Source organism: Mchenga conophoros, linkage group LG17 (assembly GCF_057382185.1).
Source record: "Mchenga conophoros isolate Kocher_MC1m ecotype Shallow Benthic linkage group LG17, M_conophoros_male_GT1.1, whole genome shotgun sequence".
Taxonomy (NCBI): Eukaryota; Metazoa; Chordata; class Actinopteri; order Cichliformes; family Cichlidae; genus Mchenga; species Mchenga conophoros.
In genome coordinates, this window is record NC_140542.1 from 20,860,992 (window position 1) to 20,986,291 (window position 125,300).

The window sequence follows — 125,300 nt, forward strand, 5'->3', positions numbered from 1 at the left end:
TTGATTAGTTATCATAGATGTGAATTTGGAGGTTTGACGGGTTTTTATGGAGGTAATTAAGATATTTTGGTCCAACAGAGTAAAACATGAGAAGTACCGTGCTGGTTTTAGGCAACAATAATGGTCATTTTTGAGCTGTCTGATCATTTGTATACTTGAGAATTCAATTAATTATTAATATCAGGTGCATTTTGGATGAAAACTATTACTTTGTGTGAAGGACCTCCAGTAACTACAGGCTCTAAAAATAATTCTGTTCAGTCTCTACAAGGCCACAGCACAGAGGATCTGATGGCTGATATTATGAAGAAGAGGGGTAAATCTTCTCTTAACTTGCTGCTTCTTGGCATCTGTCCTTCACATGGCTCTCATAAGTAAATTTAAATGTAAATAAAGACTATTTTTTACACCTGTGACACCTTTACATCCTGTGTGTTCTGTATTCTAACACTTTGTGTTGTCGGCGCTAATCTAAACAGCGCTAATAACGCCGAGCTGGTTGCCATGACAGCGTGCCTCACAGTTTCCTGGCTCCTTGTCGCATGTGATGTTACGTCCTCCTTGAAAACTCTGCATTCATTAATACTTTGGAGACTGTGTTGTCATGGCAACCCCCTTCTAATCGCTCAGCTTCCTCCACAGACTCCTGCAAGTCATTAAGTGTCTGATGGATTTCTACCTGAGATGGAAGAAGAGGAGAAACACTCAAACTCCAAGCTGAATTGTTCTCTGTTTCCAGACTGGAATAAAAAGTTTGTATAATTCTAATTAGCTTGAAATGGATTTATTAGGACCATTCATTCTTTAACACAATATGGACTCTTAGGCAGATGTCTTGCGTTGTCCAGCCTTCTAGAAAGACATTCAATCCTCTTCTTTGCACATTTCTGCCTTTTGTACTATTTTCTGTCACGATGATCCCACATTGGTCCAGTAATGTTGAGGTCCAGGTTCTGGGGAGGCCAATCCAAGACTTTTCCTGCATTGGCAACTCAAATTTGATTCTTACGTGCTTTGTTTCTAGTTTCCATTTCTTACCTCATTTTCCTTTATTACTTTCAGCTGTTTTTTGTTACTCCGGAGTTTCCACTCTACAGAGGCACCGGGGTTGTCAGACAAAGTCTCAGTGTGCTTGTGCACCTTGTGGGGTTGTACTACCTTTTAGTTTAACTTCTAAATAACTCTTAGTGTTCTCATGTTTTGTGCCTTTTTTCCATTTTTTGTTTGCAATTTAAAAGTGGGCAGAAAGAGGCACATCTATCCCATTCATTACACTCCGACTCACAAAAAGACAGAAACCTAAAGACGAACAATAAAACTGTTTTATTAATAATAATCCTTTTCTTGCACCACAATAAAATTTAACAAAGGCTCACTAGAAAAGTCAACTTCTGTGTTCTGTACAGTAGATACAGTACGTTGTAAAACTGGCTGCGGCGTGGCACATCAGCGCATTTAACCCCCCCCCCCCCCCCACCCCAAAAAAACAACTATTATTCAAACACTTTGCACATTATTTACAGATAAGATCCACAATAAAAACCAGCTGGCAAATATCACAGAAATACAGTGCAGCTTCAAGCTATCAGCCGCTAACCTCTGGCTGCAAAGACTCCCGAAGAGAACCTAAATGGCTAATGGGATTGTACATTAACTGGCTAGTGTAGCATTGAGCTAGCAAGATAGCCAGGCTATAGTTGCTGTCCCCTCCAAAATAAAAACAAACAAACAAAAAACCCAACTGGTTGCTACCGGAGGTTATTTAAATCAAACATCATGAGCGTGACTGCAGCCAGTGACAATATTTAGAAAAACAAAAACAAAACAAAGCAATTCATGCTCTTTTGATCTCAATAACAACAGCTGCTTCTCACTCAATCGCCTTTCTGTCCACTTCCCCTTTGCGTTCTTTCATACTTCCTGCCTACCTACCTGCGTGTCTATCTGAGCAGCTAGCTCTGAGCTAGCTTTGTAAAGGAATGCACTTTGGTAGAATCAACCAAATGCCCTGGGTGTTAGTGACAGCGGTTATAATAATAATAATAATAACTGAGCGATCTGAGGTACGAATATTTAAATTTAAAAAAAAACAACAACAAACCTTTAAAACCACATTAATGCTAATGCTAACAGCTTGCACGAGCACCCTCTGTGCAGAGCTCAACGCTAGCAGGTAAAAATGTGCTACTAGCATTTATTTAGCAATAGGCTAGTGTTAGCATCACTGCAAAGAAAACAAACGTCAGTGCAGCAGCTAGCGGCTGGGCGCTAGCAGTCGAACGGCTAGTGTTAGCTTAGCCCTCTTGTCAGCAGGTGTCACTGGTCTGTACCACAGTGACAGATGGCGACAGTGGGCTGATATGTGTCTATACATTGTGCAGCCATGTTATACATCCCCTGCCCACCCCAAAAATCATCTTATCACACACACACACACACACACACACCTGTGGATGTCGGTACAGGTTAGCTTAAAGCTACTTTGGCTGGTAAGTTGGCATGTTCTGTAATGCAGCAGATAGCAATAACAGGGAAACCATTCACAGGTGGATACAGGTACTGAAATATGGTGGCACTAATTTAGTATTACTACATCATTTTTTGATTCATTCACAACTCCGGGCCCCATATGGTCTTACCTATGGCAGGAAGTTTGCCATTTATAGTGGGTCAGGACTCAGAGTGACTATACAGAAAGCTATAAATCTGACTTGCTTACAGTCAAAAGTATTAAGAATCAAGAGTAAAACCTCTAAAATGTATCCAGGGCTTGGGATTTGAGCAAAACAGCGGTTTCCTAGATCAAAATGAAAGCCGGACTGATTTTTCACAAGAACACCTCCACAGGGTCAAATGTGGGCGTTTTGGTGTTTGTGTCCACTGTTTGAGCTTTCTGCTGCACTATTGTTTGCTCTGTAAACTGTGCTAAACATGTGTTTGAGTCTCCACTGACCACAAAACCATTGTATCAGATCAGTGAAGACAAGCTGGGGTTTAGAGGTCAAAGGTCACACGGGTTCACAAGGTATCTTTGGGCTTTACTGAAACAAACCAGGAACTGATCAGCATCCAGACTCTAAGCCATTAAATCTCACCATGCTGGTGTGATTGGCACCAAAGGATACTGACGGACTTCCTGGGAGGTTTTGTTGTTCATTTTTGTTATTGATGCTATGACATCACCTCTTTAAGAATGTGTGTGTGTGTGTGTGTGTGTGTGAGTGTGAGTGTGAGTGAGAGAGAGAGAGAGAGAGAGAGAGAGACATGGCAATGAGATACTGAAGGCACACAGTTATGACTCTCTGCACTTCATCTCACTGAATTAAAAAAATAAAATAAAACTCAACCAATCAAGTCCTCAGAAAAAAAAAAAACCCAACATCAGAGAGGATCCCCCCCTTTATCCTCCTCTTCCTCCTCCAGAAGGGGGACAAAGCTTCCCCTGAGATGGGTGGAGCAGGTAGTGTCTGTTTTTTTTTTTTGTTTGTTTTTAAACAAGAGTTCCTTCTGAGCATCATCGTCCACTTCCTGCGTGCTACATTACATCACCAGGCTGATGGTGCACACAGCCAACTGTGGGCCAGCTTTTCTCCTAGTCGTCATCTTCCTAAGTTTTAGAGTGCGTTCAGATACAGCTCTGTGTGTGTGTGTGTGTGTGTGTGTGTGTGTGTGTGTGTGTGTAAAAGTATGCAGGGTTGAGGGAACAAGCTTTAGAAAAAACCCAAACAAACAAAAAGACCCTTTATACTGCGCACGCGCATACACGCACAAGTACATACATCCAGCTCACACACATTCAAGTATACAGTATAAACTGCACGTAATACATAGATTAGATTAATAAATATTAACGTGTCGCAAATAAATAAAAATCATCTCCCGTCCCATTATAAATTTTTCAATAATTAACTCTGATCCGTGTATCAGCAAATGTACTTCTTTTTGGATCTATATAATCAATAATCATTAAATTAATCTGTAATTTTACTGCGTCATTCAGGGCCAGATGCAGTGGCTCACTATGCTTAGGTCCCATTGGTATTCACCTTTAATCGCTCACTGACTGCCGCAAGTTTAAAAAAAAAAGAAAAAAGAAAAAAAAAAAAGAAAAGGCTGAACTTTAGATGTTATTGCTCGATCCATTCTGACATAGATGCTCCTTAACTATTCTTTGTTACTTTTTTAAAAGGGTATTCACTACATATCATGCTCCAAATGGCTCTAAAGGCTGTGGTTTAAAACAACCTCGCCATACTTTGAGAAAAACCAAATGGAGGAGCTTAGTAAACCTATGGTACTTTGAAAATCAAAGTTGCTTACACTCATTTTGTTGCACATGAGGATTTGTGTACAAGTTAATTTTAGATAAACTTTTTTTTCTGGGCTCAGGTGATACGTCTACCGCGTAACGGTCAACAATCATCTTTTATTTTCTCTATACAATGACAAATTATTATTAAATACTATTTAAAATGGCTATTTAAGAAAATTCTTCACTGTCCCCTTTGGTTTACAACATTAAATGTATTTTTTTTTAATCCATGCTCTTTGCTGTGAGGTTTATAATGTTACTATTAAACCAGCTCCTCTCCCTCAAACCCCATTTCGTGCCCTCAGTGCTCAGTTTTGATTCATTACAAAAGGAAAAAACTGGTACTTGTTTACTTCAAACATTCTTCTTTTCAGGCATTATTTTATCCCCATCAAAAAACAAAGTGTAGATATTAAAAATCTTTTTCATTCTGTCTGTGCTTCGTAAGGCTGGGCAGTGAAGAGCTAACGAGCTATGGCTAAAAACCGGCTAAGGCTAGCCGCCAGACTGCCAAAAAAGGCAAACGTGGAGCCAGCTATAGCTAGCTGACAGATTTAAAATTTGTTAAGCTAACTGCTAGCCAGTCAAAAGGTAAATAGCTAGCAAAGGGACAGCTAAGAAACACGTAGCTGTCCAACAACAAACAGTGCCAGCTAGCAGTTAGCCAGCTGACAGGCACTATGCTAGCACGGTAAAAAAAAGGCTAGCTACACTGTAAAACAAAAGCTAACTAACAAAGTTAGCTACCTAGCAGGGAGTGGGTTCTGCTGGGCTTTTAACAAACACCACCAATCTACCCCTAACTAAAACCCAACAAACTTTTTTTTCCACTCTGACATAAAACAAAGACTAGAAAGCTAATCACTGCACAACTATACCTTTAGAATTAAAAGGATATATCAAACTTAACTGTCAGTTAACCTCATAAACCTCCTTCATAAGGCCCTACACTGTGTTTGGATATAACCTTGTAAGACTGAAGCTGTTAAATTGATTAATCAAACCAGCTAAAAAGATTCTGTACTAAAAATGCTTTAAAAACAGCCTTGTTCCCCCGTCAGCACCATGTTGTTGATGTGTTTGTGAGTTTGGAGCTACAGAGCGGTATAGTGAGTTCTGATTGTCTGAGTGGCGCTGCAGTCGGGTCCAAACAATGTGCGGTTACTTCGTGTCTCACTGCTCAAAATGTAAAACTGAGGATTTGAGGCATTCCTGAACGCAAGCAAGTTCATCTAACTGGGTTTTGTGCGGCGGAGTAGCCAATCCGCACATTTCCATGCCGTGTTTATTCTGAATGCACCCCAACAACGCTGAAAAACCAAACGTTTGTCAAACTGGACGAAACCATTTTATTCGGCTGGTTTGCCATCCTCCCTGCAGCGAGTGGGGTGCATTCACTCTCAGCTGACCAGTTTGGGCAGCACTGTCCTCGGCTGGATGTTTCCGTTGGCGTCCGTGATAGCTGCTAAGTTAGTCCTGGTTTTTGAGGAGGATGACGTGGTGGTGAGCTTTGAGATGGAGGTGATGGCGCCATCAGTAGTGGTCGTGCCACGTTTGGACGATGAGGTCTTTTCTCCAGCCGTGGTTCCTGACGGAGGCTTTGGAAGCCGCCTCCTCAGCCACGGGTGCCGAAGCGCATGACTGGGCGTGATCCTGAGTGCCGGGTCCCACTCTAGACACTGTTTGAGGAAGTCGATGAAGTGCACGTCATCGCAGCCCTTCAGCGCCGTGCTCCAGTCCTTACTGCCCGGGGGGCCGCGCATTTTTCCCCGCCGCGAGCGCCCGCTGTTCAGCACTGTGGTGCCATCGGGTAGCGTGGTCACGGTGCAGTACCGTGGGTAGCCTTTTGATGACACAAAGTTTTTCGCTCTCTTGGAGCCGTCAAGGAGCTTCTGAGTGGGCATTCCCAGGAGTTCGATGATGCAGGCAAGCTGGTCAGCTTCATCTTCGCCCGGCAGCAGGGGGTAACCAGTGAGCAGTTCGGCAAGGATACAGCCCAGAGACCACATGTCGATGGGCATCCCATACCTGGAGCCTGGAAGAGAAGAAAGAGGGTCACCATCAAATCCAGCCTGTGTCATTATTGGCTAGTCGGTCAAACAAAAAGTAAAGCAGTCACATTCAGGAAGTCCAAAGACCGTTTCCTGCGATGAACTGCTTTCAAGAGTTTCCTGAAACATCAGAATGCAAGTAATAATAACTATATCTATTATTAAATTGCAAAGATAACTTGATGCACATTAATTTTAAAGGGAAACGTTCGTTGTTGGTTTTTTTTGTTTTTTTAAGTCGCTGGTTGGTTCTCATTTAAAGTCAGAATAACAAGCTTTTATTCTGTACATTATCTTAAAAGTGAAAAAAAAAAAAACCTCTGCTGTCAGAGCTCAAAAGCGATGACTAGTTTGGTTAAAAACCTTTTTTAAAAAATTAAATACGTAATTTTATATATATTTTATTACTATTTATTTAAAATGTTTAAATCAGTTTCCCTAAATTCAGTCTTCTTCTATATTTTTAATATTATTTTTTATTTAATGGCTTTTATTCCTTTATTGAGTAACTTATAACGTGCCAGTTTATTTTGTCTTCCATATGCGAAAGGAAACGCTGCTCTCAGTGTTTTTCTTACCCAGAATAACCTCCGGTGCTCTGTAGAACCTGGACTGGATGTAGGTGTAAACCCTCTGATGTTCATAACAGCTGGAACCAAAGTCTATGACCTGAGGAGAGAAAGAGAAGCAGTTTGAAAGGGTCTGTGAAGTGAAGAAAGGGGATTTTCCTCTGATTTGTTTACAGCAGCTGACCTTGATGCCGCTGCGTCCCTGCTGCTTCAGTAAAATGTTCTCGGGCTTGAGATCGCAGTGGATGATGCGATTCTTGTGCAGTGCATCCAGACACTGTAGGATGGAGTGGGCAAACTTCCTGACCAGCGGGAGGCTGAAGCCCTGAAACTTGTTCTTCTTGATGAGCTCGTACAGGTTCATGCTGAGGAGCTCGAAGGTCATGCAGATGTGGTTTCGGAAGGTGAAGTTCTCCAGCATGTGAATGACGTTCATGCTCGAATCCTTGTCCTGCTTCTTCAGGTGCTCCAGGATGCGGATCTCCTCCGCTGCCTGCCGGTGGAAGCGCTTCTCGTTGCGGACCATTTTCAGAGCCACATGTGTCTGAGTCTTGTGGTCAAAGGCCTTCACCACCTGCAGGAGGAAAAGGAAGAGCATGACGCCGTCATTAATCTTAGATTAGATATTCTTGATGTCAAAAAACAAAAAAACAAACAAAAAAAAAACAAAAAAAAACCCCCAAAAAAACCCCACCAACTAAAGTCTCGGAATAGAGGAGTATGCAAAGATATTTTTAATATTCATAGTTTTCCTGGTTCTATTCTACAACTGTTATTTCTCTATTAAAAAATTCATATTAAAATTAAACATGAAGACTCATAACCTTTTGTTGTGGCATTCCTTTATAAAGCAAACAAAGCTCAGCTGCTAAGCTGTGTAATAACCATCTCTACTGTCTTTGCTACAAACTACAACATCTGGAATCTTCTGCAGGCATTAAGGTTAAAAATTATTACCACAAAGACGCTAAAACTTGTCATCACTCTTAAAAAGTCAGGAACTAAACATAACCGCAAACAAAATTTAATAAAAAGTCAACAAAAATAATCTTAAAGAAAAAAAAAAGAAAAAAAAATTCAGAGACTAAAAACAGGAAATTAGGGGGGGGTCAGCAGTCATACCTGTCCAAAGCTGCCCTTGCCGATGACCTTCAAGACCTCATAGCGATATGCGATGTGGTCATGTGGTACATGGATGTAAGACCCCTGATCATCGTCATAGCCCCCGTTGTTGGCTCCACCGAGGACCCCCTGCCTCTTCTTGGCATTCTGGCCAACAAAATACACTGAGGAGGAAGCAGATGATTGATCAGTTATTGGTGGTTCTCTCCTGTCAATACACCCGACCTCTAATCAATCAGAACGACCATCTGCAGGCGGAGTGGTTAGGGACACTCACCCTCGGGATAGCTGAACATCTCGTGTTGCTCGAATGACGAAATTTTGGACATGAACTGCTTCATGGCCTGCTCCGGGGTCATGGGGTTGACCTTCGGCTTGCTGTCCGTCGACTTGTTGGAGGCTGCGCTGCTCTGGCGGTGGTGGTGGGCAGGCTCTGACGTCGAGGTCTGCCGGTCTGGCAGCGGCAAGCCAGGTCGGGACGAGCTGATTGGAGCCAGCCCATTGGGCTGGGAGGTCAGCACCGGGCGTTTGTTGGTGTTCTCCTCATAGAGCTGAGTGACATGGCCCTGCGACTGCGATGACAGCTGGACGGCGTCCGACATCGCAACTTTAGAGCCTCCCTGACCGAAAACAGAGGGAAATATTGGCTAAAAATAAGAGAGAGTCCTCTGCAAGTTGAGCCGAGGAAACCGAGGTTTATTTAAAAACAGTAACTAGCAGGTGGCCACTTTATGACCACTTATGTCGTCTTTGGTTTAAGTTTAGATTCTGGGACTTTATTTTTCTCCTTTTAATTATTCATTTTCTGATGCGTGTCATCCAAATATGGACCTGGACGTGCGCTCTCAGAGAAACGTGGATAATTAACACCCAGAAATGAGTGAATTAGACAAAAACTATTCCCGGAAAGATGAACTGTGTCCGGGAAATTATCCCCCTCTGATTAACAGGCGCCTCCGTCTCCGTCTCATTGTCTCCCTTTGTCTCCTGCTCACTGAGTCACTCCCCGTTGCTGTGGTGACCAGCACACCTGGGTCCTTTCAGATAACAGAGGTGCTTTCTCACACTCACACACACACACACACACACACACGGCAGAGCGGCTTGGTTCAAAGACCTGGTGCTTAACACAAAAACACAGTAAGTGTGTGTTCTCGTGACCCGGCAGCTGAGGACACGGTGGCACAAACATGAGGATGAAAATCAGGAGATGAAACACTCACACAAACAGGTTTGTGTGTGTGTCTCAGCAGCTACAGTGACATATAAGATGACATGTGGCTCTGCTGACTCCTCCCTTACCTGACTACACCTCGACTCAGTCAGCCAAATGTTGCTTCTTTCCTTCAAGGATTTCCATTATTCATTAATCTGCAGATTATTTATTTTTATTATTAAACATACATAAAAAAGCTAGGTGTAATATTTCCATGTTTTTAAATGGTTTTATATAAGAGGGCTGGGAAATGAGTTCTTTCAGGTGAAAGGTTAGCCACTGGACACCCATCTTGAATTGTGTCCAGGTACATATTCAGGCAGTTATTTTGAAGAATAATCAACATTTCTGTTCATTTCAATCGTTACTGAGAAATAAAAACTGCCGGTACAGAATTATCAGTCAACTGTGATTAAAGAATTTGCCCCAATATAAGATTTTATTTCTTCCAGGGTTCACTTGTCGTTAGGTTGCCCTCATTAATATAATGCAATAAAATTCTTAATGTTTTTATATGCTGAGCTCTAATTTTATTTATTTTTTCTTTTGTGTACCATATTTTTCAGACCATAAGGCACACTGTATTTAAGGCACACTAATGCAGGTAAATTACTTGAGGCTGGAAGATCAGTTTCTGACAATTAATATTTGCTCCTTGATTAAACATGTGACTTTTTCCAAGTGATAAGAAGCCTCCGATTTGCCGTCCTGGACATCAATGTTAATGTCTGGTAAGAGATTCCACTGACGTGCCACAGGAAACGTCATTATCGTGTACAAAAGTGGCGATAAAATAAACAGAGCAAATAAATGATGCATTATTTCTTTTATAGCATTAGTCTTGTGTGTGCGTGTGTCTGCTCTTCACACCAGCCTATAAACCATTTAGCTGTTTAAAGCATCCTGGCACAGGAGGCTATTATTAGCCATGTGGCTGCAGCAGGCTGGTGCACAGAAGTGCTGCTTCTTGGCGCTAACAGTATGCTAACACGCCAACACCGACAGATGACTTCACCAGCTTATTTCTCCCAACGATGAGCCAAGATGAACGGGACAAAACCCTGAGCTGCAGAATCTGAATCAAACTCAAAAAAATCACGACCTGCACGAAGCTGCTGACCACAAAGGTCTGAGCAGAACATCTGCCGCTAATCTGTTCATCACTTTTTCTGTTATTCACCTGCTGATGACTATCAGAATAAAACCATGTACCTGAGGCACACTAGCAGACTTAATGTTTATAATTAAACTGGATCAGATTCACATTCTTCTTGGTAACAGCTTCACAGTTACGGTATTTATTTTAAAGTAGGCATTGGTGTAGGGCTGGGCGATATGGCCTAAAATTCATATTGCGATATAATTTGAAGCACGTGCGGTAACGATATATATCACGATATATTATTTTCTTCTGTATAACATATTTTCCACACTATAAGGCACACTTAAAATCCTTTAATTTCCTCAAAAATCGAGAGTGTGCCTTATGTATGAATGCTGGTTGTGCTTACTGATCTCGAACTGATTTTGGCGTGCAGAAATCTGTTAAAAAATGTTTTAGTACAACTTTGGTAAGCCGCACTGCTTGATGGATTGTCAGAGCATTACAGCTGCCGTAGTGAGGAGCTTCGCAGAGCAATCTGGGTCCAAAACTCCGTCCACTTCAGGTCCCAAAGCCAAACGAACACTAAGAGTTAAAAACGGTCTAAATTCTTTCATCTTTAATTAAATCATCAACGTTGCTGCTTTATCGGGTGTAACAATTAAGTTTTACATCCATGAAAACAGAATTTATTAAATTTAACGGAGTTAGAAGTTAACAGGAAGTTAGCTCGCTAGTTTCCACCTAAACATCTCATACCATGTTCTGACTGAGAGATTTTTGAAACTAATTAAAACGTACAGCTCTGCTACCACTTCCGACATAAATGAAGACAGAAAACTAAACAGCAGTGGCGTTTGCAGGGTTACTGAAGTTGGACTACCTGGTATATAATGTTGTGCTACGTGATTGCTAGCGACACAGCTATGTTAGCATAACATTAGCACAGTGAAGCTGGAGGATGAACGCTAACTTTTTTCCCCCACTCAATAAAAGTTAACGTGACAGATTCTGGTGGTCAGGGACAAATGCAATCGCATAGCAGAATGCTATACACGGGCCAAACTTCAGTCAGGAGAACAACTGAGATTATTCATCCACAATACGAGGTTAGTTATTAATATACTGCAACAACGCGGGAATAGAACAGCTGCGAGAGAATTCAACATTAATGAATCAATGTTACGGAAGTGGAGGAAGCGCAGTTTTTGGCTTTCCCCATATTTCAAAAGTGCTTCATCTCTTTACTATGACTGTCGCCCGCCATAATTTGCAGATGATAATGGTTTTAGCCGCGGTGTCACTACCCGATCCGTACCGGAAACCCGATCAGTACCCCGCATGCGCAAATCTTACGTCACTTCCTCTCTTTGCCAACATTGCGACATTCAATATATTTGAATGATACTGTTATCGCCCAGTTAGCTCCTAGCATTTCTCAACAGCTCTGCCTCCTTTTCGACTGCCCGGGACATTTAAACAATGGATAATCCGTATACAAAGAAATTCATGCTTTTCTCCTCAACAGAGAGCGTTCCCCGATTGAGCAACAGCGCCGTAAAATAAGAAGAATGGCGCCTAATTACAGAGTTAATAATGCAGACTTTGTAATATCTCACGTGTAGATTCATCAGCCAGATGAAGTGTTTACTGACAATTGACAGTGATAGCGGACATCATCATCACTATTCCAACAATCCTCTCCTCACAGACAAGCATAAACACACTCGACTATCACTAAATCAGATTTAACACACGTTTGTAATGACGATAATTCAGTTTATAATAGGGTTTATTCGCTCGGTCAGCAGGTGGCGGTATCCTCGTACACTGGGGAGTAAACTGCCATTAAACGAACAGAAGAAGAAGAAAACATCTGCACATGCGCGGTACGGATCGGGTAGACCCGATTTGTACGGTCAGACTTTACACATGCGCAGTAAGGATCGGAGAGTCCTGATCCGTAACTTTCTTTTTATTTTTCGTTTTTGTCTACATTGTACTGAAATGCTTCATTATTGCAAACATTTTAAGATATACTTGTTATTCTTAACATCTTAACAGATACTCTGACTCATAACTATCGTAAAACGCTACGACCGGAAGTAGAAACCTTTCGCGCATGCGGGGTACCGATTGGGTTTCTGGTACGGATCGGGTGGTGACACGCTGCGATGCTTTCGACCAAAACAGGCACAGCTTGATGACATCATCAACATGCGCGATAGAGATTTTGACTATAACGCTCTATCGTTAGCCAAATTTATATCGTTTCTATCGTATATCGTTTATGTCGCCCACCCCTACATTGGTGTAGTTCATCCACTTCCTTTAATCTCCTGATTGGCAGCCTCCCACAAACAGAAGATCTGAACAGCAGGAGGAGAGCGGAGCTTCTATTCAGCTCAGCAGACTGCTCAATTTTAATTTTCATGTGTATTGTAAGGTAAAGAACCCCAATGGTCAGGTGACTGCCTGTGAGCAAGCACTCTGTGATGGTGGAAAGGAAGAACTCCCTATTAACAGGAAGACACTGTTGGAGGGGAAGCCATCAACCCCGATTTGTTGAGAGCGGAAAGAGAATAGGGAAGAAAAAAAAAAAAAGAAAAAAAAAAAAAAAAAAGAACCACACAGTAAAAGAGGATATAAACTAGTCTGAGGTACTCAAATGACCTTATTAGTGACATTCCCTATTCGTGACATCACACAGAGCCAAGAGCAGATAAACAAATATAAAATAATTGCCCTTTAGGGATAAATAATGACTTTCTGATTCTGATAGAGCGATCTGAATGACTTCTGCATGCTACCATCGTTGTTCAAAACCTTGTTAGGCAGCTTTTTTTCAACTTTTTCTATCATCATTATTATCCTGCCCTTGCTCTGTGGTTCATCCTCTGTGCTGATAGACTACCGAGTCTCACCTGCGTTCACATAAAGCCAATTAGGGCGGCGCATGGCTTGCTCTCTCCCCTCGCTCCCTGACAGCCTGCTGCGTGCAGGGTTCATAGTCTTTTTCTTCTTCCGTTTGTTTTACCAGGCGGCTCTTTGAAAGCTTTTGTATAATAAGGGCTTCCTAGAACTGCAGCAACACTGTCACCTCAAACATTAAAAGTAGGTAAAGCATAATTGGCCTAGTTGGAAGAAAAATTTTGTATTTTGGTAAAAGAAAACACAGTTTGAGTACTAATTTCATCAAAGCACATTTACACAGTTTGTGAATTTTGGTTAAACCTAAATGAGCAAACTACTCACAGTTCATCTAAGTTTTAAAGATTCTGAGATCAAGAGGAAGAAGTCCAGATACTTAGGCATGATATCCGCTTTATGCTCTTCACATGTGTTATTTTGAACACAACAATGACAAAGAAGTGAAAATAATAAATGATAAAGCAGTGTGCAGCCATACCGTCAAATGATGGTGGTTACTGTTGCGAAGTGGGGGCAGGGCGGCAGGCGACGTGGCCTGAGAGCCGTTGTGACCGGGAGAGTAGACCGGCTCGCCCGTTTTGCCTGAAAGAGTGAGAAAAGATGATTATATGACAGCTTTGTTATTGTCATGTGTGTTTTAATGCCTTTTACATCATAAAGACCAATGCCTGTGTTTCAACTAGTCCTGCTTGGACAACAAACAAACAAACAAACAAAAAAAAAAAAAAAAAGAAAAGAAAATGCTGAAAAAAAAAAAGTTTCTTAATTTGAGTGTTTTAGCCTCAGGAGGAAGCCAAGATGGATTTTTTTTAAGTCATAGATGGGAAACCTGACGAGTTACACAACCTTTATTGGGCAGTATCACGAAAATGAAGACTAAAACTGTGGTTTTAAGAGGTTTTAGACCAACTCAGCACTGTGCTGTCTACGAAGATAAAATGAGCTGAATTCACACCATGGTGGAGGAATGGGAAGAATGGAAAAACCTCCAGTTATTCCAGCAGCACAGGAGCTACAGTTATTAACTAAATATCTTGAAACAATATCTGTAAACATTCTACAGACGCAGCTTCACATATGTGAAGATCTGCTGATTTTTATGCAGTTTTTGCAAGAAAAGTTAATCTGTAACTTTTCTTGCAAAAAACTGTCATAAAAATATCACCATTTACTTACTTATTTTTAAATCTGAATTAGCTTAGTATATCATTTTCAATTTTTACCTACTTAGACATGCTGATAAAACTCAAACAGCTTAATGCCCCAGTTCTCAATTTTAAAGAAAGTTATCTGCATTTGATAAGAGCTGTACGAATAAACTTAACTCTTAATCTTCTTTTTTATTTCCTGGAACAAGAGAAATCTGACTCCACAGCTTTTTTCTGTGATGCTGTAGTCTTTGACCTTGTGTACATTTCCTGTTTGTATTGTACCATCTAATCACTGCACCAAAAACCCTTTTCACGCTGCCACAAGGTAACAAAGATGATGTTCTTCTGGTTTTTGCAGTTGAATTGCTGCGAGTAAACTGCTTCTAACATTTATTTTTATTTAATTGTTATCCAATTAGCTAATCACACAGCAGCACCCCAAAGCACTCAGACATGGTCAAGATGACCTGCTGAACTTCAATCAGGAAAGCAGTATTTACTCAAATAACCACTCGTTACAACCAAGGTATACAGAAGAGCATCTCTGAATGCAAAACACGTTGAAACTCGCAGCAGATGAGCTGCGGCAGCAGACCAGCAGATCTTTCGCATCCATTTCTTTAGATCCTGGGATGATTTGTTGCTTTTTGAGATCTTTTAGGCTACTTCACTTTATCATACAGGTTCTATTTAAGCAATTTAATAATTCAACAGATCTGGCAGAAATCAGACAATAAAAGTTAATTTATGACTTAGAGGGGGTAATTACTTTTTCACATGAGATGAGTTAGCTTTGGATATGTTTTTTTTTCTTAATGAATGAAATAATCATTTAAAAACTGCATTTTGTATAGCGATCGAAAATGTGGCGTCATTTCCAGGGTAAAACCGCAAAGGATTGTGGGTACAAGTGGCTAGCGCGCACAGGCTTTTACAAGACAGCAGTCACACCGAGATAAACAGACACAAAAAATGGCAAGAAGCTGTTGTATTATTAACTGCTATAGCCAGTCGCATGACAGCCACTGGAAGCCAATGGGTAAAGCAATTGGTTTTTATCGGATTCCTTCGTGGAAGAAAAATTGTTCAAGTCATGTTTCCGAAGTCACGAAGAGGCAACGGAGGGCTTGGATTGCGGGGTAAATCCCGAAATGCACGGTGGTACAAGAAATCCCTTTCACTGGAAAGAAAAGCGACTGTCGCTGCCCCCTCTCTCTTCCAGTACTCCAGAGCGAAGATAGCCTTTTCGTCAAGTCTGTCTTTGTACGGACCTGCCGTGTTCTCCTTTCATTTTGTACATAACTGTTTTCAGAGCAAATAAAATGCAGGTAGGGATTAAAACCGCAGAATTAATGGTTACTGGTGCTGGAAATGCTAGCGCTTGATGCAGTATTTTAATTTTGCTGCCACTCGTACTTACAATGCAACGTGCGAAAGTCACGTGGTCTGTCGATCTCTATTTACCCGGGTTATTTTTGTCCAAGATTAATTTGGTACCTGAAACATGTAAAGGTGACGAATGTGTAAAAACTTTGTGTTGACACATACACAAACATACACATGTGCCAAAAATAAACCTGTGGGAAACACTGCAGTCTGTACAGTACCATGTAAATACAGCATAAGAAAGCTTGAAGTGGCTGAAAGCTTAGCTACCAGTCCGCATGTAAACAGCTCATTGACCGTCCTGCTAAATGCCTTCAAATAGCTCTGGACTGGACTGACCCAAAGCAATCCTGTTCATTCTGGAGTCAGTCCTATAGAGTCTAAGGAGGATGAAGGTTTTAATTTAGCCTCGTAATCTCCAACACAGTGCCTACCTCTCTGCCTCTCCCTCTGCAGCTTCACCTTCTTTAATAGCAACATGACGACAGCAACACGATGCACGGGTCAGAGGTCACAGTGTCTTCTTAACTGAAGAGCCAAAAGTTTAAACAGCCGCTGGGTGATAAAGCATGTTGGACTTTAAACAAGACACTTATCAGCTTTTGCTGCTGTCAATGGTTCACGGCCCGACTCAGAGTGACGACGTGAAAAAGGAGAAGCAGGAAATCAAAACTCAGCAACCAGCAGAGTCTGTTAACTTAAGAACTGCCTCTGAGGGAGCAAAGCAGTCACTTTCACATCACTTTTAAAGGGGAACCAGTGATATAAACAAGAGCAGGCCAAACATTACCACATACTGATTGCACAGGGTTAATACGCAGATTTCAAACAGCTCTGACCTGAACCCCCGAAAACGGTGACAGGACTCCAAGGAGTTTAAAGGGAAAAGGTGTCTGACAACAGTCAAAGTTTTCATGTCTTCTCTGCCACTTTGGGTCGTTCACGGGAAACGTAACTAATAAATGAAAACATAAAGCAACAAAGAGAAGTTCAGTGGCTGACTCTTCGCCTCCACACAGCCAATCAGGACTTTACGCTGTGAGCTTCAGATTGTGTTTCAGGAGGTTATAGACACAAATGCCTGCAGCACAGATGGACGTGGTACAGGATACTTCCATGTGCTACCTGGGAAATATCACATGTAGATGCTCAACTTTCTCAGGATAAAATATTTTTAAAGCCTCATTCTGAAGTAAAATCAGCATTTATCAGATTTCACAAGTAAAGTTGGTTTCAACAAAAACAGCCCAAACTCTGTTTTAGATGGCTGATCAGTAAGCTAACCCACCCATTATGTTGAGTCGTGCCTGTGAGCTTATTTCTGTAATAATTCAATCATCGGTGAATCAGAAAGCTCCAGATCATTAAAATATTTTCCGAACAGCTGGAAATGAAAATCAGAATCTTCCGCTGGCTCGTCATGGAAACAATAAATGGATAAACAAAGAGGACCCTTGCAGGCCACCGTCCGGTGACTTTATGTGTCGGTGCAAGTTGAAGCAGGCAGATGGACCGTACTGCTGCTCTCCGCCTCTAATCCAAACTTAATCCCGCTAATGAGGATGACATGGAGGGTGAGGCAAAACCACATCGGCAAGCCCACAAGGCATGACGCAGGACGCCGAACAACTGCATGATGAAGTCGGAGACTGTGGACTAATTTTTGTTAGTCCAAAACTAAAACTTTTATGTCACACTGGGATTTTAAAAAGCCGCCATTTTTGCCTATTTGATTACATTTTATTGGAAAAAACTTTTAATCAGTTAGCCAGAAACACTGTAGTCAGATCAGGGCTCTAGACTAACTTTTTGCCACAGTTGCACTGTTGCGCCCAACTTTTTTTTTTTTTTTTTCCCCCCTTTCTTAGGTGCACCAGCACAAAAGTTAGGTGCAAACAAATTTTTCATCCGCATCGCTTAACACCGCAGCTTTACACATTCCTTTTTTTTTTTTTTTTTTTTTTTTTTTTTTTTAAATTGCTGTCCATACAGAGAATATTGATTTCTAAATGATTAATAATCTTGTCAACTAGGGCTGCCACAAATTATTATTTTGATAGTTGATTAGTCACCAATTATTTTTGCACTTAGTCGACTAATCAGATCATGCATCCATTGGACATAAAACGTACAGCTTATTGCACCAGCATGCATCTGCTCTTATATAACTATCATTAGTTTACAGCTTTAAGTGTTTAAGGTATGTGCTAACTAAAAATAAAGACAAGATGATGGTTTATTAAATTTTAATGACAACTGCAGATTGTTTCGGTGGAGTTTAATAAACTCAGCCGTCTGCTCCTTGCTATCTAAAATATAACTGGACAATGGGGAAAGAGCTGGATGAAGAAATCACTGAGAAGGTGTGGTATGAAACATGGAAAGAACATAAGAATACAACTCAATCATTAAAGTGGAGAGAATTCATCTGGAAAAATCAAATTTGCTACTTTATTACACCTAAGATTAAAAATAAACAAACCAATACACAACAAATGGCCTGTATTTATATAGCGCTTTACTAGTCCCTAAGGACCCCAAAGCGCTTTACATATCCAGTCATCCACCCATTCACAAACATATTCACACACTGGTGATGGCAAGCTACATTGTAGCCACAGCCACCCTGGGGCGTACTGACAGAGGCGAGGCTGCCGGACACTGGCGCCACCGGGCCCTCTGACCACCACCAGTAGGCAACGGGTGAAGTGTCTTGCCCAAGGACACAACGACCGAGACTGTCCAAGCCGGGGCTCGAACCGGCAACCTTCCGATTACAAGGCGAACTCCCAACTCTTGAGCCACGATCGCCCCCAACAACAGTGTTGGAGGCTGTGTGGATGGGATGAACCAGACCATACACACATTTTCTGGAAATGCAGAAACATTCACACTTCCTGGGTCAAAATTCACTCAGCTCTCTGTGATATATTAGTTACATAATTCCCAGAACTTGCCTTGTTTTGTATCTAGGATACTTGGAAGGTACTGTAGATGTAAAGGATCGTTACTTGGCTAAGATTCTCCTTTCAACAGCAAAGAAGGCCATCACCAAAAACTGGCTTAAGACAGAGACACCAGGAAAGAAGCAGTGGAGGACATTATGGAGATGGAGAACTTTACATATAAACTGAAACTGACGGAAGAACGCTTTTTGAAGGACTGGGGGAAATGGCTAATGTACAACAAAAAAAAAAAAAAAAAAAAAGCTGAATGAAGATGGACATACAAAAAAGAGAATTTGAAATGAATGATTGAAATGTTTGACACCGCAGGTAGGGTTGCACGATTTTGCATAAAATGAGAATCACGATTTTTTGGCTTAGAATTGATATCACGATTCTCTCACGATTTTCTTTTCCAGTATAAATATTTATTGCACTTATTAACTGCACATCAACTTCATAACAGTTGAGACTGAACATAAAAACAATAAATAAACATTAAAAACAACAAATGTCTCACGTTTTTCTGTTGCTGCAAAATGTTGTACTGCTTGAAATCCCGTCTCCACCGTTGCTCGACACTGCGTGTATAGAGCAGGTAGTGCAACAAAATAATAGAAAAATAGTTGCTGGACGGCACTGTGTAGCGTTTGTCTAGGGTGTTGATCATTTTCCTAAATCCCTCGTTTTGCACAGTGTTGATGGGAGCCATATCTTTGGTCAGGTGATAAGTGATAGCCTCCGTAATTTCTTTGTGCCTGTGAAAGTTCGACCTGTATAGGGAAGCGCTGTATAAGGTTCCTGTTATTGATGTTTTGGTGGTTGACCGGGACGGATTTTCTCCTGTCACTTTCTCGTCATCCCTGACGTGCTCTCCGTTGTTTTTTCCCTGCTAATTTTAGCATCACACCACAGCTTCTGTATCACGTGGTATAAGGCTCCGCCCTTGTCATTTGTTGAGCAGGAAGAGTGAGCGCTTGTTTTCATGCAGATTACGTCCCGGATCAAAATGCGGTACAATCGTCGTCGTCTTTTTTTTTTCTTTTTTTTTTTTAAAATCGTCGTAATTTGGAAATGAGATCGCACATAAGTATGAATCGAGATCGCGATTTTCTAACGATTAATCATGCAGCCCTAACCGCAGGCATGTTTCCTTTTTTTTTTCCAATTATCATTTTTGATAAGATAGTTTGTTCCTTCCCCCCCCCCTCAAGTCTGTTGTCTGCTTGACGTTTATTCTGCTGTGTAAAAACTATAACTTTAATCTCAGCCAAACCGATTTACTCAGGAACAAATAAAATACTGAAAAAAGCCAAACAATAACATTTTTAAGTTATCTAAGTGACTTGTATATCATGTTTAACCTGAGTAGCGAAAGACGGCGGTGGGTTTGAAAACGATTTGCTGGGAGTCTGGTGTTCTCACCGGCTTTAGTGAGCCTTGAACCCCGGCTAGCCATCGAGCTGGTGGGTAACAGACGTTTTGAAAATATGCGGTGTCTTGATAAACTGAGCAGATATTTCAAGTTTACACAGCTACATCCTTGCCTCAAAATATGTTACACATTTATTTTGTGACCCAGAGAGAATAATAACAGTAATATTAAAACTAACTAGCAGCCGCCATAGTTGAAAATTGAGCAGGGCCACACTATGAATTCTGGGATAGGCTGGGCCACGAAGTATACACCCGACCCATCCTTCAAATCTGGGGAAATCAAGGGCACATTTGTGGGCCGCATTTGTCAGTCTTCGAATTTGGACCGTCTTCGTCGTGTCGCTGTAACGTAATCGGCCTACAAATGTGGGCACAGAAGGATGCGGTTCCTGAATTTGGACACAGCTACGATACCGGACACTGCTTCTTCTTCTGGGTTTAACGGCAGCTGGCATCCTTGTACATGCAGTGCTGCCATCTTCTGTTTCAGTCCGTTATTACACTCTTAAATCCTACTACTTATTCCTGTGTCTTTTGGGATCTTACAAAGCTTCAAACGACGCGTCGACTATTAGTATTCTATGATTTTGATAGTCGACGTAATCGTGACTAGTCGACTAATTGAGGCAGCCCTATTGTCAACACAAAGTTCTCCTGACTACAGTAGCTGTAATGCTCCAACAATCCATCAAGCGGTACGGCTTCGTAGCTTACCAAAGTCATACTAAAACATTTTGACAGATTTTTGAGCGCCATGTACTACATAAAATCAGTTTGTGGTCAGTAAGCACAACCAAAATTCATACATAAAGCGCACTTTTGAGGAAATAAAAATATTTTAAGTGCGCCTTATAGTCCGAAAAATACAGTGCTGAAAAAGTTATTGTGCTTAAAGTGCTTCAGTGAGCTGAAATTTAAACTTCAAATATCTCAAGATATATAAAATAAACAGATAGTCCAAGTAAGATATTCAGTTCGAAGCTTTTGAGGCACTTTTAATTTTGACTATCTCTGATTGGTTTAGACCACGATATGGGCATAATGTGTGTCTGTTGTTGGCCACACAGAGACTTGCTGAGACTTTTCAATGATCAGAACATAGCATAAGCATAGCAAACAAAAGATCTCCGGTTCGATTATTGGTTACCTGTCATGAGTAAAACCCAATTAGCTTGCAGAAGTGTCCACAGTCTGAAAAAGTTCCAGTAAATGAACGAAGCTGCTGTTTGAAGCCAAAGATGCTAATAAACATGACATCCTCTCTGAGTCACAACAGCATTTGAGTAATGGAAAACATGCATGACGGTAGGTAACGTTACACTAAAAATACTTGAGGGATGCACCTTACTGTGGAGACAGAGGCGTCTGTCCCCGAAGCATCTCAAACTTTAACAACCTGTTCTGACTGACAGACCAGGCCCTATGGCAGACACAGCCAACCTGAAGAAATACATGCCAGGGCTACCCACGGCCTCCTGCTACAAGCAATTTGAACAAGCTCAAGGCATAATCACAAACAGAGAAAAGGAGCACAGTGACCAAAGCTACGCTAACAACAAGAATGGACGGTCATGCTAGCAGCTAAGATAGCAGGCAGCCACAAAAAACAGCTCAAAGTTTAATATTTGTTTCTTAGTGGAAAATGAAAGTGCTTTAATACTACTGTTATTGTTGACTTTTATCTAAGAAGACGCAGTACAACATGTAAAAGTGACAGATTCAGCCATATTTATCACATCTGGCTCATAAAATATAATAAACAGGAAATGAGCAAAAGCAAACAGCAACAACCAGGGATGACAGAAACTGTACAAAAACACATACAAGGCATTTCATCATGGAGAAACAACGGAGCAAAGAGAGCCCTTACTGCACATTATGACAGCATGTACACGGACAGAAATATACCTCACTGTGAAAACTGTTTTTTCTTGCATATAACCATTTTTGACATCCATCAAAGAGACTATGGATTTTACCCAAAGGAAAATCACCACGACTGTGATCACAAAACGACTTTTATTTTTACATACAGTTTAATTTACTGAAGCTTGAAATACATTTATAAATAAGAGGAAACATACGAGGAAAATGCACTGATGGTTACCCCATTTTTATAAGATGGATAGTGTTTTTCAGAGGTTCAGAGCAGATATTGTACAGCGATACTTTCTGAAGCCGACTTGGAAACAGTTTTAGTTTAGCTGCAATTCATTGCAATAAACTTTGCAAACATTTTTTCTTTTACTCTGAACGTGGACAATTAGATTTAATATTGAATGCCAGTGTATATTTGTTATCAGTGTCTGATTACTTATAATCCATGTCTCTGTCAGGCCTGAAAATACAGAAATCAGCTGACTCCTAATGTTTACTACAACTCTTACTTAACAAATTTGAAAGAAACTTAACCCTTTAAGACCTACCATAGAACCAAGTCCGCCAGAGCTTATATTATATTTTTACATGCTGTAGTGTCATTTTCGGGAGCATTTCAAGTTGATATACATCAATACAACCATTATAGCCCAAATTTTAATAATATGTCTGCATTAAGTCCATAGTAATTACATAAATTGCAAAAAAGTGCAATAAACTCCAAAAAAAAAAATTGAAAATCGTTTTTTGTTTTTTTTTTAAAACATACATTTCTAGTTAGAGAAATTTAAGGGGCTTATCCCTCAAAACTGTAAATAGGGCTGCTCAATTAATCGAATTTTAATCACGATTACGATCTGGACTTTCAACGATCATTAAAAATGACTGAGCCGATTATTAGCCCCTCCCTCATTTATCCGCGACACCTTAAAGGCCGGTCCGTGAAAATATTGTCGGGCATAAACCGGTCCGTGGCGCAAAAAAGGTTGGAGACTGCTGATTAAGAGGAGCCGAGGAAGATCTGAAAGCTAAGCAGAAACTATTTGGAGAGGAGAGTGACTGCCGTTGGTTGAAAAGAGAGGTAAAAAAAAAAAACTTCAGTGGTGTTGCACACTATTTTATATTATTTTTTAAAGTCATTGTTAACCCTTTAAAGCCGGTCAGAGCAGCACGCTCCGTTTTGTGTAACTATTTTTAAATCCCCATAGAACCTGAACCGTGTAAGCTAGCGCAATAATTTGTTTTGCATATGAAACCAGAGGAGTTGTACTTACATCTTATGCCATCAGCTTGTCCTCGGTCATGGTTTCCTTCCACATATAGCTTTGCAAAAATTGCATAGAAAGCGCTTGCAGGAACAAAAACATAATATTCCAGAAACAGGCTTCGCCGATCCGATCAGCTGTTCGTAACACTTCCCACAGTGAAACAGACGTCAGTGTGAACTATTGCATGTCCGCCATTTCCTGGCCGAAACCGGAAGTGACGTCATTTTCACGGAAATGTAGTTTTTACTTGTAGGCCTTAAAAGCCTATACTGGTCATGTTTGACTTTTCTGAATAGTTTCTGGGATGCTTAGAACTCGAATTGCACTGCTGGAAATAGTTTATTTTGATGCACGTGCTGTTTTCTTTGCAAATTTGCATCATAGGATTGTTTTTTCGTTTTTCCTGCAGTATATAAAAATTGGTGTATCTCCAAAATAAAACTATGAAGACACTCAAAATAAATTTCCTGTTGTAAACTATTTTTTGCAACTTTTTTGTATTTAAAGTTTTGAGGGATAAACCTCTTAAATTTCTTCAAGTAGAAATATATGTAAAACAACCAAAAACGATTTTCAATTTTTTTGTAGTTTATTGCACTTTTTTGCAATTAATGTAGTTACTATGGACTTAATGCATACATATTATTAAAATATGGGCTATAACAGTGGCATAGCAAATTGAAATGCTCCCAAAAATGGCACTACAACATGTAAAAAAAACAATATAAGCTCTGGCGGACTTGGTTCTATAGTAGGTCTTAAAGGGTTAAATAAATATCGTCAAATAACCGCGATCTCAATTTCAGTGAAAATAATCGTGATTATCATTTTTGCCATAATCGAGCAGCCTTAACTGTAAATACAAAAAAGTTGCACAAAATAGTTTCCCACCACAGGAAATTTATTTTAAGTGTCTTCATAGTTTTATTTTTGAAATACACCAATTTTTATATACTGCAGGAAAAATGAAAATAAATATTACAATGCAAATTTGCAAAAAAACAGCATATGCATCAAAATAAACTATTTCCAGCAGTGCAATTTGAGCTCTAAGCATCCCAGAAATGACAAAGAAAGTCATAAAGTCAAACATAACTTTTAAAAACACCAGTATAGGCTTATGAGGCCCTGATGGTAAAATAAAAATACATTTCCGCGAAAGTGACATCACTTTCGGTTTCGGGCCAGGTAATGGCGGATAGGCGATAGTTCGGGCTGACGTCTGTTCCAACGTAGGCAGTGTTACGAACAGCTGATCGGATTGGCAAAGCGTGTTTCTGGAATATTATGATTTTGTTGTTGCAAGCGCTTTTTATGCAGTTTTTGCAAAGCTATGTGTGGAAGGGAACCGTGACCAAGGACAAGCTGATGGCATAAGGTGTAAGTACAACTCCTCCGGTTTCATATGCAAAAAAATTTTTTGCGTTAGCTTACGTGGTTGCAGTTCTACAGGGATTTAAAAATAGTTACACAAAACGGAGCGTGCCCGCTCCGACCGGTTTTAAAGGGTTAAAGTCCTTGCTTCAGTCAGAAAAATAAAATTATCAGCCAATAAAAGCATTAAAAGCAGAGGTTAAATCTCCAGAGCAGCTCAGGCTCTAACTCAGACCATCCAGTGTCCTGCTGGGCTCTCAGCCCTTCATCAACTCTGCAGGGGCTCCTGCAACACGTACTGATAGTGTAACAGGGATCTGTACTGAAGGCGCACACAGCCTGCCTCGCTGCGAGCCCGACAAATGCATGCTACCGGAGTGGAAAAGCAGCGCTCTGAATGCAAACTCAACACCGAGCTGGAAATGCCAGAGAGCCGGCAGGCATGCTCGGCATGCTGCTCAACCGGTCGAGTGGGAAAGTCAGCGCTGTGACGCTCAGCAATGTCACAAGCCAGCAGAGGTGCTGGAGATATAAAAGATGTGGGTAAAAAAAAAACTACGAAGCTCCCAAAGTCACAGCATGCTGTCCCTCACAGGGTCCTGTAGATGACTCACTGACATTTAGTTGAACTTCTACACTATTCCCTACTTCTAACACTGTAAAAATAGTGAGTGAAGTATCATAAAAAATTTTTTTTTAAAAACAGACGCCCATGGCTGGGTGTTAATGACACCCAAATTTAGCAGCACATACAGCTGTGGAGTCAAAGTCCCTCAGTTTTGAAGCTGCCGATTGGCTGTTAGGACTCTGGTTGGGCAATCCACTAATGTAGAGGTGTCAAACATGCAGCCCGGGGACCAAAAGTGCTCAGCCAAATGGTCCAACAGAACCTGGGTGGCTTTACAAAGTGTAAAAATTGCAGTAAAGCCATTAATTACTTGTATGTTTTTATCAACACATGCTGCTGTTCCTTTGGTGGTGTGCTAACATTACTATGCAGGAGGGTAAACAAACTGTTTCAGTCATGAAGGTGTAAACTGACTTGTACTGCTGCTGTTCAGTCACACATGTGAAGACTTTTCAAACTGTAATTCATCCAAACTCTACTTTTAAAGAGCAGCGGTTAAACCAAGAGCTGGACTAAAGCATCAACCTATCGCCTCAGGAGGCAGGTATGTGCTGGGTATTCATGTTTCTGTTTAATTATGGAAATCGGATGCCGTCATCATACTTATTCAGGCTGCCTCGCCTTTTTAACTTTTCACTTCCCTTTCAGCAGCATCTTTTTATTTTAAAGCCACAAATTCTGCCACATTTTCACTGTTTGGACTTTGAAACCTGATTTCTGGGTAAAATCACCAAGAAAATTAATATCAGAAAATTCATAATTTCACCTATTTTTGCCCTTTAGAAGTCAAAACTAGTCACTTTATGGCACAGACACTCAGATACATGAAGATAAAGACAGGGAAACTGGGAAAACTCGTGTTAAGAAACAAGAATTAAGCAGTAGTGCATTCAAATGGAAAACAAGAACAAATCAGCCCGATGACATCCAAACCTTTCCATTTCAGAATCACTGTTAATTAGCAGCAGCTGGTAAAAACCCACATTAACGAGGTTTGTCGATCTATCTGCGAGAGTGATGATCAGCACTACTTGTAAACAAGCAGCTGTGATGTTTTCAAAGACAGAAACTCTCTGAATGTGGGTATTCTGATAACCAGGCACCATCTGCTTTGACACAGATAACCGAGACAGTTGCAAACTCCGCCCTCCTCTCAAAAGCACCTTTTAAAACCCCGTGTGCTGCTGCAGCAGAGCCAGTTTAACAGACATTTGTCAGCACGCAGCATCAACATTACGACATCCACCCCATGCTTGTTGGTGTACAGTGAGAAACTGGGACACAGATCTGGAAACAGTGCATGAACTGGCACAAACTGCCAGCACACAGCAGGAAACAGACTCTGATTCAAGCAGCTAATGAACTGATTATAAAGCAGGTGGTTAGACGAGGATGAGGGATGAGCAGGGAAAGCTTGCTACAAGTCTGACAGTTTAAATGACAAAAACAGGACTGTGATCACAGAGTAATTATACTCTGTATCAGTCACTGTTTAAACTTCATTACTGACAGCACATCGCTGGCTTTGAGCAAATGACAGCAATAATATCAGAGCTATGTTACATCTGGCTGCCTGCCTCTGTTTACATCACTGTAACCGAATACAGCAATGTGCAATCAAACTCAACTGCAATGTCTTAGTTCCTAAAGATAGCATAATACATTGCAAAGCATATACTTCATGCTACTACACATAACACCCTTACATTATCCACAAGACAAGCTTCAAATAAATTTGGCACAACTGCCTGACATACACCTTGCTGTATATATGAGGCCTAAAAAGGTTAAATTACCTGTTATTTATTTCATGAAGCACGTGATATTTCTTTTAAATATGTTTATTGTAGAATTAGAGTGAAGATGAGTTAACACTAGGGCTGGGCCATATTATACCGTTCACGGTAATACCGGTATAATGTTAGGCAACGATAGGAAAATGAAATATCGCGATAGAATGGGAGTAAAACGCGCATGCGCAGTGCCTTTTTTTTCATACGCACATGGCCGATTGTTGAGTGAAACAGATGAACCAGAATTGGTTTGTAAAAATGGTGCAACTTCCGTGATGTGGAACTGGTTTGGTGTTTGTCCGTCAGATACACAACAAAGCACATTTTTTTGCAGAACATGCAAGCAGCCGTCGTTATTGTCGTATTTGTCGGACTAAGATGCTCTTAAATCTGGGAGTAATCTGGGTCCTAAACTCCGTATGCTTCAGGTCAAACAACACTGCAGCATCACTTAGAGTTAAAAACTGTCTAAATTCTTTCATCTTTAATAAAATGATCAGCATTGCTGCTTTACCAGGTGTAACTATAAAGTTTAACTTCCAGGCATCCATGAAAACAAAAGTTATTACATTTAACGGAGTTAGAAGTTAGCAGGAAGCTAGCGGAAGTTAGCTCGCTAGTTTTGCTAGTTACCTAAGCATGATATAGCATGTTCTGACTGAGAGATTTCTGAAAAAAATCAAACGTACAGCTCTGCTATCACTTCCAACATAAATGAAGACAGGAAACTAAACAGCAGTGACGTTTGTAGGGTTACTGAAGTTGGGCTAGCTGGTATATAATGATGTGCTACGTGATCGCTAGCGACACAGCTATGTTAGCATAACATAAACAGTGAAGCTGGAGGACGAACACTAACACTTTTCCACTTATAAAAGTTAACGTGAAGGTTCTTCATGGTTAGAGACAAATGCAATCGCATGGCAGGATGCTGTAAACGGACCAAACTTCAGTCAGGAGAACAACTGAGATAATCCATCCACAATATGAGGTTAGTCATTAATAGACTGCAACAACATGGGAATAGAGCAGCTGCCAGAGAATTCAACATTAATGAATCAATGGTACAGAAGTGGAGGAAGCAAGAAGAATGAGTTTAATAAAGTTTGATTTATCTGACTGCTTTGTTTCGCTTAATGTGCCTTATAATCCCGTGCACCTTATGGTCCGAAAAATGCGTACTGCACACTGCAGTTTAATGTTGCAAAGCACCTCTTTTTAACTTCAGTGGATATTATACATGGTTCTGCTCAGGATATGTCAGCCCCATTTCTACTGGAAATGCCTTTTGGTTAAACTTTCAGCAAGGAATTAGCATTTGCACTGTTACATTTTTATAAAGCTTTAATGTACATAAAAACCAGCTTCTTGTTTAAGTGAAAATAAATGGAAGGTTGTCTTTTTGCGCTAGTAATGTTGTGGAGTTGTATTTTGTCTCGCATCAATTATATCGTCGGTTATATCGTTATCGCAAATTTTCAAATATATATCGTGATAAATATTTTTGGCCATATCGCCCTGCTCTAGTTAACACAGTTTGAAATAAACTTGTGAAAAACAACTTAACAGTAACAATAGTTGGGTTGTTATGTAAAAACAAACAGAAACAGGCAGCACAACAAAACCTAGATATTATTACCAAAATGAGGTATATGCCAACACCAATCAAGGAAGTCAAAAGAACTACTACTACTGTGCCAAGTTAATAAGAGCAAATCTTGAAAACAAGAAATACTCGTTTCACCTTGCACAACACATCCCTACGTTATCCTCAGATGCCATAAGGACGTACATACATGCATGTGTATGTATACACATACATGTGTATATATAGCCTGTTTCAGTTTAAGCGTTGTTTTCAATAAATTGCATCCTCAAAAAAATGTTTTGTCTCACTCCCATTTCTTCTTGTTGAAGCTCTACTTGAAACCTTGTTAAGATCCAACAATGCAAAATACAAATCCCACCCAAGTGATCTTAAACTTTTGTCTGGGACTGTAGTTTGTGTATGTGATTCTACTCTTAAACAAGGGTTGTTTGAGACTGGTGTGACTGTTACTAATGCTCAAAAAATCCCACAAGGATTTTTTTGTTTTGTGCTACCAGTACGATAAAGAGTAAAAATAGTATGGTCCACAGTACACGACAGTAAACAACACAGTCAAAATAAAATTGCCACAGGTGACCAGTAAGGGCCTTATACTATGAGAGACTGCAGAAATTGTTCGATTTACAACACTGACAAAAAAAAAAAAAAAAAAAAAAACACGAAAAGTAAAAATGAAGTTAAAGGTGTAATTTTTACTTTAAAGGTAAACCTCCATTTACATTTTGTGTCGCACTTTTCAGCGTTTTAGCAGCTGGATGAAATTTGTACACAAGTCAATTCATTTCCACTGAAACTGTGACTGCAGCAATCACAAGTTTTTTGCACACTAGTCGGGGTCTTTTACCCTAGCAACAGGTGAGTTGCCAGGGGACCTACGTGACTGACTTTAGCGATCATTTTTCCAACGATTGCCATAAAAATCCACAAATTGCTCACAAAAATGATATTCATTTTCCACCTCACAACTGGGGTGATCGGGGACTTACTTGATCCCTTCCCTTAGTTATCACACATCTAGAATGGTGGATAAGTTAAGTCACATGGTTAGTGGTCAAGAGTCTCCAAAACCTCAATAAGCAAAACATAAAGCCTGTTTTCCAAAACCCAGTAACCCTGGTTATCACCTTGTCAACCAAGCTAGTTGCTGAATAGTTCCCTAGGTAACCCCTCCTGTGGCTACCATTAGCTTTTACATCCATGTGTGTATATTTAAGGCCCATTTTCACTAGCCAAGATTAGACTACCATTTTATATCACAGTGTGAATTGGTACCTCGCTAACCAGGCTAGCTAACAACTTCCTAGCTCAAATATAAACACATTTTCCATGAGCAAAAGTTAGAACTCCATTTAATATCATGATGCTAGCAAGCGCTAACATCAGCTAACAACTCATTAATATTTTTAAATGCCTTTTCAGCACCCTATTTAACAAGAAAGTAAATTGTACATATTATACATTTGCTCCAAAATAGGGTCACGTCCTTAAACAAACAAACAAACAAAAAAAAACAGCAACAAAGGTTTAAAGTAGTAGAGTATTAAAGTAGCTAACCAAGCTAACAATTTCCCAAGTCTACCCCACATCCGGTTTCAAGAAAACATCTAAATGGGCCAAAGCTGTGGCTTCAAAACAGCAGACCAAAAACCAGCGGCTGTCTATATCCAACATGTCCAAAAGTCTATGAATACACCAGCCAAAAATAGCATCAGTGTAAATAAAGGAGTTTATGGCTAATAAAGCTTCAAAATAACCACTATGGCCAACCTTCAGGCTTCAAAACAACAGTCCACGCAGAAATGGATGGCTACGCCCTTTAATCTGTTTATACCATAAGTAATTTCTGCTGTGACTTCCTCACACTAACAGCATTAATGCAATGCTAATATACCAATCAGGCTCATCACGCAAAATGAAACTGCCTCCAACCATCAAAGTATTTATTGACATTAAGTGTATGATAAAAAAAAATAAAAATAAAACCAAGCACAATCGTCAAACCTCTGGAGAGCGAATTAATCTCGTATTAATGGTTCAAACACAGACGCCAGGAGTGTATGAAGAGCTTCCATGCTAGCACAAAGCCACTGAATCCTTATATGAATATAAAGGCAGAATATCAGCTGTAACGCTCAGCGTGAGGCTGTCAAGCTCCTTAAGATTTTAGGAAGTGATAGGAGGGGGAAACCATACCTTTAATGTGGAGCAAACCAACTGACCTCTGACCGAAGATTTATTTCTGTCCGTGGAGCCGGAGGCCAAGAATTACCCGGCAACGGAAAACACGCAAAACACACAGAAACCAGCAAAGCTAACATCACACACAGGGCACCAGGAGAGCCAGGACACCGAGGAGTAGCACGGTGACAAAGGCAGCTTGACGGAGAGCAGAAGGAATAACCGAGCAAGGAGAGACTGTGGGAAAAGCTACTGCTGCTGTCACTTCTCATCTGTTTGCTAAAAATTAACCTGACGGACAGAGCTGATTTTCCTTCCTTCACTTCTCCCGCTGTCAGCCCAGCTAGCTCCCAGCTTTTATGCTTAATTTAAAGAGCAGAGACCGAAAAAGGCGAGCCTGGAGGGCTGCTCGTACTGGAGCCACTTAGCTAGCACAGCCCCCAGCCCTCCCCGCTCTGCTCCTCCGTGTCTCACTCACTACCTGCCGTTAAAGACAGCCAGAGAAACACTGGGGCATCTCCTCAACCGTGGCCCGGCTCAGGTGCCTTCTGTCGGATACAAAGGGTATGCTCACCCGTCGGAAGGACCGAGGTTACGGGCTTCTTGGTTAACATGGCGGCCGCTCCTCTCCTCTGGACTCAACTGTGCAGAACACCTCCTCTTCCTCCATTAGCCACCCCTCCTCTTCCTCCATTAGCCACCCCTCCTCTTCCTCTACCTACTCCTCCCACTTCTCCTCCTCTCGCTCCTTCAGACCCCGAGACAATTAGAGACGCATTAGTGCTTCCATCGCCTCATTTAAATATAAACAAACAAAAACAAATAATAAATTAATTTTGTTATTTATAATAGTTTACTGTTAAATCACCGATATATGTTACAGTAGTAGTAGCAATAAATGATGATGATGATAATAATAATGATAATAATAATAATAATAATAATAATAATAATAATAATAATAATAGTAATAATAAGGGATTATATTAGATTTTCAAATGATAAATAGTACATTGGTGATGATGAATATTAAACACAGTAATTAATCATGTAAAAAACAAATAAAAATGTAAAAAGATAATGTAAAGACTAAAGAAATATATAAGAAATATAAAATGTGAAATAATATGAGATAATATTGAATATTTCTTCATTATATTCATTTTAAAACATTAATCTAATCTAATCTATTTTAATTTAATTTAACCTCCTAAACCACCCGAACTCTTCCACGGCATGCATTTTTAATTTACCTAATTTAGCTAATTTTTGTTTCTAAGAAAAATGAGAGCCACATATTAGGATATTCATTTAAAATTTCGATAGAACAGTAGTAGTATAATGTCCTCGTAAGCAATGTTCCCTCTAAGCTGCGTGGGTGAGCAATTGCGCACTGCTGACATGGTCTCTGCACAGAAAATCTGCGTTGTCCTTGGAGGACAGGACCAACTTCACACCCGATCAGATTTGCACACTGTTAGACCTCTGCCTCACCACTATATATTTCAAGTACAACGAAGGCTTTTACAGACAAAAACATGGCTGTGCCATGGGCTCCCCCGTGTCACCTATTGTAGCCAACCTTTACATGGAAGAAGTGGAAAGGAAGGCTCTTGGCTCTTTCAAAGGAAGAGTACCCAGCCACTGGTACAGATATGTAGACGACACCTGGGTCCTTCACTGCGCACATTAACTCTGTGGATAAAAACATCAAGTTCACCAGGGAAGACACAAAGGACGACTGTTTGCCTTTCCTGGACTGCGCTGTGCACATTGAAGAGAATGGCAACCTCAACATCGAAGTTTACCGGAAGCCCACACACACGGACCAGTACCTCCTCTTTGACTCCCATCACCCTCTGGAACACAAACTTGGAGTAATTAGGACCCTACACCACCGGGCAGAACATGTTCCCTCTAAGCCTGAAGGAAAAAAGAAGGAACACACACATGTAAAGGAAGCACTCAAAACGTGCGGCTATCCTAAATGGGCGTTCTTAAAGTCAGCAAAGAGGCACAGAAAAGAAGATCAGACACCAGCGAGGGAGGATAAGAAAGACAGACGCAACAACATTGTCATCCCCTATGTAGCCGGTGTATCAGAGAAACTCAGGAGAGTTTTCTCCAAGCACGACATTTCAGACCCAGCAACACACAGACAAAAACTGGTTCACCCGAAAGACAAAACGCCAAAACACAAACTTAACAATGTGGTGCATGCTGTACAGTGCAGCGAGGAATGCCCAGACCTCTACATTGGAGAGACCAAACAGCCACTTCACAAGCGCATGGCACAACACAGAAGAGCCACCTCCACAGGACAAGACTCAGCAGTCCATCTGCATCTAAAGGATAAAGGACACTCTTTCGAGGATGCCAATGTTCACATTTTGGACAGAGAGGACAGATGGTTTGAAAGAGGAGTGAAAGAAGCCATCTATGTCCACTGTGAGCGACCATCTTTGAACAGAGGCGGGGGTTTACGACACCAACTCTCTGCCATCTATAATCCAGTTTTGAGATCCCTTCCCAGACGCCTTAACGCCCACTCACATCCTGGGCCATCTGATCTCAGGAATTCGCATGATAAGGTGGGGCCAGGTTTCACAATGAACACACCCGAAACTCTGGCTGATTGGGACCCACACCCAGTTTCACACCTTGGCTCAGGCGATTAGAGGATCATCAGGGGGTCCTTTTGTCCCTCTGTGTGGGGTTACTCCCACTAGGTTTATATCTGGGACTCTCCATCATTTGACCTTAGAACTGAAGAAGCTTCTCGGATGAGAGGTGAAACGTCTTCAAGCAACTTAAAGAAGTCCAGACGCTTTTCTTTGCAAGCTCCTTTGACAACAAGAACAGTGAACATTAATAAATGTGATGCCCATGTACTCACCAAGTAATTCTGACCAACTTGTTTTTCTTTGCTGTAAGTCCCAGAAAGCTGTCAGTGATGCTGAGGAGAGCGACGCTCTTCATCAGCCGCAGTCTTCCATATGAGGACATCATCACTTTACAGGCTGTGTGTGTTTATGAAGCTGCTTGGAGACCAAAAACATGTTTATGTGACCGACAAAGAGAGGTTTGTTGCTGCTGCTCCTGGGCAGTGTTGTGTAGATAATAAAGTTTGTTCAGTCACTACGTGAGTGTGTGTGTGCATGTGTGATCTCAGGTTTCATGGCTTTTACTTAAATTACACAGTGTAGCATGCTTGTGTAACACACAGACACACACACAATAGGTCAATTCAGCAGACTGGGACCACACCCAGAATATTCTCAACATCGACTTTACTAATTTTAACCAAGTCTTGCTAATCAGGTCATGATCCCAGACTACAGCTCATTCACCAAAAACAGCCTCCTACAGCAGAGCAGTATCAGTTACCATCAATGAACTGAGCAAAGATGTATCAGAGTGAACTTCCAGAAGAATCGTTTTAAAACACGTTTTTGAAGGAAAGTCAACACTGCTCAACATTAAAAATGGAATTGAATTTGGATCATTCAAAAATAACTGTCCAAATAAGTGCCCGTATTTGTTTCAAGATGGCTGTTGATTCATTGCGTCCAGGTGAAGTGGTTTGATCAGATTGAAATGGATCTCCTGATTATCTGCTATACACTTCTAAAATAAATTAAATATGAATCCCTGAGTAATTTGACAAGATTTGCAATAACACAATAGAACTTGTACGGCTTTCTTGAGAATAGAGAATAGAGGTACTTGATTTATTTATTTTGTTTCACACGTGGTACAGCAGTAAAGAGAAATAAGAGAAAGAGTATTAAAAAGCATATCAGGGTGTCAAACTCCAGTCCTCGAGTGCCAGCGTCCTGAAACCTTTCCATCTGTCCCTGCTGCGACACACCTGAATAAAATTAGTAGGTCATTAGGAAGACTACAGAACTTGACTGCATGTTGAGGTGACATGCACTCCCTAATCCTACTCAAGTAAATTTAAATAAATGTAAGTGTTTGCAACAATGTACTTACAAATTACTTTTATTACTCCATGTTCATTCACTGATGAGCTGCTGTAACATGAATCAAATGGCTGAATTGTCACCTCAGCATGCAGTCAAGTTCAAAAGTCTTGCTAATGATTTACTAAATTTATTCAGGTGTGTTGCAGCAGGACCACATGTAAAGGTTTCAGGACACCGGCCCTTGGAGACTGGAGTTTGACACCGGTGGCATAGATATACAGGGACCCAAGTGAAGGATGCCATTGTTAGGGGTAGAACAAACTATTCTTATGGCTGTTAGAGCCACCTCTGTTGGGATAAAACATGTGCACAGGTAATGGTAAATGATTAAAAACGGTAGAATAATGCTAAATATTTAAGAAATGCTGCATGAATCTGTGGAGCTGCTTAGCCAACGCGTGGCTGCCATCTAGTGGTAAGGCTCTTATTGTGAAGGTGAGAGCTGTCCGGAAGCCACGGCCTCATTGTGAACGCGGCCAACAGCTTCAAACGGATCCATCATGGCGGAGAAAGAGAGTGAAATTTCCCGCAGCTTTCCCCAGACTCAGAACAAGTGGAACCAGCCAGTTCTGGAGAGACTGCAGCAGGGTCGCGGAAGAGGACGGCCAGGTCCCAGGCGACCGAGCAGAAGACAGACCGGTGGCCGTAGGTGGCCGACTTCAGAGTCCCCAAACCAGAGGCAGTGTGGCGGGAACGAGCCCCGGTAAATACCCCCCCGTTAAGTTAATGTATTACTGAATTAAAATTTTGATTAAAAATGATTATGATTATTTTTCTCGTCATTTTTAAGTAGATGTCGAGAAGCACCGACAGACAACAAAAAAGCAGAATTTCCCAAAGTGAACTTGGTGGAAAGGTAAGCTAACCAGTGTTGGACAAGTTATTTTGAAAAAGTAGTTATATTTACTTTCATTTCACCTTTAGAAACTATTTATCTTGTCTTGTTTGGTATCGTTCTTTTCAGGACAAACGCACATATCTGAATTTACAGTTAGTTTTTCATTTTGACATACTGTATTAACACAATTTGGTCCAGTCAGACTAACACACAAAATCAGAATAGAGAAAATTTATTTTTACTGTAACAACCACAAACATGTTTTAAGAGTCAATAAGATGCCACAGAAATTATTTGAGTCACTCCAAAAAATAATTTCTGTCCACTATAAGATAGAGGAGCACTTGACAGCAGGTGGTGTATCATTCGTACTGTTTCCCACCTTGAGCCAGCGTTTACACCAGGGGTGGGCGATAAACAAACAAGAGAGACAGGACTTGCGTCAGAAAAGCCGATCAGCTGATCATTGATCAGTTTCATGATTGAAGTAGAAACAGGAGAGGGAGGGGAGAGAATGAGAGAAGACGAAGCAGCATAAAGACACAGAATAACTCCAGCTTTGTCTTTTTTCATTCTAGCTGAAGTCCGGGACAAACTGTATTCCTTTACTCAATATGAAACGCGTAATATTTTCTCTGAATACGAGACAATTCCATTTTTTACGGGACAGTTGGAAACTCTACTAACTAACCTTATGAATAAAATAAAGTTCGCACAACGAAAATAAACTCCACCTAAACTTGTTTTATATCTGACCCAGATAGTCTGCAGTCATAACTTCTTACCTGAAATTCAGTTCACCTGACACTGGGACCGGCGGGCGCCTCGGGTCTCTCCTCCTCCTGCCTCCCCTTTCCCTCATCCACCTGCTGGCCTCTGTGGAAGCTCCGCCATAGCCACCACCAAACAACTGAGTTATTTTTACACATCGACCAGCATCTGGCCAATCCACCACCTTTCAGTGTTTATACTGTTACAAAAAAAATAAAAAATCATCGGCCCATAAAAACGAAAAATCACCATCGGCCTGATGGCCAGTCCAGCTATGGTCGTGTCATCAGTTAACCCTTCGCGTGCCAGCTGTGGCACGTGTGCCTAGGGTTGCCGACCCCTGGTTTACACTGTAATCTGTCTTGGTGGCTTTTTGGCAGCAACAGTGACGTTCAACAGTCACCTCATTGTTCTGACACACAAAACAAAATGATTGTCTTCACAACCCACTAACTACACACTCCGAAGATGCTAAGTGTCACAAATCTCTCACATCTCAAAACACACTCTCTCGCTTTCTTTGTCTTTTCCTTTTTTCTTTTTTTTTTTGGTTGCAAGATTTCTTGCAAGCGCTTTTTTTAGAAAACAGTTTTTCCCTTTTCTTCAGTAGACATAACCATAATATTCAGGAAAAAACATCACAAATATTTTATTTTAATCATAACTCTCTTTTTTTTTTTTTTTTTTTTTTTTTTTTCCCAACACAATTTAAAAACTGGAATGTTGTTTAAAGTCCCCACTTTTAACACAAAAAGACACTCAGGGTTGTCTTGGGTTGACATAGCATCTTGTTGCTATGTCATCTTAAACTGGTCATGTGATTGGTTTGCCATGACTACTTTATTCCTCCTCAGCCAATCAGCAGCACTTGTGTGCTGCCAGGAAGCTGTCTTCAGCTCCTAGTTAGCTGAAGACAGCTTCAATAGTCTGTGTGTTGAAAAATAGTAACTCGTCTGCATCACATTTTCTTGTTAGTAACAGTAACTTCATTATAAGTTACTGTGGCGACCGTGGCTCAGGGGGTTGGGAAGCGTATCTGTAACCGGAAGGTCGCCGGTTCGATCCCTGGGCTCTCTGTCCTGGTCGTTGTGTCCTTGGGCAAGACACTTTACCCTACCGCCTACTGGTGTTGGCCAGAGGGGCCGATGGCGCGAAATGGCAGCCTCGCTTCTGTCAGTTTGCCCCAGGGCAGCTGTGGCTACAACTGTAGCTGCCTCCACCAGTGTATGAATGTGAGAGTGAATGAATAGTGGCATTGTAAAGCGCTTTGGGTGCCTTGAAAAGCGCTATATAAATCCAATCCATTATTATTATTATTATTATTATTATTATTATTATTATTATTATTATAACAATAGAAATAGTAATTAGTTAAATTACTAGTTTCTGAAAAAAGTAACGCTGTTAGTAACGCCGCTACTGTTAATGCCGTTATTCCTATCACTGAAGTTAACATTGACTCTAATGGCAATAATGGAATCAATACTGTAGATATTTGGATCAATCTGCCCACTCCCAGGCCGCACAAAGCCCAGGATAACATAACTGAGGATATTTGGACTGTGAATCATGCAAAATCATGCACAGTAGGGCTCCTTTAAAAGGTACAGGTAAATTTTTGCGACCGGCACAAAAATCCTAAATTTCTGTGGCCTCACCGTGTTTTCTGCTCATCTTTTCTCCAGGATGCCGTCTGAGATTCTGCACAAGATTCTGTCGTACCTGGACGTGTCCTCGCTGTTCTGCATCAGCCACGTCAGCAAGCTCTTCTACCAGCTCACCAATGACGAGTAAGACGAAGCACACCTGCACAGCCTTGCATCAGATGGGTTCAGCAGTATATCCTGAATTTTACGCGCCCGGATTTCCAGCAGTGCCTGCATCTCAGTTTAGTTTTCATTAAATGTGGACTGTGTTAAATATGCAGGGCTCTATGAAGCAGCTGAAAGTGCTTAATACTTTTTAAAAATGTAAATGCAACAAACAGACCTGTGATTGTTTTCTGTCCTAAAAAATTGGGAGGACGTTTTAAATTCACAACATCAAAACCTGCCGAGCTGCAACATGAACACAGCCTAGAAACACTTGGAGTAATACACCCTTGCAGCCAGCAGGTGGAAGGATTCATCTACCCACCAGGTGGTGAGATTAGAAGCTCCTGCACAAACAGCAGAAACATGCAAAAGAAACATTTTTCTCTCCAGCGTCTTGTGGTACAGGATCTACATGTCAGAGTTTGGGTGGAAGCCAAAAGCGGCGGGCAACGTGGCGGTGAAGATGGAGCCAGCGGAGGATCGATTGACGAGCTGCTGGAAGTGGATGTACTTCAGGATGATAACTGGGCGAGAGATGAACAAGTGGAGAGGAGAGCTGAGAGACATCGGCCCATTCACCGGCCTGCCCCAGCAGACTGAGTGGGTGCTCAGGTACAAGCCGCTACCTCTTCAGGTTATTCCAAAAGTGTTTCTGTTTCTTTATTTCAGGCTCGATTAGTCGGTTTCATGAGTTTGTGACCCATAACTGGATAAATGGTTGTTTAAGTCACTAAAATGGTTCCTGGTTGAACTCCGGGGCGGCCCGTGTTTCCTGTATGTGTAATAAAGATTTATTCACTGGATTTTTGCAGGAACCTGAATGTGAGCTGGGAGCTGATGCTGCACACTCACTGGGGTCAGGTGGTCGTGCTGGAGCAGACCCGAGGGCACTACTTCGAGTCCTCCATGATTGTCCACTGGAGCGGAGGCCGCCTTCCATCCTACCAAGACATCAACAGCATCCAGCTCTACGGAGTCAGGAAGGAGAAGTAAGACGGCCACAGAGCTGTATCTCTGTGTTATTCTCTATATTTAAGAATAATAATAAGACAAAACTGGAACCCAGGGCCGCTTTATACAAAAAGTCAAAGGTGTCAGTGAGCAGGCAGCATTCAAGAGCACTGAAGGCTGTCTCTGAAAGACTGCAGTCTGAGGGTTGAATAGTAAGTTTTTATCTGTGGAAGGTAGAATCTGAGATGGGATGTAAGAGAAGATCAGATAAATCCTGGGAGGCAAGAGCATGGAGGGATTTATAGGTGAGGAGAAGGATTTTAACCCTTTAAGACCTACCATAGAACCAAGTCCGCCAGAGCTTATATTATATTTTTACATGCTGTGGAGCCATTTCTGGGAGCATTTCAAGTTGCTATACATCAATACAACCATTATAGCCCAATTTTTAATAATATGTATGCATTAAGTCCATAGTAACTACATAAATTGCAAAAAAAGTGCAATAAACTACAAAAAATGTGAAAATTGTTGTTTTGTTTTTTTTAAACACATTTTCTACTCTAAATTTAAGAGGTTTATCCCTCAAAATTTTAAATACAAAAAAGTTGCAAAAAATAGTTTACAACAGGAAACTTATTTTGAGTGCTTTCATAGTTTTATTTTTGAGATACACCAATTTTTATATACTGCAGAAAAAACAAAAACCAATCCTATAATGCAAATTTGCAGAGAAAACAGCATGTGCATAAAAATAAAATATTTAAAGCAGTGCAATTCGAGTTCTAAGCATCCTAGAAACTATTCAGAAAAGCATAAAGTCAAACATGACTTTTAAAAACACCAGTAAAGGCTTATAAGGCCTACAAGTAAAAAACTACATTTTCCACGAAAATGACATCACTTCCGGTTTCGGGGAGGTAATGGCGGACATGTGATAGTTCGCACTGACGTCTATTTCAATGGAGGAAGTGTTCTGAACAGCTAATCGGATCAGCAAAGCCCGTTTCTGGAATATTATGTTTTTGTTCCTGCAAGCGCTTTTTATGCAATTTTTGCAAAGCTTTATGTGGAAGGAAACCGTGGCCTAGCACAAGCTGATGGCATCAGATGTAAGTACAACTCATCTGGTTTCATATGCAAAAAAAATTATTGCGCTAGCTTACGTGGTTCCGGTTCTACCGGGATTTAAAAATTGTTACGCAAAACGGAGCGTGCCTGCTCCGACCGGCTGGGCCTTTAATACTTTTATGTCATTTATCAAATTCATTCATCCTTTTGAATTCTGTCAGTAATTAAATTTGATGGTCAGGTGTGCTCTCCTCCTCCTCCAGGCTGGCCTGGCGCTCTCTGATTTTAAACCTGGATATGAGGACCCATCCGTATGAGCTCACTGGCAAAGACGGACAGATCAGGCTTGCGTGTCTGTCGCCGGGAGTCGTCATCGGCTTCTGGAGGGTAAATATTTAACAAAACTCTTTAAAGGAACCAAAACGTTTCTGTGGCTCTGGAGTTTTAAATGCAGGTGTTGTAAGTTTAGATGCACATTTTATAATCTGTTTAACATCTCATGTTTATCTGCTGATTATTAAATTACTTTTAAATCAAGGTGGGAATTTAACGTGTCAATTGCAATTAATTTGAAGAAAGGCGTTTTCCAGTTAGGTCCTTTCGAGACGTCAGTCTTTATTCAGTGGCTGATGAGCTGCAACACATCTCAGCTGCGGCTTATGAGGCAGACCTGAAACACAGGAGAAAAAGCTCTCACATGGGGAGAGCCTCTAGAGGTCAGCGACCCTAACAGTCACATAGTAACAAATAGGAGAACTGCACTGAGCTCTGCGAATGTGAACAGTCTAGTTTGTCTAAGTTGACAGTAATTGGCTGAGAGAAGGACCGTAAATGAGAATGGAGGTATTGTGAGTCCAATGGGGTTTTGTTGGTTGTTTGTTTTTGGTTTTTTTTCCACTGAAATGGTCGATGATCACACCGTTTTAACCTAATGTACAAAATAAAGTTGGCTAAGGTTACTCGGAGTTCAAAGGTGAAGCTGGTCAAATACCCTTTTGTTTCTGCGTTTTTTTTCTTTTTCTTTTTTTTTTTTTTTTTTTTTTTTATTAAGAAGAAAAACTGCACTTTATGTTGAAATTTTTATTATTTAAAGACAATACCATTTTGAAAATGTACTTAAAGTATTTAAAATAAGTCTGCTTAATTTTGGCTAGGGATGTTATATTTTTTTCTGTTTTGCATTGAAATGCAGTTTTTCTTATGTGATGAAATGTGATTGTTCAAGATTAATTACTTAATTATAAAGAGTCCCACCCCTAGTTTTAATTCCTGAGTGAATTTCTGTGCGTTTTTAAATGCAGTTTTTCCTGTTAGTGTTCCTAAAATAACAGAACATCTTTAAGTAGTTCTTCTGCAGTGAAGCCTCTAATTCTGTAACGTTAACTTGTATGTTTTTATTAGAATAAAATGAATTATAAAAGTAAAAGAAGATTCTGTGTGTAGGGTCGGGGCAACATAGCCTTCATCATGATCAACCTGCACTTCCACAAGCTGGTGGAGAAGATTCTGCTGGGATCTCCAGTCTGGTAAGTTTAAGGAAGTGGTCCTGCTTTAAAACAGAGGCCAGCATCAGTAGCCTGGCTTTCCTGTGATGCCAAATAATATTAACAATAAATGGGCCGGATTTGTACGTCTGTCATCAGTTTAAGAGAAACTTTGTTTAATATTCAGTTTTGTGTTAATGCTCATTTGTCCCTTCCTGCAGCCCATATTCCGAACCTTTGGACCCGCCCCCCGTGGACGACCGTGACCCTAAATTTGGTCTCCACGGCTACACTCTGCACTTCGTCCTGCACAATACCAGGACCCAGATCATGTCGGGACACTTTTGCCAGCTCTCCTGCAGCACAAGTAATCACGGAGTAATGAGATTACATTCCCTGTTAAGCAGGGAGTCTTTCACAAAAGAGCAGATGTAACTTTTTGTTTGTTTGTTTGTTTTTTTTTAATTTAAAACGAGCCAAGAAACTGCACTTTAGACTCTGATCTTAGGATTTACACTCATTTCTGTTTCCTTACATTTGTGCTGCGTTGAGTTATACATTGACTTGTTCTTATAATGTCAGGTAAAGACTAGGGGTGGGCGCCATGTTGTCTGTCGAGGGTTGTTGTTTTTTTTTTTTTTTTTTGTTTGTTTTTTTTTAACAGCTGTTTTTCCACCGTATGTAACGACATCGGTAACTTCCATCCTGTCACATGGAGCGCGGATGGTCACACTTGGTGGATTCACATTATGGAAACTCTACAATCAACAAACTGAGGAGTAAGTGAAAAATTTTAAATCACCAACACTCTCTGGCCTGTGGTCAGTTCAACAGGGACTTGCTGAAATGAAGGTCATCAGCAGGACTAATGTGTCCCAGCACCGATCACTGTCTGGAAGCATCCGTGTGCCCTGGAAGTGGGAGAAGCTGGAAGGCTCGGTAGAGGTACAGCCGTCTGACACACATGATTCAGAGATTTATAGTGCTGTGCAGAGGTCTCAAGCTACCTCTCAACAAGGTGACATAGGATTTTGAAATGCCAGTGTGTATTTTTTATCTATTTATTTTTTAAGGCTTTATCTTCCATTTGTCCAGTTTGCTCTTTATTTTATTTATTTATTTATTTTTTTAGAGACTCACTGCAAATCATGCTGAAAGGCATTTTTTTGGCTAACAGCTCTCTGGGAATCACCTTGGTGCAAAAATACAGTTTTATGTCAGTTTGTGTTGTGTGTTTGGCTAAAATGGTTTCCTTGCTGAGTTGGATGTAGACACAATACAGCTTCATCCTGTGAGCTTGAATGATTCACAGGTCGGTGTGAATTGCCCTAACAACGGAAAAACCTTATAACGCCAAATTACAAAGAAATGAGGGTTGGCTCAAGACTTCTGCACAGTACAGACAAAGAAACCAAATGTTTGAACTCGTGCAGACGTGTTTTACACATGTGATGTCTGAGTTTAAGCTGCAGTTAAAGTGTGGTGTTGCGTGTGTTAACGTCGTTGTGTAAGATAAGATAAGATAACCTTTATTAGTCCCACACGTGGGAAATTTGTTTTGTCACAGCAGGAAGTGGACAGTGCAAAAGTTATGAGGCAAAAATTAGAATACAATAAGAATAAATACAGTACACAACTGTACAGAATAGAATAAAATAAAATACTATATACAGTAGAATAAAATAAATATACAATAAGATAAAAATAGAATACAAATACAAATGTGTGATAGGTGGTGTGATGTTAGTGTGAATAACTTGGCGCGCCGTGACGTCTCGCTCTGACTCTGTCTTCAGAACTGCTGCGTCATGACGTTGACCCTGCTGGACGAGTTCCAGAAACCCTTCTGGTGCGTCAGCACCCCGGTTACCATCTCCGTGGTGAAGAAGTCGCAGTCGTTGGGCTACAGCGGCACCAACTTCCTGATGGTGTACCGCAGCTCTGAGGGGCAGGTGAAGATGAAACTGGTCCGGCTGAAAGAGCAGCAGCAGTTCTTCCTCGTCGGCCTCACGCTCTACGTCTCCATCCTCAAAGTCAACGCTCACTTCAGCACCAAGTACAAAAGCTGAACTGGTCCAGTTTCACATGTTTGTCTGTTTTGAATTAAAAGATAAAAGTTTTTTATTTTAATTTCAGAGAAGAGATTCTGGTGTTCATTTTATTCATTGAGACTGTGTGAGTGCTTTTGTTCTGGCCTATGGTTTGACGCACAGTCATGTGACAGGATCTCATGTGTAGAATAAACTGCACATTTATTTCATTGGAATTGTGTTTTTGAGAAGCACTTTGCAGATTAAATATAATTTACATTAAAACCTTCTGTTGTTTGTCCCTTTATTTTATCCTAAATGACTGAAACTGGGAATTATGGATCCCAGTCAGTGGGAGAAAAGCATGGGGGGGGGGGGGAGAAACTCTGGACTGAGGACAGGTCGAGTTCAGCCAGATAATCCAGAGGTCATGTCTGAATCAGTCCAGCTCATCTTCCTTTTGCTTCAGACTTCTTTAAGAGCAATAGACTCAAAGGTTTAGCCAGTAAAGCCAGTCAGATGGATGTATGAGTGTAAATGTGTGAAGAACTCGCTAAAGATCCATACAAAAAGCTGGAGCTTCAGATGTGACATGCTCTCTGACCTCCACGTCTTCATCATTGACTGATTCTCATTGAAGGCTTCCCTCATCTTTGGGGAAGTGCAGTCAATCTGATCTTTATTTCCTCCCTCAGAGGTCAAAGGGTTGGTGTCAGCTGCATTTAAAGAACTACAAAAGGCTCTTTCTGGTTTCACGGTCAGGCATGAGGCTTTCTATGCTTTAGCGTCAGCAGGTGCTCCTATCACATCTTCCTGCTTCCTCAGTTTAATGATCTTAGGAGGCAGAATGGAGTGTGCAGACAAACCCTCAGACTGAGGTCTGCAGTTCAAATAATTTGATGAAGCATGGCGTCTGTACGCCTCAGCAGCCCATCTGTGCAGCAGAGTTAACAACAGAAGGCTGACGAGTTATTAATATTTTTAGTTTGATTCGCTCTTCAGTTCCTGATCTTACATGAGAGAAGAAAACTGAAGGAATAAGAGCGTACAACACAACTGCAGCAACTTAAAAGTCAAAATTGACTTTAAAAGAAAATTCAACAAAATAAGAAAAGGGGTTTCCAGTTACATGTTTGGATAAATTTCCTGCAGACGTCTGAATTGAACTTTAGTCACACAACTCGCACATGCTGTTACTGGACAAAAGGTGGCGCTGTTCTTAAACCACAGCTCAGCTGGGTTTTTAAACTGTCACACAATCCATGTAGATGTGTAAGAATAGAAAACTGGCTGTGTCAATTTAACAAGTTCAGAGTGTGAAACTTACAGTTTTCTATTTTCTCATTTTTTTAATGTAAATGCTTTTATTTTCGCAAAACTCAAGTTTTTATTTAATTAAAATATTTTTTTGCATCTCGTTTTGGTTAATGATAACTAGCCTGGTGTTAAACAACAAGCTGGGCTTAAACAATGAATACAGGACAGGAAGTGACTCATATGCATCATTAAATTATTTTTTGGTGAGCAACACTCGATGGTGTTAAATGGAGACCGCTTCGTTTTTGTTGGCAGACGTGAACTTAAAACATCGAAGCAGAAGTTGTAAAAACTCTTTGTGGACAGAGAGAGATGGAGGAGCTGTGAGACTTCACTTATAAACAAACGCTGCTCCAGAGCCCGTTTGTGTACACGAGAGAAAATAATGTACTAAAGCCGAGCTCTGTTTCACTGGCTGCTCAAAATACAGTTTCAGAGACAAGGTTTACCCGCCAAATAAACAAAAATCTCCCTGCATCACTCGATGCTCGTGCTGCAGTCTGCAGCTTGTTTTTCAGAGAGAAACAAAGCTGGAAGAGGCTAAAAAGTAAAAATGTTTCTGAGCTATCACGTGTAATTTAGAGAGTAGCTCTTTATGCAGGGGAAAGTTTAGAAGAATGATTTGTCACATCCACACAGACTCTGTGCAGGTCCAGCGAACTGCAGCACTCTTCATGGCTGTTTTCTCTCACAGGTGATGTGTTTGTTCAAGATGATGAGATATAGATACAACTCATCCAGAAAGTGTTTACAGAGCTTCAGTTTTTCTACATTTTGTTGTATTTAAACCGTATTTTTTACGTTTTATTTTTAATAAAAAGGACGCTCACGCAGACTTTTTTCCGTGTTGTCATTTTGGAGTATTGTCTGGAAAATATTGAGGTGAAATACGGCAAAATGTGGAACAACTGAAGCGCTGTGAGTAGTAGTGAAGGGAAACAGCCATGAAGAGTGCTGCAGTTTGTTAGACCTGATTTCTGTCCCATCACTGAAGTCTGCAGAGTTTTCAGACCTAACACAGAGCAGAGCACACACATGGTCAGTCTTAACGTTCAGCTGTTGTTTTAATGCAACATGAAGTCATTAAAAACATTCAGTGTTTGTTCATTTATGTTTACAACCTCTACTTTTTCAACCTTTTGTAAATACTTGAATCAGGACAAGTGAACTCTGTGTGTTTTCTGGGACTGAGTAGATTTTTAAAGTGACCTTTGAGTGACTCAAAAGTATCTGTAGGATTATTTTGTGTCTGTGTTACAGCCCTAGCAAGGCCTCCTCCTGAAGGTGCCTGTGTGGGCGTGTCCTACAATCTCTTCTGCCTGAGGTGCCACCTTTCTCTTTTACACAGCTGACTCACATCAGTAATTAAAGGTATTTAAGCCCAGGGAAAGGTGAGCTCTGGGCCAGAGTGCCATGTTAGTGGTTGCAGCTGGTGAGCTGTGTTTTTGCTGTTTACTGCTAGTGAGCTGCGTTTGGTGATTGTTTAGTCCTGCCAGTGTTTGGTGACTAAACTCTTTTTTTTTGACTTACTCTTCAGTTTATTGACCAACGCCTGAGTTTTGTTTTGTTTCTTTAAATGGTGATAGCGGCTTGACCGTCTCTTTTAGTTAGTATTTGATAGAAACTTTAATAAAACTCTTTAACCAGTTTGCCTCTGTCTCCTTTTTCTAACCTGGACACTTTTTGTTACTTCCCCTTCATCGCCTGGACCCTTTTAGGGGAACGTAACATCTGCACTAAATCATTGTGTGTGTTTATTAATAAGCTTAAAAAGTTTGGCGTTGTCTTCTATCTAAGGGCTGCGTGATTCCTTCTTGACAAGCAGAAATGTGAAAAACCTTCAGCTTTTATAGGCTCGAATAAAAACTTTAGATTTAAAATCAGCTCTTTTTGAGAAATTTTCATCGGTGTCGTCCTGCTTCAGAACTACTAGAACGTCTTCAGCTCATCACGTGTCATTTCCTTCAGAGTGTTTGAAAGAAATAGTTTGTAATTTAATTTTCACATTAGTTAAAGTTTACAAGAAAATCCCAAAAGGTTGATTCTGTCCATATGGATGTAGCACAAGTCCATTAATCAAAGACTACTGATCAATGGCTATGAGTACCATTCACACAGTTGGGGAATGGCTGCAATCGCTTCATTGTAAGGTGGCGAAAGATGTACCAGAAGTCATGGCAGAGCCTCCGCCATGTTTAACACATGGCTGCAGACACTCACTGTTGGACCTCCCTCCTGGCCTCCTCCATACATACTGACAATAATGTGAGTCAAAAATTTCAAATATGTTTTCATGACTCCATCAGACCTACTGCCACTGATTTTCAGTCCAGTTCATATATAATTCAGCGAACCTCAGGTCAGAGTGAAGCGGCTTAAACAAACAAAAATAAATAATTCTTCTAAAATGGTCCAGTGTAAGGACTGGAAAGGCAGCTAATGTCTGACAAAAGAAGCTTTGAAAGACCTTCAAAAAGCTGAAGAACTACTGCTCGAAACCACTTTAAGGAATCAGTAGAAAGTCTGGCTCCTCGGACACAAATTATCAAGAGATGAGGGGTGGCTCAAGACTTTTGCACAGCACTGAATACCAAAAATGTGAGTCATCTGCTCAACAGTTGAAGCTTGACTCAAACTGGGTCATGCAGCAGGTGAACAACCCCAAGCAAAGCAGCTGATCTCCAACAGAATGACTGAAATGCTGCAGGACCCTCGAGCAATGCTGTGAACAAGAGGTCCAAAATTCCTTCACAGTGATGTGAGACGAGTCACAAAGGGAAACAGTTTCTGCAGGTAGTTACTGCTACAGCTACTGAATCATTGACTGTGGACTCAGTTTTCCACAGCACTGCAGAGTCCTGTAAGAACAGATTTAATCAAAAATGCAAACGCAGCCCTGCTGAATGACTAAAAGGATTGAAGTCTGCAGTTTGAAACACAAACCAGAGACTTGAATGTCAGTTTGGAGATAAAGTCTCAGATAATTGTGTTAAACTTTCTAATGAGCTTCACTTCAGCTCACACAGGGCTGGTGGGCCAGTAATGGCCGACGTCAAGGACTGCAGGGTGTTTTCATGAAAACGTGTCAGTAAGTCATGGCGGTTAACTGCAATACACAAGACCCAACAGTACTGCTCCGGCATCTAATGATGAAACCACGCTCTATCCTCTGGTTGGTGTTTTCTGATTTTAGTGCTACTCAGTTTACTGAAACATTACATCAGGAAGTGCAGCACAGAGGCTCGTTAGCACAGCTGGTTCCTGTTGATTGAATCATCTATTGCTCCAGCTCAAAGCAGGTCGTTTTTGTTATTACTGTACAGTTTTATGTGTCCTGGTGATTAAGTTATTTTGTAATCAGCTGCCCATCGTGTCTTTATTACTTTAGGAAGTTTGCATACAGGTAACATATCAACGCAGTCACTGAAATGAAAATGAAATACAAAGGGACTCAAATACGAAGGGAAACTGCAGCAAATTTTTTTTTTTTGGGGGGGGGGGGGGGGGGGTGCTGCTAATGTGGGACATAAAAAAAGACTGATGACATTATCCATCTTTATTAAAGTAAAATTCAGTGTGGATCTTTTCTAGTAAACAGTAAAGATGGCTTTCTTGAAGAAGAAGAAAAAAAAGTGTTTGAAAACAAATCATTTACACCAGGTGTGTCAAAAATAAGGCCCGGGGGCCAGATTAAACTTTTACTGGTCACAGCTTTTCCTACTGATAAAGACCTCACCCACTGCCATTTGTACTCCAAATGAAATGACAGAACACTGCTGTTGTTGATTTTTTTTTAGCATTTATCAGAGAAAAATCTGTATTTAAAAAATTAAAAATCAGAATTTTAACAAAATCTTCACTTTTGAAATTATAGGAGAGTCTGGACAATGAGCTGCCAGATCTTCTGTAAATTTACAAATTTATTTATTCCATCTTAAATCAGCAAACTTTTTAAAATTTTATGTTTGACCATCTCTGATTTGAACAAAAAAATATTATCATCCAAAGTTTTACCGTATATAATGACCACAGAGAAACTTCAGAAACCTTTTTGTCATCCATCAACCCACTTTCATGTGATTTCAGAATGATTTTGTTAAATATGTGTGTCTTTTTTTAGACCACGGTCGTTCAGATTTTAGGATTTTTTTCTGTTGCTCCTGTCGAGCAGAAGATGGAATGACCCAACAGCAATATTTCTTTATCATGCAGAAAAACTGAGGTGTACAGTTAAAACGGCACTTCTTTGCCTTATATTAAGATGTGTTGGTGTAACTGTGTAGTTACACTGACAGAAAGGTCAGTTTCACTGGTCTGATTCACTTAACATCAAAGTAGCTTATGACAAAAGGAGTCTGACATCCCTGCTCAAACACAGAAAGAAAAATGAAAGTAAGCACTAAGTGAGTGGTGGCATTGCACAGTGGACTAGGAAAAATGTCTCTATGAAACACCATCAGAATAAGCATGAGGAACAAGAAGGTGACACTGAAGAAAAATGTTATGGATGAACTGGACAGTCATGATATTTCCTGTAATAATGTATTTAAACTAGTGTAGTGCCATTTTAAAGGCACTACACTGTCTATATTCTTTGATACTATCAGTGGGAAAATTGAAACCATGTCTGCTCCATTTTGCAAAAAGAGGGCATTAGAAAGTATGAGATCGCGGATGGTGAAAGACGCGCCTTTGTGAGACCACAGAGTCTAAATGTAGAAAAACCACACCTGCATTTGAATGAGTTTTTCTCCTGCTAGCTGCATGCAAAGTTAGAATGGTTGCCGTCGCAGTTTGGATCCCCCCCACTCGACATGCAAGTAAAACATGATCTGCTGGAGGGAGGAGATGTTTGAAAAATGACTGTCTGTGTGTTAAATAAGACCCTGAAGGCTGAAAACCAGTCTCTCTCTGATTGTGCGGGAAGGTTTTTCTTCTCTAGAGGTTAGGCCAAACCCTGAACTTTTAGAGTAAAATATGACACCGAACCTCATGTGCAGTGGTCACCGGCATGGTCTTAAATAAGCTCAGGCCAAAGTTACCTGTTCAACCATGTAACTGAATGCCGAGAATAAATCTGTCAGGGAACACTGTACTGAGCGTAAAACTGTGGCCCTTCTGTGACACCTTCCACAAGATCACGACTAACAACACACAAATCTAAGTTTGAAGGCTGTAAAACTGATGATAAAATAAACAATTCAAACAGCCCCATATGACACCATCTGTTTAACGACTGGAGACCCAATCCTGATGCTGCTGTGTGACATGGGGTCGGTGAAGGGTTGATTACATTTTTGTGCTATTCAGAGGGCCACACTGGACCCTCTGAATACTACAAACTATATTAACCCCTGAACACTCCCATCGGGTTAACAGTGAACCACTCAAATGTTGGCTGAGGGTTTGGTGTGATAAGTCTGTCACAGTCATCTGGACCTTTTGTTTTCAGATGTCCACTTAGGGGTGATAAATAAATAAAGGTGGAGAAGCTGACGACTCTATGACGAGTCTCACGCAGTTGTAAGGATGATTGATCAGATCTGACAGTTGCCGTAGACAGGACAGATGATGAGCGGAGTGGAGTTTTGGCCACCATGAAGAGTCCCGGGGCTGAAGAAAGGGCGGAGTTTCTCTTTGAAGGAGCAGTCAGTGTAGCAATGAATGAGTTGTGCGGATTCAGCATTATAAAAAGAGACCGAATGATTCTCATAATCCACAAACACTCCCACTTTCTTTGGCTGAGAGTCCACACTGAGATGGACACGTGAGGCTTTGTACTCTCCTGCCCTTAAACATATTATCCAGAAGCCGTTCTTGGGGCTCACATACATTGATCCCTTCCTATTTATTGACTCTTTAACGACACCTAAATCCCAGGAGGTTTTCTCCTTAACCTGAACTTCATAGTAAAAGCTTTCTGAAGAGAAGCTCTGATTTCCCACAACATTAATAGCACGGTCAAATCTTTCTGGGTTGTTTGGGAGAGTTTGTGTTATGTCACCACAGCGAACTTGCTTCCCGTCCTCAGACAGGATGAGGTTGGGATGTGCTGTGTCTGGATCCAGTGTCACATCCACTGCAAACTGCCGGAGCCTGTTCAGCTCAGTCACAGCGAGAAACATCTCCATGTCTTTGCTGAGTTTTTCCTTCAGCTGAGTCACAGTTTCTTTGTAAGATGGCTGGGGGAACCTGGCTTCTGTCAGCATCTCATTTGTGAACGAGAAGCTTGGCAGGAAGTCACGTTGGTCTTTGGTAAGCTGCTCCACCTCTGCGCTCCTCTTGGTCAGCTCAGAGATTTCCTGCTCTAGCTGCTGGATTAATCCTTCAGCCTGTTTCTGTGTCATTTTCTGCTTTTCATCGATCTCTCCAATGATTTTATCCAGACTGCTCTGGACAGAGGCCACCAGCGCTTCAAACGCCCTCCTGCTGTCTGAGGTCTGTCGCTCTGCAGACTTCCTGCTGAGCTCTGCTGTGCGTCTGACTTCACAGATCTTCATCTGCTTCTCCTTGATCCTCAGATCAATTTGGGCTTTCATCTCCCTCAGTTTGGCCCTCCTTGTCTCATCATCACGTGGGAGCGCTGCAGAGATCTTGTGGTCTAAAACAAGCCAAAACAGGAAAAGCTGTAAACAACTTTTTTATTGAGGATTTTTCTCGAGCTGTATTAAATGCAATCATTCATGCAACTAATGTGAACCTTTATTTTTCAGCTCTTCATATTTTTACCTTCATTTGACTGGTTTGACAAATCCTGAACCAGATCATTTCTGTTTATCTTCCTTAAGATCTTCATGGTTTTTTGCACAGCTCCTGGACAGCGGTATTTTTGCACCATCAGATCGATCGTATCCAACCTGTCCGCTCCTTCCAGTCGGGCCTCTGGGATGGCTGGAAAACCGTTTTCCATATCCCCCTCCTTCAGGAACCACTTAAAGTTCTTGAACTGTTCAGCTGTCAGATGCTCAAGAGTGCGCCAAAGAGCTTCTTTAGTAGACGTCATTGTGGCTTCCTGATAAACCAAAAAGCAGAAATAGATGGGATGTTTGTGTTATTCTTGTATGAATATGAGCATTACGCTGCTGTGATAAAAGCTTCTTCTTGTGAATTTGTCTGCTCGCATACTTTAAATAAATATTAGAGCAATATTAAAGTGCAGTTAAGACCTAAAATGATTCAGTTTGCTTTGATTATGTCCTAAGTTTAGCTTTTGCAGTGTTGATAGCCTTCTGGATTCTTAACAAACGCAGCAGTGACACCAGATCACCGGATGCAAACTCAGTGTTTTTAGTCCTTTTCTCGTTTTAGGGGTCAGTCACTGTGCTGCTGTGTGTGTTTTTGTTCACTCCACACGAGTGAACATTTACATCCATGCATGGACTAATTTGATTGAAATTTCCACTAAATGTAGGAAAAATTGCTGTATAAATCAGGTAAATGAGCAAAAGTTTGGGTGTTTTCTTCTAAAGAAAAGAAGACAATCATCTGTGTCGGGCTCTGTGAGACGAGTCCTGACATGCTGAGTCTCAGAGAATCCAGATTATGTTACAGTTCCTTACATTTTTCTTTAATGCTCCACTGAAATGAATCATTACATTAAATATTTAAGTCTTCTTACCACTTCCAACGTGCCCAGAGAAAGTCACCACAGCTTGCTTTCCTTCCCTGCTTCTTACACGTCACATTCACAGCCTGAAAAATGTCAGTATGACATCACTCCGGACCGTCCTATGAGCTGCGCTTCATTTAAACGGTAACTCAGGTTGTTACACCCCACGTGTAAGACGTGTACGGGCAGACCAGACTGCACTATAAGAGTGCAGGAACAGGAAGGACAGCATGTGAGCACATGGGGAACCAGCAGATATTTCCTAAAAATAAGAAAACACTCAGTGAGAAGACAAAGAATGAAACATTTAATATTTCATTAAAGAATAAAGCTTAAAATGACCCCCAGTTCTTTTGACAACGTATATAATCTCCAGCCAAACTTTGAAGAATAGTTAGACGGACCTTCAGCAAAAGGGAGAAGGTCAGGGTGGATAGAGGGTTCAGAAGACCATTGCTGAATAAATGATGGGAAAAACAAAACTGGCAGAGAAAAACCAGCAACGACTCAGAGACTCGAGAAGGCAAAGAAGTGGAGAGCTGATCCAGAGCGGTTCAAGGATTTTTCAAACACCCCAGTTTTATTTTAAATGCTCACATTATTTTCTTTACACACAGAAACACATCGCACATGTCCCGTGAATCTCTCCAGTTCCTTCAGATTCAATGGCCTTCTGGTACGGACCTTGGTCTTCAGTTCACCTCACACATTTTCAGTGGGAGTGAGGGCTTTGTGGAGGTCAGCCAGTAACGTTCACAGTATTCCCACCAGCGTGGTTCAATGTTGGGACGCTCTACTTCGGGTTGTACTTCTCTCGCTTTTCTCTTTAAAAACAACATAAGCTGCGTCTCTGTGACCAAAGAGCTCCAGTTTGAGCTCATCTGAGTAACGTACTCACTTCTAGCATGAATAATCTGTCTCCAGGTTGTCCTTAGCACACTTTAGTCTCTTCTGCAAAAGTGGAGTTTTTCTTGGTCTGCGACCTCACAGTTAATTCCTGCAGAGTCTGAGTGATTGTTTTCATTAGCTAACTCCTTCACGAGTGTCTGGGCAGTTACTCTGAAGTCTTTAGATGTCTCTCACTTGTTTTCTTTCCAGGGTCTTTAAATATTTTTTGCATCCTACATCTGCCAGGCTTGTTCTGTGCTGTGTGGCTCTCTTTGAATGACACTTCTCACTCCAGTTCCTGACACTTGGATATCAATCTCCTCCTGTATGAGCATCTATTCTTTTAATTCAAGTCTAAACTGACGTCTTTTGTTTTAGCATTGATGCCTTCTTAGTAACAGCTCAAACCCTCGTGTAATTTTTTTTTATTTTAAAAGAATCCTCAGCAGGGGTGGATCTAGAGAAATTTTCTTAGGGTGGCAAAATCAAAGCCTTTTTTTCCCCAAACACATATGTAGGTGTTTACTTATAGTTAATATGATTCAAATGCAGTAAGTATACACGTTTTTTCTAAAAATATAGTCTAATTCAATTATTTTCTGTAGCCCACATAATTAAACACTTTAGTTACATAAAAAATGTGAGTTTTGATTTTATGTACTGTGTAGCCTGTATGATAAATAAATATGTAGACCAATAAGTATAAAATCCAGAAAGCTACACAACATGGGGCGGTTCATTTACAAACACAAGTTCAACTTCAGTTTCACTGTTTTTTGTTAGAAAAAAATCAAATTGTTACATACTTAAATTACACAAAATGTCAGAAATCTGCACTGTCACGAACAAAAATTTACACTTAATTTTTCATGATTTGTTGGATTAACCCACTGAGGTCCAAAATATAACTGGCCATTGTTGAGGCGACTTGATTTTACATTTGTATTTCACCCTCAAATTGTTTTCATTTTATTTTTTCCCCTTGCCTTATTTGGTTTCATTCTTTGCAGCACAACCTCACGACTTATCACACCAAATTTAGTTGTTTTTTCATTGAAATACTTAGTATTACTGATCTGAAATCACACAGGAAATTTAAAATCCTGGTAGTATTTTTCTACTGTAAAAAAAAAAACCCAGACATGTTGAGTCAGTTATTATTTTTATAACTTGAAATGCAAATATAAATTGTACATTTTGAAAACTTATGCACACATTTTGTAAAAATATACAACTATTTATCTAAAAATGTGTGCTTTTGTGACATTCCCTCAGGGGACATTCGTTAGTCCCCTCACTGACACACAAAACAAAACAACGACTACACGACAGACTAACTATACTAACTTCACACTAAACGTCACAAATCTCCCACATCTAAAAACTGTCTCTCTCTCACTCGCTCACTCTGGCTCTCTCCTTTACTGTCACTCCCAAAACTCTCCCCTCCCTCTTCCGAAACAACCAAATCCTACATGACTTTAAAAAAAATTTGGTCGACATGGTACATTTTTCCACCGATAGGAAAGAAGTGCCTTTTTTTCTTTTCTTTACTGTTTTCGAGCCGTCTTTAGAAAACGCTTTAAATAAACACACACACACACACACACACACACACACACAAAACCGTGTTTAGGAAAAAAGCATGGCTTATATATATTTAACATAACTTCATAACTCCATAACTTTAATTACTGGCCTGTAATTAAAATTTAAAAACCGGTGTATACTTTGAAGTCCGAACTTTCACTATGAGCTGAAAAACCGAGTCAACGTGGCTGCAGCTTGTTGCTGCGTCAGCTTACATCAGTCATGTGATTTGGAGGTGCAGCGTGTCCGTGGACCACAGAGGGTTAATAACACTCACCTTCATTCCATTTCCAGAGTGTAACATCCAACCACCTGTGCGAACTCTGAAATCCCCATGGTGTTGTTCAGAATGTGCTCTGGCACAATCATAAGCATTGCTTACTACTGGAAAAAAAGAAGAAAAAAAAAAAAAACGGTCTGCGCGATGGGCTGAACCATTTGTTAATGGTGGAGGGGGGTTACACTATGCAATATATTCAGTTTTAGCATTTATATTCACTGTTAACTGTAACTACGCTCAAAGTGTTAATGCTATCTTATTTTAATAAACAACACTGTTATATGCAAAACTAGGGTGGCACTTGGGATGGTAAGAGATCATTTTGGGGTGGCACTTACCCCATGCCACCCTTCTAGATCAGCCCCTGATACTCAGAACCTTCAGAAACAATGACCAGACACAGGTGTGAGGGTATCTGTGAGCTCACAGACAGTGAAGGGGAAGCTGGAGTTACACAGGTGTGCACTCACTCTGCTGTATTTTCATACAGCTGCCGTTAGATGGCGACTTAAAAGCACATTTTACTGACAGAACTTCTCAACAACTATGTTTAGTTTTTATTTAATTCATTCATACTCTATAAGATTAAAATAGGCTAATGATTCACTACACATTGAATGCCCTTCTTCTAAAGGAATCAGCTAGTTTGATAAAAACTTTAAATATGTTTCGACTGTTGGTGTTTTCATTCTAACACCAACAGTATATACAAATATATGCAAAGTATCTGTTTGCATATATTGAGGAAATTCTTTATTTTTGTGGGGGGTTTTTTCAGTATGTATAGTTATAGTAGTTTATATTATAGTAATATAAAGTGAAAGTGATTGTAGTTAGTTAATTTTTACACTGTCTGCTGGAAATTAATACCAGTCTGAGAGGCCATTAGTTTATCGTTTTCTTCCATTTTCCACTGCTTCCTTTAGAGGATGATCCGCGGGTCACTACCGCGGATCATCTGCCTCCATCTCACCCTGTTGCCAGAATCTTACCCTCTGCATGAACCTCTTCTGGGAAATTTAAAATTAAAGGTGAGCTGGGAATGATTTGGACTTTTTAAATTACACTAAAAGGTTAAAATAGTTGTGATGATAATATGTGTAATAATCTACTGACACATAAGGTGGCTGATTCTGAGATGAGTGAGAAAATAAGTTGTACCTCTGTGTGTGGGTGTTAGGTCAAAACCAGAGGGAAAGACTCACTAGGGTAGAACAGAAAATCCAACAGTGACTGGAGAAATCCTGGAGGGGTAATCGGGTACAAGGAGGCAGGTGCACTGATTGGGAAACTGGGAACAGGTGAGGAGTGAAAGCCTGGGGAATAGAGTGTACCTGGGAGAGGCCTGAGTGAGTGAGTGAATAAATGACAGAACGGAAACAGAAGGTAATGTGAATGATTAATCTGCCATCTGCTGGTTTACACTGAGGTGTAATTTGCAGCTCGCTGCTTTGTTCTCATTTATTGTCAGATGTGTGATAGAGGAACCAGGAGGAACACTATGCACAAATTCGGGCACACAAACAAATGAAACAAGAACCTGAAATAAGTTTACTTTTCAGTGTGGTGGCCTGGTGTCTTCAACTATGTATAAAAGAACCGGGGTCTAAATTGTGGTTTGGTGATCTGATTTTACCCTGAAACCAGGCTCCGCTGATGGGGAAATGACTTTGTGAGGGTTCAGGAGTTTATGTTTGAGTGAAAATGTACCAAGCAGCCTCTAAGCTTGGTAAAATGTGGAAACTCCAGAGAAGCTAGGTTGTCGCTTTCCTTACCCACCCACCTAAAAAGAAAAAAAAAGTCCTGCAGCTGGAATCAGAAACACCCACTGTATTATCCCTGCAACTGAAAGCCACCTAATCAGGATTTTCTGGCTTTTGTTACAGGTTATTTAAGACTAAAGAACCTTCTCATGCTTAAACTAATCCCATTAATCTTGCTGGAATTTTGGCTTAGTGGCTTCTTCTTGGGTAAAGTCAGATTTATATTGCTGGTTTTGCTGATGTCGGGCAGAAGATCATTCAGATCATCGGATGCTGCTTTACAAGTATAAAACTGATACAGATGGATGTGAATGTTTGAACACATCTATCCATACAACAGCAGTTGACTTATCAGAAGTCAGAACTTACGGATGAAGTGAAACAGTTTGTTTATCCTCCTTTATCCTAGTTGTTGAAGTATCATTCAGATTCTCGTCTCAGCCGAGCAGTGAGTTTAAACATGAGCTCTTTCCATATGTTGATCTTAATTTTATCTGATTATAGTAAACTGGTGGGGGAAAAAACGAGGGAATCCTGCAGGGAAAATGAAAATATAAAAAAAAAAAAAAAAAAGAGGAAAAGAGAGAGGAGATGTGGAAGCAGGAGGAGGAGGGTGCAGTGAGGGACACACCCTGAATGGGTGGAAACAGTAGAGCAGGCTCGTGTGTTTACTGATCTGACAGACTGTGTGTTCACTGTGCAGGAAGCTCGAGTCCTCTGAAGCAGGCGGTCGACGTGAATCGAGGGAAAAACCATGGCTGTTAACAAGTGTATCAAATACCTTCTCTTCTTCTTCAACCTTCTTTTTTGGGTGAGTATTTAAGACAACTTGAGTTCTTACAGTTTATTCACAGGTGATGGATTGGGCAGGTGTTTGCAGGTGGCGTCTGAGTTTTTGAGGCTGTTCAACAGATTTCAACTGAGTCTGATTTAAAAGTTTGCAAACCTGCCGGTTTTATTTGATTTGTGTTTGAAGCATTCAGTTTGTTTAATTTGGGCCTCGTCCCTAAATCAGTTTGACAACTGGCACAGTAGGTGTGGCATGCTGGTTTAGGAAGCTGTGATGCAACTTTCAATACTAAAGTTATTATTTATCTATTTATTTATTTCCAATATATTTCTACTTTTTCTAACTTGATTAAGATTTTTCTTAAATTTGGTCTCTTTAACCCCCAGTCTTTCCCTTTTCTGCATTCTTTGTGTGTCCTGACCTCCCTCTGTCTTTCCATCAATTGAGTAAAACTGGTTGTATCAGATTTTTCTGGCTTCACAAACAGGTATTTGTTCAGTTTCTGGGCATGGCTGTCCCCTCCGCCCCTGAGTTGAGCAATTCAGCATGATGGCGCTCCCTGGATGTTTTTGTTTTTTTGCTTGTTTTTAAACATCGCTGTTTGTAGGTCTTTGGAGGTTCACTGAAGTCTTTCTAAAAAGCACTGTTTGCATATTTTCTAAGCAATGTTTGCTCCATCCCACAGATTCTGTGCTGCTAGGAGCCCAACATGTAGCTTGACTGAGTAATTTTTGTTGTTGCTCAACACCAACCTGGTGGTGGCAGGAAACATACATTATCTCTTTTTTTTGTAGGCGGAACAATGGAAGGCCTTTATCAGCTTTGGAGCTGAAGTATTTGAGTTGCCGCTCCCACTAAAAACTTTAAAGACTTTAAGAGCACGTATTTGTGCAAGGCAAGAGTTTGTTTTCCCCGTCAGAGCCAAAACTACAAACGCTGGTGTGCTGGAAACGTAAATCTTAGTCTGACTTCACATGTAATTGTGAAGTTTTTCCCCAACAAGCGAATTGTGCTGTTAGTCAATGAGAACAGCACAAATAACCATAATTTTTCAACCATGACGTGATCAAGATTTACAAAACAGACTTTTTCTTCAGCATCACCATGCAGATAAACCCAGCAGTAAACTGTTCACAGAAGTCTGGTCAAAAACTCAGGTTTCCTATAAACGTTTTCAGGCCTCGAAGTCTTTTTGAAACCACAGCTGTCACCACCTGGTGGCCTTCAGAGAGAATCCAGATCTAAAAAACTTCTTCAGTGACTTCAATGGCTAAGCCATGTTTTTATTTTTTAAACTGGTCTTTGTTTGACAATGAAAGCCAAGGCTGTTGACAATTTAATTTTATCGTCAGTTTGAAGATCAGGCAGATTAAACTGTGTGAAATAAATGACTGCAAGTCTTATTGTCTTCTGAGTCACTTCAGGTGTGTCAGCAGACCGTAGTTTCAGTGAAATCTGTGGGTTTTTAGATTATGGTGTAAGATGATGAACACTGCTCATAAAGCTGGCTTCATATGCTGTACATGATCTGCACTTGTATCCGTCTGCCCAGCCCGTTCTCACTCCCGGGGCGTACCATACCGAGGTTTTGTTGCGTCCCGCGGTGTTCCTGAGGAACGCAAAGGTTATCTTCCGCGTTCTTATGGTACGCGTCGGGTTGTGGGTGAAATCCAGTGGAAGGACAGTCCCGTGGTAATACATGTTCCAGCCCTATTCTTAACCTTAACCAGCACAGAAATGACATAAAATTGTGTTTTCCAAAGCGTTTTTAAGAAAATGAACGAACATGTGTAGATTGAGTCCAAGCGGTTCTTGTGTTTTCTCATTTTTACAATCTCGTCATTTAGGAACGTGTTGGGTATCCGAAAGCGTAAAATGTTGGCGATTTGTCACCTAGCGTAAAATATTACGCGTAAGGAGTAAGAACGTGTTGGTCTGGCCGAGTGGCCCAGTTATGAAGTCATTTCTGTCGTTACAGCCTGACGAGTCGGATACGTCATTGTCTTTGGAGCACAGCCAGTCAGAACAAGCAGAAGCATGTTATCATGTTCTGTGTGTGTGTGTGTGTGTGTGTGTGTGTGTGTGTGTGTGTGTGTGTGTGTGTGTGTTTGCTCGCAGGTTTAAACGTTATTCGGTCATAAACTCATGCATGTAGCTTCTGGCATTTTGTAATCCTCATCAAGCAGTGCGTCCTGTTTGAAAGGTTTCCTCCTGCAGCCTGCTGTGGTTATTTTCAGGTCTTCTCTCAGATTCCCAGAACTGAAGTCAAATCGATCCCAACTTAATTACAGCCACTCAGCGGACGTGATGTGTTTACCTAATGATGGTGGCGAGGGTTGAGCAGGCCTCTTATTTTCTGTGGCGCTCGTTTAATGCTGGTTTTCATATTGTGCTCTGCTGAGAAACATCAAAGAAAGATCCTCTTTCACCACCTATCTGCTCAAACACGACTCCGCCTTGTCCTTCAAGGAACTTTTAAGGTCTTTCTGTACAGCACTCAGCCACAGAAACCACTGCAGACCAGCCCTCAGGAAGCATTACTGCAGCACTCAGCACTGACCAGAGGCACAGAGCCGAGTGGCATTAGTGTTGAGCTTTATCAATGTTTTATGTATTTTTCATAACAAAGAGGACGCTTGTATACATTATTATTAAAGCAGCTGTCAGTAAACCTGCTGCTAGAACTGAATATTTCAAAGGAAATCTAATAAGCCAGCCGTGGATAATGGTGAAGTGAGGCACAGATATGGTACCACAAAATGGGTGACCACTCTCCTTTGGGTTTTTTTTTTCCATCTTATAGATTGAATAAGGTAAAAAAATGATTAGATGATGATGAGATTTAGAACATCCTGAATGACCACAGAGACGAACTAGAGGAAGAGCCAAATGCAAAACGGCCACACAGCTGGCTCTCCCCTGGGTTCTGTGTCTGTGAGGCCTGTTTTGTGTCCTTCCTCTATTATCCTTGCCACCAATCCAGCTGATTCTCTGTGAGCACTTTCTGAATTTAATTTAATTGAGTTCAGAGACAACATTTGTACAAATCAGTCCAAGTGTCACCTTTTGTTGGGATGTTTGAACAAGTAAAAAAGAGGAACTGTACTGTGTCATTTTAAAATGTTGCTTCCTTGTTTATGTGAAGAGCTTCATTATTTCCTGAAGAATAATAATAATAATAATAATAATAATAATAATAAAAAAACTTAAATAACTGGAAGTTTGGGTGGGTTACCATCGGATATGACTTGACAGTCCACTTGAAGCAGTGTCTCGGAGACCTCACTGAGGGAGGCGTTTACAGTTTCGGTGGTCACATGGCATTGCAAAGCTCTGTGGTTACTAGTAGCCACACTGCAGTGTGTGTGTGTGTGTTGTGAAATGACGATGAGTCTCCAACTGTGAATCAGTGCTAAGGAATTAACCACCCTCATTCCTTGCTTTTGGGAACATGCCCAATCATGACGTACTCACTGGTTTTACTCCTGATTTAACCATCTAAATTCTTTTAGTCGGAGTCGATTAAATACCAAACGATTACTGTAGACTAAATCTAAAGTGTAGAAGTCTGTCATGTTTTTACTGATGAGTTGCTCCACATGGTTTATTCTTCTTGTCTTTGACATTGAGAAATGTGTTCACATGTCTCTCTTCTCTTCCTCCCACGCGTTGACATTTTGTCATGCTTTTATGAGAAACAACTTCTGATTTGCGGACTTCCAAATTCCTCTCACCTTTCTGCGTAACATAATTACTCTAGGTGGATCTTGTTTGTCTAGAATATGTTTGACTCGTTTTTCTTCAGTGACAAAAATGTCAGTACATAGATCCAGCACGTATCAATTTGATATGATACTGACGTTTGTATTTGTTTTTTCTATAATATTCAGCACTAATAGTCTGAGGTCAAGATTAACCTGTGTGCATGCGCCCTGTCACTGGGATCTCTAATCTTAATCTTTGTTGGGTTTTTCCCGTTGTGGTGGAGTAATGGTAAATAATTAACAGGCAACGTTACCCTTGAAAGGCACTTAAAGGTTAAGTTGTGCATGTCGTGAAATTACTCATAAAAAGGACAAAACTGTGTGACGACAACAACACGTGAACAGACTTCAGTGGTTTCCCATTACATTAACAGAGCTAAGAGGGCCCCACGTGTCTGCCTCTGTGGGTTGTGGTTAAAAAGGTTTTAAATCAGAATCTGAGTACTTTATTAATCCCTGAGGAAATCGTGTGGTAAATGTGAGAAAGAATAAGTTGGGATGAATTCCTGACGTAGTTTATAGTTCATATAGGCTTCGGCCTTTATTTCCGCTGCTCCCTGGGGCGGGTTCGTCTCTGATAGCATGTTGCTCTGCAGGTTTTCTCCTAACAGAAAGTCTCCTTGCGTGTATGTGCTGTGATGATCCCCTGCAACCGTTGCCAACGCCTCCCAAAGAAAACAATGACTTTGTTTGGGTGTGTTGTTCCACTGATAAAGCAGGTGAAACACTCCTGTGCTGCACGCCCACTCACCTGACAAAGGACGGTTCCCAGTTATCGGTACTGATTTGCACACACTCTCCTGGAAGTTGTGAGACCCAGAACCAAATGTCTGACTCTGCAGGTGGGACACGTCTGTGTTTTTGGCCTCTATTCGTTCTTTACTACATGAGGGCAGATGTCTCAACAGCAAATGTAGAGTCCAAAAACTGAGTTTTGTTATGTTTCACCTCGGGCAGTATCGCCATCAGCAGGGTTTTGTTTGTTGTTAAACCAGACTGAACGTCACTTTGCTGTCATCTGCCCAAAAGATGTCTACGACTTGTTTGTGTGTGATATCGAGGACGATTGAAAGCACGGGAAATGACACAGAGCGTTTTTTTTTTTTTTTTTTTTTTTTTTTGGGGGGGGGGGGGTTTGAGGAGCTCCGACTTGTTTTAATTCTGCATATGTTATGAGTTTGTCATTTTTGTTAATCTCATAATGATCTGTACAGCTTTCCTCTGTGCACTTGGTCAAGACTTCTCCCGTCACAGATTTTCAAACAAAATGATTTTAAAAGGGGAAAGCAGCAGCCCAAATATGACAAAACTGTAAACCTTCTCAAGCTTTCACTGCTTCTAATCACCAGTTTTACTTTTTAAGTGAATTAAATGACTTTGTGTGTCAATATGCAGGGGTTACAGCTAAAATGCTTTATGAGTGGGAATATGAGAATATTTTAAATGCTCAAACACTTTTCAGTATAGAAAATGTTTGTGCAGAAAAGGTTTCCCCATAAAGAACTTGAAGTGTGTGTCCTTCCTGCCGTTATGACCTTTTAATGACTTTGTTCTTAGAAATGAGCACGTCCCTCCGACTTCATCTGAAAGTCCATCTTTTGTCTTTTAAATCTAATTGTAGCCACAAGGAGAAAACAACCTCAATGTGTTTTTCAGTGTACAAAATGTACTATAGGAAACAGACGATCTAGGAAGTCAATGCTATGCTGCTGCTTAACATTCCTGTGATTGACTAGGAACCTGACCCTGCTGTATATCTGTGACCTTTTTAATCACGGAAATCTACTTTCCCCCAGCTGGGCATGTTTTCGAGGAACTGACCCAGAACACGTGCACAGGGAAAGAGCTGACTGTAACTTTAAATCACTAATTGTGACCTTTTTAAAGTTAACCAGGGTTTTACTTTTAGAGATATTTGAGCAATGTTTGTTCCAGCCGCCTAAATCCTAGACACAGTCCACACAGATCAGTACCAGGGAGATAACACTACTAGCTGTTATCTCAGGTGCAGTTTGAGGTGTTGCATCCTGAAAAAAAAAAAAACACACACACACACACACACACACACACACACACACACACACACACACACACACACACACACACACACACCTTTTGTTGGAGTGTAAAAGGGTTTTTTCATTCCTTTTTGCTCAGTCCCATCTCCCTGTTCTTCAGTTAGAAATATGTGGTTGGCGGCGAACGTTATCAAACTAACCAGACAGATGTGGCTTAATTTGGTTCACAGCTGTGACAATCTCTGATTACTTATGCACATGTGATCAGGACCTCACATAAAAAACTCTGGAAACATGAGAAGTGTCAGATTTATTTATTTATTTGGGGGGGGCGGCAGCTCAAAGTAAGCTGGATGTGACAAAGGATCTTATGGTAACTGGTAGATGTTTTGGTAACCTTAGTCAAACCATTTATTGATTTTTATTTATTTGGACTCTGTCCCTCTATTCCTTCTGTAAGTGTTCTCTTATGATTTTTATCAAATGTATTTTAAATGTATTAATCTTATTCTAATCAGTATGATTGATGAAAATAAAGGACAATGTTGTAATTTTTACTTTAACATGATTAGGCAGTGCTGTGTCATGTCTAAATGTGATGCTGCTGCATAGCTTTGACTCTCATTACTGGAGGACATTGATAATGGCAGAATCAGAAAATCAAAATTAAAACATTAAAAGGTAGATATAAAAAAAAAAATTTTTTTTTTGTCATTTGCACCAAAATAAGCAATTTCAGCAACACTACACAAACAATCTTGTATTTACAAGAAAGTCACCTTTGAGTAGATGTGTCCATTTTATTCCTGCTGGTAATTGTCTGCCCCATGTTAAATATTATCATGTGTATATACCTGGAAATATTGCCATGCATTACAAATTCTGAAAACTTTTCTTTGCCCTGACTTGGATGTTAAAGGTAAGCTTTAGAGCTTTTTTCTCCAGGGAGGATTGAAGTGCTTGTTAAATGTCACAATGTCTATTTTGTTATTGCGCTGCTGCAGAGTTTCACCACCAGATGTCGCCAGATTCTGTAAAATTGGCTCATTCGGTTAATCTCCATCTTCTTCTCCCTCCAGCTGAGCGGTTGCCTCATCCTAGCCGTCTCCATCTACCTGAGAGTCAGCAAGGGTGGAAACCAGGTGAGCCAGTGATGGACTTTAAAGAGACTGCAGTATTGCATAGATGAGCACAGAAGTGCATGTTCTAAGGCTTTGTGCAGGCGATGGTGTAGTATAGTGGTGTGACAGTGGGTCTCTTCAATGGATTCCAGATGATGTGTGGACCTCTCATACAAGAATAAGTCTTTACTGTGTTTATATCATCTGTGGTAACACTCAAAAGGTGACTTTGTTTCATTCTTCAGGGAGAATATGTGGTAAATAAAACTTACTGTGATTCCAGCTTTGCCTTCAGAGCTTTATGTATCGCATCAGAGCTACTCTCATGGTCAGCAACCAGGACCAGTCATCTGAAACGTGCACTCACTTCACATTGCCTTTATCCTTGTGTATTTTTCCATCTGTCACTCAGACATTCATCACATTTTCTCTGATCACACGTAAACTATTCCATAAAGACAAACTTCAACATCCTCTCTAACACATATAGGTGCTTTTAAAACTTTAGATCAACCTTTGACTTTGCCTTTGACTTCCACCTCATCTGTCCACAGATCACCGATCAGTACTTCCCTGCAGTCAACCTGATGATTGCCATCGGCACGATCATCATGGTTCTCGGCTTCCTGGGCTGCTGTGGAGCCTACAGAGAGAGCCGCTGCATGTTGCTGCTGGTGAGCATCACATTTTGATTATTTTGGGAATGTTTTTGGAGGGAGGCGAAGCAAAACACATTACTTAGTTAATGAAACCTACACTGAGGGATTGTACCGACACACATACCTGATGTTCAGTAACTGAAACTTTTGCCAACTGCTGGTGGGTTTCTATCTATGTTGAAGTTATTTCAGCTAAGTTGTAAGATTAAAAAACTGAAATATGTTGGTTTGTTACTATGACACAAATGTTTTTGTCGATTAAAAAGATGTGTGAACTTTAGGTGGACAGAACACACATTTTGCTTAACTTTTCGCCTCAGCAAGTCTTACAAAAATTGTTGATCTATATCATGTGTGTTCCCTCAGTTCTTCATCTTCCTTCTCATCATCTTCATCCTCCTGGTGGCAGCAGGCATCGCAGGAGCTGTGAGCCAGAATAAGGTAAAAATAGCGACTATGTAACTACTTAATTTTATTTTTGATGAGGCTCAAACGTCAAGTTGCGTTTCTGTTTGCAGATGGAAGACTGGGTGAACAAGCAGTTGAAAGATATGTTGCCACTTGCAAAACAACCTGACACGGTGAAAAGTGACCTGAAGAATCTGCAGAAAGATGTAACTAACACACACAGTTTTTCTTCAGTAATACAGAAAGACTTTCCTAGACGCAGTCAATCAGATACACGAGTTAACCTAAATCTTGAAACACACTTGTGGTATTTGAATGTGCTGGTATTATACAGGGTATCTCATTGTATTTACATTTCCTGAAGCCCAACATGTAACCCAAAAATGAATAACCAGTTGCCTGCTGCTCACACATGACCAGGGGGAATAAACTAAAATGCTGGGACATCAAATTTAAGATGAACTGCGCCTGAATACAGATCTACACGTCATGAGATTGACTGTGCATACTGCACACATCCACCAGAGGGCACTGTGCATTCAACTGCCTGCAAGTCTGTCAGTGGTATGATGCAATGTAAATACATGGTGACAAATGTCAGTTTCCCAACCCTGAGGCATCTCTATGAGGTCTTGAACATCCCACGGAGCACTATTCAAGTGATCATTCAGAAATGGAAGGAGTATGGCACAACTGTAAACCTACCAAGACAAGGCCGTCCACCTAAACTCACAGGCCGAACAAGGAGAGCGCTGATCAGAAATGCAGCCAAGAGGCCCATGGTGACTCTGGATGAGCTGCAGAGATCTACAGCTCAGATGGGGGAATCTGTCCATAGGACAACTATTAGTCGTGCACTGCACAAAGTTGGCCTTTATGGAAGAGTGGCAAGAAGAAAGCCATTGTTAACAGAAAACCATAAGAAGTCCCGTTTGCAGTTTACCACAAGCCATGTGGGGACACGGCAAACATGTGGAAGAAGGTGCTCTGGTCAGATGAGACCAAAATGGAACGTTTTGGCCAAAATGCAAAACGCTATGTGTGGCGGAAAACTAACACTGCACATCACTCTGAACACACCATCCCCACTGTCATATATGGTGGTGGCAGCATCATGCTCTGGGGGTGCTTCTCTTCAGCAGGGACAGGGAAGCTGGTCAGAGTTGATGGGAAGATGGATGGAGCCAAAAAAAGGGCAATCTTGGGAGAAAACCTCTTGGAGTCTGCAAAAGACTTGAGACTGACCCTAAACATAAAGCCAGGGCAACAATGGAATGGTTTAAAACAAAACATATCCATGTGTTAGAATGGCCCAGTCAAAGTCCAGATCTAAATCCAATCGAGAATCTGTGGCAAGATCTGAAAACTGCTGTTCACAAACGCTGTCCATCTAATCTGACTGAGCTGGAGCTGTTTTGCAAAGAAGAATGGGCAAAGATTTCAGTCTCTACATGTGCAAAGCTGGTAGAGACATACCCTAAAAGACTGGCAGCTGTAATTGCAGCAAAAGGTGGTTCTAGTATTGACTCAGGGGGCTGAATAATTACGCACACCCCACTTTTCAGTTATTTATTTGTAAAAAATGTTTGGACTCATGTATGATTTTTGTTCCACTTCTCACGTGTGCACCACTTTGTGTTGGTCTTTCACGTGGAATTCCAATAAAATTGATTCTTGTTTGTGGCTGTAATGTGACAAAATGTGGAAAAGATCAAGGGGGCCAAATACTTTTGGAAAGCCTCTGTATTGTGACAGGCTGAACAGCAATAAGGGCTTTACTAGAACTATTACACTAGTTCCAATCCTATTTGTATTTTCTTCCCAGCTCAAGTGTTGTGGTCTTGTGAACGGAAAGACAGACTGGTCTCCAGATCCATTCCCAGAATCCTGTCGCTGCAACGTCACCAACAGTCCCACCCCTGTCCCCGGTGCTGAGTGTGGCTCAGAAGGTTACTACAGCACGGTAAGGCTGTGACTGCTGAACACTGGATTGAGCATCCCAGCAGGAATCTGATTTCACTTTATATCTGAACAAGAAATCCACACTCTTACTTTACTCTCATCGCTGAGACACAGTTAAATGAACCATAATAACCCACGCTGCTCTGCTCTCACCCTGCAGCCCTGCTCCACCCGAATCGTCAACCTGATGAAGGAGAATATGGTGATAGTGCTGGGAATTGCCTTCGGCATCGCCGTCCTGCTGGTGAGCTGACACATACAGTCACCACATCACTTCAGGGGACATTTGAGTTCACTCGATAAAAAGTCATACTCTAATTTTTAAGTTTTTTTTTTTCTCTTGATAGAAAAATTGTAGAACATGCAAAAAGCAGATTAATTAATTAATTGGCATTAAGTCAATTTTATTTATATAGCGCCAAATCACAAAAACAGTTGCCTGGGGGTGCCTGATTCCTCTTGTAGAACCAGGTTTAGGGAGCGCCAGCTGTCTGCTGCGACCAGCTGGGGGTGAGGGGGAAGGGGCTGGGGCAAAAGACCCGCCATGTGGAAGAGACCCAAAGATTAACAATTACCATTTTTATATTTTCTTTTGTCTTATTTTATTAAAGTTTTAATAATGAGTCATTTGTTGTTCCTGCAGATTTTCGGCTTGGCTTTCTCCATGGCTCTCTACTGTCAGATCAGCAAGAAGGACGGACCTACCACCAACGCCTGAGGCACCATCATCTCTGCCCAAATGTAACCACAATATATCCTCTGCTAATCTAACTCATCCTGTGCTTTCACTGTGAAGAAGCGCACTGAGATTAAAGCCTCTTATACACTAGTATGGAGTCCCAATGGTTACCAAAAAATACACTCTATATAATCTGTATTTTGTGTAAAAGGCATTATGTTACCTGAAATGATAAAATAGTTTGTGTCTGAGAAGCGGGCAGCTTTAGAAATTACCCAGTAAATGCAAAGTAAATAACTGTAATATAATTAACTGGTGTTGATTTAGAATTTCCCAAACCTTTAACTGTTATGAGTATGTTGGTTATGATTTGATTGTGTATTTGACGATGTACGGAAGCCAATTTAAGCCAAAAATATTTAGTCAATAGCCAAGTTGGTGCACAAAATAAAAATTAGTTTCTCATGTTCTCTTAAAAGTGACTTTTTGCTTGTTTGTCACGTTTCCTTTTTTTTTTTTTTTTTTTAAACTTTTGAAAATGTCAATCTGGTTTATATGGTTTATTTTATTTTTTTTAAGGTAAGTGTATAGTCTGGATTTTTCATTTTAGTTTTTGTCTGTTTTTTTTATAATCATATTTCTGGTTGTAACTGGCTTCCATATTATTTATATTCTTTTGTGTGTGTTTGTTTGTTTGTTTGTTTTTTTTTTTGTTTTTTGAAAATTATTGCAAAGACAATCCTCAGGAAGTTGAAATTGTTCTAACATAACACTCTCAGTAAATCTCGCACTCAATCATGGTTATTATTGATATAAAAGTTGTTTCTTCTTTCTCCTGTTAAAAAACTTTCACTGGGTAATAAGGCATGGTGGGATTTAGGTTTGGTTTTTTTTTTTTTTTTTTTTTTTTTTGCGCGGGGGGTGTCTTGTTTGTTTTTATATCAAATGTCAAGCTTCTCAAGTGTTCCAACATTTGCTTAATTTGCTTCATTTATTTTGTAGTCCATTTTAGGAAAGACGTTTAAAAAAACAAAACAAAAATAAATTCAGCCAACTAAATAAAACTTTCACGTATCCCATAATTATTAAGAAAAACTGAATCCCGAGAATTTACAAGTTTTTGTTTTGTTTTCCCATGGAAGCATGAACGTCAAAAAAAAAATGTTTTTTTTTTTTTTTTTTTTTTTTTTTTTTTTTAAAACCAAAGATTAATGTCCTCAGGCCTGAGGATGCTCAGTGTTTGCCTGGATGAATCTGCTTTGTTCCTGATGCTGTTTAAAGTGGTTTTAATCACTATATCACCTGTCAAACACAATTTAGAATAAATAACAATTTAAACAAATCAAGAAGGGAAATTCAGATTGAAGATAAATGTTCTTCTCATGGGCCATATACAATCTAACCAAAGGTAAGTTTGTTTGTTTTTTGTTTTATTTTTTATTTTTGTCATGAGTTTGAGTTTTATGGTAGTACCAGCTGATTTGCTTTAATTGTATTCAAGAAATGCAGAACATTTTACTGTGACAGGAAGTGGCCTGTTTCCGCACACTGCTCACATTTCCTTCCTTCACTTCCTTCTCATTATAATTGCAAGGAACAGAAACCTTCCTAATGTGTTTTTACTTTTACTCACTCTAATCAACTATCAGATGGGGAGATCAAAGTGAGTTAATGATGGACTTGATCTGAGAAAGAAAATTCTAATATATTAAACCATTTTTATTAATATCATTATGGAGTTGTCACATTTTTGTGTTTATAAACACAATTTATAAAAAATGTAACAATAGAAATGACATTTAGAATTCCAAGTGGATATCACACAGATTCTGGTTACTCCCAATAATTCTGAAATCGGATAAAGAAAAATCTACCTTTGTACATGGACAGAAACAGGACTTTTAAACCCAAAATAAATTAAGTTGTGGAATGCATTTCCAAAGCTTGATGCCTTAACTATTTACCCAATAAAGACAAAATCTGACAACCTTCCCTGTGAGTTCTGACACCTCAGTATATAGAAACATTTGTTTATTTAGCTGCATGTTCCATGCGAAATGATGTGATAGCTCTGTTTAGCTTAGCAATTCAGTTATACTTGTATAGTGGCAAATCACAACAGCAGTCGCTTCAATGTGCTGTGTTGTAAGTTAAAGACTAGGAATGGGAATCGACGAGAACCGTTCCTAGTAGTCAAATTCCTTGGAATCGTTAGTCTGTTTGCCTATCGGTACTGCTTATTGGTTCTTGTACTTGCGCTGCTATCAGCTGATTTCAGTTATCGAGGGAGGAAAATAGCAGGATAGTTTATAGCTGTAGCTCAGGTGGCAGAGCAGGTCAGCCACTAATCAGAAGGTCGGTGGTTCAATCCCAGGCTACCTCCTGGCTGCATGCCAATTATCCTTGGGCAAGATACTAACCCCGTGTTTGCCTACTGGTGGTGGTCAGAGGGCCCGGTGGCGCCAGTGTCCGGCAGCCTCGCCTCTGTCAGTGCGCCCCAGGGCAGCTTTGGCTACAACGTAGCTTGCCATCACCAGTGTGTGAATGGGTGAATGACTGAATGTAGTGTGAAGCGCTTTGGGGTCCTTAGGGACTAGAAAAGCGCTATACAAATGCAGGTCATTTACCATAGCATGGATGTGGACCTTACTTTTATTTTTATTGCACAAAAGGACAAGAGCATAATGTTGAACTGCAAACTGCATCCAATGACAGAAACAACGGCATTATTCTGCTAACTAACACTTTCAACTATTTTTCTCCCTGGAGTAATTAAATAGCGTAGTGCATTACTTTTAATAAATGTGTTCTGTGTAATATCTGTAACCGGAAGGTCGCCGGTTCGATCCCTGGGCTCTCTGTCCTGGTCGTTGTGTCCTTGGGCAAGACACTTTACCCTACCGCCTACTGGTGTTGGCCAGAGGGGCCGATGGCGCGATATGACAGCCTCGCTTCTGTCAGTCTGCCCGAGGGCAGCTGTGGCTACAACTGTAGCTGCCTCCACCAGTGTGTGAATGTGAGAGTGAATGAATAGTGGTATTGTGAAGCGCTTTGGGTGCCTTGAAAAGCGCTATATAAATCCAATCCATTATTATTATTATTATTATTATTATTATTATTACATTACTTTTTTGAGTAATGACCCAACACTGAGGAAATGCATCCAAATGACAATGACAATGTGCAATGACAATAAAGTTGAATTCTAATTCTAATTCTAATCCTAATTTGCACAAATGTAATGTTTGATATGCTGCTTAGTAATGGTGGTAACGCTCAAAGCGGAGCGAGCAAGAACCCAATGAGAATCAATAAGAGAACTGATAAGGAATCGAATCCTTAAGTGATATCGGTAAAAAGGTATCAGAGTCGTTAAATTCATCTAAATTCCCATCCCTAGTAAAGTAATAACAATAATACATAGAAAATCCCGACAAATATATGATGCCCTGTGAGCAAGTGTTTTTTGAGAATTAAAGTACCATCAAGAAGAAACTTCCAGCAGAACTAGGCACCTTAAATAACTTAACTCGTACCTCGGGAAGGATGGGGTTTGTGGGTGCCTTTTTAGGTGATGAAGTTTAAAGTTAAATATTGGATTAACTTCATACAGCATTTGGTTACTGTTTAAATTACGGAACTTACTTTTCAGGCAGATCTTCAGTAGGATTATGTTAACATAACTTAAAGATAACGAGTTAAAATTTTGTTTTCATGTTACTTCAGCTCATTACTGTTTTCTGGAGACCCGTGAAGGTTTTACTTTAACTTAACTGTAGAGAGCAGAGGTGATGCTCGAGTCTGTTGGAAGCTCTGGACACATCACATATAGCAGAGCTGGACACACTGGCTTTATGCTAGCTAATTTAACTAATGTTAACCTTCAAAATATATGATGCTAGTGGACCATTTAACGCTCATGCACCTCCTGAAGCTCCATTGTTCCACTGAAGGAAAAAGCACCCCAGATTAGTGATGTGCAAATCATGAAAAGTTAAGTGATTCTCAATACTCGAGAATCACTTTACTGACTCGTGAATCATGTTTCACACCCCAACTGACTCACTGACTCATCCCTGTTGCTGACTAATTTTATTAGTAGAAATATATTTAGCTTACCATTAAAATTGTGGGGAAAAAACAACAGCAAGTTTCTTAACAAAAACATTTCTGCTCTGAACTGGAAGAAAAAACCCTCCTTTCCTGAGCTAAATCGTAGCATAAACAAATAACTCACTTACTCACTCACTCACTCCTAGGGTTGCCAACCGTCCCTTAAAAAATGGAATCGTCCCGTATTTAGAAACAAAAGTACATGTCCCGTATTGAGCTAATAAGGGACGCACTTTGTCCCATAATACAGTGAGAATCAAAAGTAGTCTATAACTTTTAATGGAATTAACGCTTTGTTTTAAAACATAATTCCCAGCCCCTCTCCTGCTTTGTGACCAATGAGCTGGCAGCACACTTATGACAATTCGAGTATGACAATTCAGATTACCGCTCATCTCATTGGTCGAGGAAAGGTCGCTTGCGGAGAAAATACCGGAAGACAAAAGATGACCACAACAAGAAGCATGGCCAACAGGGAAACAAACGCCGACACTGCGGTGCAAGTCTCGGATGACAGTACACCTAATGCTGGGCAGACACTCGCTTGTGTCCAGATCACGCCGTCTTTTTCACCGACGTTTACGTGTTTGCGCGTGAGCAGTGTGAGCGCCTGTGGTGACACCCTCACGAGCGATTGATGATCGGGAGCTGGTCGTGAGGTGTTAATCACTTCTCGTTACCCCACGTATACTACACGACGCACGATGAAGGCCAAAATCGGTCCGATCACTCAAAAATCGGCTCAAAATGGGCCTAAAACCGCACAGTGTAAGCCCAGCATTAGAGCAGCAATGTTTGTTTCCCTCAGAGAAAGGGAAGAATGGGAAAAGGAAAACACCTGGCTGGAAAAAGTTAATATGGGCATGTGCAGTGAATATCAGCGCTATGTGGCCAGAAGTGTGATAATATAACTTATTTTGTGTAATAAACAACTGCAAGGATAGATGATTACAACAAATTGATGACTAATACATAAAAGTAATACATAGATGAATAATGATGATGAGTTAAGATGCGTAATCATGGGAACAAGCGGGTTTACAAACAGGAGCAGCTGATTAGCATTAGAAAAGCTGAAATAATACCTCAACTGAAGCCAATTGTACTAAATGCACTAAATGTGCACTGTTACAAGAATGTTTTTCTTTCTATTGTTTTCTATTATTTTAAGTTAAGCAGGACAGAGTTCTTTTAAAGAAAGATTTACTTATATTCTCAAAAGTTAAGCATGACAGGCTTCTGTTTAAGAAAGAGACCTGTTTTACTGTGTTAATGTTGTCATTTTGAGCTAAAAATAAATGGCTAAATGATCATTTGTTTCACATGTGTTCATATCACAAAGAATAGAATATGCATCTACTTAAATCAACTTCAAGTCAAATGGTTAAAAAAATAATTTCACACACAAAAAAAGAGCTAGAAAATTCACCACACTGGGAAGGGTGAAGACAACTGGGTCGCCCGGCCCTGGCCACGAGGTGTCCCTTATTTATTTTTCAGGGAGTTGGCAACCCTACTCACTCCCTTCTGTGATGAATCGTAGCATAAACGAATCACTCAGGACTCACTCAACGTCAGTCCTGGCTCACAGCTCCTTCTTCTTCTTGGTTGGCAACCAATGTTAAGGCGCATTACTGCCCCCTGGCTCACAGCTCAGTGGACATTTAAAAATATATATATATTTGACACATTTGAGGAAAATACAAATAAAAATAAATAAAATAAATGTTCCCTTTAGAAATCTTTTTTTTGTGCTTTTTTTTACTCTATAAAAATAGTTGTTTTTCTTTTTCAATCACTCATCTTAGCAGTAGGATATACATGAAAAGAGAAATAAATTAAGTTTGAGTGAAAATGTACATTTTTTGCACTCTCTGGGCAACTGCCTCAGTGACTCAAATGACTCAAAAGAACCCGATTCACTTTGGTGAGTGACTCATTGAAACTCAATTCAGTAAAAAGAATCAAATTTACCACCATTACCCCAGATCATTATGGCGCCCCCGTGCAGGATGGTGCGTAGAAAACATCTCACGTTGGATCTGCTTGTCTTGCCATGTTGGAAACCATCAGGACCATCAAGGTTGCATTTTTTCTCATCAGAGAATAAAACTTTCTTCCACCTTTCAATGTCCCATGTTTGGTGCTTTCTTGCAAAGTCCAAACGGTCAGTTCTGTGGTGTTCAAGGAGACAAGGCCTTTGGCGTTTTTTGTTTTTGAAGCCCTTCAGTCTCAGATGCCATCTGATGTTAAGGGGCTGCAGTCAGCACCAGTAACAACCTTAATTTGGGTCAAGGATTGCCCAGAGTCTTGACAGACAGCCAAATGGATCCTCCGACTCAGTGCTGTGGAAACTTTTTTGTCTTCCACTTGACTCTTATATTCCATAACCCATTAAAAAAATTCCAAATGACTGTCTTACTGCTTTCCACCTCAGATGCGATGGCATGCTGCCAGAGACCCTGCTTATGCAGTTCAACAACCCGACCACGTTCAAAAAGGGAACTTAATTTTGTTTTTGCCATCAGAACATCATAACAGTGTGACTATCAGACAGAAAATGAAAATGAATCCATATTTTTGCACAGATTTGTCGAAATGGAAAATCTGTAATTGATGTTATATAAAAATGCTATCATTAGTCTCATTATATATGAGCTTATTAATCAAGGCTAAACCATTTAGATCTGTATCTATAAATTACATAATAATAAGGCATAATGCTTTATAAATGAAGTATTCACCATTATCTCACTAATGCTTAATACAGTGCGGTTATGTGTATGTTTCAGTGTATAACTACCATCGGGTTAGATATTTAGCGAGGGATTGCAGATGAAAAGAAATAACAGTGTTTATTAATCTACACTGTGCCTGTTAAAAATAAACAAATAAAAATCAAAATATGTAATGTAATATAACAAAGTAAGGAATTTTTTTAAAATATTCATTTTATACTTTACACTTTCAATCTGAGTACTTCGGGTGTTTAAATTGACAGTGAAGTTTTTATCTATTTCTTGACATCCATAATTAAAGAAAATAAGATAGCTGACTACCAAACACAAATGACAGGACAAGCAACACCACTGTTCTTAGTGAGTCAAAGCCAAACTGTGTGATGGCGTGAAATTTGGAAACTAAACCTGGCCCCTCCCCTTCTGCATAAAATTTAAATTCCTCAGAAAGAAAACCACCTGCGTTCAGCAAAAACAATCAGGAAGATGTTGCAGAAACAGCTTGGAACAGTCAGAATAACAAAGCAGCCAAGCCTTATGGTATTAATTGCTCATAGAACAAGAGTTACGTCTGGTATCTCACAGCCGCAATGGATGTTTACACTGCACACGTCATTACCACTGTTTTGGCTAATGTGGCTGATTCCAGAGATATTTTTATATTTCTGCCCAAATCTGTAAATGTCTGCTGGGAAACAACCAGGGACACTGTTTATGACTGTTTCTCTAACACACATAAGTTTGGCCATAAACACACTCTGCTGGTCTATCCCCTGCAGCTATTTTTAACCTAAAGTCAACACAGCACCCAGTTTAATGACTCTGCTGGATTCCAGTCTATTTTACTCCCGTCCTGGTACAGCACTTACTACAAAATAACACTGATATGAAATTGAAATATTATTTTGATAAGTCCAAGCAAATAACTTGATCACAAATATACAAATCAAACTGAAGCCAAATTAACATCTTATTGTAGCTGACTTTGTGCATCAAGATCATGGAATCCAGTTTTCCATAGCAAAACTGCATCAATCACAGCTAGAAGATGTTCCTGGTATCAAAACATAGGTAAAAATAATGGAAAATGTCCAATTTAACTTCGGCTAAAACATCCTTCCAAAAAAATCCTGGAAGCAGTGGTCTAAATCAGTTCAAAAAGATAATCACTTTTGGAGGTCGTATGTGCAATGGCCCATAACAGTATTTCTTAAAGACACACACAAACTGATCCACTAATATAACAACCTTCTGGTGTGTGCTGAGAGTTTGTTATGTGTGAACACATAATGACAATAAAGGATACTTCTTCTTCTTCTTCTTCTTCTTCTGGGTAACGATAATTGCAAGAAATTTAAGTTTGCAGCTCACCTCTCCAGGTAGAACGATGATTTATGCTCAGTTGAGATGCTTTTGGCCCATCACATGCTGTTCTGAACAGTGCTGAAAGGACAGAAGGAAAAGGTGAAGGAAGGAGTTGTGGAGCAGGATTGTTGGGTCTGCAGTTGCCATGCAACAATGAAGTTGGGCTGTTGCTGCTGTGTTTGTTTATGGTGTAAAAATAAACACGTTTTCACATTAGAAATGCTATTTGTCTTCCCTGTGTCCTTTCATCACACTTGTTACTTATTTTCCTCCCTTTCCTCCTGTCACTTTCACTTTCTTTTTCATACTTCTTTGTCATTTACCTTCCTGTTTTCTTACTGACATTCATATCTCTATTTCAATCACCCTCCACGCTTAATTAGTTGTTATTGTTACCTGGAATAACCTCTCCTCTCCTCTTCTCCCCTTCTCTCTTTTCCTCTCAGCCAATCTTCCAAACTTGGTCATGTTATTCGTTCTGCCGCCAAACACGGAGCTTTAAACAACATCCATCACACAGGAGTGGGCTCTGGACTTTACTCTGTTTCTATTTTAACTGGACTCGCTCAGACAGCAGCCATGGCTCGCTGCAGGAGCTACTTGCGAGGACTTGCTATCTGTGTTACTGTGTTGCTACTGGTAAGCACACTGCTAATTGTTAACTGCATGTTTGTGTGGGCTGTCGGAGGTGATTGGATCTTTAAAAAATGAAAATTTTAAAAAGGTAATCTTAAAAAATTCTAATGGTCTAAAATCTTAATCTACTATTTTTGAAATACACAGTGTGTCATTCAGGTGTTGATTACATGTGCTAATTAATGAAGTTCAATGTAACTACAGTCTTGTAAACAGAAGGTGAAAAGCAGAAACAGTATGTTTGTTTTTAACTTTTTTTCTTTTACTTATAATTTTGTAGACATGTAATTATTTTTGCGTTGAGCACGTACAAAATTTAGTTTCATTCTGGGTTCAAATACATATTTGTGATAATTGTGGTAATAACTAGCAACTGCTTTCTGGTAGCAGGTGCAAGATTATATTTGTCTAATTTTTGGCAACTATTATATGTTGCGTTTAAATCCAATCAATCTTTATTTATAAAGCACTTTAAAATACCCAGCACAGGACCAAAGTGCTGTACATTAAATATGTTAAGAACAATAAAATAAAACAAAACAATAAAAATAAAACACATAATACATAAAAACTTAAAGCAGCCCTATATTTAAAACGAGAGAAAACAGCATAGAATCAACTTTTTTTCTTGTTTTTTTGGGTGAAGTATTTGTTTTCATGTATTCTTAATACTTATCTAAACATTAAAATATTTTAGGTGGTGTGTTATGTTGCCAAAATCTTGCACTGTGTGGTACTCAAAAAGATTTTCTTTTATTTAAAGTAAACATTTAGTCTTGATTTAATCTTTTTACTAATAAATCTCTCTTCACTACACTAAAACACTAAAATAATGTGGAGGTCTTTTAGCAACAATTTTAGAACCTTCACTTTTTAAGTTCATAAGAGGAAGGAAGGAGGCAGGGGACTAGGGAGTGTCATAACCACGGTCTAGGACGAAACAACAAAGATCCATGAGTACATCAGGAAGATGGCCTCACAACTGATAGTGTGCTTAGTGAATACCTCAGGCAGCAGAAACCAGAGAAAGGAGAGGAGCAAGAAGAGGAACCATCATGGGAGGACAAGCCCCTGCATGGTACATTTTGCATCTCTGTGGTTGTGAATGCTGGGGCTCAAACTCAGGAGCTTACTTGGTGCTCCACTAAGTTTAAGCAACATCTAGAAATAATAGAAATAAATGTGTGAGTGTTTTTATTGTTTTTTTCTGTTCATTTAAACTGCGTAAGACAAGTTGCAGAGAGAATATTCACTAAGTAAGCCAACAGAGGCTGGGAATGTGGAAGTCAAAGAATGAGACAACCATGAGTGTTTAAGGTGTAGTTGGACTGTTTTGGAAAGTTTCAACTTGCTGACTGTGAGACAGATTACATTTGTGATATAAAGCTGTCAGAGTTCCCAGTCTCTCTGGGGAAGAGAAGGCATTTCACAGGAATGTTTCTGCTGTTAAAGACTTCCTGATCTGTGAACCCAACCAACAGCCACTTTTGTGTAAACCAGTTTGAGTCATTGCCTTTTACTATTTTTATTCTTTATTCATTTTTATTATGCAGGTGTCTGGGTTTGTGATGATTGGTGCTGCTTTTTCCCCCATTGATGATATACCTGTTGCAGAGGTAAAATGGGATTTTTTTCACCACACTTTTTTATACAAGAATCAACTATGTAGTGAAACAGCTCTAATTTCACATTATATTTCCTCAGACTCATAGTTGACATTTTATAACACAACTTCTACTTTCTTGTAAGATTCTGGTGCATACATTATCCACAATGCAACTGTGAGCCTGCCACTTGTAATGTAGCTTGGACTCTAGCACAGATAGATAGATAGATAGATAGATAGATAGATAGATAGATAGATAGATAGATAGATAGATAGATAGATAGATAGATAGATAGATAGATAGATAGATAGATAGATAGATAGATAGATAGATAGATAGATAGATAGATAGATAGATAGATAGATAGATAGATAGATAGATAGATAGATACATACATACATACATACATACATACATACATACATACATACATACATACATACATACATACTAATCAACGTGTATGATTTCCAAAGTTCTTTCTATTTTTTGCTAAAAACAGACTATGGTTAAATAAAGGCATATTTGAATATATATAATAATTATAATAATATAATTGTGTATTGCTGTGCTGTTATTAGTTACTGCATTTAGTAGTTATTTTATACATTTTCATTTTTACATATTTTATCTTTTATATTATTGCTAAATAGTACCCATCCCCCGTCATTTGGTTATAGTTTGCTTCCAAGTAGCCAGACCTTCTTGAAGTCTTTAGAGTGGTCTTTAATATAGTTTCCCAGGATTTCTGAGGGTCTTTCAAAGTTTTCTTTGGACACTGGCTGCTTTATCCTCACTTTCATTCCAGCCAGTACTTGACAATTTTAGAGGATTGATTTCTTTTTTTAGCCACAGAAAACCAACTTAAGAATAATTCAAGCACAAAAAGGCACCTAACTCGAACAATGAATCAGTGTTATGTGACAATCAACTTCACCAATAAATTAATTTTCAGTAGCATCTTCAAGCACTTCATTACCGGAAGTGTGTCACAAACATGTCACTTTTTCCTATTTCTTTTGTTGAATCTATAAAAATGCCAAAGATGGCACAGTTTTACAGACATAAAATGATATTTTTGCACCAACAAGGTGATTCCCAGAGAGCTAGCAGCTGAAAACTTGGCATATCTCAACATGGTGTGCTATGTGTCCTTAAAATATCTGAGGAACCTGGACAAGGAGTGGGCAAAAGAAGTGCCAGGCCTAAAGACTAACAACAGCAGATGAGTGGTATCTCAAAGTCATGTCCTAAATAGGAAAAGGACTTGCAAGGATCTGGCACATAATCTAAAAGATGCATCTGGACCTTCTGCTCCACACTGCATCACAAGTGTGTGATTGTGTGTGAATGGGTGAATGACTCTATGTCGTGTAAAACACTTTGGGGTCCTTAGCGACTAAGTAAAGCGCTATACAAATGCAGGCTATACCATTTACCATTTCTGCTGATCCTGTTCATTGCCTCATTAGAAATGGTCTCAGATACTGTTCTGCATATTCAATAGTTGTTATTATAAATATTTGTTATTTATTCCTTTTGTTTAGGTTAAATAAAATATATTTGTTATCTGACGTTCTCTCTTTCAGTTGTTTGACCAGCTGTCCATTAGTAATGGCTTACTGGTCCTGCAGGTGTTTGGTCCACTCACAATGGTTTTGTCTGTTCTGGGCATATCTGCTGCCTCTTTGGACTACAAATCTTTGCTGTTGGTGGTGAGTAACACAAATTCATACATGTGTTTGTTAAAATAAGATAAGATGAGATAAGATAAGATAAGATAAAATAAAATAAACTTTATTAGTCCCACGCATGGAAAATGAGTTTTGTTAAAGCAGTAAAGCAGATAAGATAACATAAAATAAATTTGTACATTTTTTCTATGTACAAAGTTGCATAGAAAAAAATAGAGAACAAACACTGGAATAAGATATCCATAAGATACTGTACACAATAAAATAGAATAAAATAAAATACTATATGCAATCGAATAAAATAGAATACAAATGCTATATACAATTGAGTATAATACAACGATGCCAGAAAAAGAGTAATGCACTTAGTGTTGTTGCTATTGCACATGTGTGGATGTGTGTGTTTGTTCAGTTGAAGTCTTTGTTGTGGAGTCTGACAACAGTGGTGAGGAAAGACCTGCAAAATCTCTCCGTCCCACACCGTGGGTGACGCAGCCTGCCACTGAAGGAGCTGCTCAGTGCTGTCAGAGTCTCCTGCATGGGGTGAGAGATGTTGTCCAACAGGGATGACAGCTTAGCCACCATTCTCCTGTCACTCTCCACCTCCACTGGGTCCAGAGCGCATCCTAGAACAGAGCTGGCCCTTCTGATCAGCCTGTTCAGTCTCTTCCTGTCCCCAGCAGAGATGTTGCCGCCCCAGCAGACCACACCATAAAAGATAGCTGAGGCCACCACAGAGTCATAGAAGGTCTTCAGGAGTGGGCTCTTCACTCCACAAGTTCAAATGTAGCATCTTTGTGAGGATCCTAGCTGATACAAGTATTCCCAACCCCTAATCCCTAATTGCATATATACGAAAACATAATTTTAACCCAAATTCTAAAGCTAAGTTTGAAGCTGCTGTCCCTAAATGAGGCTGACCCCCAAATGCCCCTGTGTTCCAAAAATGTCCTCACTACAAAGGTTATTGGTCCAAAGTGGTCCCCCAAAACATACACATACAAGTACAAACACACACACTAGAGTAGTGGCATTAACCTGTAATCTTTTTTCCAGTTTTCTGCTCTGACATTTGTGGAGTTTGTGGCACTAATGATCGTTGCCTCACCCCTGGTTCAGGTTCAAGCTCAGGTAACTACCTGTTCGTTTCACTTACTGTATTTTTAGACAGTCCTTGCTTTCTTGTCACCAGTGCCCCCTGGAGGTATGCAATGACTATGAAATATGAAACCGTTATCTTTGGGCTGTAAACTGACTAAATAAGTAATAAAGTAATACAGATGAAAGTTAATTACTCTTAAAACTCTGCTTGTGTTTGTGTATCACTCTTCAAACGTTTATATTATTTACTGTAGATGGACTTTGCCGTGGATGAATTGTTTCTCAATGTGACACCCCTACACAAAGCAGCAGCTGACATCCAGAAAGAATTAAATAAGCTTCAGACGTCGGTAAGTGAAACAAAGAAAAAAAATAAGGATAAAGAAATGAAAAAGTGATATAACTTTTTAGTTTTTCCTGTTGTCCTGTTGTCATAGCAACAACTATGACCTAATTTTATAGACATATATGACCTGAATGAGTAATTCAACACCAAGACTAATGATAACCTTGAGCTTTAACTGATGATAATATTTGTGTGTTTTCAAGGACTCCTGTTGTGGTTTGAGGAAATTTGAAGACTGGGATAATCAGCTTCCTTTTTCCTGTATCTGCACACCTCCTACAACCACCTATACCAGTGAGTCAAGGTATGTTAAGACTGGATTTTAGATAGATTAGCTGAATATTGAATTGTAGAGTCATTTTTTATCTAATTTTTTAAAATAATTTCTATTTCATACGTTTAGAAAATGTGTAATTTGCTTGAGTTTTTAGCTGTTTTTCAGAATAAGGTAGGGTACACCCTACAATATAGGGTCACAACAACAGAGGCGACTGTTGTTGTGATTTGCCACTGTATAAATAAAATTGAAATGAACTGAATATTTAAGTTTAATACATTTTTAAATTATTTAGCTGTCGATCAACGTCCCTACCCTTACCTATGGTAAAGAGCTGTGGGTAGTGACCACTCCCCCTGCGGCCCGGCCCCAGCGGAAGAAGATGGATGGATGGGTTGTCTTGGCTCTTAAATTTTGGCTTTCTGTTTTTGCCCACAGATCTCAGCCTGGTAATTCCAGCTCATATGAGCCTTGTGTGATGGTGGGAAGTAACCAGCAGTTTGTGCACTCCAAGGTAAATATTTGCTTCAGGATTTTGTTCTTCTTCTATCATTAATTTTCACACAGTTCTACTATTTCCTCAGCATCTTTCTTTCTACAATTCTCCAGTGTTTTCTCCCTTTCTCTGGTTATTTTTTCTTTTTTCTTGCTCTCCTTTACTAGTTTCCCTGATTATCCTTTTTTCTTATGTTTTGTTCTATTTTACTATTTTCTATTATACTTTTAAATTTACATTTTCCATCTTCCCACTGTACATCTTCGATCCAGTGGCAGTCTGGTTTAGTCTTTCTATTCTTTAGTTCAGTTAATCTTTTATAATGTTGTTTAGTTATAAAGACAAACAGAAGCAAATAAACGCAAAGGGAAATTTGACTTATGTACGCCAAAAACAGACGTTTTTTTAATCATGTTGATTCTTCACCTTTATATTTTTGGCAGCCCTGTGGTCCCATCCTAAAGAGCTACCTGAGTTTCCCAGTCAAGCTCAGAATAGGAATCATTTCAGCTTTCGCCACCATTGCAGTAAGAAAAAAAACACTCAGCTTTTTTTTTTTATCTTACTTTAAAACCAAGATCCATATCTTTTTTTTTAATATATAAAGAGTTGAAAAGAGAACAAACTCCAGCTGCTTGAAGAAATTAACAAATGCATGAATGCAAAAATTCTAAAATCTAAAAGTTATGATTGTAGATATGTTTGCATGATTGAGGAAGAGGCTATATGGTTGTTCTATACCCATATAAACGTGGTTTATATGGGTATAAAAGGATTAGAGGAGAAATTTAAGTTCATAGAAGTTCCCAAGACATGAATTTTAATTTCTGGAAATGTCTAGTTTATATATGTGCTTGTCTAGAATTTCTGGAAGAGTTTCTCTGATAGTGTCCATCCATTCTAAAACACTGGAAGTTTCAAGAAAAGCTTTTACTCTATGATTTCATTGCAAAATTGATTGTTTGGAAACAGGTTGACCCTAATGGTCCACCTGTGCAATCGCCTTGCAATCAAAATCGTTTGCTCAGATTCAGGGTGTTACACAGAAATTTGATTTCAGTCTCAACCAGCCAAAAGTGCAACAAGAAAAAGTCACCAGGCAACCACTGATTTTTCCCTTTTGCAAGGCAATTGCAGTGCAATTTTTACTGTGATGAATAATGATGTATAAAATATTATACACAGTGTGTGTGTGTGTGTGTGTGTGTGTGTGTGTGTTGCAGATAACAGCCATTGCTCTGTGTCTTGCTTTGGGTCTGGAGAAATACTGGAAGAAGCCTCCAGTTGAAACTACAGTCGACGACTACGACAGAGTGAAATACCAACCTAAACCTTCCCTCACCTGACCTCTGACCCCCTTTCACCCAAAATTAAGACAACGATACTAATGCGCTTCCACTCTCTGGGCTTCTGGTGCTGATGAGATGGTCCAGAATGAACACATGGTGCTTTATGGAGCTGTTGCCTGAAAATGCTAATTTGGTGTATATGGTGTAAAACATTTCCTTCTTGAAATGTTCATCTTGTGTTTAATGGAAGGGGATCAAAACAATAGATACTTAAACTTTTCATTGTAGCAAAATACCTTCATGTATTCAGTAGCAGAAGCAAATTTCTAACAGCAGCATCCTGATGGCATCAGCTTTAACCACTACAGCTGCTTCCCATATCAACATGGAAATTTCTGTTACTGTTTAAACATGCTTCTGGTATCTAGTTAGCACAAAGCAGGTGCCATCATTAATCATTAATCTTTAGCAGCTAACTTGTGTTTTTGCAGAATGACAGTCTTTTATGGGCATAATCATTGTTTTTTGGAGGAAAATCTAAAGGATGTTAGTCTGTTTTAGACATTTTTTAAAAATAAATTGGCAATCGCTCTATTTGCAAAAACTAAAATAGGAAGTCTGGGTTTTTGGGTCTAGAATCAGTTATAAATAATTATTTTAGTCTTTTAACTCCATTCAGAGGACTGCTTTAGGACTGTTTTGCAAATGCCTCTGGACAAATTGCCACCATTTTCAGAACAATCACAGTAACAGAGGGTGTAACGGCTCTCCTGGATCTGCTCCATATTAATTCTGATTGGTTGTAAAACTACATTTTTTGGGGTAGGCAAATGTTATTACAGGAGCATATTTAAACAGTGGCTTATTTGTCTTGTCTCACAACTATTTAACGGAACTTGTGACCAGTTGTGATGGCATGCCACACATGGTAAGCTCCACACCTCATCACCCGTTGATTCACTTTAGTTTAATTTACAGTCACTACTTTAAAATATTCTATTTATTGTTCAATATCGTTTCTTTATTAAATATATTCATTTTTCCATCACACCTTCCAATGTTTATATGGCGTGCACACATATTAACCTTGCAAGGTCAAAGTTCTGTTCTATGTTATATTAATACATCTTTCTTTGTTTGAGTTACCTGGGGGTTGGTGTCTCCTCCTGTCTGGCAAAAGGTGTGGCAAAGGGCTGGGAGACCTGAAGTACTGCTGACAGCCTAATTGGATTGCACCACATGCTTCATTGCCTGGGGGGTGTTTCATGTTTGTTTAAATGTTTTGTATTAGTTGGTTATATGGCAGCCATCTTGTTTTCCCCCGTGTGTGTCATTTGGTTTAGCTAAACCAGTATTTAAGTCCCCCTGTGTGTCATTTCAGCAGGTCAGTTTACCATATGTTTGTTTGAGGTTTTGTTAATTATTATCTTGAGTTTAGTCTGTTGAGTTGACCTCTTTTATTGGTCTGCCTGTTTAAGTTTTGGCTTTGTTAAATATATTTTCATATTTTTGGGTCAATAAAACCCGTTTTTTGAATTAAAACCACCGGTGTCCTTTATGCTTTACTGCTTGGTCCCTGACACCAGTGTTGGTCAAGTTACCTGAAAAAAGTAATCAGTAACTAATTACTGATTACTTCCCCCCAAAAGTAATCCCGTTACTTTACTGATTACTTATTTTCAAAAGTAATTAATTACTTAGTTACTTTTTAAAAACACAATTTACAACCTGAATAGGTAATAAAGTGATAGATCTTTCAGCCCAATTCTACTTTTTCTACATAATCCATCATACAAAATGTAATCAAATGGAAAAGTCTCCTTTTTTTAACTTGTGAATTTCCCATTACGTCGTAGCGCACTCGGTGCTTGCTTGGAAGTTTAGGGTTTTTTTCGCTATAAAAAGAAGTTTTCTTCCCACTCACAACGGACACTAATGTTTTTGTCACTTTTTACGGAATCAAACTCAAAGTAAGGTCAGTACTTCCACGCTTTAAACGCTGCATGCTCATACTCTCTCCCGTACTCGATATATTATCCATTGTTGATCTGCACACAGCTGTTGTCACGAACGTCGCACTCGCTTACGTCATTGTCATGAGACATTATCGCAAAAAAATCACGGTTTTAGTAACGCAGTAATGCAGCGTTCCTACAGGAAAGTAACGGTAATCTAATTACCGTTTTTGCGAGAGTAATCCCTTACTTTACTCGTTGCTTTAAAACAGTAACGGGTTACTGCCCATCTCTGCTTGTGACACATTAATAAGTCTCTAACAGACTATAATATTTTTGCTGTCATTTAACGGTATGCGCTAGGTGTAAGTTTCTTTTCTCTGTATTTCAGCATGTTTGAAAACTTTCTCCACTTGTGGTATTTATGTGATGTTTGCAAAATCAGTGCCAGTAACACAATCAGCTGTACTGAAAGACTACTGGGGCACAAACATACCTCTAAATAAGGAGGCAGATGCTAAAAACAGCTTTTATTTTCAATATTTGAAGAGTGATTATTATTATTATTATTATTATTTCCAGTATACAGGAGTTCTCTCCTACTCGCCTGATAGCCTGCATCATCTGCGTTTGTTTGGCATTTCAAGCTGCAACCTGAAGATGGCAGCGATGGACATTTTGCAGCAAGTCAATGTGTGGGTGGTGTGCTTTGTAAAATTAAATTCTTAAATCTGAACTTGTTTCTAATCATCTTCAGTGACTAAAACCCTCAAGGAAAAAAGTTTGAAAGTAAAATGTTAATTCCACATGGAAACATTTCTTTATAAAGAACATTACCACAAACAGACATTTACTATTTTATCCAACTGGAAGCCTCTCCTTTTATATACAGGGCTCAAAGAAAATGGGAACACTTTTTAATCAGAGTTCAGCATTGAGCCAATTAAACTTGTGGATTATTGACCTGGTTGGTTAGGTAGTAGAAGTTTTTTTTTTTTAATCTGTTTAAGCTGCTTTGGTGCAATAGAGAGACAACAGTGAGACAACCACCAGAACAGGAATGGTTTTACAGGCAGAGGCCAATGAGTCTTTTTTCCTCCTCATCTTTTCTGACTGCTTTTTGTTTTTACTAGTTTTGCATTTGGTTAGGCTCAATGTCACTGCTGGGGTTATGAGATGATACCTGGAGTTTATATAAGTAGTCCAACTCCTCCAGGATGGCACATCAACAATACTTGCCATTGCCAGAAGGTTTGCTGTGTCTCAGCACAGTCTCAAGAGCTTAGAGGAGATTCCAGGTGACAGGCAGTTAGTCTAGGAATGTCATGGATCGCTGTGTGGCAGGCAGGATGAGGACCCAATCGCAAAACTCACACACACGGGGATGAACTCAAAAAACACAGCTTTATTGCTGGCCACGAGAAACAATACAAAATAAACTAAACTGGGAAAACTAAAGCACAAGGAGAGAGAAACAGGGAAATCCACACAGCATGAGGGAGAACGCGACGCCGAACAGAGGGAGATGCAGACAGAAATACACAGAGGGTTAACGAGGAAAGTGGGAACACACGGGGAACACAGGTGACACTGATAATCATAACGAGACAGGGCGGGGTGAACTGAACATGACATGTACAGGCGTGAGAGTCACAAAGTAAACAGGAAGTGCACAGAGGTTCAGACAGGAGGAGAGAGAGCACGGGGAAAACACAGACATAACGGGCTGGGGAAACATGAAACAACCACAAAGGGAGACGAGGGCTCATAAATACATAGAGGGCACACAGGGGGAAGAGAGAGCACGGGGAGAACTTAGACATAATGGGCAGGGGAAACATGGAATAAAACATAAGGAGAGACGAGGGCTCACAGATACACAGAGGGGCACACAGGGGGTAAAAGCCATGAAGGGAAAACACTTAGGGAACAACACAACAGGGCAACTCAGAAAACATGGCCTAAGCAAGGAACAAAATACAAAAATACAAGGAACTAAGAATACTGGGCCCACATGGCCCAGGACCATGACATCACCCCCCCCCCCCCCTAAAGGGCTGGCTCCCGACAGCCCAAACCCGAGAAACAAAACAAAAACAGAAAACAACCCACCCAGGGCGGGAGGCGGGGGATCAGGACGGAGGGACCAGAACGGGAAACAAAACAAACAACAGAAAACACAGGAGCACATGACCATAGTCCAAATAAAGTTCAGGGGGCCGACCCAGAGCCCACAGGCACAAGAGTTCACGGGTCACACGGTCGGGGGGCCGACCAGGCGGGTGGCACAGGTGACAGAGCTGGTCCGGAGGCCGGCCGCGCGGAAGGCAGCGGCGGCGGCGAAGGAGACGACGGAGCAGTTCAGGGGGACGACCGCGCGGAAGGCAGCGGCGGCGGCGAAGGAGACGACGGAGCAGTTCAGGGGGCCGACCGCGCGGAAGGCAGCGGCGGCGGCGAAGGAGACGACGACGGAGCAGTTCAGGAGGCTGGCCGCGCGGAAGGCGGCGGCGGCGGCGAAGGAGACGACGACGGAGCAGTTCAGGAGGCCGGCCGCGCGGAAGGCGGCGGCGGCTCTCCAGTCTCAGGCGTGCTGGCCATGGCCTGGTGGGCACAGGACCAGTCGAGGCATGACCAGACGAGGCAGGACCAGGCGATGACGGGGCCGGACCAGGCGAAGCACAGGCCGGAGCCGCAGCAGGCAAAGCAGAAGCCGGAGCCGCAGCAGGCAGAGCAGAAGCAGAGACCGAAGCCGGACCGGGCGACGTTGAAGGCGATGCAGAGGCCGGACCGGGCGTGGGTGCAGCTGATGCAGAGGCCGGACCGGGCGTGGGTGCAGCTGATGCAGAGGCCGGACCAGACCACGTCTGAACGGGCCCCTTGGACCCTCCAGCGGAGACGAGGAGGTGCTGGCCGGGCTGACCTGAGCCGCCAGCGGAGACGAGGAGCGGCTGGAGAGGTTCCCCTGAACCCCCAGCGGAGACGAGGAGCGGCTGGAGGGGTTCCCCTGAACCCCCAGCGGAGACGAGGAGCGGCTGGAGGGGTTCCCCTGAACCCCCAGCGGAGACGGATGCAGAGCCAGCAGGTGCAGAGACTTTTGGCTGAGGGGACGCTAACTGTAGCTGCACAGGGCACGCAGTCAGCTTAGGATGCAACGGCTGGGGCTGTGCAGGGCAAACAGTCTGTCCAAAGTTTGTCAGCACCACGCAGTCCTCAGCTGGCGGAGAAAGCTCACAAAGGCTTCCAGCTGAGGTTGGCAGTGTCTGAGCGGGTTGCTGTGCTATGAACTGAGCTGGTGACAGAGGTAATGACAGAGCTAATAATGACTGAGCCGTTAACTGAACAAGCAATGGAGTAAGACACTGAGGTGGTAACAGAGCGGATGACCGAGTGGGTAATGGAGCCGTTAACTGTGCTAAAGACTGAACTGGTGACAAAACAGGAAACTGTGCTAATAACTGAGCCACTGACTGAGTTATGGACAGCAATGCCAGTTGTAGTGGGAGTTGCGCTTGTGGTAGATTAGGTGTCTGGCTCTGGGCTGCTCTCCTCCGGGGAACAGGAATGGGTGCTGGGCCTGGCCGAACACCAGCCATCCCCACCCGAGGAACAGATACGGGTGCAGGGACGAGCTGGGCTCTGGCTGCCTTTACCCTGGGGGCCGGTGTAGGTGCAGGAGCTAGCTGGACCTCTGTCGCTCCCACCCGAGGAACTGAGACGGGTGCAGGAGTCGGCAGGGTCATGGCTGACCTCACCCGGGGAACCGGAACAGGAGCAGGCAAAGGCTGGGTGTCCATCAACCCCACCCGAGGAGCAGGTACGGGTGCCGGGATGAACTGCGCCTCTGCCAGGCTGGGGACAGAAGCAGGGACCAGCTGGACCTCAGCCACCCACTCCCGAGGAACTGGTACGGGAGCAAGGGAAAGCTGGGCCCGCACTGCCCTGGTTACAGGAACAGGAGGCGGAGAGTGAAGCACAGGAACAGAAACAGACACAGGGAAAATCGAGTTAGTGGAGCTAGAAGCAGTGTTAGTGAACAGAGATTCATGGCGAGTCACTCCTGGCAACTCTGTAGGCCTTAAGCTGTCCATGTTAGGAGTAGCAGTCTCTAAAACAGTCATAGCACAGGAAGATCCAGGTTTAGCAGAGTCAGAGTCAGTAATACCGAGCACAAAGGGATCCGTTGCGGACACAGGAGCATTCACACAAACGGTTTCTAAATATATAGGTTGGAGAGCAGCATAGTCCAGGAGTGAAGAAACACCATTCACAGTCTTATACTCAGCAGGTACAGGGACCTCAGAACTGTTAACTTCACGGTGTTGTTCATGAGTATGCAGCTCAACAATAGTCTTTTGCTTCTCTAAGGTGAGATTATCAGTCTGTGTGTTAATTGCTGCTGACCTGGGAGGAGCACAGGAAAAATAGTCACTCTGAAACATGGGCGTGAGGGTAGGTAATGCAGGTTCAGGATTAACCGACCCAGAATTACCAGACACGGAGTTAATGGCCTCTGGGATGACGCGCATGGAGCTTACAGTGCCAGGATTCTTTAATTCAGCATGAACAGCAGTCTCTAGGGGGGTAATGAACTCAGTCTCGTGCTTAATAGGTGCGGAGGTGAACTTAGAAACATTATGAGCCCTGGAAACACAGTCATATTCAAACTCACTATTCATTTCTGATGTGTTACGGACCTGAAAAACAGCGGACTCAGGAGCAGAATATTGTCCGAGTCGGTCCGACTTGGAAGTGGCATGGAAAAAACTGTCAGAGTCACTCACCACCGGAGTTTGCTCAGTAACTTTAGGGTGGCGACGGCGTGAGCGCCGTTTATTCCTGGGAACTGTGCCGTGAGTTCCCGAGGCAGTGGGCGCAGGCACTTCGGTGATGTCGGCTGGCTGAGCCGATGACGAACCGGGCTGCGCCGGAGAGACGGGGAGCTTGTGCAGCTCCGAGCGTGGAAGTCCCAGGAAGAGCGCAAAGGACTGCAGCGGAGATAGGCTGCTTGTCGGAGGCACGAAATCTCTCCTTGGCCGCCGAGTAACCCTCTTCTTTGCGCAGGACGTGGGCGGCGACTGGGGAGGTGAACCGGAAGTTGAGAAGGCCGGAGGAGTTGTGGCAGGCGATAGGCTGAATCCTCCAACTCTTATCACCGTGGGACGATGTGGGGAAAAGGCAGCAGCGTTTGCAGTTTGGAGGCTGCGCGGCCCACCTAGAGCCAATCGAGTCCCATAGAAGGCAGACTCGCGCTCCCGGGCATGCCGAGCCTCCTGCCTTCTCTCGTTAGGGAAGGCGGGGTCTGCACGCTGCCGGTTCCGTACAGAGTTTGCTGGGTCCATTACTGGTCGCGTTCTTCTGTCATGGATCGCTGTGTGGCAGGCAGGATGAGGACCCAATCGCAAAACTCACACACACGGGGATGAACTCAAAAAACACAGCTTTATTGCTGGCCACGAGAAACAATACAAAATAAACTAAACTGGGAAAACTAAAGCACAAGGAGAGAGAAACAGGGAAATCCACACAGCATGAGGGAGAACGCGACGCCGAACAGAGGGAGATGCAGACAGAAATACACAGAGGGTTAACGAGGAAAGTGGGAACACACGGGGAACACAGGTGACACTGATAATCATAACGAGACAGGGCGGGGTGAACTGAACATGACATGTACAGGCGTGAGAGTCACAAAGTAAACAGGAAGTGCACAGAGGTTCAGACAGGAGGAGAGAGAGCACGGGGAAAACACAGACATAACGGGCTGGGGAAACATGAAACAACCACAAAGGGAGACGAGGGCTCATAAATACATAGAGGGCACACAGGGGGAAGAGAGAGCACGGGGAGAACTTAGACATAATGGGCAGGGGAAACATGGAATAAAACATAAGGAGAGACGAGGGCTCACAGATACACAGAGGGGCACACAGGGGGTAAAAGCCATGAAGGGAAAACACTTAGGGAACAACACAACAGGGCAACTCAGAAAACATGGCCTAAGCAAGGAACAAAATACAAAAATACAAGGAACTAAGAATACTGGGCCCACATGGCCCAGGACCATGACAAGGAAAGCTGGATAGGGTTGTAGAAGGCCCTTAGACCATCAGCAGGATGGTATCTACTCCTTTGTGCAAGGAAGAATGGTATGAGCACTACAAGAGCAAGAATATGACTTCAAAATCAGATACAAACTTCATAACAAGCAGTGTAGACTGGGCACAGTGCTCACTCTGGAGCCCAAGTAGCATTTGAGATAGAATACCAGATTTGAAAGGTCCAACACTGGCCACCCAGCGGTCATAGGAGTCATATCCATGGAGCCACACACAGACACCCTACAGACTAGGCAACAGGACTCTACTGTTAGGTATCAGGATGGACCTATTTTTAGATTCTACTCTCATGTAGTAGGTCCCGAGTTCCCCCTGGTGCACATCAATGCCTGGCCTTGTGGCAGCCTGTAAAAGACAGTTACAGTTCATGGCGGATGAAGGAATTGATATCACTGACTAGGGATGGGTATCGTGTAGGTTTTATCTGACACCGGTGCCAAACCGGTATTTTTGAAATGGTGCCGGTGCTTAAACGGTGCTCGAACCGGTGCTTAAAGAATGGAGAACACAAACTTTGTCCAAAAGCCTCTCATGTTTAGCTGTTTTTTTTTTAAAAAAGATAACAATGTTAGCCTTTCCTGCAAATATAGGGCATGTATGGTATCGTTCTTGGCTGGAAGCAGTGCTTAAACAATGGAAAAAACACAAACTTTGTCCAAAAACCTCTCATGTTTAGCTGTTTCCCCGTTTTCTTTGGTCATTTTAGCCTTTTTTGGCCAGGGTGAGGGGAGTATCTGGCATCAAACAAGAAGACAGCCACATGTAACTACAACGGTGTTTGCTAGTTCACCTTACATGCATTAATTTAATAATGTGGTTAGCCTACTCAACGTAAATTACACACGGACAACATTAAGCTACTCGCCCAGAAAAGAACGGCTGCTGCTGCCATCATCATTCATCATCATTTCTGCTAAACTGGCAGGGCTAGGGGCCAGGACTCTCCTCTTCGGGTTCTCGGGGGATGTTGCTAACTCCGGGTCCGATAACAGGCACCACACCCACAGTAGATGTGTTGGTGTGAGGTCTCGCAGCAAGCTATCAAATACGGTGCATTTCTCGGCTTTTAACAAAACGCTATACGTCGCCAGGTTCGTCATCAGATTCGAGGTGTTACCTCCTTTGCACAGTATCACAGTATCACCTTAAAGCACTTGTTGCAGGCTGCTGAGTTTGCATCTTTTGCTCTGAAGTACAGCCAGACTTTTGACTGCTTCGCCTTGGGCATTTTTACTTTGTAGCTCTGCTCTAAAAGAACATATGTACCTGGGCTCGCCTACTATCCTTGCAAAGGTAAAATGATTGGCTAGAATCCAAAGTGTATGACATCTCAGCAAAAAATGCCATAATGGCACGGGATACCAGTACCCATCCCTACCACTGACTGCTCCCTCACCTGACCTACATCCAATAGAACTCCTCTGGGACGTTATGTTTCGATCCATCCGATGGCACCAGGCTGCACCTCAGTCTGTCAAGGAGCTCAGTGATTCCCTGGTCCAGCTTGGGAGAAAATCCTTACAGCACTATACATCATCTGACTAGAAGCATGCCCTGACATTATCAGGCATCATTTTGTTGCATCACTTTGATTTCAGGGGTCTTTTTGAAATTCAGCCCACTGACGGTTGATCTTCATACATCCTTTTGTTCTTAAGACATTACCCAGTCAACACCAGTGCAGATACCCTGGATGATTTTTTTCCCATTGAAATCATTGATTTGTTGTTTTTTAAACAAAGTATATAGAACCAGCTTTCCAAAGAAATTGAAGACTGAAAGTACAAAACAAACCTCTCTGCATTGAATCATACTTGTTATCAATCTCTGGCTCTCTTCCTTTCTTTTATCCTGTCTTCCTCCTCTCGCCCTAACCAGTTGAGGCAGATGGAAGCCCCACCCTGAGACTGGTTCTTCTGGAGGCTTCTTCCTGTTATAAGAAAGTGTTTCCTTCCCACTGTTGCCAAAATGCTTGCTCACAGGGGATCATATGGTTATTGGGTCTTTCTCCGTATGTATTATTGTAGGGTCTACGTTACAATATAAAGCACCTTGAGGCGACTGTTGTTGTAGTTCGGCACTGTATAAATCAAATAAAATTGAATAAAATTGAATTATTAACATCTTTATGTTCCATCAGGTAATGACAATAAAGAATATAATGCAAGCAGGAGCTACTGAAGGGGTAGCTTCCGCCACCATGGACGAAAATGATTGTGTCAGAATGCCATTTAAGCTGTCCATTAGTGAAGACATATAATACAATAAACTCTTAATTGTTTTAAAATCTATCTGCCTATGTTAAAATAACCAACACATTGTTGTGGTTTGAAGTGTTGTAGTATCATGATAGATTTATTTATAGCACAGAACATAAAGCAAAAGCTGAATAACATTTAAAATGAAGTTAAACTGAAAGTACTTATTTGAAAAAAAAAAAACTAAATAAAAAGAATGATATCTAACTATATGAGTATATACTTACACCAGTATTTACATTGTCCTTCATTAAAAGCATCAGTATTCATATTTTTTCATTTATACTTATATTTGTAAAATTGATCATTGGTTGTTATAATAGTACTACTACTACTACTACTACTACTACTACTAATAATAATAATAATAATAACTGTGTCCCTTTCCCCCTTAATAATAACTGTGTCCCTTTCCCCCTTGATGCGTTTTTTCTTCAGTGCAGCTGTTAGAAGAATACACTTAGCATACTCTTAGAAGAGTTCACGCTCCAGCACTAACAGTCATCTAGACTTCTTCTCTTTGGATGAAGCTTAACTCTCCATTTCACCTCCCAGTAACGCACACGTTGCTGCTGCTTCAGTCTCTCGGGATGATCAGGACACAGCTCATCCACTCACATACACTGTCACCATTGCCAAGATCATCATTCCCAGCTGTAAATCAGAGAAGAACCGGAGATTAATATTTTGTTTACGGAAACTCAGTTTATTCGCTTTGTTGATGAAGCACCTCCAGTAAAACATGAAGCAGAGGAGCAAATGTGCGGTGTAACCGCTGTCCTCTCAGCTCTCATGTTAAGATGTTGGAGTGAATATATTGAACTTCACACAGAATTTCTACATCAAGTTTGTTTCACTCAAATTCACAGTGGAAATGAACCGATGAGAATCTTTAATACTTCATTGCACTTTAATGATGAGATTCTTGCTGTTTAAATGAAACAAAGAGTTTCTGTGCATTAATGAACATCTCATCAGCTAATAAATAAACATGCAGGCTCTCACTGAATATATCTAGATGAAGCCACTGACGGGGAAAAAAATGCAAATGCAACTCTGAACTTCAAAAGAACTTCTGCTCTGTATGAAGACTAGATGCAGATACTAGATTATTAAATGTAACAGTGGTTCTCTGAACAACAGTCCGCAGATTTATGCTCCCACACTCTGATGAATGAGAACCTGTTTCTTTAAATCTTATAAGACTGTCAGCTACAATCCAAGTTTATATCCTTAGACTTGAACACAAAAACAGCAATCATCTTTACAACAACTCAAACACATGCTCACAACAAAAGCTACAGTAGGCTGCAAAACCGGCAGAGGGAGATATTTAATGTCAAGCCATCATCATCATCATTTTTATTTATAAAGAACCTTAAAACAAACATAGCTGATGCTAAGTGCTATAGATTGGAACTAAATAATAACATTTACACAAGATATAAATGAAAGCCAAATAAAGGAAAAAAGTAAAATAATTAATTAGTTAGTTAATAACTAATTTAATTCAAAGCCAACACTTGGATGATAGAGATTTACAAGAAAATTTTGATTATATATGTGTTGACCTTTCATAATAACTGTGTTTAGTACAATACCAATCAACCTTTACTAACCTTGGGGTATCCAGTTTATAGTGTAGACTCCTCACAAGTTTAGAGAGTTGCTTAACGTCTGAATCCTGCAGGTTGTTGTCACTCAGGTTCAGGATTCTTAGATGTGAAGGACTGGACCTCAGAGCAGAAACCAGTGCAGCACAGCTGATCACTGACAAATTGCAGCTCCTCAGACTGGATAAACAATAAAACATCTACATATAATCAGTGATAAATTATATCAAATGTGTTCAGGTTACTTCCCCAATTTTTGTCAGTATGTAAACTGTACTGCACGTGAGAAAAGCTACTGAATAAAGTCTACTCCAACATTAAACAAGGATACAGCACCATAACAACACCCCACCTGTGCTAGTTGGACCAAATATCCTTGTTTATGTTACCAGCCTGCCTACCAGAAGGAGTACACCACATCTATACTCTGCTATATCTAGTACTGCACAGACACCATCACCACGGCATCTGGGTGTATGCCAACCAAAGGTTTGGAAGGCAAGTGCAGTTAGGACCCTGTTGAGGAACAGAAACACTGCCTTCAAGTCTGGTCATGTGGAACTGTACAGTTCAGCCAGAGTAAATCTAAAAAAGGGCATCAGACAGGCCAGGCTGGATTATAATAATAAAATTGAGGACTACCTCCACAGCAACAACTTGAGTCGGCTGTGGCTGACTTATTAACTACAAACCCAGACCCAATGCTGTTGATAGTGACGCTGTGCTTCGGGTTGTTGTCACTCAAGTTCAGAACATGAACCACTTCTTTTGAGAAACTGGCCAAAAGTTATATCATCCAAGGACTTCCACCCATATTCGACAACACCAGTTTGCATGCAGGGATAAGAGATCAACAGACGATGCCATAGCCACAGCTCTAAACAGGACCCTGACCCATCTGGAATACAAGGATATTTATGCCAGGCTTCTTTTCATCAACGTCAGCTTGGCATTCAACAAAATCATCCTTAAGAGACTGATAACAAAACTTATCAACGTTAGCCTCCCACACTTCATTTGCCTCTGCATTAGTGGCTTTCTCAGAAACTCACCCACATAGAGTCACAGTAGGGTCTCACCTCTCCCCAACACTCAGCCTCAACGTCAACTTAAAACAGGGATGTGTGCTAAGTCCCCTACTGTATACGCTACACCCATGATTGCACTCGCACCCACCGAAACAACTCTATCAGTTGTATGTTGTTAGGGTTGTATGTCCACTTCTCAAACTTGTGCAATCAATAATCAAGCACACACACATATCTACATATGTTAATATGTACATATTAACCTCCTAGGACCTGGCGTCCACATATGTGGACATCACATTTTGGGTTATTTAGACCAAAATACTCAATTTTGCTTTACAAGGGCCTGATATCCACTTACGAGGACATTATACTGCTACTGTTCTATCGAAATTTAAAACGAATATCCTCATATGTGGTGCTCATTTTTCTTAGAAACAAAAGAGAAATCAGAAATCAAAGAGAGAAATCAAAAATGCATGCCATGGAAGATTTCAGGTCTTAGGAGGTTAAATATGTACATATTTAATCATGCTTATACTGTATTTATTTATTAGAAACTCTTATTTTCTATTTCTATATTGTTATGAATAGATTGCTTTCTTTGCTTTCCTTGTTTTTCTTTGCATTGAATAGAACAGCATATAATATCAGTGTGTTTTTTGCATAATGACAATATAAAAAAAGATTCTAACGATTCTGATTTAGCTAAACATTATTTGTCCTTATTAAATGAGCAATCCCTAATTTCTGATTTTCTTTGTATCTGTGTGTATCCATAATGTAATTATGTATTAGAGAATTACAGAAAGTGAACCGACCTCAGAGTCTCCAGTCTACAAAGAGGAATCTCCAAAAAACCACAGAGATGCTTCACTCCTGAATCCTGCAGCTTATTTACACCCAAGTCCAGATATTTCAGATTGGAGGGGTTGGCCCTTAAAGCAGAGACCAGAGTAGCACAGCTGATCTCTGACAAACTGCAGCACCACAGACTGAACAAAGAAAAAAAATGTGGATAAAATCAGATACAATTCAGCCACATATGGACAGTTTTTAAATTTGCACATAAACCATACTTTCCCTCATCAGTAAGAATTTCTTATTCATTAATCATTATCATTTTCCTCAGTTTTGAAGGAGGAAATTAACTATACTATACACATAAATTATAAGATTTTGTGATAGCAGACAGTAAGCAAACTGACATCAGAGTCTCCAATCTACATAGAGGAATCTCCAGAAAACCACACAGCTGCTTCACTCCTGAATCCTGAATCGCGTTTCCACCCAAGTCCAGATGTTTCAGGTGGGAGGGATTGGATTTAAGAGCAGAAACCAGAGAAGCACAGCCAATCTCTGAAAAACTGCAGAGCTCCAATCTAAATAGAGAATAAAACATGCAGATAACATACAGTATATTTTGGTCATTTATACATGGAACTCATGGAAGTCTATCAAATTTAGGTTTATCAGTAGTCACAGAATAGGTTAACTGACCTCAGAATGTCCAGTCTACAGTTTGAACTCTCCAGAAAACCATATAGTTGTTTCACGCCTAAATCCTGCAGGTCATTAAAGGCCAGGTCCAATCTTTTCAAATGGGAGGGGTTAGACTTCAGAGCTGAGACCAGAGCAACAGTGCTTTTCGGTGACAAACCGCTGAGCTCCAATCTAAGTAACGAATAAAACAATAATAAACAAATTAGATGTGGAAAGGTTGGTAATTTGAAGTTCAGGGAATCTTCTGTATACGGATGTGACTGTTTAGCAGGCATATGAAACATTTATTTAATTTAATAACTAACAGTGGCTATTCATTTTAATATCTGTGCCCAACACTAGTCTTTAGTGACCACAGAGCAATTTATATTCCAATAAAACGTTGATTTTTAAATGGATGCTACACAATGGAAATGAATTAATAATGAAATTTATAATAGTAACAGAGAGTAAATGACCTAACCTCAGAGACTCCAGTCTACAGTGTGGACTTTCCAGAAAACAACACAGCTGTTTCAGTCCTGAATCATCCAGGTTGTTGTTGTAGCTCAGGTCCAGATCTTTCAGATGGTAGGGGTTTGATTTCAGAGCAGAGAATAGAGCAACATGGCTGATTGCTGACAAACTGCAGCTCTCCAAACTGAATCGGGAATAAAACACGTTATTATAATATTTTTACCTTCTCTCAATCAAACGAGTACTTAGTATCTGTCTTTCTTTCACTTTCACTTTTATACTCATGTTTGGTCAGAGAGTGAAAAGGTGTTTGGCCCCTTCCTATTTTATTTTTTTAATTGCATATTTGTCATACTTTAAATATAAAGTGATTTTAAATTATCTCTTTAGTTTTAATATTACACTGACCTATTATTCAAACAATATTATGCACACCAACCTAGTCCTTTGTGAAAAAAATAATAGACATGGGTTTCATAGAGAATTGTGAAGCTTTCTGTGGAAAAACCGGTCTTGTGGGGAAAGCTGGCATTCATCCTACTTTAGATATAAATGACATCATTTCTATCACATCATTTCATCATTTGGTCAAATTAATAACAAAGTGATCATCCTGATTTGGTACCAGGAAAGAGAGTTGCAGTCTCACACACCTCTCTGAAGTTTCCCTCTTTATTTTATCCCCACAGAGACTGTGTCTGCTCTCAGATCATCATCAAACAAACCAAAAATGAGCATATTAAAAAATAATAATATAACACCCTAAACTGCTTCAAAAACTAAAACAATTAAATGTGGACTATTAAACATTAGATCTCTCTAAGTTACTGTGAGTAAATGATTTAATAATTGTTCAACATATTGATTTTTTCTGCCTTACAGAAACCTGGTTATGGTATGATGAAAATTTAGTTTGTATAAATCAGTATACTGAGTTCAACTAACTTTCAGAATCCTCAAATTTAGTCCAGTTCAATTAGATTTTATTTATACAGAGCCAAACCACAAAAACAGTCACCTCAAGGCAATTTATATTCTAAGGTAGACCCTAGAATAAAAAAGCACAGGTTGAGGAGGAGTGGCTGCAATTTTTCAATCCAGATTATTTATCAACCATGTTTATGAAGCCAGTTTTAGTTCTTATCTATTCCCCTCCTGGTGCATACTCATACATACAGAATACCTTTCAAAATATATTTTGGTTGGTCTGTCAATTTACTTTCTGGCCTTTATTTTGCACTCTAAAATTTGAGTTAATGATTAAACATGTATATCTTTAAAACTATTGACTGAGTTGAATATTTAACTGGTCTTAGCATAAAAATTAATTTCAGAAATTTGTGATGGATACATTTAAAAAACATTTGAGTATTAAATTAAAAAAATGTAAAATAAATTCCAGCACCCCAGCAAATAAAATCACAAAACAAAATATCATTGTTTTAAGTTTTGAGTACTGTGTCTGTCAGGTTTCCTCTTTCCTTTTGATAGTCCTTGTCTCTTGTGTATAACGTTCGGTTTGCTTCCCTTTCCTCTTATGTCTAATTTGTTCCACCATGTTTCCCAGCTGTCTCCACTCCCTAATCTTCCCCTTGTATATATACTTTCTCAGTCTCTGAGTATGGAGGTCTGTATGGGAGCTGTTAGTGCAGAACACCACATGAAGAAACTAAAGGCAAGACAACCTGACACATGGCATTGCATCAGGTAATGTAGAGTGTAGGATTTAACCTATTAAACTATGTGCACAATCTGGTGCCGAAATTCGAGTCCTGGATACCCAAAACCAACATACCGTAAAGGAACTGGAAAAAGATGGGTCACTCCATCTGACAGCTCTAGAGTCAGGTTATAAGGGGAAAGCTTTACAGTTCAATTTATTGAAATATCTTCAGAAATAGTAATCAGCGAACTAACCTCAGAGTCTCCAGTCTGCAGTTTGGACTCTCCAGAGCAGCAAAAAGGTTTTTTGATTCTAAACCCTGCAGGTTGTTTCCATTCAGGTTCAGCTCTGTCAGGTGGGAGGGGTTGGACATGAGAGCTGAGGCCACGATTGCATAGTGAGTCTCTGACAGTTTACAGCCAGAAAGTCTGTGATGACACATATTACAGAACAAGTTATTATAAAGAACTAGTGTTTTGTGTGGCATGTTCCAAAGTAAGATGTTATTGAACAAAAGAAAAAGAGCACAATGGTGCAAACTGAATCCAGACAGAGACAAATTAATATCAGCTCTTTCCACACATCTGCAGACAGAATGCTTACACAAACCTAGTGAAGTATACGATGTGCAGCCAGAGGCGGAGTTCAAGTAGTACCAATAAAATCGGAATAACACCTCTGAGCGCAAATTGGATCACATCTTGGAGAAGCTCACTGCGTTCGTGAGTTCTCAGAATCGGCTCTTTGAGCACAAGAATGACGAGACCACGGAACGTAAGTTTGATAACATCATGGAGAAGCTCACGGCTCTCCAACGGGAGATTGAGAGACCAGTGTTGGACTGTTAGAACAGCTTTGAAATTCATATGAGTTGTTCGCACTAAAGAAAAAAAAACACCATCACTTCATGCGGATACCCCTTTGGCGCCAGCTGCGGTCTCAAGGCTGGAGCTGAACAAAAACACCCTGATAACGACTGTGTTTAGACTGTTCTTCACATTCTATGCAAGGCCACCTGGGTTGGCTGGAAGTAGGGCTGGGCGATATGACCCAAAATTCATATCTCGATATTTTTTAGCTGGATGGCGATATAAGATATATATCTCGATATTTTTTTAAAGCCATAAAGTAAGAACAAAAAGAGAGTTCTTAGTCAAAGCGGTGTCCCAGATGTCACACAGGCACTTTTATTAACATACAGCATAGATGTACATGAAAAAATTACTCAAAAATAAATTATGAGCATTTATTAAATAATAATGCTCCATAAATAAAATAAAACAATGTTGTTTTTATGCATAACAAAGAGCTCACAATTGTGCAGTCAAAATGTAAACTAAAAGACGCTGAGCATAATAACAAAGCCAGATTTCTCAGCTGCTCTGTTCCCAACATCTCCTGCGTGACTGACAGCCTGGAGTTTGAAATCCGCTTTGTAACCATGTCTCTGAATAGGTGCCATTTACACACACAATATGGTAATATTACGTTGAAGCACAGTACGTATCACTCCCCGAGGTTCCTCTGTAGCCGTAATGCTCCGACAATCCATCAAGTGGTGCAGCTCCGTAGCTTACCAAAGTTGTACTAAAACATTTTTTGACAGATTTCTGCACACCTTGTACCACTTCAAATCGGTTTGCGGTCATCAAGCACAACCAGAATTCATACATAAGGCACGCTGTCAACTTTTGAGAGAATGAAAGGATTTTAGGAGGGGCTGCACGGCGTTAGCGTGGTTAGCTCGTTAACACGTTAACGCCGTCCAGCCCCACCGACGGGGCGATGCGCAGTAACTCGTTAAAGGAGATTTGCCGTGTCCATCTTGTCGCTGCCTGTAGGTGAAGCAATGGGGGAGGAGGGGGAGTTGTGTTCAGTGAAGGAGAGAGGCGAGGCGGAGTAACGTTGCATAGAGACAAAAGTGGACGAAAGAGAGGCAAACTTGTGGCTCCACAAGTATAATTATAACGTAACATAGACTATATCGATATAAAGGATTTTGTCACATCTTATATCTCGTATAAAAATATATCGATATTTTTAAAAAACTCGATATATCGCCCAGCCCTAGCTGGAAGACTGTTTACTTAGCCTGGCAGGGCGAAGGACACTGTCTCAGCTGAACTCTGGACACACACACATATATATATATACACATACAGATGTACAGTACACTCACCCCCCTCCCGCTCCAAACGCCTTCGACACTTATTCCCCTCCGATGCTGACAGTGGATCAAGGAGAACAGCGCATAGGCTGCAGGCCCGGATGTACTGTCTACATTGGCTGTCTCTCACCCTTTACCCACCCCTGTTGCTTGTCATGTGTTTCTTTGGTGTATTAAGAGTTTTTTCATGCTATGTGGAGAGGTGTTTTTTTCTGTTCTCAAACTGATCTCCCTATTGCAGCTCAGTCTGGGGGAGTTATTTTTTTCTCCTTATCTTTCCTCATGTTGTGCTTTTTCCATGTTATACCCCTCTGACCTGTCTTCCCCATGTGATGTTTGTGTAATGTATGTATGGTTGGAAGGGTAAGATGACGCTGCCACAGCTGGCAGCCTTAACCCAATTTCCCTCGGGATGAATAAAGTATGATCAATCAATCCATCCATCCATCCATCCGCTTCCGCTTATCCTTTTTCAGGGTCGCGGGGGGCGCTGGAGCCTATCCCAGCTGTCATAGGGCAAGAGGCAGGGTACACCCTGGACAGGTCGCCAGTCTGTCGCAGGGCCAACACACAGGGACAGAAGGGACAGACAACCATTCGCACTCACATTCATTCGCACATTCACACCTAGTGACAATTTGGATTATCCAATTAACCTATCCCCACAAGCTGCATGTCTTTGGACAGTGGGAGGAAGCCGGAGTACCCGGAGGGAACCCACGCAAACACGGGGAGAACATGCAAACTCCACACAGAAAGACCCCGGCCTGGTGTTGGAATTGAACTCAGGACCTTCTTGCTGTGCGGCAACAATGCTAACCACTGTGCCACCGTGCTGCGTCAATCAATCAATCAATCAATATTGATGAGCAGTTAGGCTTGTAGCACTGTAACCTCAATTTCTAGGTACAATCAATATGCCTATTTTAAGTCTCTTTGCACAAGATTTCATCTTTGTTTTTTGTTTTTGATGCTATGCTTAAACATTAACAACAAAAACACAGACATTAAATAAAGTTGTTAACTGTGTCCTCATTAGGATCGAGCAGGGGTAGGGAACTCCAGGCCTCGAGTGCCGGTGTCCTGCAGGTTTTAGATGTGTCCTTGATCCAACACAGCTGATTTAAATGGCTAAATTAGCTCCTCAACATGCCTTGCAGTTCTCCAGAGGCCTGGTAATGAACTAATCATTTGATTCAGGTGTGGTGACCCAAGGTGAGATCTAAAACCTGCAGGACACCGGCTCTCGAGGACTAATGTTCCCTACCCCTGGGATAGAGATTTGTGTTAACATGTGTAACATGAAACAATAATTCTCCTCAGTCTCTCTCAGACCTGAAGATTTTAGTGCAATTTCACATTTAGTCTATTTACTGTGGTCGTAATTAGTTAAAGTTTGTAAGCAAACAGTAATGCGTCGTTACAATGCATTGTTACAGTAATTCTTACTTAAAAAACAAACAACATTTTCAGAGCAGCTCAACAGCATCTGTGAAAATCTAACCAGTGTATTGTTTGCAATAGAAAAAATGGAATTATAAGAAAGAACAATGTGAGCATTATAGTAAGAACTTTTGAACACCTTAGCTACAAATTTACATTGATTTACAATGTTAATCAGATATTTACTCACTGAGCCTTTCTACAGTTCCTCACAGCAGGAATCAGTCTCCTTCGTCCCTCATCCGATGTGTTATACTTCTTCAGGACAAACTCATCCAAAACCTCTGACATCTGCAGCATGTAGGCCAGAGCTGAGCAGTGGATCTCAGAGAGCTCCTTCTCTGATCCGTTTTTGCACTTCAGAAACTCCAAGATCTCCTGATGTACCGTGAGTTCATTCATTTCCATCAGACAATGGAAGATGTTGATGCATCTGTCAGGAGAGGTATTCTCATTGGTTATCTTGCAAAGGTTGCTGATGATTCGCTGTATAATTTCTGGAGTGCTCTCTGTCTCGTCTAGCAGACCTCGTAAGAGTCTCTGGTTGGACTCCAGAGAGAGACCATAAAGGAATCGGACCAACAGGTCCAGGTGTCCATTTTTAATTTGGAGGGATTTCTGCATGACTCTGCTCAGAAAGACATCTAAAGACGAGATGTCACCACAATAAACATGTTCACCATTCCCTAGAAAATGCTTCAGCACTTCTGTTTTTCTGTTAGTATGACAGTGAAACATGTAGACTGCAGCCAAAAACTCCTGAATACTCAGATGAACAAAGCAATAGACTGATTTCTGGAATATCACACAGTCTCGTTTGAAGATCTCTGTACAAACTCCTGAGTACACTGAGGCCTCTGTGACATCCAGACCACACTGCTCCAGGTCTTCTTGGTAGAACATTATGTTTCCTTTCTCAAGATTTTCAAAGGCCAGCCTCCCCAGCTTCAGAAGAACTTCACTGTCAGCCTCTGTCAGCTCTTGTGGACTCGTCTCATATCCCTCATGGTACTTGTGCTGTCTCTTTGTCTGAACGAGCAAGAAGTGTGAGTACATGTCAGTCAGTGTCTTGGGCAGCTCTCCTCTCTGCTCTGTAGTCAACATGTGCTCTAGGACTGTAGCAGTGATCCAGCAGAAGACTGGGATTCTACACATGACGTGAAGGCTCCTGGATGTCTTCATGTGGGAAATGAATTTGCTGGACACCTCTTCATCACTGAATCTCCTCCTGAAGTACTCCTCCTTCTGGGCGTCAGTGAAGCCTCGTACTTCTGTCACCCTGTCAACACATATCGGAGGGATCTGATTGGCTGCTGCAGGTCGGGAAGTTATCCAGATGAGAGCTGAGGGAAGCAGATTCCCTTTGATGAGGTTTGTCAGCAGTTCACTGACTGATGACTTCTGTGTGACATCAGACACAAGCTTCCCTTTAGTGAAATCCAATGAAAGTCTGCTTTCATCCAGGCCATCAAAGATGAACAAAGGTTTGCAGACAGTGAGCTGCTCTGCTGTGACCTTCTGTAATGTTGGATGGAAAACATGGAGCAGGTCCAGAAGACTGTACCGGTCATCTCTGATCAGGTTTAGCTCCCTGAATGAAAGCAGAATCACCACACTGACACGTTGGTTCTCCAAACCTTCTGCCCAGTCCAGAGTGAACTTCTGCACTGAGAAAGTTTTTCCAATGCCGGCAATGCCATTCGTCAGAACCACTCTGATGCATCTCTGTTGGTCAGGCAAGGCTTTAAAAATGTCATGACAGCTAACTGGAGTGTCATGGAGGGCCTTGTTCATGGAAACTGTCTCCAGCTGCCACACCTCATGTTGGGTATGAACCTCTTCACTCTGTCCTTCTGTGATGTAGAGCTCAGTGAAGATCCTGTTAAATAGGGTTCCACTTCCTGTTTCTTCAGTCAAACATTTACATCTCCTCTCCAGATTAGCCTTATGTTTGTCTAACAACTTCTGCAGCAGACGACTATCTGCTAAAAGAATGAAAATCAATGAACATAAAGCAAAATATATATTATAACTGGATGTTATAGAAAAATGGACGGGGGGAGACAGGGAAAAGGAAGTTTCTTCTCAACCAGACCAAGGGGGAGGGCTACGCCTCAGATTTTTGGACCAAACCAGTCCCTCTAGGCTGGTTGGTGTAGTTGAATGCTGAATGACTTTGCAGGCCTAACGGATAAAGTCTATTGGTTTTCCTTACCATTTATGGATTTGGACCATTTCAGCTGTGCATTTGTGAGTGAGCTTTATGCAATGCACTAGAAGAAGACAAGTCACTATAGTTGCTGATGCACTTGAATTGTTGTTCTTTTTTTTAGAATTCAATTTGTTAAGAATAAAGGCCCTTTGGGTATATTTTGTGCTTTGTCCTTTGCTCATTTGGCAAGACACCAGATTTTATTTTAGCTTTTAATACCTGAACAACACAAGAAGTCCAGCTTTCAGAAATGAAATAATCAGACAGAGCTTACTTTCATAGTTTCTCTGAATGCTTGAAGAGCCTTCTAATGAAGCAGACTGGTGCAAGGTGATGGACTGTCTGCATCCACAGCTGGTAGAGACCAGATCCTTTTTAAAATCCTGATAGGAAGTACAGCAGGACATCTGCTCCTCCACACTGTGAAAACCACGGAACAATTATTCTGATCAAAACAAAGCACAGTAAAGCCAGAAGTGCTAAAATTTGATACTAGCACTGACAAATATATATCACGGTCATGATCAGTCTGTAGTTCGCTGTTGGAGCCAATCACAAAGCATGGAAAGGCTGCAGAGACTAATTTAATTGAGAGGGGAAAAATGCAAGCTTTCAAGAACAAGCCTGGAGCCTTATTTAAGACCCAGAATGGATATGAGTATAGTTGGATGTGCTACATGGAAATGTGGTTAAACTCACACTTCCTGGAACATAAAATTTCTAGCACATAGAGTAGGACACACCTACACACACCAGAGATGAAGGAAACCATCAGACTGAAGAAGAACTCCTGTTGGGCTTCGGGAGCATGGAGTGTCTGACCCATTGCTAAGGGCCATTCGAAACTGAATTTTCCCCTTGTCGAGTTTTCTCCCAGTACTCTGGCTTCCTCTAACAGTCCAAAGACATGCAGTTAGTGGAGTTAGGTTAATTGGTGATTGTAAATTGCTCATAGTAGTCTGTCTCTTTGTGTTAGCTTTGCGATTAGACTGGAAACCTTCCCAGGGTGTACCCCACCTCTCACCCACGACAGCTGGGATAGGCTCCAGCTTTCCCATGGCCCTGAATGGGACAAGTGGAAGTGAATGGAAGGGTTTAATGGCCCATCTTAAGTTTGTCATTGAGCATCTCAATGATTCCAAGAAGGCTCAAGTAAAAGTCCTGTTTCAGGTGAAACCAAAATCAAGGTCTTTGGTGTCAACATGACCAACCATGTTTGGTATAAGAGAAATGTTGAGTAGGACCCAAAGAACGGCATCCCCACAGAGGCAGAAACAATATGCATTGGGGCTGTGTTTCTGCTATGTGTACAAGACAGCTTCAAAAGCAGTGTTGGATAAGTTACTTTAAAATAGTAACTTAGTTACATTACTAGTTACTTCTCTCGAAAGTAACTCAGTTACTTCAAGTTACTCGTTACTTTCAAAGTAACTAGTTACTAGGGAAAGTAACTTTGGTTTTACTCAGAATTCTCTTGTTAATGTGTTGCTTCCATAACTTTGCCAGTCTTCTAGCTTGCTTACTTGCCACAAGTGCACTGTGCCACCTACCAATAGAAAGGAAAAGATAATGTGCACATTTCCACGAGAGAAATCCCACGCCTGGACCGTCATTGACTGCTGCCATGATTCTAGCCTACGTCACAGCGTCATGTGCGCCTTTTACATCCAACACAAAAACTGCAGTCGTGGTGCTTTCGATTGTAGTCAGAACTCGGAAATTCTGCCTTCTGAATAGGAAGATGTAGGTAACACCAGACTGCAGATGAGCTGCATACATGGCTGGACTGGGACAGAAAATCGTCCCGGGCATTTTGACTAGAGACCGGCCCACCATTATAGGAAAAATCATAAAGCCTTTGAATGAAAATAAACACTGTTGTGACAGTGATGTTCACTGTTTTGATGGTATATATGCATCAATCTATCAATCATTTGTTGTAAGATTCAGATAATTATTTTTTAAAAGCTAGATATTTTAAATGAGAATAAGAAAGAAAAGTATTTCTTTGTGCCCACCTCTCCCTGTTAATGCCCTACCTGGCCCCCCTGGCAAAACTTTGCTAGACCCGCCCCTGCACAGTCACCAGCTGTCAGCTACCTAAAAAATGATCCTGGGGTTATTTGTCTCTCAGAAACAGTTCATAACTTCCCTTCAACTCATTCATGTTACCTAAAAGGTAAACCTGTTTCTCCATCACAGCTCTGATGATTCAGTAAGGACATCTCCTGGTTTCATCTTCATGTTTCCCTCTCACCAGATAACCAAACCATATCATGACCAGCAGCTTTTTTGCAGCTGTGGCTCCAGAAAACATCAGCTGATACTAGAAATTAATATTAAATAAATTCTAACAACAGCTGATCAAGCTTAAACGTGCTGCTGTTGTTTAGCGCGACATACGCTGGTTTCCTCTTTTGGCGCAAAGTGGGCGATAAACAAACAAGAGAGCCGATCAGCTGATCATTGATCAGTTTCATGATTGAAGTAGAAACGGGAGAGGGAGGGGGGAGAATGAAAGAAGAAGAGGTAGCTGTGCAGCAAAGACAGAATAACTCCAGCTTTGTGCCTTTTTCATTGTAGCTGAATTACGGGACAAACTGTTCCTTTTCACCTCAATACGAAATGCGTAATATTTTCTCTGAATACCAGACAGGACGGTTGGCAACTCTAATAACTTATGAACAAAATAAAGTTCAACATCATTAACTTCATAGCACCCACCCAGCTGTATAGAAACTCGTCATACTAGCTAGTACGCAGTACGGAAAAAGTCAGAATAACGAAAATAAACTCCACCTAAACTTGGTTTATATCTGACCCAGATAGACTGCAGGTCATAACTTCTTACCTGAAGTTCAGTTCACACTTGGACCGGCGGCCGCCTCGGGTCTCTGCTCCTTCTGTGTCCCCTTTCCTTCATCCACCTGCTGGCCTCCACCACTTGCTAATGTTACTGAATCTGTGGAAGCTCCGCGATAGCCATCACACGAAGTAACGACCCTATCTAAATCCCAGTAACGACTAACGCGTTCCTGATTTTGGCATAATAACTAGTTACCGTGCTCGTTGCCACAATAATAACGTAGTTACTGTAACGCGTTACTTAATAACGCGTTAGTCCCAACACTGTTCAAAAGTGGCCAATGGGTGGGGCCATGTAGTGCAAAATCTTAGACAAGGACTTCCTTCCTTCAACCAGAACACTGAGGATGGGTCATGGTTGGGACTTCCATCATGACAGTGACTCAAAGCATACCTCCATGTCAACAAAGAAGTAACTAAAGAAGCACATTAAAACTCGAAACTCAAGTCTTGGTTTGAAACAAGTTTGCTCAACCAGTCTACATGTATTTTGTGCACTTTTTCGAAGGTATCAACTTCTTGGTTTGTCCACTGAAGGATCCTTCAGGAGAATGGAGTATATGGCCCATTACTATGGGCTCTGCAGTGTCTACATGTTGCCTATAGCAAGAGCTTGGTTTGCATTTCTGGGAATAAGTCAAATATTCTAATTTGTGAAGACTTAAAGTTTACTGTATTTTACTATACTGTACATACTATATTCACTATTTAGGATACAAAGTCTACTAAAAACAAAGGTTTATAATTATGTATTGCTTAATTTGTGTTTTTGTGCAGTTGTTTGTTTTGCTTTGTTTTGTTTTAACCATCATGCCTCTAAAGAGACTAAAGATTTGAAATCTTTATCATCCAAAATCTGATCTTTATGTCAGGAAATCCTGCTTACTTATATTTAACTGTGCATGTATACAGATACATTAAAATAGAAGAACTCCTTGATGTGTTTATCAGTGAGCTTTTCACATCAGATACCCACATAGCAAAATTGGTATGGCCCGGATCTGGCCCACACGATGTGCTTACACATGGCCCACATACCGCAAAGAATGACGGCCCTTTGTGGGCCCAGATCTGGTTTGCCAGAGGTGGCCCACACATGGGCCAGCACAAGGCCAGTTGCAGACACACTGGTGGTCCTGTGCTGGCCCAGAACAGTTTCAGGTCTGGCCCCAGCTGTCAGCCTAATGTGTACCTTAATTAAGCCTTGTAATAACAACATGTGCATAATAGTGCAAACGTAACATGACAAAACTCTGTTCAGACAGTGAACATACTGATTCTTATAAAACATTTTTCAACTCTCCCAGATTACTCAAAGTGCTCTATACAACATGCCACATTCACCCAACCACACACTTTCTCTTAACTGAGTGCTTCCTAACTACATTCATACACATTCACACTCACGACATGCAGACTGGAGAAGCCAGGGATCGAACCACTAAGCCACCTGAGCTACAGCCACCCACTGGCAAAGATGAGTAAACCCTCACTAGGTTTTGGATAAAGCGTACAGTCACAAAGCTGTCAAACATGGCATTTGGGTCTTCTAAACAAACAAACATGGCATTTGGGTCTTCTAACTAAAATAGGAAAATAGGAACATAAATAGTGCATCATTGCTAGACATGGCCCACATTTGGTTGACATACACCCTGCCATAACACCAGTCAGTCAGAAGTGCCGGCTTGATGCCGGATCCCGGCCAGAGCTGTTTTCTATGGGCCTGGGCCAAATTAACCAAACCAAAATCCGGCCAGATATGGCATGCCATCGCATAGACAGGAGCGTCATTGCCAGACCTGGCCCACATCTGGTTGACATACACCCTGCCATAACAACCGTCAGCCAGAAGTGCCAGCTTGATGCCGGATCCTGGCCAGAGCTGTTTTCTATGGGCCTGGGCCACATAAACCAAACCATAATCGGGCCAGATATGGCATGCCATCGCATAGACAGTGCCATCTATGCCAGGCCTGGCCCATATCTGGATGACATACGTCTTATCATACCAGAAGTCAGCCAGCAGTGCTGGCTTAATACCAGATCCGGGCCAGACCTGCTTGCTGTGGGTAAGTTTTTTTTCGTGTGGGGAAATACACAGATTTTCAACATCCTCACAGAAGATTTGCATTGTTAGAGTTGAGTGAAGGTGGTCTAAGAGTTACTGTAAAACAACAGTGGTTCTCTTATCATGAATTGTCTTCAGCTTCATTTACAGAATAAACACTGCCTTACTTTGTGTTTGAGAGTCCAGGTTCTTTACTGAAGATTGGGTTTTCATCTTTGGACTGGTTAGTCTTCAAAGACACACAGCTGGATCTTGAAAGCTCTGCACTGTGTCTGCGTTGCTGACTGCTGGAAACACAAACAGAAAAAATCATACATTTGTCTTGTGCATGTTCCTGTTGTTTGGTACTGAGCTTCTTGTCCCTCAGGGTTGGGTTTATGAGGCTAAAACATGTGATGTCTTCAGTAAATGTTTAATCTTTTCCTCTTCAATCCTAATCCTAAACTCTGATCATGACTGTGTAAGGACTGAGAAACAGTGAGAGTGTAGTGCTGAGAGAATAGTATTACACTCTGATTATTACCGTCCCCTGTGTAGTCTTTCTGATCAGACCCAAATCTTTGAAGCAGCAGCAGAAAGAATTTCCACTGAGCAGCCTTTATATCATATAAAATCTGACGTTAATGCATGTTTTTATGTTATCCTGCTCACTTCTCCCACCGTACTTATGTGCTTGCTTGTGTATAGTTACAATGAAACAGAAGCACTCCTTCACTCCTTTGTCAGTAAGTTTATGTTGTGCTTTTTAATCCAAATAATAGTATCTCCTGCCAAATGATTCATCTTCCCCTTAGTTTACAGAAGAATCAGTGTCCTACTTTATGTCTGAGGGTCCAGGTTCCTTCAGTTCACTCATCGTTAGTCTGAGAAAGAAAGCAGCAAAACAAAGAATGAGCACAGAACAATTATCATAATAAACATGTTTGTCACACCCAATACTGGTAGCACAAGAATTACACACGCACGCACACACAGTAAGTCAATATTTTCCTTTGGGCAGACAATCAAACAAACATTTTTGCTGACTTTCTTAAGTTTTATTCCAACTTGAGAACAGTCAGAAACTCAAAAAAACGTTTTTGATTATTCTGACAGAACATGCAGTCGCAGTTACACTCACCTTGCTTTATTTCTCCTGCTCTGTCAACTGATCTCACTTTTAGTTTCGTTCTCAGCTGAACGGAGCAGCCACTCCCCTCTACATTTAATCACCTGACTACATAACAGGTGTGCGATGCAAAGATTAGCTTCTGTTCTTGCACTTTGGCATGAGGCCTTGGTCTGCATTACTGTGGCTTCTTACCCTCTTCATCAAGTATGTAAACAAAGGCACAGACACAGGCCCTTACCTCATTTGTGCATTTCTAAAATTGTGATTGAACCATTTTGCTTTTCTACTTGTGCTGTGTCTTTGTCTTCTTTCTTATTGTTATTTATTTTTTCTATTTTCTCCCATTTTCTTTTTCATTTGTGTCTTTTCTTCTGCCTGGCATCACTGACATTGCTATATTCCACATGTACTGTGAATAATAGTAAAATAATAAAAATAGAAATCAATAAATTGGTAAAAACAAAACAACAAAACAAGACAAGCAAAAGGAGCCTATAAAGAGTTTCTATAGCGTTTGATGGAAAAGCAAATGTTTGAGACAACATTACAGTGAGATCATAATTTTGATTGCAAAGGCTGGCGGGCAAGATAAAAAAAAATGAACATCTACACACTGCCAGCCATCAGACACCCTGCTGGGATAATAAGCTGGCCAAAGGAGGCGATAGAAGCCACATTAAGACAAGGGAGCTCCTGACCATATGTGATGAGACAAGTCCAGCACCTAGAGACTGTACACTTAGCGGGAGGAAGGAAGCTGAGAACTTGTGAGTACACAGAACCACTATCCAGGATGAAACAACAAAGATCCATGAGTACATCAGGAGGATTGCCACAACTGATCATGTGCTTAGTAAATTAATGAGAAATCAGAGAAAGAAGAGGAGAAAGGAGAAGAACCACCATGGAAGGACAGGCCCCAGCACACATGCACCCCTGTTAGATAAAGAAAGTGGCAGATATCAGAAAAATCCTAGTTGTTGGACAAAGCTGGATGGAAAGACAGCAAAAAAGGCATTAATCATAGCAGCAGAGGAACAAGCTCCATAAAGGCTGGGGTCTACCAAACCAGCCAAGACCCCAGGTGCAGGCTGTGTAAAGTAGTGATGTGTCTTTGAAGTGAACGACGCAAGCCGGCTCCATGGGTTGTTTTTTTTTTTTTTCCTTTCTCTCACCCTCTCTCTCTCACACTTTTTTCCGCTTCACTCCGCACGCGAGCCTTGTGGTTTTCGCTGGGCAGAGGGGGGAGGGGCGGTAGTTACACTCCAGGAACAGAGTGGGAGGGAAAGAGAGAGAAAGAGAGAGAGGGACAACAACTTCACATTAGAAAGGTGTAGTAATCATCCACAACTATTTTCGGTTGTGGATGATAAAGGATTCAGAAAGTTTATTCATGCAGGTCCATATGACAGAGAATGTGCATCTTCTTTTTGTTTTCATATTTTAATTTATATTTAATTGTGTTGTGGTTTGCAGTGTTTTGTGTTGTTTCACTTTTAAAAGGAAAAAGCTGAAAATTTAAATAGTTAAAAGTTGAAACGTAAATAGTTGGTTTTTGTATTATATGATTTATTTATTACATTTTATGTGGAATGAATGAATAAAAGTATATTTACGGTGGCCCCTAGAGACAAAGCACGTACAACTCCAAAACACGTACAAACTCCAAAACACGTAAAAACTCCATAGCACTCCATAGCACGTACAAACTCCAAAGCAAACTCCAACAGAAGTGCTCCAGGATGCTAGGGGCAGTGTTGAGCTTTTTTTACTTAGAGGCTGCACAAGCCAGGAAGTACCAATGACTGGATTTGGTGTGTGGTAGTAACAGGTAAATGAAAACTTTTTCAAATTATTTGAATATATATAAATGCTTATGTATAAATACACAAACAATACACATATGCTTTCAGTTGTGTAATTTAAGTGATCTAGGTAGCTCTTTTGCTACCTGATTAGCAGTTTTGGAAGTTCAGTTAATGCTAGAAATGTGTTTTGGAGATTGTACGTGCTTTGTCTGTAGGGGCCACCGTATATATTTATACATAAACATATGTAAACAAAACCAAGTTTTTTTTACATCAGTAATTCCTTTTGTGCATAATTTTCTGTTGTTGTTAATAATAAATTAATTAAAGCAACAAAATAACCTGAAGAGCCGGTTGGGAGCCGAAAGAGCCGGCTCTTTTTAGTGAGCCGAGCCAAAAGAGCCGGTTCTCTATAAAGAGCCGGAAATCCCATCGCTAGTGTAAAGACGCCTCTGAGACAATCCAGCACATAACAGCAGGGTGCAAGATGCCAGCAGACAGGGCATACATGGAACGCCATAACCAAAGTCCCAAGGTCAAAATTGGAGATGCCCCCTACAGTGGTTGAGAATGACCGACCTAAGATCCTGTGGGGCTTCCAGATACAGACAGACAAATCAATTGGACATAGTACTGGTGGACAAGCGGAGGAAGATAGCCGTATTGACAGACGTAGCTATACCGACTGACAGCAACATCAGGAAGAAGGAAGATAATAAGCTTGATAAGTACAGAGGGATCAAGGAGATGTGTAGGGTAAAGGCAACAGTGGTCCCCATGGTATTCAGAGCACTCAAACCCTTAAGCTCCTATGATCAGGGCCACTTTCCTCTCCTTGTGGGCTCCATAATCTCCCACTATGGTGATCATCATAGTGACGGCGTAGAAGATGAAGAGTTTGATGGTGCAGCCCTCCAGCAGCAGACTGATGAAGGAAGTGTCATGAAGAGTTTACTTGGCTTTGTCAAAGAGCATGTTTGTCTTTTAGATACATCACTTTGGGATTTTTTATATTTATTTACACTAAGCAATACCTGCAGCTCTAAAGAACCGACTCCAAAGCTTAATACTGAGCTCAAGTATGAGAGATCATGATTGTTATTGGCCTTATAAAAGTTTCTTGATTATGGTGGAAATGAGTTTGAGGCAGCTGTTGATGTGAGCCATGTTTGCAGCTGGAAAATATAGTAAAAATAACAGCACTGCTCCCAGAGTGCAGAGGAGTTTTATTTCTCTGGGGAGAAGGATTTCCAGTAAACCAAAGAGAGGGGCACGTGTTGGTTGGATTTGAAAACTTCTGTGAATGTAGGGCCAGTCTGAATATGACCTCCTACGATCAAATCCAGATGTGGAAGGAGAGTGAATTTACTGGAACACTGTAAGCACATTTTACTTTTTAAAATAACACATTTACACATATAATTAAGTACAGTGATGTAGGTTATGTCATTTTTATGCTACTTATTTTCATGGAAAATGTCTGGTGTTCACATTAATTACATCTTCCATATCAATAGTACTGGTAATGGGTTTTGACTGTCTGTACAATTATGCATACAACCTGCTGCAGTTGTTTTTTGTTTGATTTGTGTTGGAAAAAGTTCCTTTACAGCAGTGAAACAGAAAAAAATTTCAGACCGACACGGTTTCTTTTTTCCCCTTTTAATCCTGTAACATGGTTAGATTTACAGTTTTAATCAGAAGAAAACACGACACATAGAGACGTCAAAAATGCAAAGATATACAAAAATATTTCCCTTATAAACATTTTTACAAGCAGCTGCATCATCACAGCACTCAGGTTTCAAACTGCAAGCTTGGAAGATTCTGTCCTACTAACAAACTTCACATGAGGTCGCAAAAGAATGTGGCTTTTCTTTTAAATACATTTAATTTTACCATGACAAATCGAATCAGTAACATTAACACTGCCTTCCACAAACACAGCAGGTTACACGAGTCCAGCTGTGAGTGGTCTCAGGGATCTCAAGATGGCTGATAGCTGGTGGAAGCTGCCAGCTCTGTTCAGAGATGGAATGCAGGAAATTCTGTGAAAGAGATTTTAATTTAGAGATTAAAGACTGTTTTTACAGTAATGGTAGTTAAGGTGAAGACTTTAGAGCCAAAAGTAGGTGAATTTTCTTCAGCAAAGAGTGAAGAAGCTGGAAACTAAAAGGGTGAAATTGTACAAATTTCATTTTGAATTTAAAAACTTTTTTTTAACACAAACACAGAAAAGTCCACGTGAAAAGAATTATTTCTATGCATCAAAGCAATTTTGGCAGATAAGAAATTAAGAAATAAAACTGCCATTTTGGGTGATATTATGCTCGATTCCCTCCTGAAATGTTGGGATGGTGTTATTCAGACTAGTGGGCTGGAGAAAGCAGTTAAGCTATTGAGATGGATTTCTTATGACTGACTTTTTGGCCCAATATTTACGATAATAAGTTTAGTATATGGGTCTCAAAAGGTTTAACTACTTATTATTCTCTTACCCATGAGGGGGCATTCTTGAGCTTTGAGACATTAAGACAAAAATATGGACTAGGTCAAGACCATTTTTACAGGTATTTACAAGTCAGGCATTACTTTGATGAAAACATTAAAATTATAATAGAAAACAGTGAATTGGGCTTTGTGGAGCACTGTTGTTATCAAAAAATTAAAAATTAAAAACAAAACAAAAATTTTTCATGCTGCTTGAAAAATATTTCACTTTGAAATTCAAGAAGAAAAAAAACAGGACTGTATGAAAGAAAAAAAACAATGCATCGTACTTTGGCTAGTATGCCGGGGTGTTGTGCAGCTCCTCGTATTTTGGTGGCATCATGGAGACCACGATGGTGTGTCTGTTTGGGTAATACAGCTGGTGAATCATGATGGAGGACAGAATCATGCCAAGCAGCTGTCGGGGAACACAGGAAGCTGAGTTAAACATCTGCAGGTTGTGAAATGTTGATTCTGATTCTGTATTCATAATGAACTAATATTATAATGAACTTAGACTCAAACTGCTATGTATTTACGTACAAGATGATTTTTCACAAATTTAGATTTTAGTACTAGTTTACTTTTTGTTCCACTACAGACGCTGTAATTCTTCAACATTTGATGGAGAAGATGGAGAATTCAAACTTTGTAGAAAAAATATATTACATGTATACTATGACTTTCTCATTGTCACATAAATAATAGCAGGGACTAAATGCAGAGAATGCAGATGTGACATTTATGCTACCGAATCCTTGAATAATTGATAATACTCACAGCTAGAACAGCCAGAGTGAAGCTGACCACAAGCATGATGTTGTAATGAAACTGGATGTGGTCCATGATCGTGGGAAAGCAGGTCTGAAAATAGAAGGAAAAATAAAAACTGTCAAGTTCTGATATAAACTGAGGAATGATTTAAGCTTTTCAAAAGGGTGCTGGGTCGCTCACCTTAGTGTAGACGGACATTCTCTGCAGCATGAAAGTCTGGAAAATTTACAGAAATAAAGACGTTACAAACTGTGACACACCGTGACCAGTGAAGCAAGTGGGTGCATCGATACTCACGTTGTTTTCGACAGTCTGACACTTGCCCTCCTTCTCCTCCTCCTGGCTGCATACACAAGAGTCGGGGATGTTCTTCCAGTCTTTGTAGCTGAACAGACCACAGCAGTGAAACTACAAACACCAGCAGGAGAAGAAAGAAAGAAAGAGGAGAGTTACTCATCTTCAGGAGGATCATCAGCTGGAAATAAACGTTAAAAAGTGTGTGAATTTTTTTTTTAGAAAAAAGTGATCAAATTACTTGTGGACAGTTTGCCTGCTCTTATTCTGAAAGCTCACTTGCTGCCAACTATCAACTGTATATAAATAATGGCACAGTGTATTATGTCATGTTTCAAAGGTCATCTGATGTTATTTTACATCATCACCAGTTTGCAAGTGCTAAATCTTTTATGCCCTGATTGAGTGCATCTTTTTTCCATGAATGTAACTTGTATTTAGCAACAACAAAAGAAAAACTCATTTTAAAAAGATTAAGAGATTGCAGCGAGCAAGTTAGAATAGCTCACCTTCTCCTGAATGACCTCAGCCATGTTCCTCACATCCTCTGAAGATTTGTCCAGAGGCACAAACCTCCTGAAAGTCTGCTCCACGATGCCTTTGAGCTGCAAAAATCAAATATTTTTATAGCATGTATTACATTTATATTTTAAAAATTAAAGCATTTTAATGGTTATGAAAGATAATATGGGTAAGGTAAAGTAATGAAAAAGTAATTGTATTTATATGTGTTGATTATTTAAAAAAAAGCATGATTTAAAAAGTTTTTCCAGTTAAATCAAATAAATCTCTTCACATGACTTCGTCCAGCATCCTGCCTTTACCTGAGGATGAATGATGGCAGCAGGGATTCCAATTATGAGCATCACCAAGCATCCAATGACCATAAACACCAGGAACTGCAGAGGAAAATTCATTCATTTTCTTAAACACTTGCATTATCAAATCATGACTATTACATTTGTCACAGATGGTCTTCATTAAGAAATACAAACAGCCCATAATGGAATGAGACTAACAACCCATATGGAAAAGATATATATAAATCTTATAAAGTTTGTATCTGTCTTGTGTGAAACTTGTATGAAAAGCATACAAGAGTGAAAACAGATATAAGATCCCTAGAAAAATTATATAAATGAAACTTGTATGTTTTGGATACTTACTAAAACAATATATGAAAGTGGCTACTTTCATGGGTAAATCATATAAGCCTTATATGATTCATTATATGAAGTAGGCCACATCTTATGCAAGTCTTTTATAAGTTTTTTCCATTTCTTTTCAATGTGGGAAGATAAGAGAAAGCAAAACTAAACACAGCAAACAAGATGGGAGACCACCAAAATAAAACCGTTCTCTGCTGCCTGTTGGAGCGGGGGGCCTAGGAGGAGGAGTTGGCTGTCCGATTGGGGTCTGGAATGTGGGGCCTCCCTGCTGCTGCCGAGTCGGGTCGGTCTGCTTCTCTCCACCCCAGGGAAAAGGGAAACACTACCTGGGTCTGGGTGCAGTTTCCCCCTCCAGGGGCAAGGGTATCTAGACCTGGGGCTTAGAGTACGCTTGGGGAGTGTGATTGTGTGTACAATGTCTCTTTGTGTCTGTCTCCACGTTGGGTGAGTGATGAGTAATTGCATATGAGAGCATGAGGGTGGGAATGGATGTCTGTATCTGTGTGTGCCTGTATGTCTGTGTCTACATGTCAGGTTGGGTATCAGACGCCACCTCTCTAGGGACATCTCAGGCCCTCCAAGGTATGGAGGCCTATCTCCCCCACCACTTCCCCTGCCAGTGGCAGACGCCCTCAGACATCAGTGCATTGGTTGTTCTTTGTATCCGGGCATGGGCGTCCAGGTACACACCGGCTCACTCCTTGGTGGCTGCTTGTCGGGGCCTGGAGCCTGGGTCTCGCTCGGGCCACTTCGGGGGTGGGGTGCCCTCAGCCTCTCGACCTGGGGCTCAGTCACTCTGGCACAGCTGGCTGCTGGCGGAGCTCACGGGCGCGTCACTGCAACCCCCCCTGGCTTCTGCTCCACGGCTGCTGAGTGGCCCTTCATCTGGGGCTCTCATCAGCTCTTTCTGGGACAGTGGCGCGGCTGCCCCTCTGTTGGTCTTCCTTGGTCTCTTGTGTTCTGAGGGCCTCTGGATGTCTGGAGTTTTGATCTCCTCCATACCTGCTTCATGCCCTGGAGGACGGGGCTGTGGCTCCCCACACCCTCTAGCAGATCATTACATGAAGGAACCTTTTAATACAAGCGCGTTCATGCTCACAGCTGTACACACGGGTGCTCACACACACAAACTACACCCTTTTTGGCTCCTACCTCAAAGCAGAGCACCATACTGTAATGCAAAGATAATAAAAATGAGAAAAACCCAAAACATCCCCAAAACTTAAAACCAATGACAGTCTGAACTCACCATGATCAGGGCCACTTTGCTCTCCTTGTGGGCTCCGTAGGCTCCCAGCAAGGCGATCATCATGGCGATGCAGCCCACCACGTAGAGGATGAAGAGTTGGGTGGAGCGACCCTCCAGCTGTGGACAAAAGTGTCACGAAAGGTTAGTGGGCTTTGTCTGTTTGTTCCCACATGTTACATTTATGTTTGAATGTGTCCTCACGTTATATCCTCGAACGTCCATGAAGAACTGATACCACAGAGCGAGGGCGATGGCTACTCCACCAGCAAGCTGAACAAACAGAAACAGTCTGGTTAGAGCTGCTGGATCCTTTAAACACAACCAGGATATGAAATGACTGCACAGCCACGCACGTGGACGAAGCACAACAACAAACTCTGAAAGTAAGAACAAACGTGTTGAGTTGATGTCGGTTTATTTTACTCTTCTAAGCTTCGGTTTCATTTAATTGTAAAAAAGGAGGCAAATGTGGTTGTTTTTGACTGCTGCGTCTGCCTGCTGACTGGTTGATGTCTTTAAGGAGATTCTGGATTAAAGTCTGCGATTATCATTTCCTAAATAATCTCTTTACTCACCATGAAGAATATGTTGAAGACAGTGAAGATGTGTTTGAGGCAGATGTTGATCTGAGCCATGTTTGCAGCTGGAAAAGTCCAAAGCCCAAAGTCCAGATGAGCTCCGACTGCAGCGAAGTGAAGTGAAGTGAGAGGAGAGCAGCTGAGTGAGCTGCTTTGAAGGGTTTCAGGGCTTTGCTGGGCGGGACGTCCGATATGTTAGAGGTGGAAACTTCTGTGGAATGCTTGTTTAACAAGGGGAGGTTCAAAGCAGGGTCTTCCTCCTTCCAGTAAATCCAGCGGAAATAGTTGTTGCTGTGAGCAGGGACGGAAGCTGTTCACAGACTGGCTGGAGTGGAGGAGAGGGCGGTGTTATGCCCCGTTTAAAACAATCCAGATGTGGAGACATGACTCATTTTACTTTTATGAGAATCTGTCGTCAGCAGGAGGAGAGATAACTTACCGAAAGTCAGTTTATTCCTCTACAGCTCAAAGTAATTTTTACTGCATCTGCACACAATGTACTCAGAGTTTTCTTTTAATAAATGAGATATGTTTATAAGGGTACTGCACTTAAGCACAAAGATTTGTATATAACTTTTTATGTTGTATCATATCTGCAGTGGTTTCAAATGTAAAGCAGTATGAGTACTGCACTCAAATACAGATTACATCGTCTTTAACTTCCCTCCTTATTACTTTTATAGTTGCATCTTATTAAATAATACTTTTTGTTTTATGAAGTAGGTTTTGTAGTTTTTTGTGTCTTTGTAGTTTTTTGTGCATATCACACTTGATTTTTTTTTTTATTGATTCCTAATCATTTTTCATTGTGGAATAATTCGACCCACAAAGACTTTGAGCGTCCACAGAGCACTTTTAGTCCTCCGAGTGTGAACGAGCTGTCAGACAGAGCAAAGCAATGCAAACACTACCCTGAGTCCCACGTCACTGTTTTGGAATCTGCAGCTGTGAAAAAAACAGAAACTTGTGAGATGAAAAAATGATCACTGAATGTAAAATTTGGAATTGATGCCTACAACATGTTGCAGCGGTTGATTTGATTTGTGTTGGATTTTGTAGTTTGTGCCATCATGCAGTTGTTTTTAAATCCTTTCTGTCTTCTCATTTTATTTCTAAAGTTGTAAAGTTTCATGTTACCCTTTTGCGACCCTTTCCTGTTCAGCAGTCAGCACTAGAGCAGGGCGAAATGACCAAAAATATTTATCACGATATACATTTGAAAATTTGTGATAACGATATAACTGACGATATAAGTGACACTAGACAAAATACTTTACAACTCCACAACTTTATTTGTGCAAAAAAAAAAAAATCAACGTATTTTCACTTAAACAAGCAGCTTTTTTTATGTGCATTAAAGTTATATAAAAAGTTAACAGTGCAAATGCAAAATCCTTGCTGACAGTTTAACCAAAAGGAATTTCCAGTGGAAATTGGCTGACATATCCTCAGCATAACCATGTATAATATCCACAAAACTTAGAAAGAGGTTATACACACACAATACCGTAATATTATGTTGATGCACAGTACGTATCACTCCGCGAGGCTCCTGCCTACGATGTCCGTAATGCTCTGACAATCCATCAAGCGGTGCGGATTCGTCTTAGCAAAGTTGTACTAAAACATTTGACAAATTTTCGAGCGCCGTGTACATAAAATCGTTTCGAGGTCAGTAAACACAACCAGAATTCATACATAAGGCACATGGGATTATAAGGGGCACTGTCGATTTTCAGAAAAATCAAAGGATTGATTTTAAGTGTGCCGTATTTTCCAAAAAACAAGGTAATAACGACGGGCCGCTAGCATGTGCTACCAAAAATAGTGCTTTGTTGTGTATCTGACGGACGAAAGCTAAACCAGTTCCACACCACTGAAGTTGCAGGATTTTTACAAACCAATTCTGGTTCATCCGTTTCATTTAACGATCCGCTTTCGCCCTTCTCATTCTCCACCATGCTTTTTCCGCCATGTGCGTATGAAAACAAAGGTACGCATGCGCGTTTTACTCATATTCTATCGTGATATTTCATTTTTTTATCGTTGCCCGACATTATACCGGTATTACCATGAACTGTATGATATGGCCCAGCCCTAGTCAGCACATTTAAAAACTGCAGTTGAGCCTAAAGTGCTGTTTTTCCTTTTCAGGACAAAGATATGTAGGAAGCTAAAGAGCAGCAGAGAAATGCCAGGAAAGAGAAATTGAGGGAAGGAGGGACAACTTTCCTTGGAAGTAGACATGTGGGAGGTACGAGATTAAGTTACTGTGACGCAGCTCAGAGGAACAACAATGAAGGCTTTGTGGGGTTTAAAGGAGAAACGTTATTTGCAGGACAGGAAGAATTCATGAAACTGTTTAGTCGTCTTGTGTTAATCTAATAAAATAATAATTACAAATATATTATTATTATAATATTCCACGATGAGCTGGAAGTGGTATTACTGCAAAGTGGGATTATTTAGTTTTAATTTGGGACAAATACATAAAGTCTCATGCTTTATACTGGATTGAACAAATATGATGAGTTGCACCAGAAAAACAAAATTAACAGTCTCACTTATAAATAATCCTGTTGTTTTCAGATGTTACTCTAATTTAAACCTAAAATAATCCTGTTGACTATTTTCATATTTGTTTAACTTTTGAGACCTGAGTAGTTTCTCTCACATCATCAAATTTTTTAAATAAGTATCTGCGATTTGCCGAAAGAGTTATATATTGATTACTTTTCTGTCCGTCCACCGATTTTAAGAAACCTTGTCCTCGCCGGTCAACTCACCATTCTCTTTCTCTCTCCTCTCTGTCATGTGTGTCTATCTGTTCTGGTTTTGGTGCAGAAGCAGGACTGTGTGAAGGCAAGGCAAGGCAAGTTTATTTATATAGCACAATTCAACAACAAGGTGATTCAAAGTGTGAGGTTTCCCATCTTCTGCCTTCACACGCCTGGATTAATCACGCACCTTTTCCTGATGCCCTCGTTGTGGCCTCTCCGTAAGGGAGCGGCAGCTCTTGAGTACTTGCTGGATTGTTGTCCTACTAAGTTAGTGCGACCCAAGTACAAGCCAAGCCTTGAGCTTGTGTTCCCACTTACCTGTGAGAGAGATACTTACAGTTGTACGTTCCTCTTCTGAAGTCTTGCAGTCATTTTCACATAATTTCAGTCTTCTCATTTTATTTCTAAAGTTGTGCCTTACCATTTTGTAACCCTTCTTGTACAGTAGTTCATACAGCATTTTAGAGTTGACCCTAAAGTGCCGTTTCTCCTTTTTAGAGTGAAGAGATCTAGGAAGATGTGGAAGCTGAAAAGCTGCTGAGAAATAAGCAGTATTCCATTTAAAACGATGCTCAGTTGGTGCTAAGGAGCCCAGTGTGCCAAGAATACATATCCTGCACACAATTATCAGCAGCAGCGTGAACCACTGATAAAAGGCAGGATGGATCTTTTCCTGTTGTTTATGTCAGATTCTGACTACAACATCTGAATGTGGGGGCAGAACTCATTTTCTACTGGAGTTCGCCTCTGCATCATGTTTAAACACTCCACACAGGATGCTCTGCAGACTGTGACAAAGCACAGCTGTTGCTGAATATAAAAGGCCCCTGTGGTTCACTTTTTATTGCCTGTAGTTTACAGTATAATGACTAATACTATAATAATTAAGTAATTGTGACTCTGACAGTGAAGAAAGTGAACCTGGCATGTTTGATGGAGATTTAGCGCAGCTGTTCAATTCAGAAACAGAGGATGAGGACTTCGATGGGTTTGATTGATGACGATTACCGGTAAAATAAATGTGAATACCAAATTCAGTTTTGCTCCCGCTCCATTTTTAAATACGCAGACTTGTATGCTTGTGTCTGTTGTTGTTGTAAGGCGGACGTAGTAGAGGACACCATGAGAACATTAAAGGGGGAAGTGTGGGCGTAGATTATATATAAAACCCACACCCTATAATCAGGTGCGCCTTATGTGTGTGTTAAATACAGTAATGGCACACATAACTGAGACTGCGCATTTTAGTACCGTGCGTGAAAATACGGTATCTGGAAGATTTTGCCTCT

At 40.7% G+C, this 125,300-nt stretch overlaps 7 protein-coding genes across 14 annotated transcripts; 3 read left to right on the top strand and 4 right to left on the bottom strand.

Annotated features, from left to right (window-relative positions):
• Nucleotides 1-5,637: 5,637 nt before the first annotated feature.
• dyrk2 (dual-specificity tyrosine-(Y)-phosphorylation regulated kinase 2) lies at nucleotides 5,638-31,682 on the bottom strand. 4 transcript variants are annotated; one of them, XM_085251195.1, is made up of 7 exons: nucleotides 31,525-31,682; nucleotides 13,782-13,885; nucleotides 8,332-8,674; nucleotides 8,055-8,218; nucleotides 7,117-7,506; nucleotides 6,942-7,032; nucleotides 5,638-6,347 (listed from the first exon to the last, which is right to left on the bottom strand). In XM_085251195.1, the coding sequence occupies exons 1-7, from the start codon at nucleotides 31,562-31,564 to the stop codon at nucleotides 5,713-5,715; spliced, it is 1,767 nt and encodes a 588-aa protein (XP_085107321.1). In that variant the 5' UTR covers nucleotides 31,565-31,682; the 3' UTR covers nucleotides 5,638-5,712. The 4 variants fall into 4 exon arrangements, with proteins under 4 accessions (XP_085107321.1, XP_085107323.1, XP_085107322.1 ...); XM_085251197.1 differs by lacking the exon at nucleotides 31,525-31,682 and adding an exon at nucleotides 31,432-31,450; XM_085251196.1 differs by lacking the exon at nucleotides 31,525-31,682 and adding an exon at nucleotides 30,966-31,277.
• Nucleotides 31,683-35,195: 3,513 nt separating this feature from the next.
• On the top strand, nucleotides 35,196-44,183 carry LOC146555428 (F-box only protein 15-like). Of its 3 annotated transcripts, none has more exons than XM_085252630.1 (10): nucleotides 35,196-35,642; nucleotides 35,730-35,795; nucleotides 38,234-38,338; nucleotides 38,753-38,974; nucleotides 39,175-39,351; nucleotides 40,648-40,771; nucleotides 41,828-41,910; nucleotides 42,090-42,235; nucleotides 42,695-42,813; nucleotides 43,665-44,183. In XM_085252630.1, the coding sequence occupies exons 1-10, from the start codon at nucleotides 35,440-35,442 to the stop codon at nucleotides 43,935-43,937; spliced, it is 1,518 nt and encodes a 505-aa protein (XP_085108756.1). In that variant the 5' UTR covers nucleotides 35,196-35,439; the 3' UTR covers nucleotides 43,938-44,183. The 3 variants fall into 3 exon arrangements, with proteins under 3 accessions (XP_085108756.1, XP_085108757.1, XP_085108758.1); XM_085252631.1 differs by having other exon boundaries at nucleotides 35,733-35,795; XM_085252632.1 differs by lacking the exon at nucleotides 42,695-42,813 and adding an exon at nucleotides 42,533-42,647 and having other exon boundaries at nucleotides 43,665-43,819.
• Nucleotides 44,184-49,445: 5,262 nt separating this feature from the next.
• On the bottom strand, nucleotides 49,446-55,964 carry LOC146555429 (putative E3 ubiquitin-protein ligase TRIML1). The gene is made up of 4 exons (XM_085252850.1): nucleotides 55,580-55,964; nucleotides 52,834-53,086; nucleotides 51,945-52,227; nucleotides 49,446-51,816 (listed from the first exon to the last, which is right to left on the bottom strand). The coding sequence occupies exons 3-4, from the start codon at nucleotides 52,216-52,218 to the stop codon at nucleotides 50,753-50,755; spliced, it is 1,338 nt and encodes a 445-aa protein (XP_085108976.1). The 5' UTR covers nucleotides 52,219-52,227; nucleotides 52,834-53,086; nucleotides 55,580-55,964; the 3' UTR covers nucleotides 49,446-50,752.
• Nucleotides 55,965-56,882: 918 nt separating this feature from the next.
• Nucleotides 56,883-70,721, top strand: LOC146555430 (tetraspanin-8-like). Its single transcript, XM_085252853.1, has 9 exons — nucleotides 56,883-56,968; nucleotides 58,049-58,156; nucleotides 64,997-65,059; nucleotides 65,593-65,712; nucleotides 66,064-66,138; nucleotides 66,216-66,311; nucleotides 67,931-68,068; nucleotides 68,228-68,311; nucleotides 68,711-70,721. The coding sequence occupies exons 2-9, from the start codon at nucleotides 58,100-58,102 to the stop codon at nucleotides 68,783-68,785; spliced, it is 708 nt and encodes a 235-aa protein (XP_085108979.1). The 5' UTR covers nucleotides 56,883-56,968; nucleotides 58,049-58,099; the 3' UTR covers nucleotides 68,786-70,721.
• A 6,758-nt stretch (nucleotides 70,722-77,479) lies between these two features.
• LOC146555431 (uncharacterized) lies at nucleotides 77,480-85,951 on the top strand. Of its 2 annotated transcripts, none has more exons than XM_085252852.1 (9): nucleotides 77,480-77,601; nucleotides 79,152-79,214; nucleotides 80,795-80,920; nucleotides 81,956-82,030; nucleotides 82,255-82,350; nucleotides 82,550-82,650; nucleotides 83,062-83,137; nucleotides 83,563-83,646; nucleotides 84,343-85,951. In XM_085252852.1, exons 1-9 carry the CDS (start codon nucleotides 77,542-77,544, stop codon nucleotides 84,463-84,465), a joined length of 804 nt encoding a protein of 267 aa, XP_085108978.1. In that variant the 5' UTR covers nucleotides 77,480-77,541; the 3' UTR covers nucleotides 84,466-85,951. The 2 variants fall into 2 exon arrangements, with proteins under 2 accessions (XP_085108978.1, XP_085108977.1); XM_085252851.1 differs by lacking the exon at nucleotides 77,480-77,601 and adding an exon at nucleotides 77,667-78,676.
• An 8,772-nt stretch (nucleotides 85,952-94,723) lies between these two features.
• Nucleotides 94,724-112,901, bottom strand: LOC146555432 (NACHT, LRR and PYD domains-containing protein 14-like). Its single transcript, XM_085252849.1, has 12 exons — nucleotides 112,879-112,901; nucleotides 112,577-112,621; nucleotides 111,926-112,045; nucleotides 107,097-107,242; nucleotides 104,801-106,595; nucleotides 101,255-101,428; nucleotides 99,345-99,521; nucleotides 98,879-99,052; nucleotides 98,587-98,760; nucleotides 98,200-98,373; nucleotides 96,357-96,530; nucleotides 94,724-95,391 (listed from the first exon to the last, which is right to left on the bottom strand). Exons 2-12 carry the CDS (start codon nucleotides 112,612-112,614, stop codon nucleotides 95,382-95,384), a joined length of 3,156 nt encoding a protein of 1,051 aa, XP_085108975.1. The 5' UTR covers nucleotides 112,615-112,621; nucleotides 112,879-112,901; the 3' UTR covers nucleotides 94,724-95,381.
• A 3,422-nt stretch (nucleotides 112,902-116,323) lies between these two features.
• Nucleotides 116,324-122,462, bottom strand: LOC146555433 (tetraspanin-8-like). 2 transcript variants are annotated; one of them, XM_085251810.1, is made up of 10 exons: nucleotides 121,229-122,017; nucleotides 120,855-120,923; nucleotides 120,654-120,770; nucleotides 119,060-119,134; nucleotides 118,745-118,840; nucleotides 118,239-118,349; nucleotides 118,122-118,157; nucleotides 117,948-118,031; nucleotides 117,458-117,585; nucleotides 116,324-116,725 (listed from the first exon to the last, which is right to left on the bottom strand). In XM_085251810.1, the coding sequence occupies exons 1-9, from the start codon at nucleotides 121,286-121,288 to the stop codon at nucleotides 117,463-117,465; spliced, it is 771 nt and encodes a 256-aa protein (XP_085107936.1). In that variant the 5' UTR covers nucleotides 121,289-122,017; the 3' UTR covers nucleotides 116,324-116,725; nucleotides 117,458-117,462. The 2 variants fall into 2 exon arrangements, with proteins under 2 accessions (XP_085107936.1, XP_085107937.1); XM_085251811.1 differs by having other exon boundaries at nucleotides 116,324-117,585; nucleotides 121,229-122,462.
• Nucleotides 122,463-125,300: the final 2,838 nt, after the last annotated feature.

Coding starts and splice junctions, on each gene's coding strand:
- LOC146555429 (XM_085252850.1), bottom strand. CDS start 52,218: ATGACGTCTACTAAAGAAGCTCTTTGGCGCACTCTTGAGCATCTGACA. Junction 51,817..51,944: donor GTCAAACCAGTCAAATGAAG/GTAAAAATATGA, acceptor GGCTTGTTTTAG/ACCACAAGATCTCTGCAGCG.
- LOC146555428 (XM_085252630.1), top strand. CDS start 35,440: ATGGCGGAGAAAGAGAGTGAAATTTCCCGCAGCTTTCCCCAGACTCAG. Junction 40,772..41,827: donor TCGTCATCGGCTTCTGGAGG/GTAAATATTTAA, acceptor TTCTGTGTGTAG/GGTCGGGGCAACATAGCCTT. Junction 42,814..43,664: donor AGCTGGAAGGCTCGGTAGAG/GTACAGCCGTCT, acceptor CTCTGTCTTCAG/AACTGCTGCGTCATGACGTT.
- LOC146555430 (XM_085252853.1), top strand. CDS start 58,100: ATGGCTGTTAACAAGTGTATCAAATACCTTCTCTTCTTCTTCAACCTT. Junction 66,312..67,930: donor TGAAGAATCTGCAGAAAGAT/GTAACTAACACA, acceptor TTTTCTTCCCAG/CTCAAGTGTTGTGGTCTTGT. Junction 68,312..68,710: donor TCGGCATCGCCGTCCTGCTG/GTGAGCTGACAC, acceptor TTGTTCCTGCAG/ATTTTCGGCTTGGCTTTCTC.
- LOC146555431 (XM_085252851.1), top strand. CDS start 78,569: ATGGCCTCACAACTGATAGTGTGCTTAGTGAATACCTCAGGCAGCAGA. Junction 80,921..81,955: donor ACAAATCTTTGCTGTTGGTG/GTGAGTAACACA, acceptor TCTTTTTTCCAG/TTTTCTGCTCTGACATTTGT. Junction 82,351..82,549: donor TAAATAAGCTTCAGACGTCG/GTAAGTGAAACA, acceptor TGTGTTTTCAAG/GACTCCTGTTGTGGTTTGAG.
- LOC146555432 (XM_085252849.1), bottom strand. CDS start 112,614: ATGAGTGAACTGAAGGAACCTGGACCCTCAGACATAAA. Junction 107,243..111,925: donor CCTGGACTCTCAAACACAAA/GTAAGGCAGTGT, acceptor TGGTTTTCACAG/TGTGGAGGAGCAGATGTCCT. Junction 99,522..101,254: donor TGCAGACTGGAGACTCTGAG/GTTAGTTCGCTG, acceptor TTCCCGATTCAG/TTTGGAGAGCTGCAGTTTGT.
- dyrk2 (XM_085251195.1), bottom strand. CDS start 31,564: ATGTTAACCAAGAAGCCCGTAACCTCGGTCCTTCCGACGG. Junction 8,219..8,331: donor GATGTTCAGCTATCCCGAGG/GTGAGTGTCCCT, acceptor CTTCCTCCTCAG/TGTATTTTGTTGGCCAGAAT. Junction 7,033..7,116: donor AGGGACGCAGCGGCATCAAG/GTCAGCTGCTGT, acceptor TTCTCTCCTCAG/GTCATAGACTTTGGTTCCAG.
- LOC146555433 (XM_085251811.1), bottom strand. CDS start 121,288: ATGGCTCAGATCAACATCTGCCTCAAACACATCTTCACTGTCTTCAAC. Junction 118,841..119,059: donor CTGCCATCATTCATCCTCAG/GTAAAGGCAGGA, acceptor TGATTTTTGCAG/CTCAAAGGCATCGTGGAGCA. Junction 118,350..118,744: donor CTGAGGTCATTCAGGAGAAG/GTGAGCTATTCT, acceptor TGGTGTTTGTAG/TTTCACTGCTGTGGTCTGTT.